Source organism: Mytilus edulis, chromosome 3, assembly GCF_963676685.1.
Source record: "Mytilus edulis chromosome 3, xbMytEdul2.2, whole genome shotgun sequence".
Classification (NCBI taxonomy): domain Eukaryota; kingdom Metazoa; phylum Mollusca; class Bivalvia; order Mytilida; family Mytilidae; genus Mytilus; species Mytilus edulis.
The window spans coordinates 14,563,368-14,707,546 of record NC_092346.1 but is presented as its reverse complement, the minus strand read 5'-3'; the positions used below and the strand labels follow the sequence as shown (position 1 = coordinate 14,707,546).

At 32.2% G+C, this 144,179-nt stretch overlaps 3 protein-coding genes across 7 annotated transcripts; 2 read left to right on the top strand and 1 right to left on the bottom strand.

The window, feature by feature from the left end:
• Positions 1–8,604: 8,604 nt before the first annotated feature.
• Positions 8,605–14,778, top strand: LOC139515856 (potassium channel subfamily K member 10-like). The gene is made up of 6 exons (XM_071305589.1): positions 8,605–8,843; positions 10,175–10,323; positions 11,341–11,505; positions 12,109–12,438; positions 13,217–13,365; positions 14,161–14,778. Exons 2-6 carry the CDS (start codon positions 10,182–10,184, stop codon positions 14,212–14,214), a joined length of 840 nt encoding a protein of 279 aa, XP_071161690.1. The 5' UTR covers positions 8,605–8,843; positions 10,175–10,181; the 3' UTR covers positions 14,215–14,778.
• Positions 14,779–27,134: 12,356 nt separating this feature from the next.
• LOC139515878 (integrin alpha-4-like) lies at positions 27,135–72,960 on the top strand. The gene is made up of 21 exons (XM_071305616.1): positions 27,135–27,387; positions 32,486–32,619; positions 44,347–44,435; positions 46,369–46,569; positions 48,459–48,519; positions 51,135–51,251; positions 51,653–51,762; positions 53,340–53,408; positions 54,924–55,064; positions 55,652–55,763; positions 56,573–56,752; positions 57,006–57,212; positions 57,669–57,841; positions 58,363–58,497; positions 59,188–59,687; positions 61,786–61,957; positions 62,696–62,815; positions 65,703–65,831; positions 66,712–66,804; positions 68,824–68,970; positions 71,561–72,960. The coding sequence occupies exons 1-21, from the start codon at positions 27,242–27,244 to the stop codon at positions 71,681–71,683; spliced, it is 3,159 nt and encodes a 1,052-aa protein (XP_071161717.1). The 5' UTR covers positions 27,135–27,241; the 3' UTR covers positions 71,684–72,960.
• A 1,060-nt stretch (positions 72,961–74,020) lies between these two features.
• Positions 74,021–140,980, bottom strand: LOC139515854 (uncharacterized). 5 transcript variants are annotated; one of them, XM_071305585.1, is made up of 15 exons: positions 140,891–140,980; positions 138,422–138,505; positions 130,362–130,440; positions 90,890–91,617; positions 87,355–87,455; positions 86,691–86,807; positions 85,956–86,106; positions 85,233–85,433; positions 84,475–84,591; positions 83,350–83,445; positions 82,385–82,514; positions 81,921–82,075; positions 80,802–80,825; positions 80,328–80,384; positions 74,021–78,974 (listed from the first exon to the last, which is right to left on the bottom strand). In XM_071305585.1, the coding sequence occupies exons 1-15, from the start codon at positions 140,912–140,914 to the stop codon at positions 76,236–76,238; spliced, it is 4,803 nt and encodes a 1,600-aa protein (XP_071161686.1). In that variant the 5' UTR covers positions 140,915–140,980; the 3' UTR covers positions 74,021–76,235. The 5 variants fall into 5 exon arrangements, with proteins under 5 accessions (XP_071161686.1, XP_071161687.1, XP_071161688.1 ...); XM_071305586.1 differs by lacking the exon at positions 140,891–140,980 and adding an exon at positions 139,822–139,932; XM_071305587.1 differs by lacking the exons at positions 138,422–138,505; positions 140,891–140,980 and adding an exon at positions 133,208–133,226.
• Positions 140,981–144,179: the final 3,199 nt, after the last annotated feature.

The window sequence follows — 144,179 nt, the reverse complement described above, 5'->3', positions numbered from 1 at the left end:
ATATACAGTCTATCAACAGTATTTGTCTATACCTACTGTCGGTAGTTAACATACAATATAGTGCTCCTATATACCGTCTATCACCAGTATTTGTCTATACCTACTGTCGGTAGTTAACATACAATATAGTGCTCCTATATACCGTCTATCAACAGTATTTGTCTATACCTACCGTCAATGATTAACATACGATATAGTGCTATTATATATACCGTCTATCAAGAGTTTTAGTCTATACCTACTGTTGGTAGTTAACATACAATATAGTGCTCCTATATACCGTCTATCAACAGTATGTGTCTATACCTACTGTCGGTAGTTAAAATACAATATAGTGCTCCTATATACCGTCTAACAACAGTATTTGTTTATACCTACCGTCGGTGGTTAACATACAATATAGTGCTCCTATATACCGTCTATCAAGAGTTTTAGTCTATACCTACTGTTGGTAGTTAACGTACAATGTAGTGCTCCTATATACCGTCTATCAACAGTATTAGTCTATACCTACTGTCGGTAGTTAACATACAATATAGTGCTCCTATATACCGTCTAACAACAGTATTTGTCTATACCTACTGTCGGTGGTTAACATACAATATAGTGCTCCTATAAACCGTCTATCAACTGTATTTGTCTATACCTACTGTCGGTAGTTAACATACAATATAGTGCTCCTATATACCGTCTATCAACAGTATTTGTCTATACCTACCGTCGGTGGTTAACATACAATATAGTGCTCCTATATACCGTCTATCAAGAGTTTTAGTCTATACCTACTGTCGGTAGTTAACATACAATATAGTGCTCCTATATACAGTCTATCACCAGTATTTGTCTATACATAGTGTCGGTAGTTAACATACAATATAGTGCACCTTTATACTGTCTATCAACAGTATTTGTCTATACCTACCGTCGGTGGTTAACATACAATATAGTGCTCCTATACACTGTATATCAACAGTATTTGTCTGTACCTACCGTCGGTGGTTAACATACAATACAGTGCTCCATTACACAGTCTATTGACAGTTGTCTATACCTACCGTCGGTGATTAACATGCAATATAGTGCTCCTATATACCGTATATCAACAGAATTTATCTATACCTACCGTCGGTGATTAACATGCAATAAAATGCTCCTATATGCCGTCTATTATTATTTTTTTTTCTAAACCCACCGTCGGTAGTTAACATGCGATATAGTGCTCCTATATATCGTCTACCAACAGTATTTATCTATACCTACTGTCGGTGGTTAACATGCAATACAGTACTCCTATTCACCGTATATCAACAGTATTTGTCTATACCTACCGTCGGTGGTTAACATACAATATAGTCCTCCTATATAACGTCTATCAACAGTATTTGTCTATACCTACTGTTGGTAGTTAACATACAATATAGTGCTCCTATATACCGTCTATCAACAGTATGTGTCTATACCTACTGTCTGTAGTTAACATACAATATAGTGCTACTATATACCGTCTATCAATAGTATTTGTCTATACTTACTGTAGGTAGTTAACATACAATATAGTGCTCCTATATACCGTCTATCACCAGTATTTGTCTATACCTACCGTCGGTAGTTAACTACAATATAGTGCTCCTATATACAGTCTATCAACAGTATTTGTCTATACCTACTGTCGGTAGTTAACATACAATATAGTGCTCCTATATACCGTCTATCACCAGTATTTGTCTATACCTACTGTCGGTAGTTAACATACAATATAGTGCTCCTATATACCGTCTATCAACAGTATTTGTCTATACCTACCGTCGATGATTAACATACGATATAGTGCTATTATATATACCGTCTATCAAGAGTTTTAGTCTATACCTACTGTTGGTAGTTAACATACAATATAGTGCTCCTATATACCGTCTATCAACAGTATGTGTCTATACCTACTGTCGGTAGTTAAAATACAATATAGTGCTCCTATATACCGTCTATCAACAGTATTTGTTTATACCTACCGTCGGTGGTTAACATACAATATAGTGCTCCTATATACCGTCTATCAAGAGTTTTAGTCTATACCTACTGTTGGTAGTTAACGTACAATGTAGTGCTCTATATACCGTCTATCAACAGTATTAGTCTATACCTACTGTCGGTAGTTAACATACAATATAGTGCTCCTATATACCGTCTAACAACAGTATTTGTCTATACCTACTGTCGGTGGTTAACATACAATATAGTGCTCCTATAAACCGTCTATCAACTGTATTTGTCTATACCTACTGTCGGTAGTTAACATACAATATAGTGCTCCTATATACAGTCTATCAACAGTATTTGTCTATACCTACCGTCGGTGGTTAACATACAATATAGTGCTCCTATATACCGTCTATAAAGAGTTTTAGTCTATACCTACTGTCGGTAGTTAACATACAATATAGTGCTCCTATATACAGTCTATCACCAGTATTTGTCTATACATAGTGTCGGTAGTTAACATACAATATTTTGTTCCTATATACCGTCTATCAACAGTATTTGTCTATACCTACTGTCGGAAGGTAACATACAATATAGTGCACCTTTATACTGTCTATCAACAGTATTTGTCTATACCTACCGTCGGTGGTTAACATACAATATAGTGCTCCTATATACCGTCTATCAGCAGTATTTGTCTATACCTACCGTCGGTGGTTAACATACAGTATAGTGCTCCTATATACCGTCTATCACCAGTATTTGTCTATACTTACTGTCGGTAGTTAACATACAATATAGTGCTCCTATATACCGTCTATCACCAGTATTTGTCTATACCTACCGTCGGTGATTAACATACGATATAGTGCTATTACATATACCGTCTATCTAGAGTTTTAGTCTTTACCTACTGTTGGTAGTTAACATACAATATAGTGCTCCTATATACCGTCTATCAACAGTATTTGTCTATACCTACTGTCGGTGGTTAACATACAATATAGTGCTCCTATATACCGTCTATCAACAGTATTTGTCTATACCTACCGTCGGTGGTTAACATACAATATAGTGCTGCTATATACCGTCTATCAAGAGTTTTAGTCTATACCTACTGTTGGTAGTTAACATACAATATAGTGCTCCTATATACCGTCTATCAACAGTATTTGTCTATACCTACCGTCGGTGGTTAACATGCCATACAGTACTCCTATATATCGTCTATCAACAGTATTTGTCTGTACCTACCGTCGGTGGTTAACATGCCATACAGTACTCCTATATACCGTATATCAACAGTACCTGTCTATACCTACCATCGGTGGTTAACAAGCATTACAGTACTCCTATATACCGTCTATCAATACTATTTTTCTCTACCTACCGTCGGTGGTTAACATATAATACAGTGCACCTATATACCGTCTATTATCAGTATTTTTCTAAACCTACCATAGGTGATTAATATGCAATATAGTGCTCCTATATACCGTCTATCAACACTATGTTTCTAACCTGTTTCTATACCCACCGTCGGTGGTTAACATGCAATACAGTGCACCTATATACCGTATATCAACAGTATTTGTCTATACCTATCGTCGGTGGTTAACATGCAATATAGTCCTCCTATATACTGTCTATCAACAGTATTTAGTCTATACCTACCGTCGGTGGTTAACATGACATATAGTACTCCTATATACCGTATATCAACAGTACCTGTTTATACCTACCATCGGTGGTTAACAAGCAATACAGTACTCCTATATACCGTATATCAAAAGTATTTGTCTATACCTACCGTCGGTGGTTAACGTAAAATATAGTGCTGTCTATTAAAATTATGTGTCTATACATACTGTCGGTGGTTAACATACAATAAAGTGCTCCTATAAACCGTCTATCAACAGTTTTCATTTATACCTACCGTCGATGGTCAATATAACGTATTATATGGTCCGTATATAGTGCTCATATACACCGTCTGTCAAAAGTATCTGAATTTACCTACCGCCGGTGGTTAACATACAATATAGTGCTCCTATATACCGTCTATTAACAGTATTTCTTTATACCTACCGTCGGTGGTTAACGTAAAATATAGTGCTCCTTTATATACCGTCTTTCAATAGTATTTCTTTATACCTACTGTCGGTGGTTAACATAGAATTTAGTGCTCCTATATACCGTCTATCAACCGTATTTGTCTATACCTACCGGCGGTTGTTATCAAAACAAACTATTTTCAATCGACAGTCCAAAGTTTCGTATCTATACTTCACTCTGAATGACTGATGACATTTATTTGACCAGTAACATTCCCTATTGTATTCATTATTTAGTTTTCTCCCTGAACTTGTCTGAAATATTTGCGGCTGTACTGATGGCAAACAACAATCAATCAATTTCTTAAAGTACTTCTTAATCTAAATAATATATTATTTTTTAATCTAACCAGTAATATGTGATCGGTGAATGTACGTATGACAATTACGCCAATTTTGAAAAAGCATATTCATTTGCGCACATTGACATTTTTTAATTTGCGCCAAATTGATTCGAAAGGTTAGGTCTGATAAATTTAGATGATAAAATTAAACTTGTTTAACCAAACGCAGCAATTCAATGAACACAAGCTACAATATAGATAAATGTGTGTATAGACACATGTTGAGCTCATGGGTATCATCATTTAATCACACTTCTGGTACCCGAACATTTACTTTCATATATGGAACCGATGCCATAAAGAAAAAAACAGGCTTTAACTTATAAAAATTTTGATAAAAAAAGGGATGCTTTATTGTAGGGAAGATATCACAAGGTTGCAGTTCAACAGAAGTGTTGCATGACAATACTCAGTTAAAAAAGATTTGTGCATATGCAAATGTGCTTTTTATGTCAAACTGTTACAATCTTATTTTATAAAGTGCTACTTCAAGTGTGATGTACACTTGCAATAAACTTATCCTGCTTTCAATCCCCCTCCTCCTCCTCGTCACGTGTGAGCAAGTGGCAGGTGGCAAAAGGCCAGAAGGAATATTTTTGTTATTATATAAATAAATTCTATACATCTTATATGCCTCATGAAAATAAATTTGGCGCAAAGAAATAAAAAAAATAGGCGCTAATTAAGTGCAGATTGGCGCAAATGGAAAAAGCCGAAGCAAATATAATCTTTTCTCGTATCAAGATTTCAAGATTTTATTCATAACCTCAGACACATACTTGTGTACAAGAGGACAATAATATATACAACCATATTAAGATAATACATAGCGAGACAGGCGGGACAAACGAAACACAAATACATAGTATATTTTAAAAGACAATTGGTATAATTAGATTAAGTATTTTATGATTTTCTTCACGAAAATTGATAATTTCCTTTGAACTTGTACGTTACATATAGACAACAAGCCAGTGAATTTCTTCTTGCTTGGATTCATTACATAGTAATTTGGTACAAACTTTGATCTAAGAGCAGAAACATCAGCATTTTTACAGGTAAACAATTTATGAAACTCATCCCCTATTCCTTCATTACATAATGTACATATTCTATTTTCCCTCGCGATCCCCGCCCATCTACCCGTCTCAATAGGTAACTTCAAATTCGAGCATCGAAGTTTAGATATGTAATATCTGTCCTTGGGTAATAATCGCAATAGATACGGTTCCAAACCAAACTCGAGTTTGAATTAATAAAGAATAGAATTCACCCCTATCAGATCAAATTGGTGTTTTCTTTCTTTTTTTCGTTCAGTTTCATCTAGTCTATTTGTTCATTTGACTCTGTCTCCATCACGACTAGGATGCATTTTAATTTATAATGTAAAGTCGTTCAGGTTTTTGTTTTATTATATAAAAAAAGAAGATATAGCATGATTGCCAAATGAGACAACTCTCTAAAAGAGACAAAGTGACACCGGAATTAACTATTAAAAAAAACCTTTAACAGATCACGGTACGCTGACGGTACAGATGTCTGTAAATTCAGAAATTAATGCGAGGTTTTTATTATTGCGACAATAATTAAGACTCGCATTTTGAAGTATTGCGTTTGAATTAATCAGGATTTTTTCTTAATCGTTGTAATCAAAATCTCATTTCAGGCTATAATGTCACTCATCGCATTAAATATTTAACAATTGCACGCAACAAATTTACATTCAAAGACTATGAATTTGTTGTATACTTGACAAGATTAGTTCGTTTAAGTTGCTAAAAATTCTATAATTAGTGTATTATTCTCCAAAGTTTATTTGAAAAGGTATAATTCCTCTATACAAATGGCAAAATCTTTCATAAAATATCCAGTAAGTTGGATAAACGTTTACCAAATCATCCCAATACAGTTTGATTTATATATTCACTTTGCTATTCCGTTCTTGCACAGTGATATAGTTCATTTTGCGTCATCCCATATTCTAGCAAAGGGAGATTATCTCAGCATCACCGTTACATTAGTAATAGCTCTCGTACATAAAATAGTTAGCTCGAACTGTATGATCCTGTGAATCTGATCTTTATATTAAAAGTGCATAAATGGTTCACATATGGGTCTTATTTAAACATTAAACAGTATCAAAACAATTAGTGCATTATAATATAACCAAATAGGCATGCAAAAAAGAATCAATAGGCAAAATATGCTTGTCTACCGTCTAATTCTAATTGCTAATATTTACTGTATTGTACATAGCTCAATTCCATTCCATTCCATTCAATTTTATTTATTTTTTAATTTTCAGCAGAAAACAGTATTTCTAACAATTAAATTGAATTAATTTGATATGACGTTGACACACGGTAATCACTCTCATGTTTTTATTTTCATCGCTGTCAATCATCCGGTAAAGATGAATATTCATTACTACCCTCGGTAGTTAACGTCCCTCGATGGTTAACTTTAAGTGCCTACCGCAGCCTGCTAGGTTTGGCCTTTATGACTCCATTTGTCGATCGTCATACATAAATTCGTTGCCATTTCAGACTAATTCGTAGCTTTTGGTTGGTTTGGAACCCGTCACTTTCCCTGTTGGGTGAAACATTTCAACCATACATTTGGATAAAAATTGTTGTTTGTCTTTCTTAACTCGTGTCGGTCGTATTGTAAATTTCATATAATAGCCCGGCGTATATCTTATTTACAACAAGAAATCTGTGAGGTTACGCTAACTAAAAAAATACGACAGACGAGAATTTTCCATGTCCATTTTTTACTTACAAGTCCCACATCAAATATATTGCTTTGGATGGAAAATATATTGGTTTGGATCCATCCAATCATTTAATGATCGACATTTAATGGGGAGAATACGGTATCAAAATGTCAAACACTTACAATTTAACTATAAAATATATATGCCCCACGTCAGGAACCATAAACAAAAGTGCATCGTTTACACTTATTTTATGTTTTTCAACCAAAAAAAAAAAGGTCCAAAAAAATTTCGCCTCGCTACGCTCTGCAAAGTTTCCATACTTCGCCCCCCATTTCCAAAATCCTGGATCCGCCCCTGCGAACAATTTTAAACAATACAAGCGAGAAACTAACGTCCTAAGTGATAACAAAACAATTTACGAAAAAAAAATATGATAGACATGAACCAACGACAAGAAATGAACTACATGGTCCTAGAATGTGATAGAATAAAACGTGTTAGAAGGAGCCAACCCTCCCTTAACCTAACCTGGGACAGTAGTTTTGTAGTTTAATATCAATATTAGTATGACATGTTGCATTTCAAAAGTTTTATTTCAAATTGTATTTCAATGTGGTGTGTTTAGATATATACTTAGAAGATGTTGTATGAGTGTCAATGAGACAACTCTACACCCAAGTCACAATTTGTAAAAGTAAACCATTATAGGCCTAAGTACGGTCTTGGAGTCAATGCTCCGTGTTGAAATCTTCAACACGGAGCCTTGACTCACACTGGACAGCAAACTACATTGTATAAAGGGTCCCAAAAATCACTAGTGTAAAACGTATCAAACAGGAAAACCAACTCTCTAACCTATATGTAAAAAAATACTAATACTTTTGAAATTCATAAACAAAAACCACTGAGCATTGTCTTATTTGGAAAATAAATTAATTGTTATTCGAATAAACTCTTCATTTTTACGCTTTTTGGATGAAAGGAATTCATATTGACTTTTATAGCTAAGTTGTTTGGCTGCTTGTAATAAGTTGGAACGGCATTTCTTATGTTGTTTGGCTGATTGTAATAAGTCCGAACGGCATTTCTTATGTTGTTTGGCTGTTTGGGATAGGAAGGAATATAGTTTTATCGACTCTGCATGGCTAATATGTTTGGCAGCTAGGGAAGCTGCTGGGGATAGGAAGGAATATAGTTTTATCGACTCTGCATGGCTAATATGTTTGGCAGCTAAGGAAGCTGTTGGGGATAGGAAGGAATAGTGTTTTATCGACTCTGCATGGCTGATATGTTTGGCAGCTAGGGAAGAGTAGTGTAAAAAAGTAAAACTTACAAGATTTGCTTGGGTTTGAAGAGTACTCCTGGTTTAAGGAAACGAAGAAAGAGTGGGCATTTATTTTAAATATTTTAAATATTTGACTCTGCATTGAAGTCACTAATCTTAGTTGCCCATGGTTCAGTATGTAGAACTACAACGTATTCTCATTATACGGCTATTCTTTATAACGAGAAAAAAAAGATATTTAAAAGGAAATATGTATATGCTCGGTTAAACTTGAAGGAGTTGAATATAGAATTGTAAATATTTGCATAGGTATATTATAAACGGAAACGGGTGTGACCTGACACAAGACCATTTAAAAGATCCGCGGACAAACTAAGATCATTAAAGACGTTATTATAAAGGTAAGATACACTAATTTGTATTTCTTTCGTAGTAATGTCCTTTAGGTATTGGGTATGCCCATTGTTGAAGTCGAACGTTGACCTGTATTTGATTACAATTTCATCCTACAGTCATATGTGGATAGTTTTCTCTTTGACAATCTTACACCATATATCTCATTATTTTTCATATGTTATAGCGAATGCTGTTTCTATACATATGTTTAAAATGTGTGTGTTTTTTTTTAAAAAAATATCTATATATTATTAACAATTATTTTGGTTAACGGGAGAACGCGCATAGTTTATGAAGACCATCATATACATGCATATACATTTTTTATTAAAGTTATAGTCCCAAACACAAGCAAGTAGCTTTCAGTTGGTTTTTATACAGAAGGCATTTGTAGATTTAAAATACTAAAGGCAACGACCCTTGGCAGTGTTTAGTACAGTAAGTTATATCACATAGTATTGAGATACAATAAGCAGTTATAATGATAACGATTACTTTGAAAATAACACTGATATTTTATTCATATTCAATTTGTCATGAAATACTTACCTAAATAATTGATTTAATTGTCAATATATATCTATCCGTATGTTTGGTACAAATCGGAGTTTGAACGAATCATCCAGATTCCAATTGTTGTCTTGTTTTTTTTTCTGCTTCTCTCTGTAAATATTCAAATATAAAATTCACTTTTCTAGTTTATTTATGAAGCTTTTTTATCCTTTATCTCAATCTGATGTTTACTATGATTGTACTGCTCTATGCATAGGGTAATATGCAGTGATTGGAAATGATAATGCAAATATATCTATGTTAATTTCACCTGTTGCATTTCTCTACCACAAAATAGATATATGTCTAAGTCTCCAATCTTATAGTAAATGTTTAAACCATTGTATTAAATCTTAAAAAATAAGAAACACATCCAGCTGTTTGTATATCGGGACAAAGTAATGCTACATGACCAACTACAAAATTTGCAGTTAACAAATGTTCAAAGGGAGATAACCGAAGTTAAAATCACAACTTTTGTTGAGGAAATAATGAAATGACAAAAATTAAAGAAAAACAATCTGTCTCAAAATATTTACTGCTCACTAATTGATACACTTCTATGTTCACTAATTAGTGAACTGAGTATGCTTGTAATCTTGCCCTTAATTTGCCTTCTATTGGTTTAATAAAAACATTGTATTTTACCTATCAATATATTGCATCTGATTCTCCTTATTAGTTATTTATCGATAAAACGTGGATGTAGATTATTGATTGACATATAATAGATACTTATTACTGAGTTGTATGTTTTTTTTCAATAAATATGTATATAACGTAGGTAAGAAATGGAAAAAAGTACAGTTTGTTTGTTGTTTGTCGTCAATCTGATGTATGTGTGTATTGGAGCTGCTATCTTTATGACATTAGAATCAGAAAACGAAAAGACGACATCATCAGACATACTTTCCACAGTCAATACATTTCTTGGTAAGTGTTGCTTAGTCTTTAGTTTTCTATGTTGTGTCTTGTGTACTATCATTTTTCTGTTTGTCTTTTTCTTTTTTAAGACATGGCGTTGTCAGTTTATTTCAAGCCTGGTACCTTTGATAACTATATATACGTAATGAGAATCATTAATAATAATTGTTTGGCTCGTTATATTTACATGTCAAGCCTAATAGCTTGTTTTTCTAGACATCGAAAATAATTATCTTTCCGTCATGATTAAGGATATGTTATTTATTGATTTATAAAAGTGAAATGAAAAATGATTAGTCGTTAAAGGATGTCGGATTAAGTCATGCTTATCATTAATAGGTATAGGAAGATGTGGTATATATGAGTACCAATGAGACAACTCTCCATCTAAGTCACAATTCACAAAAGTAAACCATAACAGGTTAAGATATGGCCTTCAACACGGAGCCTTGGGTCACACCGAACAGCAAGCTATAAAGAGCCTTATAAAAAAAGTAAATAAATATTATACTACTGTTAAATCATTCAAACGGGAAAACAAACGGTCATGCCTACATTTACTGTGATTTAGTGTATCATTAATTAGAGACGAGAGATGAGACTTAAATTTAATTAAAAATTGACACAAAAGAGCCAACAATTTATTATATTAAAGCCACGTATGATGCACGTCGATACGTCGGTTTCAGATAGCTAGTCATCTTGTGGTTCATAAGTGTTTCTCGTTTCTTGTTTTTTTTTATATAGACCAGACAGTTAGTTTTCCTGTTGGAATAATTTAACACTATACATTTTCAGGGCCCTTTACAGCTTGCTCTTCTGTGTGAGCCAAGGCTCCGCGTTGAAGGCCGTGCTTTGAACAGTAATGGTTTACTTTTACAAATTGCGACTTAAATGGAGAGTTATCTCATTGGCACTCCTATACCACATCTTCCTATCTCTTTCATTGTAGAGTTGACATGAATAACCAAACAATTCATTTCATCTAGTTGTAAGTCACATAATATGTTTGTTTGTTTTTTTCAGCTAATCATAACACCTGTTTGAGTAACAAGGAGTTACAGACATTTCTCCATAAAGTGCTATCAGCGTATCAGAATGGAGTTTTCACGACAAACGAGACAAAAAGTGCAACGCAGTGGGATTATCCCAGTTCTTGGTTTTTCGCCATGACCGTTACAACAACTATAGGTATTTATTGCAAAGGAAATTAAACCTTTCCTCAGAATCAGTTATTGTTTACCGGGACATTTTTTGCATTATTCTAAATGCACAATTAGAAAAATAACGAACACAGTCAAAAGCAACACGAAATTGAAGTGAAGCAATATTTTAAAGAGAACAATTTAGAAATAAAGTATAAATGTAAATCCAGGTATGGGCCCTTATCCGGCAAGCTACATAAACAGTTTAGTACAAGTAGTTGTAATTGAATAATACTATAAAACATGTCAAAAAGTTTTCAATAAAAACACCCAGTAGAATTGAATAAGAGAATGGGCAATATAGGACAGTATTATCAAAACAATGGAATTCTATGCAACTGTCATACAAGTGAGAGGTTTATCTAGCTACAAAACCGGGTTTAATTCACCATTATCTACACAAGAAAATGTCTGTACCAAGTCAGGAATATTTCAATTATTATCCATTCGTTTGATGTGTTTGAGCTTTTGATTTTGCCATTTGATCATTAGGGACTTTCCATTTTGAATTTTCCTCGGAGTTAGTATTTTTTGTGATTTTGCTTTTTACAATATCAGATGTATTTATATAATTTCTTGTATTTTACAGGATATGGGAACCAGTCGCCCGTCACAGGAAGAGGAAGAACTTTCTGTATATTTTACGCATTGTTGGGGATCCCTCTTACAGGAATAATGTTACTCGGTCTTGGAGAAAAACTGAAATTCATAGTTTATTCTGTACAGAATAGGAAATGTACAAAATATGCGAAAACAGAAAGTTTGATAAAACATATAGTGCTCAATGTATTTGTAGTTGGACTGTTAACCTTTTTACCGGCACTGGTCTTCCATCAGATAGAAGACTGGACATATTGGGAATCTTTATACTATTGTTTTATTACTTTGTTTACCATTGGCTTTGGTGATTTTGTAGCAGGTATGTGTTTGAGTTAGAATTGGGGTTTCACTGCGTAAGAGCTAGGATTTGCAATGCTCTTATTAGTATAGGATCATACTTATTATTTAAAGGTATAATGCTGTTGTTGTACATGGAAAGAAGGAGGAAAGATAGCAGAGGGACAGTCAAACTTATAAATAGAAAATAAACTGCCCATGTCATGGCTAAAAAAAAGAAAAAAAAAAGACAGACAAACAAGAGTACACAAAAGACCACATAAAAAATAAATACTTCATTTTTTTTATATATAAATAAGGCCGTTAGTTTTCTCGTTTGAATTGTTTTACTTTTTCATCTCGGGGCCTTTTCTAGCTGACTATACGGTATGGGCTTTGCTCATTGTTGAAGGCCGTACGGCGACCTATAGTTGTTAATTTCTGTGTCATTTTGGTCTCTTGTGGACAGTTGTCTCATTAGCAATCATACCACATCTTCTTTTTTATAAGCAACACGACCCCAACCAAAAACTGGGATTGATCTCATGGGCTCCGGAAGGGTATAGTAGTTTATTGCTTTTCTCTCTCATTTCGTTCCTCCGAAAATAATTGTTTTACAAGATATCACAGAATAAACACAGTATAGGTTTGTGCATTCGCTACTGGAGTAATAGTACCAGTTTCATATTCTTTATGTTTGATACAGTTAGTTGAAAGTTGTTTTTCAAGTTGTGTTACGTTTTGTTCCACCAGAGACAGTTCAATTTGAATTATGTCTCTATTCCAACTGAATAATTATTTGTTTATTATGTTATTTGCAGCTTCAAACGCAGAACAAAATTACAAAGCTTTATACAAGGTTTTAGTAAACATTTGGATTTACATCGGTTTGGCGTGGTTCACCACCATAATTAGTTACATTAGTGACAGATATACGGAATCTATAGAGAAAAGAGAAGAAAAATATAAGGTAGGTGCAGATAGGGGATAGTGGGCGGAAATATCATACTGTGGATTCAAAATTATTCGTTGGGTACCAATTTTCATGAATTTCGTTGGTTCAGGTTAACTTCGAATTTAAATGTTCAACGATTAACACATTTTCTGTAAGGTTGTATGCAGACTTTAGTAAATCCACGAAATCAAATATTGTCGAAAATGCAAGTTTCTCTCAATCCACGAAAAATGGTACTACTGTCTCACGAAAAGAGACGAATCTACAGTATACGAAACTTAATCATTTTAATCACTTTTCTTTATACAATCTTTATTTTTTGTCTATTTGTTTCTATTCTTTAAAAGGTTATATGTTAGTCCTTTATTCTGCTCTTTCTAAAGTGTTTATATGAAATAAAGAGATTTTACCTAACTGGCAAAGCAATTACATATGCCGGATTTGAGACAGACACGTAAAATATGTTGAAGCAATAAGCTTTTTGTGTCCCCTCTTTCTATTGAAAGTTAACATGTGCAATGATAATCAATCCTCTGACATGACTTAAAAGTTATCCAACCCATAATAAAGATTTCCGGAAAATTTTCTCAATGCTACGATAACAAAACTTGTACTTGGTATAAAAAATATTCAGTTACTAGAACTGAAAGCAAGCTCAGTTTTATGTCTGTGTGTTCTTTGTGTGTATATGTCACGGTGTCATTTACATATATCCAATATTTTCTTTTGTTCGTGTTTTTTTAAATGCTTTTATCAATAATAAATTAGAATGATTGATTGTAAAATATATATTTGTTCAACATGTTGCAGATTTCCAATGATCTTCCAATAGCTGAAAAGTCATTGAACGCTGGTATCAAATAGGCCGGAGTGTGACAATCAACTGTGATGTCATTGTAGACTATCAATTAGTAGATACGGCTTAGCTCAAAACAAATGAAGACCTGATTTTGATATAGAAGACAAGAATACGGATATATTATAAAGAACCACATATGTTAAAATTTAAGGAAGCTACCATTTATCTTCAAGGGGGAGGGAGTATTTTTTTTGTCTGAGTCAGATTTCTTTTACCACTATAAGGTATGGGAAACATCTGGATTCAGAATATTTTGTTTGTCAACTGCTAGACCAAAATTATTTTAAATCCTCCATCAAATTGCGGATTAGAATAATTTTTTAGGGAAAAAACATACCCAGCCTTTGAGGTTAAATGATCGTTCCCTATAAATGCAACAGTTCAAGCAGTCTTTCCGCCTCAATTCTAAATTTTCCTTGTTAAGGAAGATTGAATATCTTTAGGTGTTGGTTGGTGCAGTCCTATAGTTACCGCGTGTATTAGAAGTATCAACTTTATGTGAAAACGTTAGATTGACTAATGAGTTATTGTTGGACACTGGAAATTCAAATAAAAATAGATAACATCAATGATTTTAATTTATTAGACAGTATGTAATAAAGAGCTGTGGTATGACTGCTCATCAGAAAACATTCCACTTGTTACCCCAACAAAATGATCGAAAACTATTTTATTGAGACATTTATTTTTCTCAAAACTAGTTTGTAGATCATATCTTATTTCCAAGTAACCTGGATATAAAATCACCGGCATTCAAACTGTTATAAAATTATCCAAAGCGTTATTATTAAGAAACTTTTTTTTTTTAAAGTGAGTCAGTCATTTTTACATTACAGCCGATTTCATTGAGTTTCAAAGATATTTCCTTCACCCACACACTCAATGAAAGCAGCTGTAAACTCGTGGTATCTTTGATCACTTTTATAGACTTACAAATTAAGTAATTTGACTCAAACAAATGTACGAACAGAAACATATCTAAGATATTAAAGTAAAAGTACTTTCGTTGGAAATTATTTCCTGTTTTTAAGTCATATAAAACCTGGCTCAAATTAAAAATGATGCATATGTTTTTGGTTTTTTTTGTTTTTTTTTCAAAATGGATAGTTTTCATTATTAGACTTAGGTACATAAACTTTTTTCATTAATTTGTCCACATTTAGAAGAAGTTTTAAATGCTGGTTTCCAGGGAGCAATTCGCCTACACATTTTCCGTATGGAAAGTGACCTTAGCGTGAACCCTCTCGTAAAAATCCGGTGATCGCAATACGCATGGATCTGTCACTGAAATAAACTATTATCAGATTGCACATGTTAAACACGTATTCAATATCCATGCTTTTTTGTTGATTGTTTACTATAAAGTGACAATCGGTAAACTTCGGAGTCAAAACACGGCTTTTAATGAGCTGCCATATTTGTTAAATCATAACAGACAGAGGGAGAAACATAATTGATGATTATACGATATATTTGCGTAAAACATGAAAAAATCCTGCACAGAAGACTAAGTTTATGATATATACATGCATTGGTTCAAGAATTGGATAAATATGATTTGTCACCAGTCACTCGTTTTATATGACTTTAATTACCCTTCTGAAAACATATTTTCTTGACAACTATCGTTGAAACAGATCTTTAGCTTCAGTAATCTTGAAATTATCTGGTTGATTGATTTTTGCTTGCATAACGCCTAGCAAACCTTTTACAATAAATACACAATACATACAATAGGTAGTTTCTGCAAGTTACAACAATAGGGATGAAAGGGGGATACTTTGCGTTGCAACAGGCCACATATAAGCTCCTCAAAATTCTTGCAAGGCTAAACTGTTAACATAAGGCAGACTATCATACTATGGCCTTAGTCATCCTGTTGAGAAATATGATTTAAACAACCGTAGCAGAATCATTTGCAACATATATTTAGTGTCATTGAAATCAAATAAAACTTGCTAATTCATACGACATACCCTTTTATCTCAGATGACATTAGTTAAACAATAACATATCACTTGTTTTTATTCAACTTGGACTGTCTTCAGAAACTTACAATTACCACTTTAATTCTTCAAGCTTTTTCTTTGTCATATTACATCAAATAATGAATACTCTTGAGGATTCTTTTCCAACTAAAAGTTCATGCAAAAACAAATCCACAAATTTATCTCATATTTATGTTTTTAATAACTTTTGACACAATACTAGTAATTTGTTTTTAGTGCCTCCAATCCCAGAAGGTTGTTAACATTTTTGAATATTGTGGAAATACAACAATTTCTGTGAAATCTGATAGCCATACCAGATGATATGGAAAGGGGGGTCCTCAATTTCTGTATTCTTTAATTTTTATGCAATCACTTTCTCTATATTGTTTTTATTTACCAATGTCTTTTCGTTTTATTTCATGACCCCATTATTCTGTATTCCTTATTTGTTTTGACTATTTTCTTTATTCTTTTTATTTTTTGCCTTTTTGGTGTTGTAATGTAATGTGATATAATGTAATGTAATATTATGTTTTTATTTGTGTATTTAACTGTGATGAGTGTTCTAGCGTCTGTTTGTTCTGTATTCCTGTCTTGTTATGTTGTCATTTTAACGGTATTTTTAACATTGCCATACAAGCAGGAGGTTTGGCTAGCCATAAACCAGGTTTGACCCAACAGTTTTTCTTAAGTTGTCCTGTACCAATTCCGGACTATGGCAGTTGTTATTAAATTTTGATGTATGTTGGCATTTGTTTTTGCTGCAGTTCAGAGTTTCTGCTGTTCCGTTGTTTTCCTCGGTTTTGTTACCTGGATTTGTTTTCTCGTATTCAATTTATGACTATTGAACAGCGGTATTCTTCTGTTGCCTTTATTCTTGCATTCATTTAAGAACTGAATGCTTCTTTTTGGAACTTTATTGGGTTGTAAAAGCGTTGACCTAAGTACGTTTTGTATGCGCTTCATTCTAAAAATATACGCACGTTTAACGCTTTTACAACCCTATGAAGTTACAAAAGGAAGCATTCAATACTTATAATTACATTTTTTAGCTATGATCATGAAAACACGAATTTTATAATTTTTTTATTTAATTCACCTGTGCACTTTTTTGTGGAACCACGTGTTATCATGAATGATAAGTTTTATTGAGTGATGTAATTGTTTAAGGAATAACACGTGGTGTGCAGTTAGCCAATCAGAATAAAGTGTTATAATATAACATACATCTAATGTAATTATTCCAAAATAATACCATTCTTAGTTTCATTTTGGAGTAGCTCTATGATTTGTGCCCATTTAAAAATTGTTTGATGCTTTTTAGTAATTAGATGCAGCTTAATCCTCGCTATGTTCTTTGTTTCTTCTTGCCCTTTTGTTGCAGGGAATTTAAGTGGAAAATGAAATTTTTGACAAAAAAGATTTTTTTAAGAAAAAATGACTATCGTCTTCTTTGGTGTTAAACGCCATAAATCAATCCATCTCTGAGTTTGATTGCCCCTCTGGTATCTTTTGCCCATCTATTACGTTTTAACTCATTTCAGTCTGGAGTTGTTTCAAATGATATATAAAATAAGGCTATGGAAATGGACAAAACTTCATTACAAAGAGTTTGATTATGTTTGATTTTATTTGCTGTTAACTGATATCTAAAAATATTTTAAAAGATATAATATTTATTGAGTTTAAAGGTATAAATTTATAATGAAATTCAAAATTCAGTGAAAGGAGTAGGTCCAGTAAGACCCCTTTTTGGCCCCAAAATATAGCAGTTTTACAAAATTGTTAAAATGTTAACTTTTAGTTATTCATTGGACAGTAGAATGCTTCTGCTACATAAATATGGGCTGTTTTTGACAATACAATGCACATATATCGGGTACTATCACCATAAAGTCATGCTAAATTACTGAAATCTTCACAATTCTAGCATTTTAGTTAAATTTTGGACGGTTTTCGTGTAAAACGAAAGTGGCCGCATTCGTGTTCATCCTTAATATTGAACTGTAAGTTATATTTTATGATAATACATAACATATATAAAGGTGGAGGATGAACACGGATGCGGCCACTTTCGTTTTTGACAAAAACCATCTGAAAATTGACATTTTTCGGCATATTTGGTAGATTTTTCACATTTGAGCTTGAATCGGATCGTTTTTAAAGACTAAATCAGTTAAAATCTTTCACATAAACTAATTGATTCAAATGAAATAGACACTTAAGTGTTTAAAAAGTGGTCAAAATCTTTCGTCAGATGAACCTGAAATTTGAGGCCAAAATTGGTCCTTACTCCTTTGTTTTGTTTGTGCTTAGATTACTATAATACATTCGTTCAAGTAATCTCAGGTTTAAGGTATCACAAGAATATATAATCTGATTTCTATTTTTTTCCTGACAAGTGATAAAATTAAAAGCGAATCTTTTGTTAACTTTTGATATAGATTGCAGTACACCATCTATAATGTGTATACGAAATAAACTCATCGTAGATACCAAGATATATTTACACCAGACGCGCGTTTCGTCTACAGAAGACTCATCAGTGACGCTCGAATGTAACAATGTTAAAAAGGCCCAATAAAGTACGAAGTTGAAGAGCATTGAGGACCACCAATTCCTAAAAGTTTTTCCAAATACAGCTAAGGAAATCTATTCTTGAGATAGAAAAGTCTAAGTATTTCAAAAATTTTAATTTTGTAAATAGTTAATTTATAATTTTTTAACATATCAATGATAATTCAAGCCAACACAGAAGTGTTGCCTTCTGGGGACCCTCAGAGAATCTTAACTCCACCTACATCGGCATCGACCCTGTGTTTGTAAATAAACTCATCAGTGCAGTTATAGTTGCATTCATGTTTTAGTGAGTACATTATTCGTATAATGGATTGGAAGGCGGAGATATCATTACTACGATTATGGACAAAAGGAGGATAACTCAAGTTTTAAATACTAATTCACACATTGCCAGGATTGATATTTCTAGAACGGATATTAAATTCATGCACAATGTACAAGTTAAGTAATGGTTAACGGCTAAATACTTACTTTGTCTTTGTAAATTATAACTGTTACTGTTAAGTCTATTGTTTGGTAATATCCAAAAGGCATTTGACGTTGCTCAATACTTTTGCATCCCATCATTGTGGTATTAATTGTGCTATGGTAAATTTATGTGTTGTTGTTTATCGTATTTGCTAATATGATTTGCCTTTTTGTTTTTCTTTGTTAACATATTTGTTTTTATAGTGATTAAGATTATAATACAATGTTGATTGCTGTACCCCTATTTTTGACACTTTTACCTATTATGTCTGATTGTTCTATTCACGCATTATTGTCAACACAACGGAATTGGAGATTTAGCTAGCTATAAAACTAGGTTTGATTCATCATTTTCTTCATAAGAAAATGTCTGTACCAAGTCAGGAATATTACAGTTGTTATCCATACGTTTGATGTGTTTGCGCTTTTGATTTTGCCATTTGCTTAAGGAATTTTTCGTTTGGAATTTTCCCAGGAGTTTGATATTTTACTTTTACACATCAAGTTATTCACATAAGGGTTTTGAATTTATCTGTATCCCGATAAAAACAAAAAGGTCAGTCAGCATTTTGTATTGTATTTTGTGTGGTGTAATTAAAGAAAACCCAAAAGCTGATTGTTAATTTGATAAAATCATCGATTCATTTGTACACAATGTTGTATATGTACAACAATAGATGAGGGGGGGCAAGGGGGGTCCCCATAACAGCAAAACAGTGAATTGATTTGGTGAAAAACAGATAACAAGGAATTGAAAAGGGACAATAACAGATAACAGTAAATGAAATATGAACATAAATCTGTCCAGGACCAATCCAGTATAGATGACTCATAGATCTTAGTATATAACTTGTGGTATGGACCTAGAAAATTGTTTATTGTGTAAACAAGACGTTTCGGCAGTTGAGGCAGTTCTGCCTTGGTTGATTTTTTCCCGTAACTTGTACAATAAGTTATAGTATGGATGTTGAATTTTTCTGAACGAAATTACTAGTTTCTGTTTTTGATATACGGATATTTTTAATCTAGGGCATTTGAGGGATCAATTTTTAATGATTTAGGTTTTTTTATTTAATTTTTGAAAGTAGTGCAGCCAGTGACCCTTTATTATCAATTTGATTTTTAGATTTTTTATTTCTGAAAAGCAATATATATACTTTACAAGTAATAAAAAAAAAACATTGATGCGCAATATATTTTTTTTATTTAATGACCTCCATGATAAAACTTACTTATTATATACAAAAATACCCAGATCAGTGGAGACAGGACATGTAACTGACACACGCATGCCAGTTATGGTTATTCTGATAATAGAAATTGACTCAAGTGACAATTCTGATACTAGTAGTATAATAGAAATTGGACCTAGTGAAAATTTGGATGACACCAAGTGAAACACCAATTATGCATCTTAAGTGAAATTATAGAATATGGAAAGTTTGGGTACAGCATTGGAGAAGCTGTAGGATTTTTAAAAGGGTATTTGTCGAAAAATTAAACTGAAGACGCATCAATGGTTTCTGAGCTTCAATTTTCGCCATGTGAAGCAGTTAAAAGCTTTTAAAAATATGTTGGTCAGGGTTCTCTTTCATGTAAATGAAAAGAGAGGGAGTACACTTATAATATAAATGCTAAAAGAAAAAGATGTTGTATAATTCCCAAAGCCATAATTCAAACCCATACCACTTAGCCATGTAAAACAATTCAAAGGAGAAAACTAACTGCCTAATTTATCCACAAAATAGTGAACGAGAAACTTAGTAACACTAACACAGTAACAAACTACAACCACTGAATCCAGGCTCCTGACTTGGAAATAGGCACATACAGAATGTGACTGCGTCAACATAAGCATGCTAGTTGGTGTCCAATCCTCCCCTAATCAGGGACAGTGGTGTAATAGTACAGCATAAAGATAATTATGTGGTCATTGAATAAAAAAAATCTATTATAGGGTGTACCAATGCTTTTTTTATAACAAAATACATACTATAAGTTATTGTACAAGTAATAAGTGAATTATAATTTGTACAAAATGCTACATGTTCACAGACAACGGAATTTATTACAAAGGATAATAATAATAATATATACTGGAATGGTCCTGGGTCCAATTGATTTTAATATGTTTATGTGCTGTATGTTACTGAAATTCTTCTGCAAATACAGGGCCACCCGATATTACCAGTAGAAAGACCCCAACAGATATACAGTGTAAGAAGATGTGGTAAGCGTGCCAATGAGACTATTATCCATTCAAATCACAATTTTCAATTATATTCAATTTCTACGGAAGATTGGCTGTCAAAATGCTAACATTCCAATTTTCAATAACAGTTAACAGCAAATAGATTCTCACAATAACAGATAACAAAATAGATAATAGTCCTATAACAGCTAACAAAGAATAAGACAATAACAGCTAACAGTAAATATATTTTCAGAATAACAGATAACAAAGAATTAAAATGCCCCATAACAGCATAACAGTTAAACCCCTTGCCCCCCCTCAATAGATTGCATCATTAGCACTTCCATAATAAATAACGCATTACAATGTCTCACATTCTAATCCTTAAATGTTTAATACAAATGTCTTTGAACTGCCCTCTATTGGAACTTATATGCGGAAAGTTGTTTTTCATCATTAACATGTTTACATAGGAAGAACTTACTAATTTTTAACATTCAAATGTTAAACACGTGTACAAGTATCATTAAAGGTTAAAGATTTAATGCATATAATTTGTGAAATGATTTTAAAATGTCTTTGACCATTACACAACATACAAAAGACTGTTTAAAACTTTTAGCATTAAAACAAAAGTACTAAATATGGCTTTCAAATAACATTATTATCTCTGTATGCCGCCATATTTGGTTACACTTTACAGGCGGAAAAGCATTTGACTTTCAAGTAGATTATTAAAATAAATTGCTATATTCAAAATCATTAAGAAGACTTCAAGTTCTTAAATGTCTCTCGATGGTCAAATTAGATTTGTCCCTTATTTTTTGTCATTCCTTGGGGGATAAAAAGGGTGTATCATATAAGACAAAATACGTTAAGCATTCGTGATCCCGAGTAACATCATTGACACCTGACGCGACGCTACATAATAAAATTGTGTTGATTTCATGACTTGTGTATGTGTGTATATATTTGGGAGGGGCCTGATGTGGGGGGGGGGGGGGGGGGTCTCATCACGATTCACGAGTTGATTTTTTTGTCAATCACGAGTCACAGAAAATAAATTTCCATGATCACGGATCACGAAAATATAAAAAGAGTATCACCAATCAATCTCGATAATAGAGATTCAGAAGCTGGTTGTTTGGTGCAATTAAGCTACAATCAAATACATTACTGGCTCATTACTTGTTTACATGTTGAATTCTCCCAGGTTCTAAATTAAATCGTTAAAAACAGTCACATTCTGACTTCTTTTATTGTATAATAATAATATTTCATAGAAATGTTTTACTGGCGTAAATACCACGGAACCACATCTGTGTTTTATCTTGAGGCTAAACTAAGAGATTATAAAGTATATATATTTATTTTGTCAATAAAATTTACTGCTGAGCCTGATTGTTCTCCCACTCCTGCTGGTTGTCCCTTGAAGAAAACTAAGACATTCTGGGGTGTCAATAACATTGTCCGTTTCTTCAGTGTAGTCCACATCTGATTCTGAATCATATTCAGAAACTTGATCATAGTCCGTGTTACCTTCTTCTGACAATCATTTTGGGTATAACTGTGCCGAAAGCACTTGCAAAATTATACCCTGTTCTAACAGAAAAAAGTTGAAAAACATACCCTGTTCTAGACATGCTCAGAAAATGTATACCCTGTTCTAGACCCCCTCAGTAAAAATGTATAACCTGTTCTACACAGGCTCAGATAATGAATTTTTCCACAGGAATCTTGAAATTTTATTGAAAAATTCTCACACCCATTTTTCACGTTTAAGGGATAAAATTTCAGATTCCTGTGCCTTTTCTAACTAGCTAAAATACGTGTCAGGAATATGTGAACCTGTTCTGGACTGTTATGTTAAAAAACAGACCTGGTTCTAACCAGCAGGTCATGAAAAACAGACCCCGTTCTAACCAGCAGGGCATGAAAAAGGGACCCCGTTTTGCGGCACACTCATTGCGGCACACTCATACCACTAAAATTATAGGAAGTAGCCCCCCCCCCCGGGATATATATATGGCATATAACATATATTTATATATTTATATTCATAGATGTGGCAGGGTCAGATAAACAGTGGGGTCGGATCAACTGGGGCCGGCGGATGGACTAAGGGCTGAATCGACCTTATAAATAAATACATACATTATTATAGCAGTGACAATTTTTAATACCTTGTAAACTACACCCTTTTTCTATTTCGGGAAGCTCCAACTCCCATGTCGCCTGCGTGGAAATGCCGTATGTTTTGACACCTTCTTTGGTCTTCTCCAATCTACTTATTTTCACTTCCACTTCTTTGCCCAAACCTCTTTGGAGAGCTTCCTCCACAAGTCCGGTCTGTTCTTTTAAAATTGAACAAAAAGTTCTGAAAACGTTCACATCCGTTTTTTTAACACTGACCCTCTTTCTCTCTTTTCCTCCAATAAATTTATTTTCCTGTCCAAAACAGGTTGGATCTACATAAAATATCACAACCTCGACAATGTTATTGCTGTGGCTCTCAGCCATGGGGGCTGCCATAGCTTGCACTTATAAATGACCTAATTGCACTTTTAAAACTATCGCGCCACTTCAACTTTTTAAGCCAAGAAAGACAACTCAATGGAACTCTTTATTTCCGTAATGAAAAAAAATCACGAGAACGAAAAATATGTCTCAATCACGAAGAACGAACATAAAATTCCAATGAAAACGATTCACGAACAATGGTTTCATCACGAATCACGAAAAATAAATCTGTAGAAAAATGTTCTGTTAAAACTTTTGACATCTAGCATTATCCATTTATTATCACTTTTATCAACTAGGCATTTCATTAAAAAAAATCAAATATTAACATAAATAATTATCACAAGGATTGAAAATGTCGGTAATAATAAATAATCTGAAGGTCAGTGATGGTCGAATTGTGCCCAAACACACTGTATTTGGAATAAGCAAAAAAACAAGGGATATCTCAAGATTTTTGAAAGGAGGCAAAATGTCAGAAAACTACGCGGAGAGCGAGACAAAATTATCACCCTTATTTTAGAAAAATTTATATAGAAACCAATATCGTTTAAATCAGTATGAATACCAGTATTTACTTTTATCAAACCGCAGTTGTGTTATTAAAAACTTACCTGTGTCTGATCAGAAAGTTGATGAACCAGGGATGTGTCAAAGGAAAATTCATCGGAGGATACCAAGACCTTGTTGATAAAAATTTCGTATCAACTATACAAATAATACACGATAATCTTGAAGTAAAGATTCTAGGTACTGACGTAGATTATTTACGGTCGCCATCATGAGCTGATTGGCCATTATGACAAAAGTGTGTCAGAAATCATATCTGATATTCTTCCTCAGTCATAATAACCTTCTATCATTACCGAACTGAACAGAGAAATAACACGACGGGTGCAATATACGGTGCAGGAGATGCTTACCCTTCCGGAGCACCTGGTTTCACTCCCGGTTTTTAGTGGAGTTCGTGTTGTTTCTTATTTATTATTTATAACTTTTGATGTAAAATGTAAATGTCCTTTGGTTTTGAGAGTCTTTGTTTACTCCTTGGTTTTGATTGTTATTGTCTTATCATCTTAATACCGTGTACAATGTATATACTTTTTTTGTCTTCGAAAATTATTACTTTTATTGTTTATTCTATTTTTTGAAGTGTCCATTTGACGTGACTCAAATCTTATACATCCCGTCATTATGTTATTGTGCTATGGTAAATTTTTGTATTCTTGTCTTTCGTATTGCCAATGCGCTTTGTCTGAATGCCCCCTTTTGTCTTTGTTGACATATTTGTTTGTTTTATAGCTATTAAGAATATGACACAATGTTTATTACTGTACCCCTATTTTTGACATTTTCACCTATTATGTCAGCTTGTTATGTTCACACATCGTTATCAATATAATTGAATTGTATGCGACTGTCATGCAAATAAGAGGTTTAGCTAGGTATAAAACCAGGGTTTAACCACAATTTTCTACATGAATAATACCTGTAGTAAGTTAAGAATATGACAGGTGTTATCAATTCGTTAGATGCGATTCTACTTTTGATTTTTCTGATTTGAATTTTCTTCGGAGGTCGGTGTTTTAGTTATTTAATTTTTTTAAGTGTTTGAACTTTTAATTTTTAACACAGGGACTTTCCGTTTTGAATTTTCCTTGGAGTTTGGTACTTTTGATGATTATTTACTTGGTTTGTTATTACACTACAATCAAACGTGACACAGAAATTTGGCGAGAAAAACAAAAATTTAAGTCTCTTTTGTCATAAATGAAGCAGATTTGCTGTAATCATTGTCCAAACAAAATAATGATCTAAACCATAAAACCTTTGAGGAATTTTTTTTGTGAACCAGAGCAGCCCTTGCCTAGAATGTTAATAATATTTTCTTTTTTTTTTCTTTTTCTGAGTTAACGATTTAAAGCATCATTCCGGTCAACTAAGAGGTATTGTTGGAAAATTCTGGGTTGCCATTTTATTTGTGTATGTAATATACTGTACGTGGTTGTGTGTAGAGGTGTCAATTTATTTGAAAACAATATACAGTTTTAATCTTAACGCCCCTCTTCTGATTTGATCAAGTATGAAAGTAATGTGTAATGCCTAGATATGACCTCTTTCATTTGTAGTTTCCTTTGAAGAATAGTTTACAAATATTTCTACTGCTATAAGAAGAAATAACAAAATTGTTTTCTTACACAAAATCGATTTCTGAATTTTTCAAAACATTGAATTTGTGATGAAAAAAACCCGGCCTTTGCAAATGAGAACAACAACTTAAATCAACTGGGGAACCAAACAATCAAGAAAAAGGAAAGCAGGTACTTAATCAATGTTATCAAGTAGAGACTAGTAGAAAAATTAACTTAAACCCTTTAAATTGTGAATATATAATATTATTGGTCACACAATTTGTAGAAATGTCTGTTCATATAAAATTTCCGAGTGGTGAAACATTGTAATAGAAGTGGGACATTTAAAGACGTATCGTATCAGTATCTGATACGTTGACGCATCTGAATGTTTCTATGGGTAATTGTTTAATTAATCATTTACGTGTTTAAATAGTACATGTATATGATGGGTTTTTTTTTCTATGTGAGATATATGTTGGTCATTAATACACTTTTTTAATGACATGATAGTTTTTAATTTCTGATAATCATATACATCTAAACAATAGGTAGTTGCGCCATCTTTATTGTGCAGGCCTGAATTTTAATAATAATGCAGATGTTGTTTATGACACGAAAATCACTTAATTGTCAAATGTGTCTTTATGTTAGCTTTTGGTGTCGCCCATGTAATGTTTTTATAATTGTATTATAGGTACTGTAAATATATATAGTAGTTGCATCACCTGAAGGGCAATACATGTGATTAAGACAGAATTTTTACATACAAGAAGCAAGTATGTAAATATAATACATGCAGATACGTCAACGTATCGGATACGGATACGATACGCCTTTAAATGTCCCACTTCTAATAAAATGTATATATATATATACATTAATAAGTTCGATTTAAAGTATTAGCTTAACAAAAGTGTACCCTTTCCAAACCTCAAATGTATATAGTGCTGATGAATTTACGTAACACCAAATCAGATATGACATAACGATTCAAGTTTTTAAACAAGAGTTTAAAAGTGATATAAATATATCGAAGGGTATTTTTAAAAACAATTGAAGGAACAACGTAAACACGTGCATAACACAAAATTAAATCTGTGTTAAGTATTACGCAGGATAATTATAAAAACTGTACAGGATAACAATGTACGTGGTGGCATTTATGATGCTGTTAGTTGGAATAGATTGCTTCAATATTGATACAAACAATGTAGTTAATATTCTGGGACCAGAAGGAACTCATTTTGGATATTCCGCTTTAATGTTTAGCAATGAGGACAGTCAGAAATGGTCAGTATGTATAATAGTATAATATGAAGTTATACATACACATGATATCATATAATTTAAAGGGAAAACAAACAGCAAATCTTACATTCATTCATAAATATTCATATGGTTCATAGTTCACGCACATGTTGTGTTGATAGAAATGTCAGATAAGGATGCGTCGTGTTGTTGGATTTGAATTTTTGTGTCAAAATTGGATCTCGTACCTCACCCTTTATCTCTTATATTAAATTTTGAGCGTTCTAGATCGAGGAATCAGAAAAGCGCGTCGGATGTTATTATGAGTTTGATAAAGAAAGTATGTCAGCATTAGAAGACTTAATTATCTCCTGTTACCTTGTAAATGTAAATTAAATACTAATTTTTAACATTGCTCTGAGAACTACAACAAATCAATTACAGATAAGGTGTGTTGCATTTCTTAATAACATATACCAGTCCGTTAATCAGATATGAAAATCCAGAATCTTAAAATAATTACTTGTTGCATTTAACATTTTAATTGATTTATCTTGACACTTTATACCACTTCCCCTACAACTGCAGATTATTGGTTTCAGTTGTAAAATATGTCATTAAGCAAGTTACGTGAATTAGGTGCATCTGGCGTGATTATATTTTAATATATCTCAGATTTATATACAGTATCAACATCAATTGAGGTGAAAACAAGTTATTTTGATTATTTAGAGTTATTCTCTTAAAAGGGTACTAGCTGTCAAACCCATATTCACAGATTTTAATCAAATTCTCATATTTGATTTATAATAATGTAAAACATTTATCCAAACTATTAAAAGTCTAAAATAAACAATTAACAGGGCACGGGCATTAAAAAACGTAGCTTCGCTTCGTTTGTATCTTAGTCTATACGCCATCTAATTATCGAGTTGACCTCTAAAATCATCCGATGACCATATAAGCGATGTAACCATAAATATAGATATAAATAGATTAAGCAAACTCGTGCTTGTGGATTATTTAAGGTATATTTAATTTCATATTATAGATGAAAAATAAATGTTTTTTTTATCTTTTTTTTGTGGATCGAATATTAAGTCAATCAAATGATTTACCTTTGTTTCACTTTCAAAGTTGACCCTTTTTTCCTTTAACTAACTTTACACATACAATTCACGTGCTATCCATCTCAAACTAAGGGGTTAAATTTAAGTTCACATGAATACGGATTCAACGAGGTCGAATTATTCACTTGCAAGTGAATATCTCATGATCAATGGGTTTTTTTTTTAGCTTATTTTGACAAAAATGAACCATACTGGCTGCTAAAAGCAAATAATTAGTTCACTATTTGCATTTCATTAATGATTGAGGAAAAAATAATATATCAGATTCTTTATATGTTTCGTAGCTAGTGCCCCTTCAAAGCATCAAGATCAAGTGAAACTTACATATATGTCATATAATTGATTAAAAATCTGTAAAAAGTGATTAATCTATTGAAAGAATACATCAAGGTCGATATAAAAAAATGGAAAAAAGTAAAACTTCTAGATGTTTGTGCATAACCTTAATAAAATTTAAAAGAAAATTTGGTTTGTAGTTATGGCTAAGTTATGGTAATTATAGATTTAAAATTTGCATTTAGAAAATACATTTTTAGCAGTTAAGTCAAAAACTTATCCCTAAAAACTTTCCTTGCGAGTTGGGAAACCAGGTAACTAGTTTTATTCTGTTAGTGTTTAGATAGTTTAAACAAATTAATAAGTAAAACAATTGCTGAATTTGTAAATCTCAATAAAAAAAACCTTATGGTAGCTTCAGACAAGAAGACACAAATGTTTTATTTTGTTTATGTCAACATAATTTTTTTCCTCACATATAATGATTTGTTTTTATGACACAATGTATTCTAAAGTAATATAAACACAATGGAAAAAAATAAAATAAAAAAAGTAATGAACCCCGAGTAAAATTCAGAACGTAAAGTCCCAAATCAAATGGCAAAATCTAAAGCTCAAAATCATCAAACAACTATCATATTCCTGTATAGATATAGGAAGATATGGTATGAGTGCCAATTAGACAACTCTCCACCCAAGCAACAATGTATAAATGTAAACCATTATAGGTCAAGGTACGGCCTTCAACATGGAGCTTTTGCTCATACCGAATAGTAAGATATAAAGGACCCCAAACATTACTAATGTAAAACCACTCAAACAGAAATACCAACGGTCTAATCTATATAAAAACGAACAACAAGAAACACTTATAAACCACATAAACAGACGACAACCACTGAACATCAGATTCCTGACTTAGGACAGGTGCACACAATTGCAGCGGGATTAAACGTTTTAATGGTACCAAACTTCTCCCTTTTCTGAGACAATAGTATAACATTAACAGTTAAAGTTAAGCTAATTAATCAGTATTTCATTTCTATGATTTTTAGTTTAGAGCAACACGAAGCACATCTTTTTATACAAGTTTTGTTTAGACGAAAAATATACATGGTAAGAAAGTACAAACTAAAACATTACACACATAATTACATTTTTATATTCTTGTCGTGTTTAGAAAACATAAAAAAAAGAAATAAGAAGATTACGAATTCAATCCCATTTTTTTATTCTTGTACAGTCAGGACTCTACTTCGTCAGAATTATCTCCCCATTACGCCAGTTCATTTTCACAATCGTAGAAATGGATGCCATTGTAGGGATGACGCGCTACCAATTTTGCTCATTGAAACCGATAAATTTATCCACATTGCACCATTACGATCCTTATATGTCAGTTGTATTTTAAAAGACAAATGTATCAACTAGCTAATGAGCACCAGTTAATGATCTTGTCTGCATTGATTCAACTTAAAACTATTGTCTGATCGGTTGTCAGGTGTTTTTTTTCGAAAATTGATAAACATTTAAAAAAATTCTAATTAAAAATTTCGTTGAAGGGCAGACTAGATTTTTTTAGTGTATAAAGACTATAAACCCTAGTTTTCACACACAAAAAAAAAATATTTTTTCAAAGATATGCATTTTCATCATCCAACTTAATAGACTGTCGTCAAGTACTTTCAGTAAAAAAATAGCTATTCGAACACACCCTCTCTGTTTTTGTGACTCATTAGATAGGTATTTCACTTGACCCATATATTTGATCTTTTACTACTGTTATTTTTTGTGTTATAAAGTCAATCTGTAGCTTTGATATATAAAAATAATAGAATCTGAAGCGAGACGATATATGAAATAATCTTACTTTGTACGATATCAAGACAAAATATTCAACTCAAACACGCCCTAACATAAAAAGGTGCACTCGATTTTCTCTTTTCGATATAATTGTTATCCATTTTTTGGAATTTTTTCTTGAGTCACATAATGGAAGGGCAGACATGAAAATTTTTGAACTAATAGATTGATATGTTTTCCGTCCGTGGTAATTTTGTCAAAAAAATCGGAGGTTATGCATTTTCTTCATCCAACTTGAAAGATACCCATGTCGTCGACTTGAAATCTAATGGTTCTGCTTAACTATGTACTAGATAAATTGAAAACTTATGCAAATGGTGTTTTAAAATAAAACACCTCGTAATTGAGAAGAAAATTGTAATTTTGTTTGTTTCTATTAACTTTTAAAATTTTTGTCACTATAGTAAACAGTACAGTACACATTTATCGCCTTCTCTAACAAAGAGCTTCGATTATTTTGTTCTATTTCAACCGGGTTTCCGACTGTACACATGAAAACAATCTGTTCTATTTTTAGAAATGTATCTGTGATAATATTATACTTGTTACTTTGTGTGGCGTTAATACACTCTTGAGACGCACTGTTTATAATTCGGTTGTAGTGTCCTGGAGTACTGTCCTAAATTCATGGGAGGGTATCCGTTGTTATTCCGTGGTTAACATGTTGTATTGTACTATTGTATTTCATTTATGTATTGCTCTGTCCTGAGTGTTTAAGTGTACTGTATATGTTACGTATTTTATTAGCGGTATTTTAAATATTACCATATAAGCAGGGGATTTGGCTAGTCATAAAACCAGGTTCGATCCACCATTTTATACATTCTTGAGACGCACTGTTTATAATTCGGTTGTAGTGTCCTGGTGTACTGTCATTAATTCATGAGAGGTATCCGTGGTTATTCCGTCGCTAACATGTTGCATTGTACTATTGTATTTCATTTATGTATTTCTCTGTCCTGAGTGTTTATGTTTACTGTATATGTCACGTATTTTTTTAGCGGTATTTTAAATATTACCATATAAGCGGGAGGTTGGACTAGACATAAAACCAGGTTCGATCCACCATTTTCTGAATTTGTCAGGAATATGGCAGTTATAATAAAAAGGTCCGTTGCTATGTACATTTGTTTATGTTGCAGTGCAGTGTTTCTGTTTATTCGTTGTTTTCTTTCTATAGTTGATGAACTTGATGTGTTTCCCTTGTTTTTTGGTTTGTTACACGGATTTGATTTCGCTTGATCGACTTATCACTATTGAACAGCAGTATACTATTGTTGACCTTATTTCGAACTAGGTCATTAAAAAATATCTCATGAAGTTATGATGTGGATGGGAATGGGTGAGGGGACGATTCTATTTTTTATATTAGCCCTTAGTGTATGAACAGTGTCGAAAAAAAGAGGTACGATAGATGCCAGAGGGACAGTCAAAACTTGAGATCTTGTATATCATGTATTGGACAGTTTCAGCATAAGAAGTTACAGATCAAGTTCAAAACAGCCCCTTTAGGAAATGTGTACTATAAATCTATACATGGTAATTAAACATGAGTTGGAATTTTTGTGTACATCGTCTCCAGATATTCAACAATAAGGAAAATGAACAATATTTCAAAATTAGATCACCCGCTTTTCAATGAAAGCCCTTTTGATAAGGCTGGCGCAGATTTATACAGAGTTTGATAAGATTTAGGATAGGATAAAAGGTAAAAGTATGCCTCAGCGTTTATATTTCTAGTAAAAAAAGATTTATTTATGCTAAAATATTTCAAAACTTGCATACCTTTCTGCATTGTAGATGTACTTGTGTCAATATAGATTAAGTCTGCTAAATGCTTTTTTTTTTAATTCTTGTTTCAATCATTACAGGGTTTTGGTAGGAGCTATAAGGGCAAACTTTACAAATGACGAAAATATAAAGACACCGGGCAATATATTTAAGTGTAAACTGAACTTTACTCAATCTATACAAGATTGTGAACCAATGAACATCAGAACTAATGGTAAGTAAGCAAAGCTCACACATGGAATGAATACAAATGAACGAATGAACATTACAAACAAAGGTAAGTAAGCACATATCACATATGACGTGAATGTGAGTGAACGAATGAATACAACAAATAATGGTAAGTAAGCTATGACACAGAACGCAAGTGTGAGTGAACTAATGAACACAACATATAATGATAAGTAAGCCATAACAGAACGCGAGTGTGAGTAAACCAATGAACACACCAAATAATGGTAAGTAAGCTATAACACAGACCCTGAGTGTGAGTGAACCAATGAACACCAGAACTAATGGTAAGTTAGCCATGACACAGAGCGTGTGTGAGAGTGAACCAATGAACACCAGAACTAATGGTAAGTTAGCAATGACACAGAACGTGTGTGAGAGTGAACCAATGAACACCAGAACTAATAGTAAGTAAGCCATGACACAGAGCGTGTGTAAGAGTGAACCAATGAACACCAGAACTAATGGTAAGTAAGCCATGACACATAGCGTGTGTAAGAGTGAACCAATGAACATTAGAACTAATAGTAAGTTAGCCATGACACAGAGCGTGTGTAAGAGTGAACCAATGAACATCAGAACTAGTGGTAAGTTAGCCATGACACAGAGCGTGTGTGAGAGTGAACCAATGAACATCAGAACTGATGGTAAGTTAGCCATGACACAGAGCGTGTGTGAGAGTGAACCAATGAACACAAGAACTAATAGTAAGTTAGTCATGACACAGAGCGTGTGTGAGAGTGAACCAATGAACACCAGAACTAATGGTAGGTTAGCAATGACACAGAACGTGTGTGAGAGTGAACCAATGAACACCAGAACTTATAGTAAGTTAGCCATGACACAGAGCGTGTGTAAGAGTGAACCAATGAACACCAGAACTAATGGTAAGTAAGCCATGACACAGAGCGTGTGTAAGAGTGAACAAATGAACACTAGAACCATTAGTAAGTTAGTCATGACACAGAGCATGTGTAAGAGTGAACCAATGAACACCAGAACTAATGGTAAGTTAGCCATGACACAGAACAACTGTGAGAGTGAACCAATGAACCCCAGAACTAATGGAAAGTTAGCCATGACACAGTACGTGTGTGAGAGTGAACCAATGAACACCAGAACTAATGGTAAGTTAGCCATGACACAGAGCGTGTGTTATAGTGAACCAATTAACACCAGAACTAATGGTAAGTTAGCCATGACACAGAGCGTGTGTGAGAGTGAACCAATGAATACCAGAACTAATGGTAAGTTATCAATGTCACAGAGCGTGAGTGAGAGTGAACCAATTAACACCAGAACTAATGGTAAGTAAGCTATGACACAGAACGTGTGTGAGAGTGAACCAATGAACACCAGAACTAATAGTAAGTTAGCCATGACACAGAACGTGTTTGAGAGTGAACCAATGAACACCAGAACTAATAGTAAGTTAGCCATGACACAGAGCGTGTGTAAGAGTGAACCAATGAACACAAGAACTAATGGTAAGTAAGCTATGACACAGAGCGTGTGTAAGAGTGAACCAATGAACACCAGAACTAATAGTAAGTTAGCCATGACACAGAGCGTGTGTGAGAGTGAACCAATGAACATCAGAACTAATGGTAAGTTAGCCATGACACAGAGCGTGTGTGAGTGAACCAATGTTCACAAGAACTAATGGTAAGTACACCATGACAAAGAGCGTGTGTGAGAGTGAACCAATGGAACACCAGAACTAATAGTAAGTTAGCCATGACACAGAGCGTGTGTTAGAGTGAACCAATTAACACCAGAACTAATGGTTAGTTAGCCATGCCACAGAACGTTTGTGAGAGTAAGCCAATTAACACCAGAACTAATGGTTAGTAAGCTATGACACAGAACGTTTGTGAGAGTGAACCAATGAACACCAGAACTAACGGTAAGTAAGCCATGAGACAGAACGTGCGTTAGAGTGAACCAATTAACACCAGAACTAATGGTAAGTTAACCATGACACATAGCGTGTGTAAGAGTGAACCAATGAACACCAGAACTAATAGTAAGTTAGCCATGACACAGAGCGTGTGTGAGAGTGAACCAATGAACATCAGAACTAATGGTAAATTAGCCATGACACAGAACGTGTTTGAGAGTGAACCAATGAACAACAGAACTAATGGTAAGTTAGCCATGACACAGAGCGTGTGTTATAGTGAACCAATTAACACCAGAACTAATGGTAAGTTAGCCATGACACAGAGCGTGTGTTAGAGTGAACCAATTAACACCAGAACTAATGGTTAGTTAGTCATGCCACAGAACGTTTGTGAGAGTAAACCAATTAACACCAGAACTAATGGTTAGTAAGCTATGACACAGAACGTTTGTGAGAGTGAACCAATGAACACCAGAACTAACGGTAAGTAAGCCATGAGACAGAACGTGCGTTAGAGTGAACCAATTAACACCAGAACTAATGGTAAGTTAACCATGACACATAGCGTGTGTGAGAGTGAACCAATGTACACCAGAACTAATAGTAAGTTAGCCATGACACAGAACGTGTTTGAGAGTGAACCAATGAACACCAGAACTAATAGTAAGTTAGCCATGACACAGAGCGTGTGTAAGAGTGAACCAATGAACACAAGAACTAATGGTAAGTAAGCTATGACACAGAGCGTGTGTAAGAGTGAACCAATGAACACCAGAACTAATAGTAAGTTAGCCATGACACAGAGCGTGTGTGAGAGTGAACCAATGAACATCAGAACTAATGGTAAGTTAGCCATGACACAGAACGTGTTTGAGAGTGAACCAATGAACAACAGAACTAATGGTAAGTTAGCCATGACACAGAGCGTGTGTTATAGTGAACCAATTAACACCAGAACTAATGGTAAGTTAGCCATGACACAGAGCGTGTGTGAGTGAACCAATGTTCACAAGAACTAATGGTAAGTACACCATGACAAAGAGCGTGTGTGAGAGTGAACCAATGGAACACCAGAACTAATAGTAAGTTAGCCATGACACAGAGCGTGTGTTAGAGTGAACCAATTAACACCAGAACTAATGGTTAGTTAGCCATGCCACAGAACGTTTGTGAGAGTAAACCAATTAACACCAGAACTAATGGTTAGTAAGCTTTGACACAGAACGTTTGTGAGAGTGAACCAATGAACACCAGAACTAACGGTAAGTAAGCCATGAGACAGAACGTGCGTTAGAGTGAACCAATTAACACCAGAACTAATGGTAAGTTAACCATGACACATAGCGTGTGTGAGAGTGAACCAATGTACACCAGAACTAAAGGTAAGTAAGCCGTGACACAGAACGTGTGTGAGAGTGAACCAATGAACACCAGAACTAATGGTAAGTTAGCCATGACACAGAGCGTGTGTGAGAGTGAACCAATGAACACCAGAACTAATAGTAAGTTAGACATGACACAGAGCGTGTGTGAGAGTGAACCAATTAACACCAGAACTAATGGCAAGTTAGCCATGACACAGAGCGTGTGTAAGAGGGAACCAAATAACACCAGGACTAATGGTAAGTTATCCATGACACAGAGCGTGTGTTATAGTGAACCAATGAACACCAGAATTAGTGGTATGTTAGCCATGGCACAGAGCGTGAGTGAGAGTGAACCATTTAACACCAGAACTAATGGTAAGTAAGCTATGACACAGAACGTGTGTGAGAGTGAACCAATGAACACCAGAACTAATAGTAAGTTAGCCATGACACAGAGCGTGTGTGAGATTGAGCCAATGAACACCAGAACTAATGGAAAGTTAGCCATGACACAGTGCGTGTGTGAGAGTGAACCAATGAACACCAGAACTAATGGGAAGTTAGCCATGACACAGAGCGTGTGTTATAGTAAACCAATTAACACCAGAACTAATGGCAAGTTAGCCATGACACATAGCGTGTGTGAGAGTGAACCAATGAACACCAGAACTAGTGGTAAGTTAGCCATGACACAGAGCGTGTGTGAGAGTGAACCAATTAACACCAGAACTGATGGAAAGTTAGCCATGACACAGAGCGTGTGTGAGAGTGAACCAATTAACATCAGAACTAATGGTAAGTTAGCCATGACACAGAGCGTATGTGAGAGTGAACCAATGAACTAATGGTAAGTTAGTCATGACACAGAGCGTGTGTGAGAGTGAACCAATTAACACCAGAACTAATCGTAAGTTAGCCATGACACAGAACGTGTGAAAGAGTGAACCAATTTAAATTTGAAACAATGAATAAGTAAACAAATTTAACATAGGATATAAGCGTGAGGGATTCAATGAACATTATCACTCATCGTTTGTCAATTAAAATCATTTCCTTTGAATTTGGCTTTCCTACCTCAGGAATAGATATTTTAGCAGTATTAAGCAGAACTTATAGGATTTTTTGGTTCTCAGTGCTCTTCAACTTGGTACTTTATTTGGTCTTACTAAATGTTTTTGATTCGAGCATCATTATGAGTCTTTTATAGACAAAACGCACGTCTGGCGCAAATACAAATTGTCAATCGTGGTATCTATCATGAGTTTATTTCTTGACGAACTAAAACTAATGAAAAGGTTGGTAAATAAATTTCTATTTGAGTGTCGTCCAATGAAATCGGAATAAATAGTGGACACACAAAATTTAGGTAGGTCCATACTGCACCAGTGTAACCAGAAAAGTGCGAATCAATTAACAGCTGAACAAAGGGATTATAAATCAAATCCACGCAGGACGAACGTGAACGAAACTAACTAATAGTTCATCAAAGGTACCAGGATTATAATTCAGTACACCAGACGCGCGTTTCGTCTACAGAAGACTCACCAGTGACGCTCATATCAAAATAGTTTTAAAGCCAAACAAGTACAACGTTTAATAGCTACATTTGTAAAAATCATCAATACAGAACGAGTGTGCGCAAATGAACATCATAATAAATAGATGTTACATAGAAACCACACAGGATGAGTCTGAACCAACTAACATGAGCACAAATGTAAGTAAATAGGATTTCAATGATTGGTTTGTAGGTTGCCAAACCTCGCTCTTTTATGGCAATGTTAAATATAACATTAAAATGACAATATTTTTGATACTGGTATTACTGATGAGTCTTTTATAGACGAAACGCAAGTCTGGCCCAAATACAAATTTTCAATCCCGGTATCTACAATGAGTTTTTTTTTCCTGACGAACTAAGACTAACGAAAAGGTAGGTAAACAAATTTCAATTCGAGTGTCTACCAATGAAATCGGAATATTGAGTGGACAAACAAAATTTATGTAGGTCAATATTGCATTTTATGTTGTACTCTTCTACCTTGGAATATATCAGCAAAACTTCATAGTTCACCCAGATATTATCATCCATACATTTTGGCTAAATATAAACGTATAAAATAAACAGAAATAGTGAATCTAAATATCCCAAATTCTGTACAAAATCATGAAAGATGGGACCATACATATAATTCTGTCAATTATTTTTGTTTTGATCAGGACCTGAAAACTGTGAATAAAACTTTTAATTATCAGTTTCATAGATTTATCTTGATTTAATGCACACTAAAAATGTTATTTTAGGATTGAATTGCACAAATCTGGATTTTCTATAGACAGAATCATTTTGCAAGTGTGTCACCTATCATGTTTATGATCAACTACATCTATTTTCCGATTCGTATTTCCAATTAATCGTCCACTTCCTATTGGCATTAACGAATTTTAAGAGCAATGACAGTAAATAACACATACGTTTTGGTCCTCAATGATCATCAACTGGTATCTATGATGAGTTTATTTACAAGTACCGGCTATTTTTAGAATCCATGCATCATTATAATTAAAGACCAAATATAAAAAAAAAATATTCAGTAAAATGTAATTATTTTTTTACTTGCAAATGCGTCATTATAAATTCCATTTGATAAACATCCTACGGAAAGGTGACAAAGTACTACTGAGTATCAGAAAGATGCACCAGTGATCTGAATTTTACCTTTGGAAAAAGTATCTTGAAATAAAATATATAGAAGTATGCAAAAACAAACAAGAAGAAAAAGAAAGTCGTGTACACCTTATACTTGTCGACGTGCTTGAAACTCTTGAATAATCCTAAAACTTTCAAAAATTAGAATACGATCTTGCTTCAGATTCCATTTTTTTCCTTTTTTTCAAACTTAATTTTGATTAAGTAGATTTAAGATTTTATCGTTTGGGAGATTAATATATGGGTCAAGTGAAATGACGAAGTAATGATCGGTGCATTTGACAACCGGTAACTGAAATAAAAATTCTCTTAAGGAAACCATCCCAAATTTAATAACTAAATATGTAAAGAATTGAAATAGTAGTTTGTGCTTATTTTTAAATGGCATCTATTTCAACAAAGTATGTGTATTCAACGAGTCAAAAAATCATGCAATCTATGCTCCACTCTGTCGTCCTTCCCTACAAAAGGCCTAGATACGGGCATGACATTTTGGTTATGTTTATAGTAATGCTCATTTATAGGAAATCTCTAATACAACATAACATAGCTGGATTAGTTATGAAAATTTAATAATTTTAAGTATATAACAGGAGTTCAGTTTTCCATGGAAGAGTGTTCAATTTTCCATGACTCAGACCACCTACAAACGAAACTGAACGCCTTCTAAAGACCACATATTTTCAAATTGTCATAGCTATTCCAGCCTTCATATACACAACCAATGCATTAATCATTACTTTAATTGGTGAGATTTTGAAATATTCTTACTCAGCCATGTAAAATTAAATCCCATCCTAAAGGCCTCATATTTTCAAAATTGCATGACTATTTCAGTTGTATTATATAATAATAATGCACTCATAGTGTTAGGTAAGTATATACATCTTAGAAATATATCTACTTAGCCATGAAAATAAAACGGTCCTTCCCGTCCCCCCCCCTCCCCCCAAATTTAAAAAAAAAATCAGAGACTAGAATTCTAACTTATAACATCACTTTATAACAACTTCTACCAGTATGTTATGTCCCAGTAAGTGTTATGAATGAATAAAAAGGAGTTCAATTTTCTTAACTGAGGGGATTCAATGTCCCGCTATGAAAAGTTGAGTCCCCGGAGTTAATATTCCATGCGGTTTACTTTTCCACATGCAAACCGGTTTTTGTAAAACAAATATTATTTAAAGAATTTCTTGAGTCCGGTGAGCTTTTCTGTAAGGAACATCATCAGGAATGATATTTACTAAACCTGGATATAAATTTGTACTTATTTACTCTCTAACTAGTTTGATCTGAGCGTCACTGATGAGTCGTATGTGGACGAAATGCGTCTGGCGTATTTAATTATTAGCCTGTTACCATTGATAATTATTTACACCACAAGGTCGATGCCACTGCTAGTTGACGTTTCGTCTCTTCTGTGTTGACATGAATATGTATTATATCGTCATTTTTATAGATTCACTGTTTGCAAAAGTATATAAGAATAAGAATATATATATAAGAATATTTTATTATTCCAATCAAGGGCCCTTGATGGGCAGCATAACATGTACACATAGAACAATACATCATGATTTGTAACAGAAAAACATTTTTATATAATAAAATGAAACATTAAAAAAAAGTTATTATCTTCATTCTATAAAAATCAAATACATTTAGTTCCAGGCAGGATCAGAACCATAAAATCATTACAATTATCATTGTTATTACATACATTAATTAACATTTCGTCTAACATCTAGACATGTAATAATATAGCTCCCTAAATATTCAAGAACAGACAAATTTTCATTAGTAAATAACCAAACAAATTTTGCCTCATTTGAAAGATGTGTAAAATTAGGACAAATACAGTTTATCTCCTTGAAAAATATATCCCTATCATTTTTGTATGCTGTACAACTAGTTATAAAATGTTGTTCATCTTCAACCAGATTTAGAGTAAATTTCTTACAAAGCCTTTGATTTCTTTCTATATATAATGTGTTATACCTGTCTCTTTCTATTTTGAGATCATGTGCACTGATTCTGATTTTACATATGGCACTTCTCAATTGAAAATTGTTTAACGATGGATACATTTCTTTCGAAAAACAAGTTTTAAGTTTGAAATAGGTATCTAATTTACTACTCTGTGTATCTGTTCTTTTTGTGTTCCAAATTTTATAAAACTATTACAAAGTTTTTGCTTAACTGACTTGATAAAAAAGTTGTGTTTCACCTCCAAATTATGAATATTCAGCTTTTTAAAAATGAAATGTATGGATGAATACCAGCATTCAATATTATTATTAAACATGTTTTTGTTACACATATAGGTATCATAAAGTAAATCATTTTTCTTATTTTTATTCTAAACCAATATTTTAGCATTGATAATACAACTGAAAAATATAAAGGGAATCTACCAAGCTCTCCTAGCACAGCTAGGTTAGAAGACTTTTTGTTTACACCTAATATATACTTCATATATCTTAAATTGGATTTATCTAAAAAATCATTCATATTAATGTGCTGTAATAAATATTCACTTTCTTTCTGGCATGCTGCAGAGCTAGTTTTAAACATACCTGTAATTTCACTGCCATACATTAAAATGGGTTTTATTGTATGATCATATATATGTAATAGAGTGGAAATACTTGGATTGGAAGATGATAAAGATCTTTGCAATTTGAATACAGCTTTTAGTGATTTTTTGTATAATTCTTCCTTTCCTGCTTAAAAAGTCCACTAGATATATAAATTTTAAACCTAAATACTTATAATTATTAACACAGGTAACCAGGTTTGTTAAATATAATAACTTTGGTTTTAGATAGATTGACCTCTAAACACCATTTAGTACAAAATTTTGATAAATCATCAAGTCGTTTTTGAAGACCTGCCTTGGAACTAGAAAAAATAACAATATCATCTACATACATGAGGCAGTCAATTCTGCGACCGTTTATATCAACAGCATCTGGGCTTTCCTTATATACATCCGGTAAATCATTTATAAAAATCTTGAAAAGGTTTGGACTTTAAACATCCCCTTGCTTTACTCCAATTTGAGAATAAAAATTAGGAGTAAGCACATCACCTATTTTAACACATCATTCACTTTTATTGTACATGTCTCTCAGGATTGCATAAAAGTTACCACCTATATTATATTTTAATAGCTTATATTTTAAACCAAAATGAATGACTTTGTCAAACGCTTTTTTGAAATCAACAAAGCAAGCATAAAGTTTTCCACCTTTCATACTGGTGTACTTATCCATTATAGTTTTTAATACACACATGTGATCCGATGTCCTATTTTTACTTGAAAAACCAATCTGACATGGATTTATGATATCATTTGTTTCTAAATATTTATCAAGCCTTTTATTTAGTATTGAATTGAATAGTTTTCCTATACACATATTAATTGCAATACCCCTGTAGTTTTCAGGTTTAGATGGATCCTCAGCTTTAAAAATTGGACAAATATATGCTGATGACCATTTTTTTGGATATATTCCTGAAGAAAATACAAGATTAAAAAGTTTTTGAAATAATGGAGCCAAAATACTAGCACTACTCTTCAGTATTTCATTTGGGAGGCCATCTAAACCGACTGCCTTTCCACATTTTAACTTACAAATAGTGTCTAACACCTCCTTAGAGGTTATCCTAAAATCCAGTTCATTGAAAGAGTGGCTTAATTCCATGTTTTTAAGTAACTTGTCAATTTGATTAATTCTAGATTTATATTTATCTGGTATTTTATTAAGTGATTTAAAGTAGGTATACCAAACATTTGTATTTACTGTTTTTTCTGGACCCTCCTTTTTTTCATCTTTAAGTGACTTGATTAAATTCCAGTATTCTTTTGGGTTATCTTCCCTTAACCCATCAAGACTGTCCAATATCTTTTGTTTAAATTCTCTCTTTTTTCGTTTGCGAGATTTATTGTATTCTCTATAGCATTTGAAGTACGACCCTCTACAATTGGATCAAAGGGAAATTTAGATAGGAGCTTCCCTTTAGAAATGAGTATCCCCCGTTTTGTTTTTAAGTCAGTATCAAAGAAGTTTTTATTTTTATGCTTTTTTTCGATTAACAGACTTTTTAAAGACTGTTGCTTTATTAGCAGCATTAACTATTATTTCATGACATGTATTCACAGCATTCTCAATGCCCTCAGATGTATTCTCAAAACTTTTGTCGAGGAAATTTTTAATATTGTATTTTGCATCTGCCTGTGTTAGTGCATCACATAATTTTTGACCCGCCTTGGTTGACCAAAATTATTTACCTGGGAATATTGTTTCATTCTGATTCAGATCTTGTCTCTCAACAGAATAACTTGCTAATATTCCAATTGAAAGTTTACAATGACAGTCTGACAAAGTAGAAATAAAATCAGAAACTTGAAAGTATAATGTGGTGTTTAACAAGTCTTCTGACATGACAACATAGTCAACTACACTTGAACCTGTTGGTTTGATACAAGATAATTTACCAGAGGAATCACCCCATAATCTACCATTCACAATACGTAGTTTGGAAGAGATACATAATTCTAGAAGTTGCTTACCTCTATTATCAACTTTACAATTAGAATTATAAGAATTATTCGAAAAACTAAGGATTTTCGTATGTCAGGCATGGAGTCTTATGTAGCCGTTACACCCGTCTGGCATAATAAACTGTAAGCCTGGTAACTTTGATAACTAAATACACATATACGCAGTAGGAGCTAGACGACCAAAAGGGATCGAAAAGAATAGTCATGGTTGTCAATTTTGCATGAGAGAGGGGGCACTTATTATTTGATTACTGTTGGATTAATCAATGGGGCATTGCACAAGTTTCAAACCAACATTATGAGCCAACACTGTTTTAGTAGCTTTCCTCCGAAATCGACCTACTAAACTAATCATTTAACAACTGAATGTGACTCAAACATATGTTTTCTGGCTTAATAAACCATTCAACTAAGACAATAACACAATAATAAGCTACTGTTAACAATTTCCAATGAAACTTTGGCTTTCATTTTGAGAAGTACAGCCCCAAGCTTAATAATAGTTATCAAAGGTACCAGGATTATAATTTAGTACGCCAGACGCGCGTTTCGTCTACATAAGACTCATCAGTGACGCTCATATCAAAATATTTATAAAGCCAAACAAGTACAAAGTTGAAGAGCATTGAGGATCCAAAATTCCAAAAAGTTGTGCCAAATACGGCTAAGGTAATCTATGCCTGGGATAAGAAAATCCTTAGTTTTTCGAAAAATTCAAAGTTTTTTAAACAGGAAATTTATAAAAATGACCACATTGTTGATATTCATGTCAGCACCGAAGTGTTGACTACTGGGCTGGTGATACCCTCGGGGACGAAACGTCCACCAGCAGTGGCATCGACCCAGTGGTGTAAATAGTTATCAAAGGTACCAGGATTATAATTTAGTACGCCAGACGCGCGTTTCGTCTACATAAGACTCATTAGTGACGCTCATATCAAAATATTTATAAAGCCAAACAAGTACAAAGTTGAAGAGCATTGAGGATCCAAAATTAATACAATATGTGAGAATAATGCTTCTATAAAAAGGTATAACAAAAATACCAAACTTCTAGGAAGATAAAAAAAAACCAAAACATGTCAATAAAAAGTTAAAAACTGACACGCGATCATTCGTTATCAACCAATTAGGTTCATTCTTGCAAAATATATACTTTACAGACAATAGGAGATGGCCAGATCTCCCTGGGTTCGAGGAAGATAACGAATTACTTGGAGCATCAATGTCTATTTTCGATGACACTATAATTGTAAGTACAACACAGTTACCAAATATTGTCTTATGAAAGTTTTATTTTTCTTACCCTCGGTTAATTTTTTTTATTTTACTCTGTTGTAACAGTTGTAAATATGCCACAATTAGGTAACATTGTAAATAACATAAACATTCAACTAAACATATGTTATACGTTATGCTTCACCATTATATACACACAATTTCCAATTTCAAGAGGCATAACATAATCCTCCTGAACAGAATTTAACATAAAAAGGAGGATATTATCTCTAATCGCAAATGAGTTGAGACCCCTTATCAGCCCAAGGTCATGATATCAGCCCGGGAGCCGACAGGCTGGAGGGATGATTTTGACCATTGGCTGATAAGGGGTCTAATATGAAAAATGACATGTTATGTTCTTTTAATCATATACTTCATCAGAACCCATACAGACTAAAACTATTTTTTTATTTTTAAGACAAAAAAAAAGGACATGTTTTTCAACAGACTGTCCAGGCATTCCAATGGGAACAAATTGTTTCCTTCTTCTTGCCGACTTGTTTCTTTGTAATTATGAGGCGGCTGACTTCATACAGGAACTTCTTAGGAAGAAATATAAAAAGTTAGCAATATCCTTTAACTCTACTTTCAGCTCTATATGATGTTCTTTCACTAAATAATTTAAAATTTGGTGACTATGTTGAACGCATCTATCCCATCGAACTAGAGATAAAGGATACTACAGATACAGTAAAGCCGGCCTCATCTTTTGACTTACATCTAGAAATTGACAATGAGGGTCGGTTGAAAACAAAACTTCACAACAAAAGAGATGATTTCAGCTTTCCAATTGTGAACTTTGTATTTCTAAGTAGCAACATTCCAGCAGCACCTGCATATGGGGGTATATATATCCCAATTGATACGATATTCCCGTGCTTTCATTTGCTATCATGATTTTCTTGATAGAGGGTTGCTGCTTACAAGGAAGCTATTAAAACAAGAGTTCCAAATGGTGAAGTTGAAATCATCCCTTTGTAAATTTTACGGGCGCCATCACGAGTTGGTTGACCGTTATGGAATAACCGTTTCACAAATGATATCGGATATGTTCCTTACGTCGTAACTACAATCCCCTTTCCTTTCATAAATGTAACCTACCGAATTAGACTATTTACCGGATTTGTCATCACATAAGCAACACGACGGGTGCCACATGTGGAGCAGGATCTGCTTACCCTTCCGGAGCACCTGAGATCAACCCTAGTTTTTGGTGGGGTTCGTGTTGCTTATTCTTTAGTTTTCTATGTTGGGTCATGTATACGATTGTATGTCTGTTTGTCTTTTTCATTTTTAGCCATGGCATTGTCAGTTTATTTGCGACATGCATGATCAGGCCGATAACAAATAAACCCATACTAGTATAAGGAATAATGAGGTTCTGTAATAGATATAATCTGTAATGAATGTCGGGAAAAGTTTGACTGCCATTGGACATTGAAGTGGAAATTGGATAGGGACAGAAATTCGGACTTGCAACAAGTCACCTACGAAACCCTCAAAAAATTGTTGCAAGGGTTCTTCACGGACACAGCGTGGCACCCTCTCTCCTGACGAGTTATTAGCTTTAACCTTTTCTACTCCGACCCTTAGTGACTGCGTGGTTGTGCATTCTAACACCGTTTTGAAAGAGTATTACTATCAGTCGGAAGAGTTACCATACTTTTTTTATTTTTTTTTTATTACACAACTATAGATGGAAACCTTTAATTTAATTGAAACTTAAAAGTTATTAATAACTTGATCCCAGAACATACATTCCATATTTGATTTTTTTCGAATTCAAACAATATAATAACACAAATTTGACTTCCAATGCTCCTTTAAGAATAGGGGTTTGTTTGTGCGATTAACTATAATTGTACTACTTAAACTGGTGTACTGTATTTGTTTATTTTTTGTAGACGTGTGCTCCTCTCTGGAAGAATATGATTCCTCTGAAATACGAAAAGTATGTCTTTCCTTTTGGAAGGTGTTTTAACATAGATCGATATTTGCAATCGTATACATCGCAATACTTTACCTACAGAGTCTTAAGAAACAAATTTGTCAATCGTACAGATGCCGAAACTGCTCAGATAGGACTTTCAATATCAAACAAACAGGTAATGATATAGACGACAATAAAGCTCTTTCAAACTATTGTGACCTTATAAACTTCCCTTGAGATTAATGTACTAATTTATCACCAGATTTGTAAATGTTGTACTTGTCACTACTACAGTTAATATTTAGTGTAGTATCAGAACTACTAGGCCCTTTGAAGCATATGAAATATCCTTAATGAAGAAATTTTGAGACTTTGAGCTGTTTTTCTCTGTTTCTGTGAGCTTGTTTTGTCAGTCTTTTGATGCAAACAAAATATGCAACATCGACAACAAAGTCTTTTCTATTGGCACAACTTCTATTCATGATCTAGTTTTATTTCAAGGGAAAAGTATAGATTCGACCAATTAAGTCAATAATAGTAACTCTCACATTTAATACATTAATTTAATAAAAAAAAAACATTAATAATTTAAGGCCCCATTTCCCTCCGAATTTTGTTGTTCTCTTTTGTCTTGGTAGTCGTGTAGCTTATATCTATTTTTCTTTAGAGGTATACTTTCATAGCTTTTAAGTGTTTACGTTTTGTCCTGTCTGAATAAATCCGGAAAACGCTAGTTTTAGTGTTAGAGTTAGGATTAATGTTATAAGGTTAGAAAATACTATTTTGATAATTTTAAACACCACTCACTATAAGTATATGTCAAGTATACAACTAAAAGGAATGCGTTTTTCAAGGTTATTTTCAGATCGTTTTTCTTCAAAACCGAAAGTGTCTAGTAATATAAGTATTTAAGCCATAGCAAAAAGATGCAAGCGATTTAATTTAGCACGTAAAACAGATATACTTAAAGGAATGATGTGCTGCATATATAAAAAATCATAATACAAAACCATTTCATACATGTTATGCCCCCGCCGTAGCGTCCGTCCGTCCGTACTTCAAAAGTTGATATCCGTTCTGAAACTTTAGTTTTCTTCAATCAAATGTGATGATACTTATACATAATACTAATTATCACTAAACACAGAACAAGTTTGAGTTTTTGTGACGTCACTTTAAGTTTTTTAGAGTTGTGTCACTTTTTAATTAGAAAAATGCTAATATTTTCGTTTCCGTTCTCTACCTTTAGTTTCCTTTACCTGAATGTTCTGAAACTTTTATACAATGCTTACTATCACTAAATACAGATTAGTTATGCACTTTGGTGGTGTACCTTTTATCGTTCTAGAGTTATGTCCCTTTACTAATGGAAAAAAAGCAGACTTTTTTGTTTCCTTTATCATGGCCTATTTAGGTTTGCATCAACACAACGTTATGAATGCTTATTACCACAAGATACAGACTAAGTTCGGATTTTGATGGTGTGACTTTTACCGTAACGTGCTAGAGTTATGTCCTTATACAAATGAAAACAGATGCTGATTTTTTCGTTTCCGTTCTCAAGCTTAAGTTGCCTCAACCATATCATTATGTAATGAAACTAATGCACAATGCTTCATGTGCTTATTACCACAAAATTCAGATCAAGTACAAATTAATCATTTTGAATAGCATCACTTTTGCCATTTTTCAGTGATGTCCCTTAATATCTTGATATGCAAATGGGGCATAATCTGTGTCCCATTAACACATTCCGGATATATTTCAATGAAATAAGCATTTCGTTCTAAAGGAGAGAGAATAATGACGTATTCATTATTACTGACAAAAGAAACCTTTTGAAAATGATAAAGACAGAAATTCAGGACAGACACGCGATTTCCATATTACACATGAGCCCTGTGATACAGTTAGATGTTCAGTGTCAGGTTTGTCTATTTGTAGAAAAGTTACCGTCCTTCTCACAAAGTGTTTATCTTCTAATCGTGTATTTTATATCTTATTTCATTATCCCCTCAGATTAGCTTTACTTACTAAGTTTTATGTTATTTTTATATTGAATAGTATGAAGATAATTCATTGTTAAACATACTTATAGGAGCTCCAGGATTCGTGGAAAACGAAGGTTTGTTTCTTACAATATCCAACTAATAGGACACTCACATAAATATTCCTGCCATACGTCAGTTATATTTTTTATAATATTTAATGTTATGTAGTTATCAAAAGTACCAGGATTATAATTTTATACGCCAGACGCGCGTTTCGTCTACATATAAGACTCATCAGTGACGCTCAGATCAAAATAGTTCAAAAAGCCAAATAATTACAAAGTTGAAGAGCATTCAGGGCCGTAACTACATTGAGGCAAATGAGGCATTTGCCTCATGTAAAAAATAAAAAAAAAAAAAAAAAAATGAAACAAAAGGTTGTTTTCATATCAAATTGTTTTCACGGAAAGTGTCTTGCAAGAAGCAAGTTCTCTTCACTCTCTGGTGTATCCCCTGGATGTTTTTCATTATCCATGTTTCCATTTTCCTTTTAGTTTTCAGAGTTGATGGTCTATTGTTTGTACTTCTGTGTTCCGGGTTTGTCTTTTGTTCATTTATTGTATTACTTTATGACTATAGTCTGAGGGTTGATTTTCATTTGTAAACTTGGTTTTGCAATGTTGCATGTCCACTGATGTCCAGAATTGTGCGAGAAATATATTTTAAAAACATGCGATGCTACTCAGTGGACACAAACAAATTTGTCCTTTCTGCATGGATAATTGAAATTGATATCGAAGAATACAAAACAGTTTGTTTTATTGTAAATAAAACTAGATAGCTGACATTGTTTGAATTAAAGTAAGGTCACATATTTCCCGGTATCAAATAGTTTGAAGAAAAAAAAACATTCGGCCATGTATGACCTTTTACATTGAAAGGTTAAACTTCGTTAAGGTAGATGGGGTGTCTAAATTATAATCCATAGAATCTTTTAATAATTTGCCAAAATGTAGTTCATATCCTGCTTGTTTAAAAACATTAATATGAAAAATGGGTCACCGGACTTATTTTCACGCTAAAGGTTGTTCAAAATTGTCAAGATTTTGTATAGATTATGCATGGAAAACCCATTTTTCCGCCATAAAACGCAAACCACACCATAGAATTTTGAGATAAAATATGAGACGATAGCTTCAGTATTATGCTTTCAGATAAGAAAAAGAAAAAATGGGGTCACCGGACTCGTTTTCTTGCTACATGTAAAAATGGGTAAATTCCTAACACATTCTATTGTAAAAGTAACACTATCTGGATTATCTGCCCTTTCATTTGAGTTGCCTCCCCTTATTTGACAAAGTTGGAAAAAAATGAATCAAACAAAAGGATTCTTATTTTTGTAAAATACAATCATAAATATGACCAAACATGGCATTTTCTATATTATAATGAAAATTCTTACACATGAATTACCTACTACTATAAAAATTTGCACATTTCATCAAAGATCTAGACCTTGTTTTCTAGTATTTCAAAATCCAAGATGGAGGAAGACACCCTATCTATAAGTAGTGTTGAGACCCTTTAACAGATAATAAAGGAGTATGGGGACATAATCACTCAGAAAGTCAATGCGTAGAAAAAATACAAATGATCAATGGTCAAAGTTTGTGTTCCTGTTCTTCATCTTGATAGTTGCCGAATGGTCTTCAACAATACTTTTAAAGAATCAGTAATACCGTAAAAGATCGTAAAACAAGGCGAAGATGTACCCTAGTGTGGACTAAAGCAGTACTAGTACTTAAAGTATAATACTGTAATGTCACTATATTTAAATCTAGTCATAAAAAATCACCAAAGTCTAATCACAATACAAGACAAGAACAGAAAGATAGATACGGTATTAATAATTATGAGAATTACGATTTTTGCTTTATCCTACAAATCGGTCTTTTAATGTTGTCTTTAATACCTAAAAGTCTTAAATAACAATGAATCTTTGTTTTTGCTTTGAGACCTGATTGTCGAAAAAATATCTAAAAACTAATTATGCCGTTTCAATGCAAGAAAGAGTCTGGGAAACGCTCAGAATGCATGATTTTGCGTTATTTTTCTCAGAGCTTCTGGGGGCCTTAAGCGACCTTAAGCGGCCCCCAGACCCCTCGCCCAAAATTTTTCGCCTCGCTCCGCTCGGCGAATATATTTTGCCTCACTATTAAAAGAGGCTAGTTACGGCCCTGGCATTGAGGACCCAAAATTCCAAAACGTTGTGCCAAATACGGCTAAGGTAATCTACTCCTGGGGTGAGAAAATCCTTAGTTTTTCGAAAAATTCAAAGTTTTGAAAACAGAAAATTTATAAAAAAAAATTATGTGTGAGTCTTTAACCTTTCAAAGTCATCATTGACCTAAAAAATAGCCAATGCAAATGTGGTAATATCAACTGGATAATCCAATCAAACTAACGCAGATTTTTGTATACCTTTGATAACTATTTGTATAACTATAAATAATATTTCTTCAAGCAAGAATTAGATAACAGGCTCCAACTATAAGAGAAGTTATATTGTTCCTTTCGTAAGTGGGTAATGTGTGTTTAATAATGCTCCATTTAATGTTATATTCACATATATGTTTCATCAGTCGTTATACGCGACCAGTAGTTGTTAAAATCGATTGTTTTCTTAACAATAAACTGGTTTTATATATATTTGAACTTATACTTATCAGAAAACGTTTGATATCAACAGGTGGCTTTTTACAGTATTCTGGTAATTCAACGATTCGTGAGTTTTTTTCGATCTTCACCCGACATGACTTTGCTGAAGATGCCGCGAAGCAAGGTCTACATCATGGAAGCTTAATGGGTAACATCATTACATCATAACATTAGTCACTTAATTATATATTCATATCAACAATCCCTAAATAAAGTATATATTGAGCGCAATCTATATATCCATGATAACCATGTCATAACCCCAGCATTATTTGAAATAGTTCTAATGTTGCAATTTTAATCTTAACGTCAATCACGTGCAGTCTATGTTTTATTGGAATACGAACATGCATGGCTTTGTTCCCCAAACAAAAGAATATTGTTATTTCAGAACTATGTTTTTATACATTGTACCAGGTTATATGATTGTCATAGTGTGATAGCATTACAAATATTTATCGTTAAACCAGGTTATACACTTTACTCTACATTTTAAAATGTAAATGAGCTTTTGTTAAAACATTTTAAAAAGTTATCTTTTTATACAAGGTTACTGTGTCAGCACAGGCAAGCTTTCAGATTCTGATGAAGAATGTCCAGGAGTTATTTTATTAGGAGCCCCGCACTACTCTACATGGAAAAATGGAATAGTAGGGGGAGTGAGTTGCTTTTATTTATTTCTTTATCTTTACAACCTGATTATCAAGAAATGTACATACTTTTTTTGTTATCTAATGTTAGTTAAAAGTGATAATTCTTATTAAAGCTTTTGAAGTCTAATTTGAAATGAAAAATTGGTGATATCTGTCAAAATAGTTTACAAAGTACGATAAGAAAAACCACAAGGGAATCCGAACATTTGATCAAAAGTTATAAACCTGTCATGTTTACATCCTTAAGTCTGACCAATCGTTTCTATTAGAATCGACATAGTTTGATATTCCAGGGATGAAATGTATATGCCATTTTAAATGCAGGGAAGTTTAATGCTTTAGATATCACGGTTGCAACGCAATGCACCACTTATTAGAAGACAAATAATCAGATTACAAAACAATTGAATAGTTCACGGGACCCATAATTCATTTGTTAATTGAACATGATGAAATGTTGAAATCACACATAGTGAAGATGAAATTAAGACGTATAACAAGTTGCTGGAATCTTTGACATTTAATATTTTATTCGTTTATCAGTTCAACAATGCAACAAACTTATTAGTCAATTTTGTTTACGGAATCTTATTTCAAAAAGAATGTAAGGGTCAAAACTAATTTACCAATGGTTAAATCTCATGAATTCATTAAAAATATATTCAACAAGCTATAAATAAATTCTTAATGAAAAAGGAAGAAGATCGGTTGCGTACGCAGATTTAGTTTCACTAGTTAATTGTATGCATGTAGCAACTCAAATGTGAATCCTCTCTCAGAAAAATGTCAGAATCGGTAAATGAGTTGATAAGCGTTTTATTAATTTTGACCCTAAGAGTCTAAATATTTTAAACTGCCAAATTTCCATATTGTAAAAACTGGATGAAATTGTATGTTTAAATGTTCAATTGTTTCAATAAGCGAAGATTTACCAGATACGTATAAAGTGACGCATTTGTGACATCAGAAATGTATGTGGCTTTCATTACAAACTGATTTTTGTTTAGCAAAACGAAACGCAATTAAATTGAGACACGAAAACATCGTATCAGGCAATCAGTTTGTTTTCACGTTTGTCATAGATTTTGGTCTTAAATCGTACAATAATGTTATCAATAATAATTAACAAAACTCATTATAGATACCAGGATTAAATTTCGAAAATACGCCAGACGCGCGTTTGTCTACAAAAGACTCATCAGTGACACTCGAATCCCAAAAAGGTTAAAAAGGCCAAAAAAATACGAAGTTGAAGAGCATTGAGGACCAAAATTCCCAAAAGTTTTGCCAAATACAGCTAAGGTAATCTATTCATGAGGTAGAAAAGCCTTAGTATTTAAATATTTCTAAATTTTATACACAGCTTATTTATAATTATGACCACATCAATGATATATATGCTATAAAAGGCAACGTCGTGCCAACGTTGGTTCTTTTGTTTGAAAAACGTTGATTTCTCGTAAAAAAAACCCAATAATCACTGAAATGAATAAATATAAGTTAATTAATCTTACACGTTTTATTATTTGTATTGATATGTGTTTTCATTAAATATTGACAGCAGAAGAATGTTTCTTTTATAGGTTTTTGTTTTTTGTTTAAAACAAACTGACAAGAAGTTATATTTGAAGAAACAGTTTGTAGGTGAAAAGGTACTTTTTGGTTTATACAATATTTACAATAGGTTTACAGAACGAATGCAGTGGACCTTAACATGTTTTCTTAACTTACCACCAGTCTGTGACAGTGGTTCAACAATACAACATTAGAACATACTGCAAAAACTGATGTACATTTAATCACAGTCACAAAACAATACTTGAACATCTCATAAACTTTAAAAGGACCGAAATAGAGTTCATCACCTGCTATGCATGTGACACTCCGAATGCAAATCTGCTCTCATATGTCAGGAACGTTTCAGTTGTTTGTTCATTTATTTAATGTGTTTGAAGTTTTGATACGGGAATTTCCGATTTGAACTTTCATGTTTTTTTTTTAATTTCTTGTTTTTTGACTTTTTAAAATGTTTCCATCGGGAAAAGTACGACACACTCGGTAGAATTATAAATTAGACACATATTTCTGTATATTTTAAGATTAAGTACGAATAGGACTGCACATGAGCCCATTTTCTACATAAGAACATTGTCAGGAATATCACAGTTGTTGTCCATTCGTTTGATGTGTTTGTGCTATTGATTTTGCCATTTGATTAGGGACTTCCCGTTTTGAATTTTCCTTGGAGGTCAGTATTTTTGTGACATTACTTTTTTCCATGTGAAAAACAAAGATGTGCAAAATTACAGTGTCGCCGTTACAGCGTCGATGAATAAAACCTACAACGCATAATATACTATTTAGTCTCCAGGATCATAAATAAGTAAGCAATTCAAAGAGAAAATCCACGCTCTGATTTCTACAACAATAAAAAAAAATTACTGTGTTTGTACTTAAACGATATGGGTGTCACATGTGGAACAGAATATGTGTACCCTTCCGTAGCACCTCAGATTAACTCCGGTTTTGTGTGGAGTTAGTTTTGCAGTTTTTAGTTTTCAATATTGTATTTTGTGTACAGTTGATCGACTTTACGTTCCCATTTTTTGACATGGCATTTTTGAATTTGTTTTCGAAATTTGAGTTTTGACTATCTCATTTGTATCTTTTACCTATTTGTGTAAAACAAGTTATCCCAAATAGCAGACAACCACTGTTTTATATGCTACCGGCATAAAACAAAAAGTAATGCTCGAAATAAATGCTGTTCTTCAACGTGTTTTCTGAACTTACCACCAGTCTGGGACACTGGTTTAACATCAAAGCATTAGAACGTACGGTAAAAATCAAAACTAAATACAATTCCATATTTTTGGAGCTTATGGTACAGTGGATTCATTATTAGCCATTCTATACCAATTTTCTTGATTCTGTTGATTTTTTTGAACTTCAAATGCATTTGTTCAGCGAAGTACATTGTTTAAACAGGCTTGAACGCACACTCGTGTAAAAGTACTAAAACCACAAAATCAACCAAAATATTTATTTTTTTCAAAAACCTCAAAATCAAACGAAAATATAGTTTTTTTTTTCAAAAACCACAAAAATAAAAGATCTACAGTAGCTTACCCCACATACCCTGATATATCATGTATTTTTTGTTCCAGTCTGGAAGTGGATTTGGTAGTTCTATTGTCTTTGAAGACATTAACGGTGATGGATTAGATGATTTACTTGTCGGAGCACCTCTTCAATATAATGATGTACTAGATTCAGGCGTTGTCTACATATACTATGGAGACACAGATGTAATTAGATCATTGTTAAAACATTGAATTTACACACACACACACACACATACACACACACATACATACACACATACACATACATGCATACACTGTATTAGTGATGTTTTGTATCAGTATAACAGCGTTGACTTTTGGGTTCTCAAAACATGGATATTAAACGTCTATGATATCCGTGGTGAGTATACAAAGTTAACATCTTCCTGATTACTGTAAAAAAAAACCATTAAAACAATTGTGATACCAGATCAGTTTCGTTTTTTGAAAGCTTTGGAATAACAAATATTCCGAAAACGTGTTCAACACCAACGCATACATTGATATATATATATTTGTTTACTGTTTTTCGACTGAAGTTATATTTAGTGTCTAAAGAAAACATAAATGTGATATCTTGTGTGTTTTTAAATTCATTATGAAATCAGCAACAGATTATGAGCATGTTGTATTTCAACATCATACTAATTTTATCTTCTCGTATTATTTAATTAATTGCATTTGCTAGGGAGTAACCCCTAAGTGACGCTGTTTTGGGCACCGTCGATTTGTGTATTAAACAAATATATTTTCTATTTACATATAAATAGCCAAATATACTTCTCAGAGTCAGTGGACAAAAGTTACAAGGAATATCGAAATGGGGACGATTTGGTACAGCTATGCAGTGTATAGGAGATATAAATAAAGATGGACACAAGGGTATGTACTAGAGTTGTTACGGGTTGATTTAGCACTGCAGTGTATCTCAGATACAAAACAAGGAGGGATTTAAGGGTACAATTATTAGAATGTGAATGCGTCGGTTTAGCACTGCACTGTAGTGCAGATACAGGTAAATTGAAAGCTCAAACACATCAAAAGAATGGACAACAACTATCATATTCCTGACTTTGTACATGAATTTTTCCTTTGTAGAAAATGGCGAATAACACTTTATTGTAAAGCTAGCTTAACCTCCCACTTGTATGACAGTTGCATTAAATTCCGTTCCAACCGAGATCTAAAGAAAATCAAAACCTCAGATAGCATAGATGTGTGGCATAGGTTGGAAGCTCTATGACCATCGATGACCTTTAAGTAAATTGATCTCTGATCAACTTTGCCTAAAGAAGTTAAGACCTAAGATAATTTTTTTAAAGCTTCTTAATAAATTGTTAACGTAATTGACTCTTGTTATAAATGCATCACACGACATGATAAGCAACACTGAAATATCAGATGACGATTCTATCTTTAGAACTGAATGGATGAGTACCATTTGTACTGGTTGCGTGAACATAAACAAGTCAATTTTAGTCCTTTTCCCGCATAACGCTTTTTGAGTAGTTTTTATATCCGGAATACACCTGCCAGTTATTAAATATGTTTTAATCAATACAAGCATTGTGGTTTATGTTGCGGATCAGATGTGTTTCTCTGTCGAAAGGATGCTTTCTACGAAGTGTGTCGAAAATATTATTATTTAAGATATTTATTTTTTAACGATGTAAAATATTATCTTTACACAGATCTAGCCATTGGTGCACCGTATGAGGAGAGCAACAAAGGGGCTATATATATCTACCACGGGGGTTATGACAAACTTACATACACACAGAAAATTAAGGCTCAAGATATTAGTAGTAACCTACAGTCGTTTGGTTGGTACATTTCAACTGCTTATGACATCGACAATAATGATTACCAAGGTAATGTGGAAAAATGTTTTTATCATTAATTTTATCATTAATTTTATCAATATTATTTATTCATTATAACTTATATGTTTTTTTCTTAAATCTGCCGAGGATTTATTCTATATTATAATTATGTACCAATTACTGCATGAATGTAAGAAGTGATTTGGTGTGCGAGACCCGGTTTTGTTTTCGCTTGATCGATTTATGACTATTGAACGTCGGTTAAAGACAGTAGTTTATTATCGTATTGTATTTTCTTTAGATTTCCTTGTTGGATCCTACATGTCTAATACTGTAACCGTATTACGAGGCAGACCTATTATTAAGCTCAATAACACCATTGAAGTATTTCCATCTGATATCCCTTTGAACTCGTCTGAACTGAAATGTCGAGATGAATTATACAGACCATGTGTGACAGTTAGGCTGTGCTTTTCCTACACTGGAGTTTCAGTTCCAGATTCAATTTGTGAGTATAAAGATTCAATTTGTTAGTATAAAGATTCAATTTGTGAGTATAAAGATTCAGTTTGTGAGTTTAAAGATTTAATTTGCGAGTATCAAAAGGTTAGCTTTAGACGATCAATTTATACTTAAGATGAAGATAGTAGCTAATGAATTCAAAAGTATTTTCGAAAGCGACTTAACCTCTGGTTATTAAGGTGATTCGTGTTGTCCAAATTTTAGATTTTTCTGTGGAGGGCTTATATGCTATTGTTTTTCCTTTTTTTTTTTTATTTATTCACTAGACAAGGGTATTTTCAGTTTTATAAATAAGACAAATATGCATCCATAGCTCTTCATTGGCAGAATTGTATAAGAATGAATGCAAGACCGCACATGTGATAACAATTTGACATGTTTTCCCCATTGATGCAACATACACCAATATTTTCAATGTCTTCTTTTTATTTCTTATTCCTAGTGGTTGATTATAATCTGAGCTCGGATATTCGGAGAACTTTTTCCACTCCAAGTAAGCCAACTCGAGTTCATCTTTCTTCAGAAACAGAAGAGTTTGAAAGTAGTAACTTAGAAGGAAGATTTCTAGTTAGAAAATTGTCAAAATCATGTATGGAGTACTTTGCTATTGTGACGGTTTGTGAAACTTCCAATTTTTAAAGGAAAAATTAAGTCTCATGTTGTAATATCAAATACAAGAAAATAAAGAAGAGAAAATTATAACACGGGACATATCGGATATTAACTATAAAACAATATCCATGAATTTATTAAAATAAAGATAAGAATCACACCGCGACCATCTTGAACTTAATTTTTATTTTTAATAAATTCTATCTTTATCATTTGTGTACTCATAAAAAAAATCCTGTTATATTATCATTTCTTGGTATGCATCTGTACTTGTCGCAATGCAAGTATTGTCTTTTTCTGTTTTATGCTGAGATATACCCTTTTCAAAAAATTCAAATGAACGGCAACAAAAATGTCATATTCATAAGACGACTCTGTAGTGGGTGCTTAATGAAGACAATATGCTACTTTGTTAATATGAGGCAATATAAGAATACTAGTCTACCCTGCATTGTGAATGTTTATTTTCCAAACATATACATTTAGATACTAGTATACAAAATTGATAAATTAATTTCTATTAGGCGTTAGACAGACAGTTTTTTGCAACACTTGAGGAAGAATTGGTTATGGAAACAACGTACAGACTTAGTGATTCACCAATACTGGGAGAGGTTCAACCTGTACTTGATAATGATATTACAACCAACAGAGACTCTGTATGTAATTTATGTTGATAGATGTAGGTGTAGGGGATTAACTTGATTAGAATACTAGTGGTGCATATGATCGTCTATATTTCAAACGAGAGACTAACTGGTTCAAGCTGCCAAAACAAAATATGCACATCTTTAAACTTGAGTTGTCGCTGTTCCATATAAAGGAGAACGATATTCAATTTTCGAAACCAATTCAGACGAGACATAAAGTCCGTCTCTCCCCGAATATGACCTAACGAATTAGACCTAATCCCGTGTTTGTAATAACATGATCAACAAGACTAGTGCCACATGTGGAGCAGGATCTGCTTTACCATTTCGGAGCAACTGATATCATTACCAATTTTTTTAGGGGTTCATGTTGCTTAGTCTTCAGTTTTATATGGTGTGGTGTGTACTGTTGTTTGTCTTGTTTTTAGACATTTATCATTTACTAATGAGTTTAAATGTACTTTTGGTATCTTTCATCTCTCTCTGATAATCAGATAAAAAATATCAAAGGAATAACTTGACGCTAAAAATTGTAAGAAACAGGTTTATCAACAAAACAAGCGTCTCCTGCTGTGCATGCTGACTTACAGTTTCCATCCTGTTTGTTTTTTTTTTTTTGTTGTTTTTTTTTATAGTAAACAATTAATGAAGAACAGTTATAAAAAAGCAAGAAACTTTAATGAAATATTTTTGTTTCAGGCTAACTTTTCAACGGGTTGTAATGGAACATGTCATCCTGACCTGCGGATAGAATCCACAATTTATCCACAAGAAATTATATTAGGGGCAACTTCTGAAGTAGAAGTTACCGTAAAAGTAACGAACAAAGGGGATCTGTCACATGGGACTCGGATAAAAATTAACATGTCTGACAATACCAGATATTTTGGATTCAGCCAGCCGACAAATAAAGTTAATAAGCCTGTAGACTGCAGAAACATTGTTTACGAAAACAAAGAGTCGCATGTTCAGTGTGATCTCAGAAATACACTTTTGCAGCGACAAATAGTCATCATGAATGCTCGCTTTATAGTGTCACGTGATCTATTGATTAAAGATGGAGAAAGTCTTGGCAACTTTGAACAGCAGCTTGTCTTCAATACATCAGTTAAAGCCACCAGTACCGATATGGATATTTCGGATAATTCTTGGAAACTCATTGCCAGTGTGAAATTACATGTCAGTGTACTATTGAATGGGTAGGTGATTATTTTATGATGTGAACATGGACCAAGCAATTTAAAGTTATGTTCGTTGTTGCTCTGTGGATTGCATGTTGTGTCGACTATTATATTATCTGTGCGCTTCTCTGTTATGCATGTTCGTTCGTGTGTTAGTGCTGTCGCGTAGTGTTTTAGCGAGTGAAAAAAATCACATTGTCATAAATCGGGAGGTTTGGCATGCCATTATACCAGGTTCAACCCACCATTTTTTTCTGAAAATGTCCTGTACCAAATCAAGAATATGGCAGCTATTATAAAATAGTCGTTTCTATGTGTGTTGGTTTTTATACCCCCGCTTTAAAAAAGGGGGGGTATACTGTTTTACCTCTGTCTGTCAGTCCGTCCGTCAGTCCGTCCGTCCATCAGTCCGTCCGTCCGTCCGTCAGTCAGTCCGTCCCACAAAACTTTCGTCACATTTTTCTCAGGAACTACACATCCACCCTTTCTGTAATTTGGTATCAACATTTATATATGTCAGCCATACCGTGTGATGCGTTTTCAGATTCATCACTTGACAACTTCCTGTTTACCGAACACTTGTATGATTTTACACATGATAGCCAAATTGAAAATTTTCGTCACATTTTTCTCAGGAACTACAATACAAGGATTTCTAAAATTTTGTTTCAGGATTTATATAAGTCAGCTTTACCGTGTGGTGCGTTTTCAGATTCATCACTCGACAACTTCCTGTTTACCGAACACTTGTATGATTTTACACATGATAGCCAAGTTGAAAATTTTCGCCACATTTTTCTCAGGAACTACAATACAAGGATTTCTGAAATTTGGTTTCAGGATTTATATAAGTCAGCTTTACTGTGTGATGCGTTTTCAGATTCATCACTCGACAACTTCCTGTTTACCGAACACTTGCATATTTTTACACTATTAATATTATCCACTTGCGGCGGGGGTATCATCAGTGAGCAGTAGCTCGCAGTTTCACTTGTTTTTTATGCACGTCGGTGTTCATGTTGTTCCATTGTTTTCCTCTTACAGTTGATGTGTTTCCCTCTGATTTTTTTTGTAATCCGGATTTGTTTTTGTTTTTCTTGATTGATTTATGACTTTTGAACACCGGTATAGTACTGTTGCCTTTATTTATATCGATGTGTATCGTAATGGGCCCACAATTATATAAGTCAGCAACTAAATCATAACCGTGCGTGAAAAACTTAAGTGTAAGTGATTTTGGATCTCCGAGATTCAAACAGCAGAACGGCAGAAATAACGACACCTGAAACCAAATACTTTGACAGAAAGATAACGATTGGAAACAAGCGTATTAGCAAAACAAATACAGTGAAATCTGTGTTATGCAACACAATGGGGGCCCGAAAAAATGAAAATGTCGGATTAAGCAGGGTGTCGGAATGCTCAGGTTTTTTCTGCAAGGGTAGAAATATTTTGGGACCAGAAAAAAAATGTTGGTTAAAGCAGGATGTTGGAATACTCAGGTGTCGGATTAGGCAGATTACACTAGTAATGTATACAAACTAAACAGCTTTGTATTGACAAAATGTGAAACAATTCAAAATAGAAAATTATGTTTTTGTATTCATTCGCCTGTGTATACAGTATATTGTTTTGTCTGATTAAACATATCCAAATATAAAACTGCATATTGTATTGTTTGTTGTATATTGTTATTGCGCATAATACGCAAGACGCGCGTTTGGTCCACATAAGACTCCTCAGTGACGCTCAGATTAAAATAGTTAGAAAGAAAAACAAGTATAAAGTTGAAAAGCATTGAGGACCCAAAATTCCAAAAAATTGTGCCATATACGGGTAAGGCCAACATTTTCATATGTTAAGTTTATTAATTTTATACACAGATTAACATTTCTTTTGAAATCAACAAGAAATTTTGTTGGAACGATACCAATTCGTAACATAATTTTCATTTTCGTTCATTTGTCAACTGTGAAAAAATAAATCATTAGCAATAATATGATTATGACACCAAGGTTGTATAAAAATTAAGTCATTCTTTCTAGTGTTTGTTTATACCAATATTAAAGAGGTAAGTAGTAATCATTCCAAAATATAATCTATTTTATTCGTACAGAATATCAAGACCAGATCAATTAACAATCACAGAGAAAGAAATAGTTAGATTTGTTCATACCTATGGTATAAAGAATGAGGGTCCTAGTCCCCTGTATAATGGGTCAATATCGATATGTGTACCAGTCATATCAGATGACGGAATTACCATGATGACAAAGGAAATGATACAGGTAATTGAAAAGGTTAAATTTTGTTGCGCAATGGATCTATAGAAATCTTTCTTTCTGTCATATTAGATAAATAAAAGCGTATGATAACATGAAGGTTGACCCATGCTATTCTAGAGGTCTAAATTCTCCGTATAATGGATCTAAAAACTGTGTTTCACCAGGCGTATTAGAATAAGGAAAACGCATGATGCGAGAAGGTTGACACATGTAATTCTAGAGGTCTAAATCTCATTTATAATGACTCTATAAACAGCTATTCACCAGTCATATCACATTTAAAGCTATAAAATGCCCGAAATGGTCAATGTAAAACAATTAAAACAAGAAAAATAACGGTCTGACTTATAAACAAAACAAAATACAATAAAAAGCACAACATGAAAAGAAGTAATATAATTCAGTTGAAAATGGTTAAATTCATCATATCGGTAAACATCACAAAAACAACTAGCAAAAAAAAACCCAACACAAAACACAAAGAATAGATAATTAAAGTGCTTGCAGTTCCTGAGAGAGAGTTGTAAATACAAATTAAAACTATATAAAAAATCATATATCTAAGCCTTAAACTATTGCTTAAGCTACTCTTGATAATCTGATTCACGATATGATAAAACAATAAAATCTAATAGTGAAACTTTACTAAACGAAATTTAAGCATATATATATAAAAAAATAAAAAAATAAATAAATGACAAATTTTATGAACGGAGAAAGTAAGCTTAAGTTATATTACAGATATCAGGACATAGTTCTAAGATTACATGGCGTGTGGTTAGATTTGCAGGCGAAATAGTTAATGAAAAGTCAACACAAAGTCGAAGACGTAGAAAAACTGAACAGATGCTTAAGGAAATTGTAAGTAATATATATAGATTCCATCACTGCAACAAGTGTATTAAGATATTTCTCTACTCGAGACAGTTAAATTTTACTAATTGAAGCGCGAGGCTTGTCGAACTTTTAAAATGATTAAATTTAACTGTTGAGAGCAAGAAATATCGTGAAATACGAGTTACAGTGGTGAAAATTGTTTCTCTTTTATGATTTTTGTCCTTCATTTTCAAAGATTTGCAGAAAGGTTGTGTTCCATGTATGTGACTTCATCAGATATGGTTGCTTTTTTACAGGATGTCACAAAAGGAAATTCAGAAGAAATCAAGAAAATTTAACATCATCATTAAATTTCAACCAATAGTTTGCTGAGAACAGATATTTTATTAGTGATGAGAAATATTTTTCTCACTCTGCTCAAGTAATGTAAAAAAGTAAAAACATAAAATAGAGAAAAAAAATAAACAGCGTTCACTCGTTTACTGTTTTATTGCACATGTTTGTTTAATTTGAAGTTTTTAGTATCATGACATATTTCCAGATGTTTCGGCATCCTGTTACAGTTTGGTGTTATTTCTACTGTTCAAAGGATGTCTACCTTTGAAACCTTTACTGTAAAAATTTATTCTTTTAAGTGCGAACTGATTATTTCTTTTTCATAATGATAAGTTGCATCAAATTAATGCAAAATATTTTATAGCTTAATTGGTATCGTCGAACGTTTAACGTTATAAGCTACTTATCGGACGATGCGGTTTGAATGCCTATAAGATGACTCTCCGCCAGTGACCAAATGTTGTTAATGATTCTTACTGCTATCAAACTTGAATATTGCATAGCTGACAGAGTATATCACATTATCTTACCTCCTATACATTTCTAGGAATATGATTGGTTAAAAACAACCGCGTGGCGACCATTTATATTCAATATTAGGTTAGTAGGCGGGGCTTATTCCAATTTACCGTTAGTAGTGGTGTTACGTCCTATTATTAAAAAAAAAACGTTAAGGAAAAATCTTAAAGGTTTCAAAAGACGATACAATTGATGATGAACGATTGAAATAAATTCATAAAAAACATTTAAAGGTATCAAGTTGTTATTGTTGTTATTTGTTTTTGTATATACCAATGGAAGCAGGTCTTAAGCCTAACGGTATTGAAGAGTGGATCACTTTTATAGTTATAAAATGTACCAATAGACTCATCAGTGACGTTCAGATCAAAAATAGTTAAAAAGCCAAACAAGTATAAAGTTAAAGAGCATTGAGGACCAAAAATTCTAAAAAGTTGTGCCAAATACGACTACGGTAATCTATGTCTGGGATAAGAAAATCCTTAGTCTTTCGAATAATTCATTCTCTGTTAAACAGTTGATTTATAAAAAGGGCCATATAATTGATATTCATGTCAACACCAAAGTGCTGACTACTGGGCTAGTGATACTCTCGGGGACGAAACGTCCACCAGCAGTGACATCGACCCAGTGACTGGGATATGAAAACCCTTAGTATTTTGAATAATTCATACTTTTGTGAATAGTTGATTAATAAAAAAAAAAGACCATATAATTAATATGCATGTCAACACCGAAGTGCTATGCCACTAGTGACTAACCACTTTTTTAAGATAGTCGGTAAGATAAATTCGTTACATAGTGTGCTAGTGACCCAGTACGATATATATGGGGTCAGTAAATTCCATATGGGGATTCAAGCTTCGCTATCAACTAATGTGGAATTTACTGACCCCATATATATCGTATAATATTAGGTCACTAGCACACACTATCTAACTGATAATATGTTCCTTCCTAGATTTTGTTGAATTAGCCCAATACTTATAAAGTTAAGATTAACGGTATATCTATTTTAGTCATAGCCACCACCGAAACTGAATTTTTAAAAAGGGGTGGAAAAGAAAGTAAAATTACAACAACAACAAAAACGGCAAATTCAAAGAAAAGAAAACCAAATATTATTTCTTTAAGAAAATACAAATATATTTAGTGACTATTTCATGTCACGTTTTTAAGGGGATGGCAGGAGGTGAAAGCTTTATGACACATCATATATTATTTTTGATCTAAGTTATAAATATTTATATTGGATGATGGTTTTGTTAACGATATTTCTGTTTTAGTATTTATTAGTTTATTTCGAAAGCTGTTTTGTAATGTTTTATAACGTTTGTATTTATCAATCTTTCCTCAGTGATGGAGAACATTTTCCATGCTAGACACATGAAAACAATGTTTAGGTGATAAACAACATTTGCCATGCTAATCCAATGAAACCTATGTACAAGTGTTGGACAACATTTTTCTTGCCAGACAAATGAAACCTCTTTTTAAGTGGTAGACAACATTTGTTTTAAGGGGTAGTAACATTTGCTGTGCTAATCAAATGAAATCTATGTTTAAGTGATGAACATCATTTGCCATGCTAGTCAAGTGAACGCTATGTTTAATTGGTAGACAACATTTTACCACGTTTATCAAATGAAACCATTGTCTAACCGATGGACAATATTTACCATGTTAATCAAATGAAACAATTATTTAAGTGATAAACAACATTGCCATGCTTACATGTATCAAATAAAACATTTGTCTAAAAGAGGGGCAAAAGATACCAGAGGGACAGTCAAACTCATATATAGAAAATAAACTGACAACACCATGGCTAAAAAAAAGACAAACAGACAAAAGTACAGAAGACACAACATAGAAAACTAAAGACTAAGTAACACGAACACCATCAAAAACTGGGGGTGATATTAGGTGCTCCGGAAAGGTTAGATCCTGCTCCACATTTGGCGCAATGGACAATATACCATGCTACTCAAATGAAACCATTATTTAAGTGATGAACAATATTTACCATGCAAATCAAATGTAACCTATGTTGTAGACCTGTCACACAGTTGATTCGAGTAAACGTGCGATCATTGAAATAAAGATCGATTTATTAGAGAAAGACGAGATCGATACATTTGATGTTATAGTAAATATATTGAAAGAGTCACTTAATTTCACAAAGGTGAGTACAATGAACATTTACCAAATTATTGTGTATGCAGGTCTTTCGATGTATTGAACTTTATAGCTTTAAATGTGATTTTGATGTGTTTTGTCATTTGATTTTGCCATGTGATTATGGACTTCCAAATTGGATTTTCCTCTGAGTTCAATATTTTTGTGATTTTAATTTATTTTTTGGAAGCATTGCCTCATTTTTGCAAATTTAAAGCAGTGAGTGTTTAGGACAATAGAAGCATGTTAGTTGCTAAACAAAACGATTTCTAAGGATTTAAGGAATAAAACAATCGCACCAAAAAATCCAAAATATATATCCTGTTCCAAGAACAATTTTAAATTCCTTTTCCTAGAAAGTTATTTCAAAATAAATTATCCTGTTTGGATTGGTTGTGATTTATTTGCCATGAGTTTGAAGAGTAGAGGGGTAACACAGCTGATTGAAAATCGATACCAGGGTCAATAAAGAAATAGCCGGGTCATAATCATTTAGAATAAATGAAACTTTCAGGTGAAAATATCTATTAGAAAAAGTGAAATCTGTTAATAGTTTAAGTATTATACGGTTATAATTATCAAATTGCGTAATTGTGAATGATGATTTCAAATGGAACCTCTAAGTAGAAATATGTGATTAAAAAAGTTTAAAAAAAAAAAGAAAGGGGTAAGTCCATGAAGACTGACAAGGTCAACATTTTTGTAGTTGATTGTAAATATATATACAAGGGTAAACTTAAGAAATTAACAACAGTGTAAACATCACTTGCGTCCGAATCGCACATCAGGACCCATCTTTTCTATCATATCCTTATCTGCGCTAATCATGTAAAAATAAATATCATAACAATGTATCTTGCTATTTCCAATTAAAGTTTTTGTTTCAGGTGGCTGGTGTAGTTTATAAAAGTTTTGCTACACTAAAGAGTGAGAACAATAACAGACAATTTATCACCGTTACCAATTCTTCGATCACAGAAGTAAGTCCGGGTGCATATGCATGTAATTTGTCGTCGTTACCAATTCTTCGATCACAGAAGTAAGTCCGGGTGCATATGCATGTAATTTGTCGTCGTTACCAATTCTTCGATCATAGAAGTAAGTCCGGGTGCATATGCATGTAATTTGTCGTCGTTACCAATTCTTCGATCAGAGAAGTAAGTCCGGGTGCATATGCATGTAATTTGTCGTCGTTACCAATTCTTCGATCACAGAAGTAAGTCCGGGTAAATATGCATGTAATTTGTCGTCGTTACCAATTCTTCGATCATAAAAGTAAGTCCGGGTGCATATGTATGTAATTTATCATCGTTACCAATTCTTCGATCACAGAAGTAAGTCCGGGTACATATGCATGTAATTTATCATCGTTACCAATTCTTCGATCATAGAAGTAAGTCCGGGTGCATATGCATGTAATTTATCATCGTTACTAATTCTTCGATCACAGAAGTAAGTCCGGGTGCATATGCATGTAATTTGTCGTCGTTACCAATTCTTCGATCACAGAAGTAAGTCCGGGTGCATATGCATGTAATTTATCATCGTTACTAATTCTTCGATCACAGAAGTAAGTCCGGGTACATATGCATGTAATTTATCATCGTTACCAATTCTTCGATCACAGAAGTAAGTCCGGGTACATTTGCATGTAATTTATCATCGTTACTAATTCTTCGATCATAAAAGTAAGTCCGGGTACATATGCATGTAATTTATCATCGTTACTAATTCTTCGATCATAAAAGTAAGTCCGGGTACATATGCATGTAATTTATCATCGTTACTAATTCTTCGATCACAGAAGTAAGTCCGGGTACATATGCATGTAATTTATCATCGTTACTAATTCTTCGATCACAGAAGTAAGTCCGGGTACATATGCATGTAATTTATCATCGTTACCAATTCTTCGATCACAGAAGTAAGTCCGAGTACATATGCATGTAATTTATCATCGTTACTAATTCTTCGATCAGTAAAGTAAGTCCGGGTACATATGCATGTAATTTATCATCGTTACTAATTCTTCGATCATAAAAGTAAGTCCGGGTACATATGCATGTAATTTATCATCGTTACTAATTCTTCGATCATAAAAGTAAGTCCGGGTACATATGCATGTAATTTATCATCGTTACTAATTCTTCGATCATAAAAGTAAGTCCGGGTGCATATGCATGTAATTCATCATTGCTACCAATAATTCGATCATAGAAGTAAGCCGGGTATATGTGCATGCAATTCATCTTTGCTATCAATTATTCGAGCATAGAATAAAGTCCATGTATATTTGCGTGTAATTTATCGTCGCTTTCAATTCTTCGAGCATAGAAGAAATATTAAGCAAACGACTGGCTTGTTATGTCAAACTAGTGTGGCCAACTTCTTTCTTGTTTAGTCACAATTTTATATGTAAACGAGTTGCTTGTTTGATTACAATATCATTTACAAACGAATCGCTTGTTAAGTCATTCTATTTTAGGCAAACAGCTATTGCTCGAAGTTATTTGAATACGCATCAATATATTATCATTTATTACCATATTCATCTCTTCCTACAATTTAAGTCCTGAAAATATTTTACATATATATTCGATTAGTTTTATCAATGATATCTAACATATAAGTCATAAAAAAACTTCCCTTTATAATTACTCCTAACATGGTTATAAATAAAGGGTGTTCCATAACAAACTATGCAACAATTCAAATGAGAATACCCACCGCCTGGTTTACGATAAAACGACAAACAAACAAAAAACAGATAAAGGAACAGATACCAACCAACCCTATGATTAACAGGCTCCTTGCTTTGGGCAAACAATTGAACAAGCCAAATAACGTTTATCATGTTTATCACATCAGGAACATTACAGTAGTTATCGTTCGATGTGTTTGGGCTTTTGATTTTGCCATTTGATAAGGGATTTCCCGTTTTGAATTTTCCTCGGTGTTCAGTATTTTTGTGATTATACCTTTTACGTGATAACTTACAGGTTTCAAGTGAAATATTCCCTACAGAAGTAACAGTAGATACAGTAGAATCAAAACAAATTAGTATATGGATTAGTATTGGTAGCGGTGTTGTTGGATTAGTTGCGGGATTGTTACTTCTTGTTATACTGGCTCTAATACTAAGAAAGGTTAGTATTTTAGTAACAGTAAGTTTTTTTGTGACTAAATTAATTACCGGACTGAAATGACTTCGTTTTAAAAAATAAGGAGATGTGATATGATTGCCAATAAAACAACTATCCACAAACTAATGTTGTCTCAACTTGTTTTGTAATTAGGGATCATAAAAAGACTAAACAAATATGTGTCTGGTATTAAAACAAAAGCTAGACATTTGCTGCAGACCTGCGGCAAATATTTATATGCAAATACATCGTTCTTCTTGGTAATGCTGCAAAGTTGCAGATTACATGAACTACAATTTCCGAATTGCATTGTCTACACATTATTTTATTCAATTACCCAACAAATCATGAAAAATTTAAGTTGCATACATACATATGCATACATTTTACTTCGTCAAATGCCAAATTATCATAGCATAAGTAAATCCCCTTTAAGAAATAAGGAATAAGAATGTATTCGGAATAAATTTTATGTATACAGCTAGTTAAATCAATCTCATAACAAAAGTAAACTGAAACCTAATATTTAATAAGTAACAATCTAAACCTATGACGAATTTTTACTTATAAATGATGTAGTTGAAAACTAACAATTAATATTCAACAAAAAACGGCACCATGAATAATAATATATGAAATGGCTCGAATACCATCAATATAATTAAGCACGGAATTTGAAATCTTTAACTTGAAGGAATTTGAAGCTACCAATATACATGTCACAGGTCGTTTTTTGTAGTCGTTGCTCTTGTAAACTATAGAATGTTCAAAGATTTCTGCAATATAGCCGCGACCATTTCTTACACTCTGATTTTTCCTTCAATTTTACTGCAAACTTGACGCAAGCTTACAGCCAAAACATACCTTCATGCAAACATTATTTAAAGCTGCAGCAGGTCAATTACAGATTTTCATAAAATATTTCTGTAAATAGTTATCAAAGGTACCAGGATTATAATTTAGTACGCCAGACGCGCGTTTCGTCTACATAAGACTCATCAGTGACGCTCATATCAAAATATTTATAAAGCCAAACAAGTTCAAAGTTGAAGAGCATTGAGGGTCCAAAATTTCCAAAAAGTTGTTGCCAAATACGGCTAAGGTAATATATGCCTGGGATAAGAAAATCCTTAGTTTTTCGAAAAATTCAAAGTTTTGTAAACAGGAAATTTGTAAAATGACCACATTATTGATATTCATGTCAACACCGAAATGTTGACTACTGGGCTGGTGATACCCTCGGGGACGAAACGTCCACCAGCAGTGGCATCGACCCAGTGGTGTAAATAGTTATCAAAGGTACCAGGATTATAATTTAGTACGCCAGACGCGCGTTTCGTCTACATAAGACTCATCAGTGACGCTCATATCAAAATATTTATAAAGCCAAACAAGTTCAAAGTTGAAGAGCATTGAGGGTCCAAAATTTCCAAAAAGTTGTTGCCAAATACGGCTAAGGTAATATATGCCTGGAATAAGAAAACATAAGGCTGCTAAGTTTTTCGAAAAATTCAAAGTTTTGTAAACAGGAAATTTGTAAAATGACCACATTATTGATATTCATGTCAACACCGAAATGTTGACTACTGGGCTGGTGATACCCTCGGGGACGAAACGTCCACCAGCAGTGGCATCGACCCAGTGGTGTAAATAGTTATCAAAGGTACCAGGATTATAATTTAGTACGCCAGACGCGCGTTTCGTCTACATAAGACTCATCAGTGACGCTCATATCAAAATATTTATAAAGCCAAACAAGTTCAAAGTTGAAGAGCATTGAGGGTCCAAAATTTCCAAAAAGTTGTTGCCAAATACGGCTAAGGTAATATATGCCTGGGATAAGAAAATCCTTAGTTTTTCGAAAAATTCAAAGTTTTGTAAACAGGAAATTTGTAAAATGACCACATTATTGATATTCATGTCAACACCGAAATGTTGACTACTGGGCTGGTGATACCCTCGGGGACGAAACGTCCACCAGCAGTGGCATCGACCCAGTGGTGTGAATAGTTATCAAAGGTATACCAGGCTTACAATTTAATATGAAAGACTCGTGTTTCATCTACATTAAACTCATCAGTGAGGCTCAGATAAGAATAGTTAGTTATCAAAGGTACCAGGATTATAATTTAGTACGCCAGACGCGCGTTTCGTCTACATAAGACTCATCAGTGACGCTCATATCAATATATTTATAAAGCCAAAGTTCAAAGTTGAAGAAGCGTTTTCTTGTGTTCTTCCTTTTTTTTAATACTTTCTTGTAACATGATTAAACTGAAATACGGATGGCCGAAATTAGACAAGAACTACAACTATTATAAGACAGTTATGAATGTTTTGATTGAATATACACAATATCTGAATAATCAATTGAGCTATATGTATAATTAATAAAAATGTCATGTGAATCCTCATACAGTGTCCTAAATCTTTATTTCTCTTTTTACTATATAAAATATATTCATACCACGTAAGTGTTCACTTCTTTTTACTTAATAAAACAAAATGTCCCATAATTCCCTTAGTAGCATTACATTATAGATATTCACACGTACTTGCATGTACATAATTATTTTGTGCTAATTTCTTACAGTTTGGCTTTTTCAAACGACAAAAGAAAGAAGTAGTAGAAGAATGGAAACGTAAAAGTAATTATTATGAAAAAAGTAAATCTGAGAGAATTTCAAAGCTGGCGCCTGAATCAACAGCATTATAAAATAAGAAAACGAAAAATGTGCTTGAATAATATAACTGACTATTTGCTGATATAGACTTAAAATAGATAAAAACTGTTATTGTTGTATTATACATCAAATACCATAATAACAAACCTGATTTTGAACAATATCATTTTTTTTAAATTACCTGTGACAATGCAGGTTTTTTTGTGCTGTCCTAGGGTACTTTTACGTGTTTGTTTTTATTCTGTGGTTAGTCCCCACTTCGGTGTTTATATGAATACAATAATATTGTCATTTTTTTTATAAAATTACTGTTTGCAAGGCTACAAATTATGCTAAATACTACGGATTTTCTTGTTCCAGGTATAGATAAAAGTAGCCGTGTTTGGCACAACTTTTCGGAATTTTGGGTCTTCGGTGCTCTTCTACTCTGTACCTTTTTTGGCTTTCTTTACTATTTTGATCTGGGCGTCGCTGAAAGGTCTTATGTAGACGAATCGCGCGTATGGTACTTTTGATTAAATTTAGCATGTCGAAATGTCCTATTGTATTGTTTATTTGTTTATTTCTCTGTCCGTAATGTTCTTGCATTTAATTGTACTGTAGTCCTGTCATATGCTTTCATTTTAGTGTTTTTTTTAACAATGCCATAAAAGCGGGAGGTTGTCTAGTCGCAAAACTAGGTTCAAATAAACTCATCTTAGATACCAGGAATATAGTTAAAGAAAGTTATTCAAATTTTAAAAACTTTAACCACAAGGTGAATGTAATGTTTCCCTGCAGAAATCAACCCACCATTTTTTTTTATTGAAATGTCCTGTACAAAGTAAGGAAAATGGCAGTTGTTATCTCATAGTTCGTTGCATTGTCGTTTTTTTTTTTTTGGTTGCACTTCAGTACTTCTGTTGTTTCGTTGTTTTCCTCTTAAAGTTGATGTGTTTTTACCTCAGCTTTAGTTTGTAACCCGGATGTTGTTTTCTCTCAATCGATTAATGACTTTCAAACAACGGTATTCTACTGTTGCCTTTACAGATAATCCTATGTTGTTATCACTTTTTTGTCGCTTACTATACAGTGATGTTAATTAATATTTCATATTAATGTTATATTCAACATTGCCATGAAAGCATGAGGTAGGCATGCTACAAAACCAGGTTCAACCCACCATTTATTTCTTAAAATGTTCTGTACCAAGTCAGGAAAATGGCCATTGTTACATTATAGTTCGTTTCTGTGTGTGTTACATTTCAATGTTATGTTTCTGTTGTGTCGTTGTTCTCCTCTTATATTTGATGCGTTTCCCAACGTTTTAGTTTGTAACCCAGATTTGTTTTTTCTCAATCGATTTATGAGTTTCGAACAGCGGTATACTACTGTTGCCTTTATTCATATTATGTTGTTATTACAATAAAATCATGGACTATACCCTTGTATAAAATATACTATTAAAAACCTGGTTATAAATTGTTCCAAGAATACTACTATTAAAGTAAATAGATAGTTCATATAGTAGTGGAACAATAGCTTGAAGATGAAATAAATTTACACTTCAAGTTGTAAGGAGTTTTGTGCAGCTTCGGAAGCCACAGTACATAGTTTGAACTTTCATCGTGTTTGGTTCTGATTGTAAAGAGGTAACTAAAAGTTTGTGTGTGTTACAGATGTCATTTTCCGAGTCAGTTGAAATGTTGGTGAATTCGTAATTTCCCTTTTCAGAACCTTAATAGTAAATATACGTCAAACAATAATGCTATTGTTAGCAGCCTTATGAGCCGAAACAAAAACAAATTCCTTGGCGAATTATTCTAGCTTATACTAGTATTTGATACGAGAAATATGGCTATTGTGATTGTTATTAGGAGTAAAATGTTCTTTAAAATGTTGAATACGTATATCAACTATAAGAAGAGATACAAAAAACAATAAATTATTAAAAAAGGGAAACGAAAGACACCAAAAGATAATTCAAACTCAAAAGTAAAACAAAAACTAACTACACCATGGTATAAAGAGAAAAAAGGCCAAACAGACGAATAACAGTATACAAAATACAACATTAAATAAAGACTGAACAACAAGAACCCCAACAAAAAGTAGGGCTGACCTCAGGTGCTCTTGAAGGGTAAGTAGATGCTGCTCCACAAGTGGACCCCATCATGTTTAAATGTTCATTGATGTGTAATATGTTGTATTCTATACGAGTATAATGTTTTGTTACTCAAGAGTAATGATTAAGTTTGAAAAAATAATAACTTATAATCACGCCATCCACACAAAAGTTTTGAAATTCACACCAATTAAAACAAAAGACACTGTATAATAATATCTGCGTTTTGTATTGAATTCTGTGTGGTATAATTTAAAAACAAAAAAGCTGATTGTTAATTTAATAAAATCATAGATTCATTTGTACACAGTAGTATATATATGTACAACAATAAATTGCATAGCACTTTCATAATAAATAACACATTTAAATGTTGCATATTAATAATATTCTGATCCTTTAAGGTTAAACACATATTTGAAAAATTTCTTCAAACTGTCCACGTTTGGAAATTATATGCAGAAGATTGTTTTCATCATTAACATGTTTACATAGGGGGAAATTACTTATTTTTCACCTTCAAATGTTAAACACGTGTAATAGTATCATTAAAGGTTAAAGATTTAATACATATAATGTGTGAAATGGTTTTTAAATGTCTTTGACCATTACTTAAAATGCTAGAGACTGTTTTTTTTATTTATGTTTACGAAATAGAAGAGAATTTATGACTTTTAAATATCATTTTCATCTTGATATATCCTGCCATATTTGGTTAAACTGAACATGCCATAAAAACATGTGATTTAATTTTAAAATTCCCCAAAAAAGACCAATAATCAATTCATCAAACTCTAACTTCTTAACAACTCTCCCCCCACCAAAAAAAACCCCATTAAAAACAGTTGAGAAGCAAAAGCAAACAAAAAATAAGTTAAAACATTCTACTAATTTTATGCCTATCAAAAGGAGGTTAACGAAGTTATCTTCAAATTTTGTTTCTGTAAACATACAAAAAAGTTTGAAAATCATCTGTATAAAACAAGGTTTGCTTATGGTCACTTAAGAACAATTTTCTTTCGGCAAATTTTAAGTTGTCTCTCATTCTGAAGAGTTGTCATCCTTTGTTTGATATCATATGGGTAGTGTTTTACAAAATTTTGGTAATAAAGTAACCAGCAAAAGGAAAAACTAACTTATATGATTCAAGTTACAACATACAACTTCTTTCACGTCTGACAAGAAGCTACATATATGGAAGTGATAAATCTATCTTTTCAATATTAGCAGAAAACAGTTGCTTTATAACAACATCACAAGTAGAATTTAACACTTGAAAAACAAAAATAATCAAGTGTAAACAAATGGTGACTTGATATAAGTACTTTGGTAGCAATGTCCTGTTGAAACTTATGACATCGCACATTCTCCATTTATTATCACTATTATCAAGTTGGCATTTTATTAAAAAAAAAAATATCAGCAGAGAAATGATTATCACACATAACAAGGGTCAGCAGCAATAATAATCTGAAGGTCACTGGCAGTTATGTCAAACTGTGCCCAAACAGACTGTGTTTAGAAAAACAAAAATAATCAAGTGTAAACAAATGGTGACGTGATATTAGTACTTTGGTAGCAATGTCCTGTTGAAACTTATGACATCAAACATTCTCCATTTATTATCACTATTATCAAGTTGGCATTTTATTAAAAAAAAAAAATATATATCCGCAGAGAAATGATTATCACACATAACAAGGGTCAGCAATAATAATCTGAAGGTCACTGGCAGTTAAGTCAAACTGTGCCCAAACAGACTGTGTTTAGAATAAGTCTGATTACAGGGGATGACTCGATATTTTGGAAAATTGGCTATTCTTTAATTTCAGAAAATTACATTAGCGAGACAAAATAGATTTTGGACAATTTTATACAAAAAAAACATGAAATTTAATTTTTTAGCGGTATCAAATTGCTTTTGATCAGTAAACATTGAATCTGTCAATGAATACAAATCAGAAGACATAAATATCAACATTTGGTAACTCATAGTCTCTCAACAGAAATTATCAATGAGAACACCATAAATATTGCACTAAAATAAAGACAGCTTGGTTCTGTAAAACATTTACAATTTTAAACAAAAAAGATACAGAAGAAAAAATAAAACTAAAAAAATTTGACAATCAACGCATACCAATCTCTTGTATCCATAGCATCTATAGTGTAAATAAATTGTACGTTGTACATGTTTTAAATTTCATTTTTATTGGAAACATATTTTTTCGAAAACATTTCTTTTGAAACTGATCATCTAGATCAGAAAGTATACACTTTCATATTAAAGTATTATAAAAACTAGATTTGATTTTGCTTCAATAACAATGTAATGTAAAAAAGTTAACAACAATTCTATATATTTATAAAATCAACAGAGCACTATTACTAATCACAAGCATGCTGAAAGAACCTTTACATAGTCATTAGTGATATAATAAGTATAAACTATTTCATAAAAATGTTACCATGACCATAAATCAGTTCTTAGATTGTTGAAATTTATCAATCAACTGTCTTACCCAACCTCTCATGACAATCAGATTGTTCAAATCAATATTCAATTGGTCAAGTCTACTAGTGGACACGGTCGTAGACATCTCATCACTGTAACGATTTAGTGATGGAAGACGATAAGTGGCATCCGACATCTCCCTACGTAGAGAAGGTCGGTCAAACTCGGACAATCGTGGAGGTAACTCTTTATCAACACTTACACTTCTAGCTTGTCTTTCTTCACTTGCAGGACGACTAGATATTCGTAATTCTCTTTCAACACTTGAAGGTCTGCTATAGAATCTGAGTTCTCGTTCAACACTAGATGGGCGACTGCTGGCCTTAAAACAATTTGTATGCAAACTTTCCAGTCTTTTTTTAATAATAGCACCAGGTTCTCTCTGTTTTACCTTAGTTACAGGAATCGCAATAGGTTGAGTTTTCTCCTCAATTTTTTGTACATATGATTTGATAGGAACACGATTGGGTAATTTTAAGTCTGATTTCGTAGCATTTTGATCTGGGTCCATTTCACAATACACAGCAGAGTCACGAAAAGGTTCCCCATCATCAAAAGCAATGGAAAATTGTTTCTCGTAAATACTGTCTGTTGATGACAATGATCTTTTGATTTCAGATTTATCATCACTACTCTGGCTCCGAGGTGATTCATCAATATTATTACCGAAAGCCATATCGCCTTGTATAGAGAAAGCCGAGTCACAATTTTGAAGATGCAAGTTTTCAGATGCCTCCAAGTCTCCAACTTGAATATTTTCGGCAGGTTTTGTTTGCCCATTAACATCAACTTTATACTGATCACTTTTATCCTTTGGTCGAGTAAGAGACAGTGTTATGTCGATATAGGTAGGCTCCTGTTCAGCCATTCTTTGGCCGATGGAAGGACTACCCCAGTCACCAGCATGTAAAACTGTTTGTAAATTTGTACTGGTACCCTCCTTGGCTTTGTTATGAAACAAAGACAACAAACTTGATCTGGTTTCCTTAGGTTTTAATTTGTCATTATCTAATTCATTATCAGAGCTATCCCGATTGTCATATGAACCAGAACGTCTATGAGACAGTTTTTGTTTTAAATCATGTATTTTATGCTTCAGTGATCCCATAAAATTATCTACACCTGGCGAACCTGGGGCTGTATCTGTACTCTCGTATGAAGAGTTCGAAAAATTAGAAACACAAGAATCTCGTTTATTTTCTTCAATTTCTACAGGGTTATTTGTGACATTGGAGGGAAATTTTACCGAACTGACTGTTGATGTAGATTCTGAACGTTTCAAATAATCTTCCATTTCCGCTATAATCTGTTCATGGTCCTTGACCATTTGGTGATCATCACATAATGAAGGACTACTGAAATGTCGCAACGGATGTTTATGTAATGTCGATGTTGGGTTAGAATTCGATCTGTTTAATTTCGGTTGTGACTTAGCAACTTTTACAACGGGTAAAGCACCAAAATTAGGAAAATCGTTGAGTTCTTCTGAATTTAAATGATTGTCATCCAAGCAATTGTCTGATTTTGATTTGTCTGATGGAAAGTGTAAACCTTTAGACATATGTTTTATGAAATCTAAATGATTATCTCCCTTTTGTATCCTAACTGAGTTATCTCCCTGTAAATGTTCATGTTTTATTTGAGCCTGAGCTAAATCCATTGTTGATCTTGGTGGAGTACAATATTTATACAATTTTGGTCCAATGTCAAATCCATTTACAGGAAGCGAATTTCTATTGGCATAAACAAGCCAGTCCATTTTATCAATATCCCCTTCACACCCAATAGAATGTGTCCTTGTATGATTCTGTGGGACCACGAGTGTTGAGGTCTTCCGTTCCCACGGATCTTCGTTGATTATCTCCCCTGATTCAGCACCACATGATATAGACTTTTTAATCTTTTGTTTTTTAGGCTTATCAAATGGTGATGATACAAATGGTCGAGGTTTTGTTAATGTTATTGGTCCCACTTTTTGTGATAAACTTTCTGTTGATTTCCTGGATAAGTTTTCTGTTGATTTTTTTATGAAAGAATCGTGAAAAGCCGAAACAGAGTTATTTCTTCTCCTAAGATCTGGACTGTTATTTCCAGCCCTCTTAAAGTACATCTTTGTATCAAATATCCTCTTTTTCACCATTGAAGAGTTTTCCTGACTAGTGATTTCTTCACTACACTTTCTCTGTTTACGAAGTAACGGAGATGACGATTCTATAGTGTTTAATACCGGCATGCTAGAATAACGACTGTGTCGTGACAAAGACCCTGAATTTCCATTGCACAGTTTTTCCGTTTCACTCCTCATGAATTTATTGAATGTTTTAGGTGAACTTGAATTTTCAGATGGAGTTGATGGCGAAGAGAAGGAAAACTCCAGTCCTGCCGACTTTTTTGACGGTGTGTAAAATGCATCTTGTTCGTGACTGTTTGGAGTAATGGATTCCAATGTATCATTAGATACTGAGAGTAATGGTTTCAATTTGGTTGCACGTTTGAAACTTTTAGACCTCCTAGATGATGTTGGTGTTTCTTGTTTAACTTGTGAGGTATTCTCTTTGTCATCTAAGGGTCCAAAGTCCACAGATCTCAAAGGCTCACGTTTTAAAGCCTGCCTAAAACTAATACTCCTTCCAACTTTTGTCGGTGAGACAGATTTAGACACATGTAAAGTTGGCGTGTCTACATTGGAAATATTTAATATCTCCTGAAAAATACAAATATAACTGTCATTAATTCACTTTAAAATGATCAAACTCAATATTTTTGGTAACATTTAAAGATGAGGTGAGAGAAATGTTCAGAACATTTTCTGATTGATAGAATCATAATTATAATTTAAATTCATAGAAATAAGAATGAAGAAAACTGACCTGCTTTAACAATGGAACCTTTTACTTTTTTTTTTTACCTTTTTTATTGTGTGTTTTGCAATAATATAGGAAAGATATAATTTACCATTACAAAGCACACTTATGAAAGGCACTGTCATCAAACAATGTTTTAATAAAACAAAAATATTGATTCATGGAACATATTATATTCTAGTTTTGTTGGTTCCATTCTTTCACTGAATAATTTCAATCAAACTTCTTTTTCCTTAAAACTCACTTTTTATCAATTTTTGTCTATATTACTTAAAATTTAAAAATACAAATGTAGGAAGTCTGAAATTGATAATAAGACATGATGAAAGAGATAGGAAAACTTAAAGTATCTTTTCTTTAAAGGCTTCAAAAATTGGAAAATAAAATTACCTTATATAGATTTACAAAAAGAAATGCTTAATTACAATAAATAGTAAAATAAACTGGTGTATCAACTTTTTACCATTTCATTTAAGACTTACTGCTTAATTGTTAAATTATTTCAATGTTATTTTTAATATAAAATATTCATGCCATAACCATGATTTGTGAAAATATATACCAATTTGTAAAGATGCTTGAACAATTCAAAATGGCCGATGAAAATATAACAGCATGCATTTATGGAACAATCATAAAAATTCAAAAAGTTAAAATATAATTTAACTGGTTATTTCTTTTCAATACCAAAATTAGCCATGATCATCATGCTGATGAACTGATAAATTTTTTGAGGTAAACATAAGCCACAAGCCTGTTGAAAATTATGAGAGTAATGGTCAGAATTAAGTAATAGACAGGCCAACAGTGGATAAATTGTTTTAACAATCATAACATGGTAGAAACGTTCATGTTAATTAATGCTGGACTTGTTCTCACCATCAATCAAATAACTGTAACAAGTCCGAGAACAAATCGATATCTGAAACCTGCAAAATTTTCATATCAGTGTAGGGGAGATAACTCAGATAATTTTCTGACAAAAATTTAGAAATATTTCAAATACATGTATACAAATTGATTTCTAAACCTTGCAGACAATTGTTTTTTTATTTAAGAAAGCGACAGTAAATAAATTTTATCACATGTATTAATATTTTTTTTTATAACTTAAACTGAATGTGAATACTAAAATTTGATAAAAACCACTAAAACTAATTTAAAATAATGTAAGAATAAGAAGAAATACTAACTCTTGTACTAGGCGTGGATGGAGAGTGGGTCAAGGTTTTTCTTTCTGGAGGTGGACTCTGTAATAATAAAAAAATGTATCTGTAAAATGTGTCCAAAAGTTTGGAAGAAAAGAGGGGGATCATAACAAAGGCATATTCAAAACTCATAAGTCAGAGAAAAACTATCGTCAGGGCAAAAAAAGAAAATTTTGAACTTTCATTCTACATTGATACACATTTTATACCAAAAGTTGTCATTTGTAACTTTGAATATAGCTTTCTAGGAAAATAATATCAACACAGGCCACAGCATGAAAGTTGTAAGTATTGGTTACAAAAAGCTGGAAATTCAAATTAAAATACAATGTGTACACATTTGTCCTTTTATAAAATTAAAAAAAATAAAATATTTCACTTGAAAGCCTTCAGAATAACTAAAAAAGTCAAGAAATAAGTGTAAGGTGTATTTTTATAATTTATATATATAATACTTACAGATCTAGGACTCACTGATTCTGCCTAAAAAGACAATTAAAATGCAATTTTAGCTAAAAAAATGGCTTTACTATTGGTTAAATGAGATTCAGAATACCTTAACAGTGATGCTAAATGTTTAAGTAAAATTATCTTTTTAATGTCATTATTAATCTCTTTTAATATATATATTATATATATAATCTTACTTTCAATAATGTTTATTGTTATAAATAATAAATAGATATTCAAATGTATTGCTTAAATATTACTGTATGAATGTGTTGTATTTGTTGTAATTCTTGAAAATTATAAAAATAAAAAATTGGACATTTTCTTCATATTTGTATTGTTTCTTGTTTTATGATGCCATTTGGTCTTAGTAAGATAGCAGTCACATTGGCTATCCTACATCAAGACTTTGTTGCCCGTTAAGGATGTACTTGGGTGAGGTTAGGTGAAAATTAATAAATCAAGAATTTAAAATTGATACTATAAGCTGGTAGAGCATTCTTTAAGTATAAAAATAAGCTAAAAATATTGATAGGTCATGGACCTCCTTTTCGAGATATTTGAGATTTAAAATACGGCGGGAAAAGGTTGAATCGGACTTTTACCTTATATTTGCATTGGTATTATTTGGGTCCCAAAACAAAAGATCGAAAATCAAGAATCTTCCAAAATTTTGGTAAATAACCTTTCATGAGCCATTAAGTCTTATATGAAAAAATAAATGGGTGTTATGGGGCAAAATATTTTACCTAGTATTGTATTGTATTGAAAAACACCAAGGAGTCTGAACATTTGACATGAATTCCAAAACCTCACCTAAGTACATCCTTAAGGTGGTACCCAACACCTTAACTAAAATTAATTTGGCTTAAAATTTTGACAAAGTATTTACTTTGACACTTTAACAAAAATATAAAAAATTTAACAATTTTGAACCAGCCGTTTTGTCAGAAAAATTACACTGGTTATTTAGCAATTTGACAAACACCAATTTTGATCATTGAGAAGCTTAATATTCCTTTTACAACACAACGTCATTAAAACGTTAAGCTGATTTTACAGAGTTATCTCCCTGTAGTGTTAGGTACCACCTTAAGCAGCAATCAATCCATCATTAAATGACCTTACCCTTCTCTGGCCTTTCTTGCCTCTCTGTGGTTTAAGTAGATCGGTCAGTATAGCAGTCCCTGACTTCCTCCTCAATCTCTGCCTCCTCTCCAGGTACTCAGGGGCAGTCTGGTGAGAAATTCTACGGGAATCTACCGTAGAATACTTAGCTGCCTCTGAAATTCATTAAAATATATTTTTAATAGTGAGGAATCCTACAGGAATCTTGCGAAGCAAACATATACAATATATGTTTTATGCAGTATGATAAAAGGCATGTTTCAATCACAGCTTTTTTGGCATAGAATTATAAAAATTAATACCAATTTTTTTCTATTCAAAGCAATTTGCATATCATCCAAATATTCAATTGTGTCTAGATCTTTACGTATATCTTTTTTTTTAAATCAAACTTTTTATAAGTTCTAATCTCTGATGTTCTCTGTATTGAAATTTATGTTAAACATTAATAAAATAAAGTTTACCTTCTTCACGACTTTTACCAAGTTGCATTACAAGACCTTTGACCTTCTCGGGAATTTTCCCTTTAAAACTTTCAATAATTAATCTTTTTATTTCTTGGCACCATTTTCTCTTCGTGTCTAAATTTCTTGCCTAAAATATAAGAATATGTATGCATGTCTATCATGAATAATTTGTTTTATGTTCAGGCTAATCCGTATCAGATTCAAATTTTATCTTAAAATACAAAATTCACATAATATCATGACTGATTTTTAGGTAAAATTTTTAAAAGGAGATTTCTGTATTTCAATGGTAGAACACAATAAAAATTTGCTATTTCTTATAAAAAAAGTATACATTTGTCCTGGTTACCAATAACTACTTTGAAACTACTGACCTGTAAATAGTATTCATTTCTCCGGGTTACCAATAACTACTTTTAAACTACTGACCTGTAAACAGTATACATTTCTCCTGGTTTCCAATAACTACTTTGAAACTACTGACCTGTAAATAGTATACATTTCTCCTGGTTACCAATAACTACTTTGAAACTACTGACCTGTAAATAGTATACATGTGTCCTGGTTACCAATAACTACTTTGAAACTACTGACCTGTAAATAGTATAAATTTGTCCTGGTTACCAATAACTACTTTGAAACTACTGACCTGTAAATAGTATACATGTGTCCTGGTTACCAATAACTACTTTGAAACTACTGACCTGTAAATAGTATAAATTTGTCCTGGTTACCAATAACTACTTTTAAACTACTGACCTAATAGTATACATTTGTCCTGGTTACCAATAACTTCTTTGAAACTACTGACCTAATAGTATACATTTGTCCTGGTTACCAATAACTACTTTTAAACTACTGACCTAATAGTATACATTTGTCCTGGTTACCAATAACTACTTTGAAACTACTGACCTAATAGTATACATTTGTCCTGGTTACCAATAGCTACTTTGACTGACCTGTAATGTAATATAACCTTTGGGGTTATCGAAGGGTATGACTTGGAAACTCAATGGTTCCTTTGGTATACTCTCCACCAACATCAAGTTAGAGCACTGTAATAGAGAGAACAACATATAGAGAAAAGAATTTCAAGAGTAAAAGCAATACTGATGTCAATTCTTAACAAATGTTTAATAATCTCTGTGTACATGTGATCTCAAAGAAATATTTTGAAGTAATTACATTTGTTATTTCCCCTTACATATATTGGACCAGGATTATATCCCTTTAAACACATCCTCAGTCAGTGTTCTACAACTGTGAAATTAATCCATCAATATCTGTCAAGCTAGTTATAAGCAGTAGTTGCATTTACAAGATATATATATATATATGTGACATTTTAGAAATAAATAAAATAGATTATCTCCCCTTTAACATGCTGGCCTGCATTAAAAAAGACAAAAAAACAAGAATGTGTCCTCAGTACACGAATGCCCCACTCGCACTATCATTTTTTATGTTCAGTGGACCGTGTAATTCGGATAAAATCTCTAATTTTGCATTAAAATTAGAAAGATCATATCATAGGGAACATGTGTACCAAGTTTGAAGTCAATTGGACTTCAACTTCATAAAAAACTACCTTGACCAAAAACTTTAACCTGAAGCGGGACAGACGGACGAACGGACGGACAAACGGACGCACAGACCAGAAAACATAATGCCCCTCTACTATTAGGTGGGGCATAAAAAAAAACCAAAAAACATGTTGGTTTGTATGTTATATTCTCAGATAGTGTTCTACAACTGTGTAAAGTTTCATGATTATCTATCAAGTTGTGTCCTTGCATTGTATGTAAACAGTCGGATATGTCGATTCCTTTGTTTGTAAAAGTATAATCAAATTGATCTGTTGCATGTCAATGTGTTAAAATAGTTAGGATAATAAATGTTGGTACATAACTAAATATGTGATCACAGATAATTCCTTTCCGAACTTACTTTACTATCAAATTTCATAATTTTTGTGCCGGTTGTAAACATTTTTCCAATTGAATTGTTTGCATAAAATTATCCATCAACAGCAACGTTTGAATTAGTACAATTTTTAAAAGTCCTCTGTAAAAACAGTAAATTACCTGAATCATGACCCGACAAAGCAGCATTCCATCTTCTTTGCGCTTGCCAATAAGAACTCCTCTCTCAAATAAGAACACTTGTCTTGAGGTTTTAGCACCATAAATACGAAAAGACCCCTAAAAATGATACATGTATTATAATAACTAAATGCAACCTCTTGTCAAATAGACTCATTTTGTTTTCAGAAGCATACAATTCATAGGATTAAAATCAAGAATGTCCATAACATATTTCAAATTATGAATTTGTTTATTCAAAGCAAATTTTGGCTAGGTTTAGTGTAAGAGCCTAAAAGTGTCATATCCTCATAGAGTTAATTCTTCAAAATAAAATAAGAAAACAATTTCATTCTTGCTCAGTTCTTCCAAGAAATCTAAGCTTTTACAATAAAAGAACTACTGTACAAATGTATCATAGGAAAACACATTTTTTTAAATCTTGATTCAAAGCAGTCATAATAATGATAACTATATTAGTAAAACATTGACAATATATTTTATAGGGTCAATAGTATTGAAAACCATAATTTTTTTCAAAGGTCATGGATTTTCTATTGATAACAACTAAAATAAAAACTAGGCAAATATAAAGTGTGTGAGAGCACTTACAACAAAGACAGATGTATGACGGAATGGACAGATAGAAAGAGGTCCAGTATTTTAATATTCCCTTCACCACATTGCCATAGGGAACAATAAAGACTAAGAAACCTTTCATGGTCCATGGAGCATGAAAATGTAATAAAAATAAGCCTAACCTCTAAAACAAGTTCTCCAAGCCTGGTTAGATCCTCCCCGTCATAGTCCTCTAACTGACTCTGTATCTCCTGGACTCGTACAGCATGTTCATGTTTACGTTTCATCTCGTTGATATGATGTGCCATACTGGTCATGTGATCCATAGCTTTTGTTAGGGTGTCGTGACCAGGCTCAGATTTACTGTAATTCTTTAGAATATTCTGCAAAATAAGAAAAGAAAAATAAAACCTAGATTAAAATTTAATTGCTACGTTTTTTGTGACTACTTTTTTATGTAGGTAATTTATAATCAGACATTTTTATCCAATGTTTCTTAAAACTTCTCATTGATTTATCAAAGCATACAAATTGATAGTTGAAAGTGTTTAAATGCCTGTAAAATTTGATGTTGAACATCAATCGATCAAGCAATCAGATGTTTTGCTCTGAGAGATACTTACTTGTAGAAGAAGATGGTATTTGAGAACTCTTTGGACAGGTTTAAGTAAATATGCTATGAATGGTAGATTGTGATTTAGAGACTACGGTAGGTAAGCAGAAGAAGACGATATTTTAGTACTCTTTTGACAGGTTTAAGTAAATATGCTACGAATGGTAGATTGTGGTTTAGAGACTACGGTAGGTAAGCAGAAGGAGACGATATTTGAGTACTCTTTTGACAGGTTTAAGTAAATATGCTCCCAATGGTACATTGTGGTTTAAAGACTACAAGAGGTACTTACTTGTAGAAGAAGATGGTATTTGAGAACTCTTTGGACAGGTTTAAGTAAGTATGCTCCCAAGGGTAGATTGTGGTTTAGAGACAACTGCTGGTGTTTGAATATTTCACATAAATCAGGATCCTTCATTATCATGGTTAATACTTCAACAGCACTGAAATAAAAACGAACAGAATCCTTCATTATCATAGTTTGGTCCTGACAAAGAAAAAACTTTCTAATCAATCATCAATAATTTTTGGCCACTGCCCTATTCTCAACTTTTTTTTTTTTTTATCTCAACATGTTAACCAACATTTGCTTCACTTGTAGTTACATGTTCATTGGTTAAAGTTCAATTCAGACATCACATTTTAGCTGTTCTTAATGTTGTTCTATAATTTGCACAATGTTTTATCACCAAAAAAAACCCCCAAAAAACACACAAAAAAGAAGCAGGATTTTGGAGATTAACAAAAAAGAAATCAATGTTTTATGGTATATTAACTTAATTTTCTGGTAAAGAGAATCAAAAGAAAACCAAACATGGTTCAAACTATGGTGGATTCATCAACCATGGTGGTTTCAAAATATGCTCTCAAATCCTGTCCTTCATACAAGCAATTCTCCTTTGAAGTATCCAACTAACTGATTAATAGTAAAAATTGTTCCCATCATGAATATTCCTGAAATATCAGCCACTGGACAAAAAATATTTGTATCACAAGCATGTACACATTAAATGTCATGTTTACATACCTGGGATAGTTAGTACAATACTGGGCATAAATTTTAAAGCCATCATTATTCTTCACAAAACATTCAGCTACTTTAACTGGATCATCACCACACATTTCCAAGTCATGTAAAAAATCTCTGTAAAATATATCAAAAAATATATACATCAAAATATCCTAATACTTTCAACTAGTGCTAGTCAGAAGCGTTTTTTTACATAGTGCTTAACTCACATTTAAATTTGTCTTTATATGTCTAAGTTTTGGTAACTTGAAGTTGATAGATTGCTGAAAATATATCATGAAAACCTGTCTATTATTAGATAATCTAATGGAAATATCCATTTGTTATCTTTTGTTTGATTTGAAGTTGCTCTTTTCGTCAATATTTACCCCACACTTTTCATACAAATAATTCAAATTCAATTCAAATATTTATTGTCATATAAACTCTGAACAATAAGTTTGTGACAAATAATATAAACATACACAAAATACATTTAACAAACAAAACCATTAAAACAAAAAAAAAACAAAAAAGCAAAACAATCTATCTATATGATATATAAATATATTTTAAATAAATCAAGAGTCCCCAAAAATAATACAATTTAAAAGATTGACTGTTACTAAAGATAAATCATAGGTTATCTCCCTTTTGCTGATATTTGACATGTTAGACTTACTTTCCAAAATCATAGATTTCTTCAATGTTACCAAACAGTGCAGAGATATGGTCCTCAGAAATCTTCAATTCTGGAGAATTCCTGATAAATCCCATATAACCCTGAAAATACAAAATGTCACATATATTTGGAGAACTTTTGATGAATCCCATGCAAATTAATGCATGGAAATACAAATGTCAGTATTTAAGGTTACTAACTGCCCTATTGGTCTTAAATTGTAAAAAAAAAAAATGAAAAATATAAAATTATGTATACATGTCTATCAAATACCATGATGGCTGGCAATATCACATTCCCATGTTCAATTTTTGGCATCTGTGCTAAATTTTACAGTAATGTGACCGCAAATCTTTATCCACATAGGGGAGGGATAAACGGACTGAAGCAGAGATCAGCAAACATAACAGAAAATTGCAAATGCCTTGCTTCTCTCAGCAAACATGCCGGTACTTTGGCTTGTTAATATAAGGAAGAGTACTATGTTTAGATTGGTCGTATTCTTTAAACAATAATATCATTATAAACATGGGTAAGTAGCAGTTTGAAACTCATGTTTCCACATCCTAGGTTCATACTCATTGTTAATTCAGAATGTAATACATGTTTTTCATAATGTAAATGTTAGCAATGGATAAAATGTAACAATTCTCTTTTTAAAGTTTTTTTTTAACAGAAAAATCTTCATCAATTCTCTAGTAGAAGTCCACACCAAAATCTATGGAATAACCTCAGAAACACATACACCAGAAGAGATTTAAACGAGATGAGGTGGTTTCTGTTATAAAGCTTCTTTTCTGGATAAATGCATCAACTTTTTTCACTTCAAACGTTGGCTAATGCCAAGGAAACCCCCTTTTTCAAAACCCTGGATTCACACCTGTTTACATCAATGTCTATGAAAAGGAGATATAAATAATTTTTAATCATTGATAAAGAATTTCTGAGGAAGTGCATTGATGATCCTATAAAACATCAAAAATATGAATTTTAAAGACCTAATAAGATAAACACTATAGTTTCCAAATGTAGCGTAAACTATGATGGCCTTTGTCAAATAAACACACCCATTTTTACCAATATCTGATCAATGCTTTTCCTAACCAAAACCGTAGTGTGTCATTCTGCAGAATATTGAGATTAAATGTGACCCATGTCACACCCCTAGTCTATGTCAACACTTGAGGTGTTGCAATAGAAATATTTTGTCTGAATTTAGTGTGATTTTACAATACCGCAATAAAAACACTTGAATGATAAAGAGATTGTAAATTAGTAAGGGTAATATTATGTGTTAGGTCTAGACAAAGGTGACACAAAGAAAGGGGATAGAGATCCATGTCCATATCTTAAAGGTCCCTATTTAAAAGTACCGTATCAATATCAGGAAAATACCCTTTTACAGGTTCCCTACAGAAACTAGCATTACTGCGCTAATTATTTAATTCCTGCATTTCTGTTTAATAATAACATTACATGTATGTTTCCTTAGAATTTGTACTTTTGATTGGAAAAATATAAGCAATTGTGAGGCATTCCAAAATCAAACTGTACTTCTAAATAAAATTCAATATTCATAAATGAACATGCTTATCATGACAAGGTCACTATAATGTGAAGGAAAATAAATGAAAGAAAACAAATGAAAAACTTGTGTAATTTTAATGTTGTGGCATATAAAAGTAATTATAAGAATTAAATGCTTCCTTATGTAATTTTATATGACTGTTAAAGCTTTGATCTAGTTGCACTCATTTTTAGTATGAAGCTTCTAGAAAATATGCTTTGATCAATGCTTTTAAATCCAAATAAAATTACAAAAAGAAGCCTTCAATTCTTAATTAAACATCAACTAAAACTTAAATCTTGAATAACAATATCTTCCCCAAGGTTTAATTTAAAACTGCATGTGTGTAAGTATTACTTCTGATGACAGCCATCTTTGATTATAGATTGATATCTCTAGTATATATTTTAAAAGGAGAAACCATTTGATAATTCTTGTAATATATTTTAAGTATTTATAGTATAGGGCCCTTTATAGAATGATGTTCAGTGTGAGCCAAGGCTCTGTGTTGAAGACCACACTTTGACCTATAATGGTTTACTTTTGCAAATTGTGACTTGGATAGAGAGTTGTCTCATTTGCACTCATACCACATCTTCTTATATCTATATATCATGTGGTATGATTTCAATGCAGATTATTATATATTCAGCATATTAGAAATGGTTTTAAAATAATGATTTTTTTTACAGATCAACTGTGAGATTAACTTAAATCTCATTAATGACAAGACTCATATCAATTATTTATATTATTTGCTCAGTGTTGGCCATCTTTTATTACAGATTGATACCTAAATCAGCCTTGCTATTTTGTTACCATCTATGGTGAGATTGCTAGCATTTTACAAACAATTTTACAATAATGTACTGTTTTTGACTGACTAACTAGGAGATGTATTTATGATGCAGTCTGATATCAATTCTACACAAAGGTTTACTAGATATAATTTAAAATTACAAAAAATCTCAACCTTTCTCTTAAAAAGTAAAAATATCCTGCAAATTTTCTCCTAAGAAAGTAAAAAATTCCTTCAACATTTCTTCTAAAAAAGTAAAGATGTTCCTTCAAACTTTCTCATTAAAAGTAAAAATTTCCTTATCAAGTTAAAGTCACTAATCTTAGTGGGTACATCATGTTCTTATATAACTGTAAAGTTTTTTTAAAATCATTTGCCACCTATAACAACAAAGACATTTTGGGTAAAATCAATTACATTTGATTACATAATAGGTCAATATTTACATAAAATAAATGGGTTCATGTCATGGAGAGGTTTATACTGGCAAAATATCAAAATAATGTCTGAAATTCTATACTGGGAAACTGATATTTACATATATTATATATTAACCTACTATATATACATTGTATATAAATGTTAGGTGGCTCAGGGTGACACAGTTACAGAAACCATCTATAATATATACACTTTCGTTACTGATATTGTTTTCTATCTAAATGTAACAACTTCATAAACATCTCTTTTCACAAAAATCTTAGACAAAAGTTGGTCATCAATTATAATGACATGTTCATGACTTACAAGTATTGTAACTAGTTATATTTTGTGAAATGAGTTTCAGACCTTTAGCTTTTGGGTCTCAGTTGTAGCCTCATGCATAGTTAAAACATATGTTAGTAAATTGAGAATGGAAACAAAAAACAACCCCCAACTAAAGCAGAAAACAGCCTAAGGACAGCAAGCACCTTGCACCAGAAGGCAGGCTTCAGTTGTTCCTGAACAAAACTGAGTACTAGTTCAGTGATAAATAAACTCTTAAAGCTCCAAAACATATAACTAAACAAAAATCAAAAATGTATAAAACATACAAAATTAACAAAGGCCAGAGGCTCCTGACTTGGAATAAGCACAAAATGCTGTGGGGTTAAACATGTTTTGTGATATCTCAACCCTCCTATATACCTCTAGTTGCTCTAAAATACAAACACAAAGCATTAACATACCTCTAATATATCCTTAAGATTGTTGATGTATATTCTCTCAGTTTCAATGATTTCCGTCACTACTCTTTGAACATAGGAGACATATTTTTGAGGACTGGTACTGTCCCGTCTCTGTATACTGGGTTCTGGGCTGTCCTGAATCTGAACACTTGTTTCTGATGCCTCCTCAGTTTGTGCTGAACGGGATGGAGTTATGAGACTATCTTTCGACTGACTAGGGGTAAGTACTTGTTCACAGTTCGTTTCTGCACTAGATTTACTCCCAGCATCCGTATCAACGGACATTTCCTCATCTGTCGTTCCACTTGGTACATCGTCATCAATATACAGTAGATGGTCCAACCTATCACTAAAATTATTATTGGTTGATTCTATTTTATCGTCAAAATCACCTGAAGATCTTTGATCAAATGGAGTTAAGTTTGGTCGTTTACGTGTATGGCGTGTTAACGATGATGAAGATGAGGATGACATTGAGCTAATACTTAATGGTCGTTTCTTACAATCCTGATCCACACTGACAATTGATGAGGTGGATGCCATTTTGCAGAGATTATCCACACTTTCATCATTATCATCCACATTTACAGCAGAACTCTGATTGTCTGTGGCGATTTTCTTGTTTTGATTATTTCCATTAGTAATACTACATGTAATTCCACCATTTGTTCTGGCAGCAATACTGTCATATATTGATAAAAGAGCTGGCGCAAGTTCTAGTGATGAACCTGAAAATATAAAGAGAATGTATAAATAAATAACATGTAATTCCACTGTAAATCTTGACAGCAATTCTGTCCTATATCGACATAAGAGAAGGTGCAAGTTCTGCTGATAAACCTAAAAATATAAGGAGATTTTTAATAGTACATGTGACCTTGACATTTGTCACAAAGAATTCTTACCTCCTTGAAGAAATATTTATAGTTTTAAAAAAAGCTTGAACAATAATTACCAAAACAATTGTTATATTTTTCAGAATATTTAAAGGAATATTGTGACCTCAACACCAATACTTCCAAATTCATGAATTGTAACATTTATACATTGACCTGTTTAGTAGCAAGACAGTGACACTATCATAGACCAAAAAGCAGAACAGATAAAAGAACGGTTGACCGCATCATTGAAATATAGGGCGTCAGTGGCGAATCCAGAACTTTTCCTAAGAGGGGCCCGCTGACTGACCTAAGGGGGGCCTCTCCAGTCATGCTTCAATGATTCCCTATATAATCAACCAAAGTTTTCCTATGAAAGGGGGCCTGGGCCCCCCTGGATCCGCCTATGGGCGTTTTAAATGCAGATAAGTCTACTACAGCAGATTGACAAGAATGCACATTTACACTCGTGATTAATGTTATCTGAACACAGGAAGTTGGCTGCTGTCAGATTTGAAAAGGGCTCACACATTACAACTCACCACTGTGTCTGACTAAATATGGAGTGATTATATTCAGTAGAAATGTGTGACAGAAAGAGCTGTAGGATGAACAGACAGAAGAACAAGGTGAATGCAATATAATATGGACTCCTAGAGTGAATGCATAAAAGATGGGTATGATGTCATAGACTGAAAACAGCAAACCAAAAGACATACATGGGTCAAAGAAAGTAAAGCTATATCTGTGCAAACATTCATTGCATCTAATACTAGTAACCACTTTAAAGCAGCAAAACAAATACTGTCAACATTTGATTGACATACTGGTCATATGGCATTTCCGGAACAGTCATCAATTAAATCCTATATGGAAATATTCACATTTTAGACTTGTAAAAATGTCAGTTTATATATATATAATGCAAACTCTGCCAGCATTTTGTATCTTATTAACATTTACTAGAGAAAATATGTGTCTGTTTAACACTTTATAAAGCCAGTGCAGATTCTCTTATATTCTAATATATATATATGTGAATCTTAATTACCTACTGAGTAGTAACGGCTGACGAGTATACACCAAAAGAGACCACACAAAACACATTATAGGTCAACATATTTGTTTCATCAAAGCAAAAGTCAATATCAAATGTCAAGTATTTTTGACAATTATTTGAGAACAAAAAATTATAAAGACTACCAAAAGTTCTTTAATAGAACAAAACACATTATGACACAAGGAGGTTGCTGATTTAGGACAGGACTTTTTAAGTGTGTCTATGTTGGGGTCTATGTTTTACAAGATTTTTATAGGCTTTTCAATTAACCCACCTATTGATTATTTGATTAAAAACTATCAACTTTAACAATTTTTATTGGACAAGATTATGAACTTTAAGAATAAAATAGATAAATAGATTTTTAAATAAGTAAACACTACAATACAATTTAAATGATTTAAACTAGTTTTCCCTAGAGACTTAACTGCATTCTATACATGATATCTATGATTTTTTAGGTCCTTTTTGGTTTATAGCTCTTCAATGTTTTCGGTCCTTATATAAATCCTTGGCTTTCAAATATTCATCTTTAAGCGTTCCTGATGAAGGTAAATACAAAAAAGCGATGCAGACGTATGAAATTTAAAATGGGTGTTGTTTTCATTTTTTTTTATACCAATTATTACTATAGGGACTGAAGTCAAAGACTGTTTAGAGACTGCTCAATTTAGGATCTTGTAGAAGTTCTTATTGAAGTATAACAATCAAAGGCCTTGAAAGGGACAGTCAATTTTCTTTGAAACATTTCATCTTTTTATTCAATTCAAATAATATGACAAGCCAGCCAGTACTAGACTAGAATTCAGGCTAAATTCCAAAAAAACATATTTAATTGCCAGGATCAAATAATAATTTACTGCTGTTTTGTTATTGCAGTCAGTCCTCAAGTTCTTAGATATCAATACTCCTTGGCTGTCAAAATTTTTAGGTCTGAGCAATCCTGATGAATGTATTAAATCAAGAAAAGCATGTTGAATCCATGAAATTTATGAAGTGTTATGTTCATTAACATTATGTCACAAACATAAATATTTGACAGCTTTAATGGCCTTCATTGTTTAATTCATCACAAGTTTGGAATTCATAAACCAAAATAAAATGAGGACATGAATTTAAAATCATGTGACTTAATAAGGAAATGTTTTTATAAAATCTATGTCTATTATCTATATTAGAGTTGAGGAACAACACAGGGTTGCAGCCTACATGGATCCAATTGCAGTAAAAAGACCTCAGATATTGAAGTCTATATATATATATTTGTCTGTTTGTGTTGTTGCATTGCTGTCTCATTGATAAGTTCCCTTTTATTCAAACATTCAATCCAGCAGTTAAATTATATAGAATAAATGGGCCACTGGTATCTACTGTATTGACAAGGTTAAAAAAGCAAAGTTTATAATTCATTCCTAATTAGGTCTTTCCACTTTTCTGTGGAAAGACCTATTGTTTTTCCTCTGATTATTTTTTTTTTCTTCCGCCTAATTTTGTTCTTGCTATAAATATTTGTTTCGCAATATGTCGCTTAGATATTTGGTATATGATATCGAACAGTTTATGCGCTTTTGAAATTCACCCTGCGTAACCAAATACTTTTCTTTGTAGGAGTTATCTCCTCAAACACTGTTTTCTTTGTGTCCACGACTCCTTCGCAACCGTAAAAGATTACGACAAATTTATTTTATAAAATTGATTTGTCCAATTTCGACCGAAGCAATATGAACGCTCCATATGAGGGTTATTTCCCCTTTTGTATTTGAAATTTTGAAATGTATTTTAAACTGGAACACCATAAGTGATAGAGACCTAGGATCTTTTGATATGAGGTCCTTGGTCCAAAAAAATGAAAATTAGGTCAAGGTCAAAGGTCAAAGTCATATTCTAATTTTTGAATTTAATAGGCTTATTTCGTCTCATTTCCAGAAACCGTATAAGATATTGACAAATTATTTTGACTAAATTGTTAGTTGCGACATGTCGTAACTTAACAATTTTAGTTGAAAGGGTGCGTAGACAATGAATGGGAGTTTTTGCCCCTATCATATCTAAAATAATGTGTAAAGTGATATAACTTATTAACCATACATATTAGAGACCAAGGGTCTTTTGATTTGAGATCCTCAGTTTGTGACCTTGAAATTGAGGTCAGGTCATAGGTTAATTTGACGTTCTAGATTTTGACCTTTGCTTTAAATTCATATCTATACATCATAAAGCCATATGAACTGACATTTTAGACTGATTTTTAACCGGATTTTTGTGACAAAAATGTCGGTTATTGATTTGGGGATGTACGGCGGGCGGGCGGCAATCAAATGTTGTCCGTGCATTAACTCATGAACCGTTCAACCAAAGCTTTTAAAATTTTAATATGTTGTTACTGACAACTAAATGAAGGTCAAGTTCAATAATGGCGATTTTGACTTTTACCGTTCAGGAGTTATGGTTCTTGAAAGATTGAAAAATGGAGTTTCCAGTCGTGTCCGTGCATTTACGCATGAACTGTTCTACCAAAGCTTCCCAAATTTTAATATGTTGTTACTGATGACAAAATGGAGGTCAAGTTCAATAATGACGATTTTGACTTTTACGGTTCAGGAGTTATGGTTCTTGAAAGATTGAAAAATGGAGTTTCCAGTCGTGTCCGTGCATTTACGCATGAACTGTTCTACCAAAGCTTCCCAAATTTTAATATATTGTTACTGATGACAAAATGGAGGTCAAGTTCAATAATGACGATTTTGACTTTTACGGTTCAGGAGTTATGGTTCTTGAAAAATTGAAAAATGGTGTTTCCAGTCGTGTCCGTGCATTTTCTCATAAACCATTCAACCAAAGCTTTTGAAATTTTTATATGTTGTTACTGATGACAAAATAGAGGTCAAGTTCAATAATGACGATTTTGACTTTTACCGTTCAGGAGTTATGGTTCTTGAAAGATCGTAAAATGGTGTTTCCATTCACGTTGTTGCATTTACTAATGAACCATTCAATCTAAGCTTTTCAAATTTTAATATGTTGATACTGACTACAAAATGGAGGTCAAATTTGATATTGACGATTTTCACTTTCAGCATTCATCAGTTATGGTTCTTGTGATATTGCCAGGACACAAATAAATGTTAATAAATCCGGTTTGCTGTCGTTGTGACAGCCTCTTGTTAATATTTTAATATCAAAATAGATATTAACTGGTGGAAAGACCTTCAATTGTTCTCTGAACAATTGGTTTTTAATTATATTTTAATTTTCTACTGATTTAACCAGAAGTAAAACTATAATAATGAATACGTCAATTCAATTTTCTTCAGGTTCCCAAAATCATAATCCACTTAGTTCAAATCAATATACTTTAACTTTAACAAAGTCAAGAAATTTACACCTTCACATAACTCATATATAATTTATTGCTGCATTTATTCTCCATTAACCCTAAAATTTCCCAGAACAGATGTTCTTCTCTAGTATCCCCTTGATCCATCATTTTAACTTCACTGTAAAGATCATACTGTTTTAATTTATAAACCATTCTCATTTATGTTTCTGCTAACCTCCTCTCCAGATTTTTAGTCTCATCACTTAAAAAGCTAAGATAATAAATTTGAGATACCCAACATGCCCAAGGTTTATGATTTTTGAACATAAGAAAAATATGATGAAGAGAATACCATTTTAACCATGATCTTTCAACTTTTAATAGAACGGCAGTGTTTATGTCAATGTCAAACAAGTTTGTTTTCTTAAATGAAAAGCATACATTCACATTTGTCTTATTTTTTTTAAAGATTATTTATCTTTTGTGCCTTTTCAAACTAATTGCTGTATCTATTTTTAAAACAGTCGAAAATTAATTAACTTTCATTTCAGCTGCTGTAATTTAAATAGATTAATTTGAATAGCATGGTCATAAATGTTGTATGATACATTGCGCCTAAAATAAATTTGCTAACAGAATTTGTTTACAATACTACAGTAACTCAATTTCAAAAAATATTACACAATACTATAACCTGATAACCATCAAATTTACCAATATAACTAATAAGTCAACCAAAAAGTTTCAAAGGACAACTCTTAAACTTGTTTGCTTTGTTAACAATCTTACTTTTACTTAGATAGATAATTTTGCTGATTTCTTCAAAAACTTGGTAAAACAAACATCTGCACTATGATAATTCCCATCCAAGTCCATCCAAGTTACAAGAACAACAGGATTAGATTCTATTTTTTTGTTTTCTTTGACAATTTCACTGTAAAAAATCCATCAAACAGTTGGATACAGTAATCTTGTACAAGAAAACTTTGTGACAATGGGCCTAGATAAGTTCCCAAAAAAAACTAATTGGACATAATTGTTAGTATAAAAGAAACAGTTAAAACTCACTTTATTTAGTTAACTATTAAAACACTCATCCATTTTACCTCAATCAGTGGAAAAGAGAATGTCACTAACCACATTGTACCATAAGCTATATGTCAGAGCAGAATAGCATTTCAGAGTATGTATCTATGATACAGCCAAAAAACTGTCATTATGTGATTACAGCATACTTCTCATAGAGTGCCTCTTTGTTTCAGGACACATACCTCCCATGTCAAGAGCTCGGTCAAGAGTGAGGTCAAGAGCCTCTTTTCTACAATAATTTTCAAAAATATCCTCAATTCAAAGTATAGCCCTCTCCCCTACCCCTCCCCCTCAATTCCTGTCTCCTTTGTAAATGAGGAGCCTATTTTATATAATCATTTTCAAATAAATTCCTCAATTCAATATATATCTCCCAATTCCTGTCTGCCAAGTAAAATGAGGAGCCTCAAGATCTTTTCTACAATTTTTTTTCCAAATCCTAATTCAAAGTATACCCCCTGGCATTTCCTGTCTCCCCCTATGTAAATTGTGAACAGATGTTCAAAACCTAAGTATATATCAATGAGTCAATCGTTTCTGCAGCATCTTTACTGTCTATGCATAGCATGCTATTTTTCATTCCCTGTCAGATGAAACAAATTACACTCATTTTCTCCATGGATTATATAACTTCTGCATAGATAATTTTAACATGTGAATTATTATAAATCACGCTGCATGAAATTACCTGATATTAACTTAATAATTTAAGATACTATTTAATGATATTTCACATTGTTCCCTTGTTGTTAGAAATAAGTGCATCAACTAAAATCTATTACCAATTTCATCGCACAATTAAAAGCTTATTCAGCACATTTTAAACACTTTGCAGGTGCCTGACCTAAGGACTGTTCTCTGCTTTGTCAGGTTACATAATACTGAAAGCCTGGCCTTGAATCAGGAAGGACTTAATTTGGTAAATGCTTTGAATCCTGCACAATAGTTAGTCCCCTGTCTATACATGTTGAAATGGAAACCCCAAAATTGGAGGCCAAAACAAATTATCAATAAAAGTAACATTCATCAAAACTGACGATCCATTTGTTTCCCAAGTTAAAATCCCAACCCTTGCTCATTTTTATCTAGATCCATATACATTGCTGAATAATTTCATATCTAAAACATACGCTTTTAAAATGAGGACACATAATGTTTTGGGATGGGGTTAGTGTTGCTCATTTTTTAGGTTTCTGTGTAGTCTTTGCTTTTTACTTCTTTTTTCTCTCATTTTCTTTTCGGTAATGGTGTTGTCTATAGTAATTAGTTTTTGATCGCCCCCATGGTGTCATCTCTATTCCTTTATGTCTCTACAATTTTCATTTGTGGTTAGAATGTTGTCTCAGTCAGTGAGGTGTACCAATAATCTAATTTTACCTGAACTTGTCAAAACATCCAGAGAGAAAAAAACAGTAATAGATAGGCTTAAAAAGTCGGTGAAATCATTAAAATTACACTTTTAGGTTATTTTACTCATTTTAAGAACATTTGTAATGAATTATATACTTTTTTATTTATAATTTCTACCATGTGCATCAAAAATAGGTGAAAAGTGATATAAAACTAATACTTTATAATTATTTGCATATTAAAAACATGACACGGAAAAACCGCTGTTGTCAAATTATATGGAAATATGTTCAATATTCCAATCCATGTCCCTGATATTAGCGTTAATTGTATAAACATGTACATCACACTGACAGATGCCTGTTACTGGCTCCAACAAACTTTAATTAATTCATTCGTTATAGATGTCAATTTTGAAACCAATCTGTAAACAATCATATGAATTATATATGTAATGCACATCCAATGTTAGCAGACGGCATGTCATTAACATGTTTACTGCATGTCAAAATAAACAGTTGCAAAAAACAAGTTGCACCATCTCTCCAATTTGCATGACCAGTTCACATCAATGTTTGTTTACTCCCATGCAGAATTAGAAAAAAAAGAGTAACTGGTTTGTTTGAAAATATAAATAAAATGCATTCCATAGCTGTTTACCACATGTCAAATTAAATTGGGATGAAGGGTTGAAAACAAAATCTAAATATTTTTGTTATATTTGAGCCTAAAATTACCTAAATGAACTTATCATAGATACCCGGATAACAATTTTGTACACCTGAGACAAAAAAACTCTATCATGGATAAATAAAGAGAAAAAAGATATACATAAAGTATAAAGTTAAAGAGCATTGAGGACTCAAAATGTAAAAAGTTTTTTCCAAATACAGCGAAGGTAATCTATTCCAAGGGAAAAAAATTCTCAGTGTTTGCTTACTTGGGCTTGACTGTCTTGGCAGGCCTACCCTGATACCTGAGCCTTTATTTACCAGTTTCATGGGCCTACATCCCTTTGTTGGCCTTTTTACATCAGAAAGCACATGTACCTCTCCAACTATCCCTCACTTTTAGTACTGATGTTTACTTGTTAGTCAATTGTAAGACACTGTCAATACACATTAAGTTCAAATCTTTTCTGGTCAATTAAAATACAGATGTTTACTGGATGTCAAATTAAATCTAATCAGTGGAACAAAGTACTTAAAACTTTAAGAATTCACATGATTTGAATCCAATAATGATCAATGAGTACCTTGCTAAAACATCCTTAAATTCATTTTTTTTTATTTTCTTCAAAACAACAAATACATGTATAAAATGATTTCATTAAAAAAACTCCTAGTCAACAGGAAACAATATTCATCAGAAAATAACATACTGTGGATTCGTGGATTCATAATTGTTTGTTGGATTCAAATTTCATTGATTTTTAGGTTACAGGTGAACCACAGATTCAAATGTTTAATAAAGTAAAAATTTTCTATTGCCTTGTATCATCAGTAGAAGTTTGTAAAACCATGAAAATAAAATATACATGAAAATGCATTCCCCCCCCCCCCCATCCAAAGGGAGGACAGGGGGGTGCAAACTTAAATTTAGCAGAAAGAAGCTGCATGAATATTTTTATGTTGAATTATTGAAATATACATTATTCAGAGGAGGACATTAACCCATGCATGCTTTACAAATTTTGGGGGGTCACACGCCACAGGATCCTGTCTGAATCAGCCCCTGCTCCAAAAAATTTGGAACCCACGAAAAATAAATGAAAACACAGCTACTCCTTTTTAAGTACAACTAATAAAACAGTAAGCAATGTCCTTATTTCAACAAAACAACAGCATTATAAGATTAAAAAGACAGTTTGACAGTAAAAGTGACAATACATAATGTCTTATGTCAAAGTCTGTGTCAAAGTGACAACCAAAAATATGTAATGTAGCGAGGACCACTGACCATATTAAAATATTAACAACAATTTACGTCATGTGGTATTTTACTTCAAAATCTTAACAAAGATGATGTAAATATGCATCAAATATCTGCCACTGGACATTAATCAAATAACAATCATTCGTTGAATCAAGAGTATAAACAAATTGTGGATCCAATTCTTAGCTGTATAATATTACAAAGACCACTGACGATTTTAAAATATTAGCAGTTCATCTTATGTGGCTCATTATACTTTTCATAATCTTACTTACAGAAAGAAGACAATTATAACCAAACGATATGAAAAGCCTCAGTGGTCTAAAATAGTGAGTTTGCTTCAAGTGTGGCACTTTCTTAACATACATGAAATATTTGCCACTGGACACATTACAAATAACAGTAAACAATTCAAGTGTAGCAGGTACCAGTAGTTGGTCTAATATGTGGCTGGGTTCTAAACTAAAAAGACATCAAAATAGGTATTTTCTATTTCTTAAAGTGAGGTTTCTACCTTGATGACATTAAGTGTGTGTTATCTTGTGAACTAGCAGCAAAAGACCAGTACAAAGCAGGGCTATCATTAATATATCACATTAATGTGTTCGTTGTCTAAATAACAAAATTTGTGTGTAATATTTGTCACTGGACATTAAACATCCATTACTAAAACTAATGCGTAAAATAGAAAATCTAAAACAGAGATAACTTTAGCTAGAAATAAAGATAACTATTTAAACTCATTATTAACATCTCTTTGCCAAATTCATTAAACTTTCCGCTAATGGTTACTGGTTGGAATAACCAAGAAACAATTCTTCTTTTGACTTTAAGAATATTGATCTCTGCATTGTAAGTAAATGTACCTGTTCTATACTGGACATCATCACAAAACACCGATTTATTTATAATTACATATAAACAGAAGGAGAATTGTGTTTATAAAGATGTTTCCTGTTATCATTGTCCAATGATCATGTGATGAAATAATCAACAAGAGGCTGAAGAGAAAGGGGCATGAAAGGGGTTAATTGATTATGTGCTGAAATCATCAACTAGAGGCTGCAGAGAAAGGGGTCTGTTAGGGGTTTATTGATCATGGGCTGAAATCATCAACAAGAGGCTGCAGAGAAAGGGGCATGAAAGCTAGGGGTCCACTGATCATGTACTGAAATCATCAACAAGAGGCTGCTGAGAAAGGGGTCTGTTAGGGGTTTATTGAGCAAGGGCTGTAATCATCAACAAGAGGCTGCACAGAAAGGGGCTTGAAAGGGGTCCACTGATCATGTGCTGAAATCATCAAGAGGCTGCTGAGAAAGGGGCCTGCTAGGGGTTTATTGAGCAAGGGCTGTAATCATCAAACAGAAACTGCTGAGAAATTGATTTTGGGCTAAAATTACCAAGAAAAGCTAAAAATGAGGGACCAAATCCTCTCATGGAGTTCTGAAATCCTCAATAAAAGAAAATTCAAAGGGCTGGATAGGTTCTCAATTCTTTGTTTGGTGGGAGTGTAGTAATTATAATTAGCTAGAGGTTGTAAAGAAAATGGTCTGGTTGAGTGCTGGAATCCTAAAGATAAGGCTGAATTAGAAAGAAATGAGGTATATTAAAGCTCTGAGGGGGTTTACTTGTATCTAGTAATCATAGCCTACAAGAGTTCCTATTAAGCCTTTATCTGTATCCTAAGAAAATGACTTTTTATCAGGAGAACTTGGGATTAGAGCAAATGTTTTTGTGGGTTTAATAGTATGCAATTTTGTCCACTCATTTGTAAAACATGCTATAAACTGAAAATTTTCTGAAAAAACAGAAAAAAAGACATGATCTTCTTTACCAATTTGAACTTGATAGAAATAAACATGAAGAGTTAGTGTTTTATGCTTGATCTAATGAAATAGTATGGAAATTCTCAATCCATTATGAACTCAGGGGAGAATATATAATTTAAACCTTGTTTTCCAACTCTCTAAATGTTATTTTCTCCATTTTTAATTACCTTGGAAATTTTGAACAGGCAATAAATCACAAACAAAGGAAATTTAAAAAGGAAATTTTTCTTTAATTCTGAACGTGATGCTCAGAGACGTGATGTAAAGTTTGTCAATGAAGGCCTAAATAAGGAGACAGCGGAGTGCTCTTAAAAGTTCACCAAACCTTAGTCCTCAAAGGTGAATCATATATTTGGTAACTTTGATGTTTTAATTAGAGAATTTAAAAGTATAACATCAATTGTTACAAATACAAAAGTAATATGATCCATTCCTTAGTACTAATGTTAACATAACCTATCCCTCCCCCCTTAAATTAATTCACCACAAAATCATAAATTTTCTACCTGATTTGTATTAAACTAGATGAAAGGTAATTTACCTGTAGAAATGACACTGATGAAATACAGGTATAATAATTATCATACATTAAAACCCTGACATAATTCATCAATCCCTAGTCATAACCATATATCATTTCATAATCATTTCAAAACTAATAGAGGATTCATCGTCTGTCCATCTTAAGACCTAAAGTGTGCAAACACTGTCCTAAATCAATTACGTAATCATAAATTTAATATCTTTTTTCAAGACCTGTGTAGGGGGCCATCTCTACTTCAATAATCAGTAATATCAGGCCCACTTTGTACGATGGACCTCAGAGGGGGTCAGGAGCCTGAATACAAGTTATCTGAGGAATGCAGACTAATAGATAGGAGGACTACTTCAGCTACTGATTTCAATGACAAATTCACCTTAAATTGTTCAATCATTTATCTGTTCTTCTCATATGATAAAGAATTCATTTGATCCATTATACAGTTTATACTGTGGATTCATTTAATTTTCTTTAATATACATTTTTGTTTGGATTTATTTATTGATTGCAATTACGAGGGTTGTAAAAGATGGCAATTGAAATTGGGGAGGGACGAGAATATATAAATATTTTACATTTATTGTTGCTTTGCTGTCTGGAAAAAAGTTATTTATATTCACATCATATTTTATTCTTTTGGGGATCTGCAGGTAAAATTATCTATATAGACAGTTAAGTACAAGAATGTGAACTGGACACTTGGTGACCCCTTGACCTTGTTAAGTATTTCCAATATTTATATAGAATTTCTACCTCACTACATCACTCCAATTTCAATACTTGTTGGTGGTATGTACTTTTGACAAAAAGAAGAAATAAAAGTGTCAAAGTTACTCTATCTGGAAATAATCCACTAAGAGATAGAAAGAACCATATCTAAAGATATGGAAAAATTTTCGCTTCAACACCTTTTTTCCTTTTTAAGAAATTTACTTATAGGTTTTAAAAGATTGTATTTATAAAGAATTAAGAAGTTTGATTGAATATTTCCTACAAGGGAAAATGAATTTAGCCAACTATGACATTGTATGACCTTTCAACACTTAAAAAGTCTGATGCTAACCTTTTCATTAAAGATGTTCCAGACTTTAAATGATGAAAATTTCAAAATTATAGTGATGGTTTATATCAATGTGAATTATGATAATGATAATCTGATACTTATATATGAAGCTTTTACCAAATCCCCAACATTTTTGTCCATTCTTCAAAAAATGCAATGATAAATGCACACAATTGAGTTTCTGAATTTTCAATATGACAAATATACATACTGGAAATTTAGTTTTTACAAAAACATTTGCTTTTTCACCCTAAAATGTCTTCATCAGTTTATTATCACATTTTAAAAACGTATGATTGCAAATTTTTTTTTTAAATAAATGAAAATGCTTTCAATACATATGACAGTTTTTTGTTCTAGTGGGGAAAGCACTGATCACATACTGTAGTATGAAGAGTCTGGTTTAAATAGAGTCAAATGATTGTTGCTTTCTTATCTTCAAGTTGCAATTATTTCAAGCATATTAAGGACAATCATCGAGTCAAAAAACTCAAAAAATATTCCAGTAAGCGAAATAGTGAGGAAAATTGCATTTATACATTGATAAGTCTTTAAGTAAAAAAAAACAGAAGTTTCTTTTGATATTCAACAACCAAATTATTGCTAAAGTAGGAAAAAATCACACAATACTTGGATGAACGAGAATTGTTCTTTTGATTCTACTAACAAATTATTGCTGAAGTAGGAGAAATCACAAAATACTTCAAAACCAAAGCATGCCATAACTAATTGATCACCTTGCTTTGTATTACTAAGTTAATGAAGAGAAAAAAACAAATAATTCGCCTCTCATCGGCACTGACACGGTATACACACTTAACTATAGCTGACTGTGTTAAAACAATACAGAGATGTAATGCATGAACAGAGAGTTGTCTCTCCATCAACAAGAAGAAACGGAGGTTGGCAAACAAACAGACATGTAAACAAACAAAACTTCAGAATATTACTGGTTATATATGTAATATTATCTAGGTTCATATGACATGAGTCTCATGTTGTGGACAAGAAAAAACTATACACTTAGGCCACAGTGGCGAATCCAGGGGGGAGGGGGGGGGGGGTGTTCCGGGGGTTGGAACCCCCCCTTTTTTTTGGCCGAACAATGCATTTGAATGGGAGCATATAGTTGGAACCCCCCTTTACTCTGGGTTGGGAACCCCCCTTTTTAAAATGGCTGGATCCGCCACTGGGCCAAGTGCTTACAAACAATTTCGTAAAAAAAAAGTCCAAGAAGAATCTTACTATAATTGCTTCTCCCATATCCACTGTGTACAAATTTTTCCCATTGGCTACACCACTAAAGTACTTAAGGGTTAGGAACAACCAGCACACATAAACTATACTTTATTTATTTTTTATCTATTTAAGAAGAATAAACATGCATTCCTTTGCAACCAATTAGTAATCCTAAACACTGAAAAAATGTATTTCATCTTCTTTGAAATGAAAATATGGGAGATAACTCAAAATATTTGCTTAATTTGCAAATATTCTACACAGTAATTGTTTATTACTACAAATTAACATGTTTCTGCTTCTTTAAAATTAAGTGAATTGAATGTTCATCTGTTTTGCATTAAATCATTAAAACCAAGCTGAGTTAAAACAATTCCTTTTATTTGTTTTATAATGCATGTTCTGTTTTAATTGGGAATTCAAGTTGTTTTTTAAACATTTTTTTTTTCTTTTTTATCCTTATTTTCCAGCGCAACCTATGAATTATACTATTATGGTTTCAGTTCATTATTCTCGTTAGTTTAAATCATCATCTGAATCAATTAATTCATAAAATCTCTTTAGTAAATGTAATATTCCAATCCATTTATAAAACTGCTCGAACCCTTGTCTTTGTTTTAAGTTGAAAGAATTTTCACACATCCCTCCCTGTAAACCCCCATATCTTTGTATCTATACTCTCACTCTGTCCCTTTGAACAATTTCCGCACTAAACCAATTATACTTTTTGTACTCTGAGTACACCCCAAAGCTTCACTTCACTCTTTTTAATAAACACCACAATGTCATTTATACTTCTCTTACAAATGACCCACACTCCTAATTCACTTCTCTTTATAGTTACCCAATTTATTTGTTATTTCCATTGTATTTCCAATACCCCATCTACAACCCTTTGAGAAAACCTCACTATAATATCCTTTGTACATTAATTTTTATTACTTGCACCCTTTTGAATGAATCCCCAATCCCTTTTTTAATTCTTCCTTTAAACCACATCTCGTATTCACTTTTTTAATACCCCTCACCCCACAAAACTCTACACTCTAATATGACTACACCCCCTAAAACAATTCCCAGAATTCCCTGCAAGTTGATGTAAATAGGCCTTGCCACTATCATTATCTGGTTGCTTTCATCGCCTTATCTTTATTAGACATATTACATGAAAAGTTCATATCAGATGTGAAAATTATTACATAAAAGTTTTTTGTACACACAGATGCAATCAAGTAAATTCATCTTCTATTGCCCCAAAGATATGCACCATGGAGACCTTGATCTCTGTAAAACTCATCTTCTTTATTCTTTATGATATTCCAATAAGATAAGTCATATACCTATACCAATTGATATTATGTAAATTTCTTCATGTTCATTTCAGTTTTATATGCATCAAACACATTATAATGCTTGAATTTTTATCCCCCCCCCTTCCCTATTTCTTAGCTCATAAAAAAGAGTTAAGAACAAAATAACAAAATCAAACAACAACAAAACAGAACAGAACTTTCAATATATAAAAACAAATTGTTAAAAAAATGACATGTTTTTATCAAGTTCTGTTTTAATAAATGCAGATTTTTTTAAAGCTCCATTAGGGATATTTAAAATATTTAAATTAGACATTCAAATTTGATTATGATTTAGTCTGAACAAACCTTATTTTCATCCCACAAATCTTATATCAAAATCATTTCCTCTTAACTATTCCATATCATTCCCCATTACTTATAAAATATAGTACTACATGTAATTCAAACTGTCCCTTTCGAACCTCTATGTTTTTAATAAAAATTTATTGTTTCTAAATTCAAGTCTAAAATGTGTCACTGAACATCATGTAGAACTCAATCAAATGTCAAAATCACGAAAACCCAATATAAAAATGTAAAATTGAATTACCAAAAAATTCATCCCAATGCATAGAACTTCTGATTATTTCTTTTTGTTCCCTTTCTGTCTGACACTGGTCAGTATCCAATAGTTTCTGTGGGCACTGCCCATTGTCCATTATCTCCTCTGGACACTGGTCACTATCCTCATTTGATTCTTCAGAACAAATGTCAATTAAATCCTTTTTATACTGGAGTAATTTGTAATCCATTGTTCCCTTCATTTCAATTTAAATTCATAAACAGATAATTTTTTAAATCTGTAAAATCTCAAAATTGACATCTGCTTTCTTTTTTCATTTCTTCCAAGACAAATCCACACACAAAATCCAAAAGTTATAAAATATTTAAGTTCAGAAAAAAGATCATATCATATTTCAGTGCATGATTAAAAGAAAAAAAGATCATCACTTTTTTTTCTAATTCTTATATTGCATCTTTCCCTCTTGCCGTTTGTCCGATCCCATGAATGGAAAGCATAAACTTACACAATCAAAACAAATTTAAGTGCTACAATATATGGTCTTTGTCATCTTAAAGTCCATGAAGAGAAAATAAAAACATTTTTACAATCCTCGATGAATAAAAGTCCAATGAAGAGAAAAACGTTTTACAATCCCTGATGAATAAAACTGTCATGTAATAAAACTCTCAGACAAGCTCAACTGGTAACTCCACTTTAACTATTATTTAAAACACTTTAAAAACAATATCCATAAGCACTTTTAAATTTCGATGTTTATTTATTCCTAAATAGTCTATAAATTATTTTACAAATATTTTGACGACTAGATCCGTTTATCATGCTTCTACTACTAATGTTTTATACAACTCATCTCATCCATTCTGTTCAGCACAGTGAATCATTGCACAGGTAAACAGTCTAACTGGTTACCTGTTCCAATGATGGATAGGTAGGTTTGATTATTTACATGGGCAGAAATACCCCTTCAAATTTTAAAGGGAATCTAAATTCAGGTAGACTATTTCTACCTCAAATTGAATTGACCCCCAACCCCTTCCAATCAAAAGGAGGCAGTCAAAAAATTTAAGAAATTTATTCAGATACTTCAAAGTTATTTGATCCATATATCCTTTCATTTCCATTAGTTGATATTTTAGTATTATTTTCAAAGTGTTTGGTATACTTATATTGAGAGATAATTAGTTACACTGCTACACTAACCAAACACAGATCTTAGATGTAAATCAAATTTTGTATCCATTTCACAGTTTCAAGCTCAAGTTTCTGGGCAAGTCAAAATATATAATTATAAAAATATTCTTATATAATGTATTATCAAGGTCATAAATGATCACTATAAGTTACAACTTTAATCAAAAACCCATTAAAATACAATTAGTTATAAAAAATGCAACAATGAGTTCTTATTATTTATAAATGTCCCCATGGGCTATTTATAACCAAAGGAGGGACAAAGAAGAATATCTGTCAAATTTTGATAGAAAAGTATCATCATTTTAATTGTCAATTCTGGAGTAAAAATATACCCCTCTCCTCTAACCAATAATTTTCTTTGTAACAAAATAAACAAACATGCCAACATTTGGATTGAGGCAAGGAATGTAAGAACAATTTTTATTAAACAACAGCTCACCAGAGAAGCTGAAAAAATCTTCTTTTTACCTTTCTACTTCACAATAATATAGAGTCAAAGAATATACAAGGTGTGAAGGAATAGACAAGACTGTAAATAGTATACATCTCAATGCCTGTACTTTTTGTTATTGTGTTTGTGTCTTTCTTTCTCTTCTCTCATTTTAACTTTCAATCTCTTTGTCTACATATATATACACGCTTACTTTTCTTGTCTATTCCTTTCTTTCTCTTCTACATTCCTTTCAGTTTCTTTCTCTTTGTCCATGCTTTCCCATTTCTTTACCCATACTTTTTTATCCCTCCAAGTTCACTCATACTTTTTTCCTTTTTACCCCTTAATGTTTTCTTTCACTCTTGTCCATATTTTTCTTTTGCTTCACCTATACTTTCAAACTATATTCAATATTTTGTTTCCTTTCAGAAATACCTGATAACTTAATTAGACATATATTGTTTGAGAATGCCAAATCTGAATTCTGATTTCATTTTTGGTAAATATACAAAAACAAAGAGGGAACTATTCAATCTTGTGTCTTTATTTTAAGAAAGAGGATGTTGTGATCATTTTGACAGCCATGACATTGTTATAAAAACTTTCATTAAACTGCATTAAACTTTATAAACTGTTTTCATAAGAATCAATATAAACTATGATTATAATGCACTTTTTACCTGGAGATATAGGTATTGCAGCAGATCTCAGGTGTGTATTTACCTTGGCATCAGACAGGTGTCTATCTATATATATATCATTAGAAACAAATATTTGTGGGCCCTATTTCAGGTGTTGTCTTCTTATATCATTCCAAGCATGAGATTAGCTATATATATCATCAGAAACAAATATTTCTGGGCTGCTATTTCAGGTGATGTCTTTTTATAGAATAGATCAAATTAAATTAGCTTTGTCAAGAATTATGACACAATATGTGCACACATCTGGGCAAGACACAGGATCGTAAAAACAGACAGGTTGAAATTTTTCAAATTTTTGGTGCCATATTTTTTTTTCAAATGGCAGGAGGACTGGCTATGCACTTATTTCTAAGACAAAATATTTCAGGGCGCTAGAACCCTCTTTTTTTTCTTATTTTTTTTTTTTATATCAATGCAATTTAATGGGGTTGGAAACCCCCTCCCCTTTTTATATTTGGTTGGGGATTAAACCTTATAGAAATGACTGATCCCTGTGAGGCCCATTATTTAGCTCCTGAAATTTAAAAAAAGGGAAATTTTCAAGCCTTTTATTATGAAGATATTCTTATTGATAAATGACAAGGTTAATATAATATGGACACTTCAGTGCAGAAAGGTAACATGTTAAGTCACTTTGATGGGCGTATGACATTTGCGCCGATTTTGAAAATTTTCATTCTTTCATTTGCGCCGATTTCATTTTTTCATTTGCGCCGATTTTATATTTGCTCCTAATAGACCACTTTCGAGTTCATCCGTCACCGGCAAAAACTCGTCAATTATGCGCGCCTTTATGACGTCATTTACCAGATAGAGGGGATCGCCTGTATCCCTGCACTATTTACGTTCATCAAGCGTCTTAGTGATCGTCGTTGTGCAGGATAAACTAGAAATAATGGTTGTTCTGTAGGTACTTAATAACAATTCCCTAATGACAACAGTGCTGATTGTCAATTTTTAGAATTTAATTTGCTGAATAATTCGTAGCATATAGAATTATAGTTTTAAAACCACTCGCTCAACATTGAAACGGAAGTGACGACGCCCCTAAACGCACAAATGACGTTCACTAAAACCAGAGTTTTTGACGGAAATGCATCGAACTCGAAAGTTGTCTATTAGATTTACAGGTAAGTTAATACTTGTACATGTACTGTACTATACCATTGATAAAATCTGTTTATAATTGTTGTTCATTTATGTTTAAGTTTATTTTGATTCATATTGTTCTGGAACTTCGTTGTAACATGATAGACATATAACACACTGAAACGAGCCGAAGAGTCAATTCTTTAATCATCGAGGGCCATACATATCGGAAGGTTAGTGTCCTGAAACATAAGAACATATCTTACGAATGTACCACAAATCGTGTAAACCCAGAGTCACCACGGATTATATTGTCACAAGAGTGCACACACTGAAATGTCTCGCCTTCTTTACTAATCATTGAAATTATGTTGATAGTCCTAAGTATAAAGCTTTATTACAACTGTCACATAAACTTAACATTAACCAAGATCGCTAAACAAAGACCAATGAACCATGAAAATAAGGTCAAGGTCAGATGAACCATGCCAGGCAGACATGTACAGCTAACAAAGCTTCCATACAACAAATATAGTTGACCTATTACTTATAGTTTTAGTAAGAAAAATAGACCAAAACACAAAAACTTAACACTGTGCAATGAACCGTGCAATTGAGGTCATGGTCAAATAAACCTGCGGGACTGACATATAGATCATAATATATTTCCATACACCAAATATAGTTGACCTTTGGCATATAATATTAGATAAAAAGACCAAAACTTAAAAACTTAACTTTGACCACTGAACCATGAAAATGAGGTCAAGTTCAGATGACATCTGCCCGCTAGACATGTACACCTTACAATCATTCCATACAACAAATATAGTAGACCTATTGCATAAAGTATGAGAAAAACCGACCAAAACACAAAAACTTAACTATAACCACTGAACCATGAAAATGAGGTCAAGGTCAGATGACACCTGCCAGTTGGACATGTACACCTTCCAGTCCTTCCATACACCAAATATACTAGCCTTATTGCTTATAGTATCTGAGATATGGACTTGACCACCAAAACTTAACCTTGTTCACTGATCCATGAAATGAGGTCTAGGTCAAGTGAAAACTGTCTGACGGGCATGAGGACCTTGCAAGGTACGCACATACCAAATATAGTTACCCTATTACTTATAATAAGAGAGAATTCAACATTACAAAAATTCTGAACTTTTTTTTCAAGTGGTCACTGAACCATGAAAATGAGGTCAAGGACATTGGACATGTGACTGACGGAAACTTCGTAACATGAGGCATCTATATACAAAGTATGAAGCATCCAGGTCTTTCACCTTCTAAAATATAAACCTTTTAAGAAGTTAGCTAACGCCGCCGCCGTAGCCGCCGCCGTAGCCGCCGCCGGATCACTATCCCTATGTCGAGCTTTCTGCAACAAAAGTTGCAGGCTCGACAAAAACACTGATCGAGCATAAACATGTGGCAGATGTCCGAAAGACAGAGGTTAAAGAACTACGGGTACTGTCAAGAAAACGTCTGGAGGTGTATCTTGTTTCTTCCATCTCCCAGTAGTGAGCAGGGGACAACAGTTATATACATGTTATGATTGACATTTCATTACATTTGTACAAATGGCTAATGGAAGAGGTCTTAAATGATAAATGAAAAATAACATGACTTGGATGGAGAGTTCTCTCATTTGCACTCATACCGCATCTTCTTATATCTATTCACCTGTAATTTACCTGTAAAAAAAATCGGCGCAAATGAAAAAAAAAATCGGCGCAAATGAAAGAAAAAATTGACGCAAATGAAATGCAGATCGGCGCAAATGCAAAACGCTGACTTTGATACCATAAACATGTTGAAATTGACATATTTCACTCAAAATGGCCATTTAGGACACTTAATTTTGGACAAAATAGCTATGAACAACAACTTTATAATACTCCAAAAACTATTTTTTACATACATTACCATCATCACAAAATACATTTTGTAGCATATAATCTTTTTAGGTAAAGATGTTGTTCTAAATAATAGTGACAAGATCTCAAAATGAGGCTTTATCAGCAGTTTTGTGCTATTTTTAAGAAATTTATAGCAAATGAGATAGACAAATTCAAAACTAGGAATAATGTACAAGGGCAAAAAAAGTGACCATATTAACCTTATCCCTTCATTTTTATGAAAGGTAAGGGACAAATAAAAAAATAGATGGCCCCGTCCCAAAAAGTTGAAAAATCTGCAATTTGAATAACACATGTAGACATGAACATACTGGTAGTCTCACATATCAAAAATCAACCCAATATCTGAAGGCGTTTAGAAAAAAAGTCTGTATAACTGTGATTTCAACAATTTATCAAAGTCCAAAGCCCTTTATTTCGGCAAAAATTAGAAGAGCAATAGAAAACTTAAACTTGATCTGTAACTCATCATGGTTAACTCACATACCAAAAATCAGCCTAATATCTGAAGGCGTTTAGAAAAAAACTCTGTATAATGGTTTGTTGTGGAATGACGGAATTTTGGAATTACGGAATTACGGAATTACGGAATTTCGGACAAGGGTAAAACTATATGGCACCGACAATGTCGTTGCGTGGCCATAAAAACAGCACTAGAAATCATGAAAAATTAAGTTGCTCTAAAATATTGTATTTTACAGTACAATTGGGTATTAACTTATTGATGGTTATAAATTAGACACTGATTGATTGTTGTTTATAAAATATCCAGCAGCAAATATTAGATGCTAGAAAAACAACTATTTGTACCTTTCAATATAAAATACATTAAGATGAGTTATTTCCCCTGATCTGATACAATGCTTTTCAAATTTAAATACTTTGTTAGATTGCATCAATCTTTTCAAAGGTTGAGATTTTCATTTGGTAGAAATTTGTTTTATTGATAAAAATAACGCCAAAACAAATCATATTATTCATTGAATTTTTCAAGGGAACAATAGGTGTGAGCGAGTGCAATTCTTATTTTTGATTTTTTCAATGATCAAATATAAAAAAGAGACATTTATATAGGATATGATGCAGGTTAATCACAGCAATATAATGTTTATATAATTGCTGTTTTTGTGGTAAAGAAATCCAAAATTATACAAATAGGACCCTTAATTCAACCACTTAATAGCTTGTGGTCTTTTTGAAATTATTTTTGTTTTTGGTTAAAACCTTACTCTCCCATAAATTCAAACTGTATTGAACTAAAACTTGTTATATCCCTGAAGGAAAACACAATTATTTTCATAAATAAATGAAGAATGTGTCCATGGGACTCAGATGATGCATCACTTGCATTTAAATTTATAAAGGGCATACTTCAAGAATGGTAAATCTGACACAATACAAATTCAAACTTAAGGATGTTTGCTACTCTGTTTATAACAAGCTTTTTAAAAGACTGTCATGAGATGATAGTATATGAATAAAGAAACAAAAAAAGCAGAACAAAATGGAGGGTCCGTGTGCTTGTTTTCGAGATATAAGCAGTTGAAAATTTGGCGGAAAATAATTCTCTCTAGATTTTTCTTACATTTAACATTGGCACATATTTTGTTTAAAATAGTACGAAAAAATAACATGGATTTTATAAGATTTTGAAATATTGCTTATTGAACTTTATGTAATAAAATTATGAAAAGAAAAGTAGGGGTTTAAGTGGGCAATTTTTTTTAATTGCAATACATGGATAAAACCAGAGGATTCCGAAAATCTGGCAAAAATTCAAAAAATAGAGGAGCAAACGTCCTTAATCAGTGTTTTATGTGATAAGCACTTTGTTTCCTAACATTTGGTTGAGGCAAACTAAAGAGAAAGGGAACTTATTTTGTCATAAACAGACATTCAAGGTTGACACACTTAATGCACTCTTCACTACTACAGAAAAATCCCTTTTTTTACAAACATTTCAGTACATATATAACTAACCATCATTATATTTCCTTCAACGTTAGACTGCATAGTGACCATACAGCACAAGAAGAAGATGTTTTATTTTCCTTTAAATGGGCTCACAAGGAATATAGTACATATATCAGACAATGTGTTGGTCAAAAACAATAAGGTGCAAAGTTCAATCAGATTGAAAATATGTAATCTCTATACAATTTAAAAATCTCTAAATCATTGAAAACTAAAAAAGACATAAATTAAACATATATATATATATATATATATATATATATATATATATATATATATATACAACTCGTCTAAACACTCGAGGGAATAACCAAAAATTTGCGAAAGCAAATTTACAAATCTAAACATTGTTGGGTTGATGTTTAGACGAGTTGTATATACATTATGTACACAGCCATGTATCACCATCATTGATGGCGATCCGATGGATACATCTGTTGTAGAGTTGTCACTGACTCAGACGTACTTATATATATATATATATATATATATATATAGCCCACATTAGTAAAAACTAAACACTCTAGAAATATCTAAATATGACATAGGAAAAAGTTCAGAACTTTCTGACCGAGTCCTATCGTACACTGACCCTTTTAAAGGTTTAAACATCAAGCCAACGTGTTCCTTTGAAATCTTGACATTGTAAATAAACACCTTTTACATACATATTATACAAAATCAACACTTTAAACAGAGAACACTTGAAATTTTCATTCATCTGACAATGAATTCAAACATATGATGTATGACAAAAAATGCTTGAAACTTATACCCTTCAATCTATATAACATATATTTATATTTTTCTGAAATTCATGATGATAAAGGTATTTCATTTCTTATCAATATAATATTTGATTGTTTATGACAAACCTGCTCCAGTTATTTGAGAGTATATTTTGATTTAATTGACATTTGAATGAACATGTGAAATTTATTCAGTAATTATATAAAATATATCATATACAATATAATATGGATTCATCAATTTATCAAAAGTATAGTAATTTTTCATATTTATCTCATGCTTCTTCAAATATTATGTGATTTTCTGACATGTTTTTCAGAAAGACTAAGTTTTTCTAGGAGGAAATATGTATTGAAAATAAATCAAGTATTAAATTTGCATATTCTCGAATTCAAAACATAAACTACATTTGCATTTATGTTCAAAAAAGTTCTCTATAGGGGAGATAACTCAAGATTTTTATTTCTATCAGAATGTACATGCTGATGTCAGAAACAGCCTCAAATGTCATGCATAAAGTTTTACTGATACATAAAGTGTTTACTCTCCTTGGCAAACTAGGTGAGACTGAACTTTATAATAGTTTTGGCTGTACCATTGCCATCAACAAGGATTACTGCTAAAAATGTTTGCCTTTTTCCCGAATGAAGATTTATGTACAAATAAACTTTGAATACAATCATTCAGTTTCAGTGGTTTTTAATCACCACAATTATTTTTTTATAAGACCAATGCATCATTATCATATATGGGTAAGCTATCCAAAAGTTAACATTAACAAAGGTATAAGGTGTTTCATTGATCAGTGTTTTCAAAGGCATTCTTTTTATTTTTTATTTGGGGACTTCTGTATTGATTACAGATCTTTGAAATTTTCAGAACATTTTCTCACCCAATTATTGGAGCTACATGATAAATGCAAAGACTGTTTACAAGTTACACTTCAAACATTGGTTTTCTAGGTTCCCCCCTCCCCCCCCCCTTTTTTTTAATCCTGGATGCACACCTGCAAAAAACACTATGTCAATCCATGGGCCAGATTCATTTTTTTCTAAGGGAAACTCAGACCTCATTTATTTTTACAATGCAGATAATCTTTAGTACATTTTACCTACTTCTTTGTTGTCTAAGAGTTCAAGCAAACTATAAGTTTATTGATCTTTAAAGCTTCATGGCCAAATAAATTAGACAAAATACTAATTTCAAAGAAAAGAGTTTGATTGTTCAAAAGATTTACACTTCACTAATAAGTCAGACATTAAAAGATTTCAATCAAGTGATATGTAATTACTTTAGGTTTATGTGGTATTGCATCACAGGACTAGCCTGGACTTTATCCGGTGAGGAATTTCAATCATTTACCTGTGAGGGAAAAGCAATCTCTCAAAAGTGACATAGATGATTCGTAAAAAAAAATATCTACTGATAAACTGATGGATATTCTAAACCATTGCATTTGACAGTAATCTGAATAACTTCACAATATTATAATTATATATTTGCAACCCCTATTTTTTCATAAACAATCTAAAGATGGCAAACTTAAGTATAACTACCAGTGCGATAATTGTAATATTAAATTTCAAAATATAATATGGGTGTGATTAATAACACGATATCAAATTATATAACTTGTTAAAAGTTCATAACACAGTAACTAAACCCTGGACGTCTGTCAAAGTGGTCTACCAAGACTCAGGCAGTACATGTACTGCAAATTTTTTCCTCAAATCTCAAAAACACAATGATCAGCCAGAAAAAAATCATAGAAAGAGGAAGATGTGGTATGAGTGCCAATAAGACAAATCTCCATCCAAGTCACAATGTGTAAAAAAGGAAACTATTAAAGGTCATAGTATACGTCCTTCAACACAGAGCCTTAATTAAATTATCTCACACCAAATAGTTAGCTATAAAGGGATTTTTTTGTTTAAACAAATAACTAATTTTTGAGACTTCAACAATGTTTTTGTCAGCAAAAATTTATTAACAGAAAAGGGAACTCAAACGAATAAATTAAATAATATATCTATCGATCTGTGAATTCCTCTTTATTTTTGTTAACAAAATTTATAAAGAATTTTACTGAGATACCATACAAAATATCCAATAGCCAAAACAGCAGATGTGGTTTGCCTAGACTGCCGTATGTTAGTCTGTGCTAATTAGATTCTATAATTTCACAACATCCACTTCCTTTTGTGTTATGTTAACCCCCATTAAACTTTAATTCATCATTCAAAGATAACTTTGGTATAGATATGTAATGTTGATGACCGTGCATATAATTTAAAACCCCTTTGAAAAGTTAATTTTTATAAGTCCCTTTTAATTTTCTGCATTTTAGAGATGATACCGGTATGCATTTATAGCTAAAGCTGAAATAAACTGTCATCCCCACATTTTTTTCATTATATTTCAATAATTAAGACGATAACTAATGAAAAATATTAATGAGAAAAATATATTTCATTATTTATGGCCTAAATTATTCAAATATCATATTATTCTCTGTTAAAACAGAATTCTGACAATGTTATATAGTTTTACAAAAACAAACTTTTTTTTATAAATAATTGCCAGTTAAAACTTTATGGCAGAGCAGATTAATTAAACATCTATAGATGCAAAAAGTACAAACCTCTTAAGACCAGGAGAATACAAGACAGGAATTGTTTAGGGGGATAATGGGGGGTTGTATTACAATAAAAAATTCTTGTGAGGTTATATAACAATGACAATATTTTTGTGGGGTAATGAAGAGGTTTATAATAGTAAAGATATTATTAAAGAAAATAAGGAGGTACTGGCTGTACCTACAATCTTGTTCCGAAAGAAACACAGGGATGCTGATAGTTATGTTAATAAGAGAAAACAAAAAAATTGATGCTGATAGTTATGTAAATAAGAGAAAAAAGAGAAAAAGCTTATTTGCTAAAAAAGGCAATAAACAAGATTTTACTCTTCCGAACTGGGGTGGGAGTTATTCTCTGCTTTTGTCATTACTCCCCCCTGCCACTGTAATGTTTTTCTGCCTGTTAGTTTCATTATCAACTGACCACATTCTTGAACCTCCTTCTCAGAATATAAGTGTTTATAATATGAACAGGAAAAGATTGTATTATCAGTAATATTCAGATGTATACCCATTCATCCTAAGCCTCTGTGCAGATGTCTGCAATGTACCCATCCTTTGCAAGCCTCAGTACAGATGTATGTCTTGGTACTCAGGTTTTTTTTAATATCAATGTCATATCATACCTCCATCCCCAGCCTCAATGCAGATGTTTGCCTGATTGTTTATTTTATTATCTGACACAAAGAAGATGTTTATAACATTGTCATATCGTATCATACAGCTGTTTTACTATGTTAATTATAGAATCTTGTATGATCTCATCTTATTCCCCTTCTCTCAATCTCAGCGTTGTATTAGATCAACCCAAGCTTTGCTATTATCTTACCTAATTCCAGATTTACTCAACCTTTTCTCAGATTTATATCTTTTAATTACATGAAAATGTAAAAATCTCAGCTTGATTTTCTCTTATCAATGTTATTTTTTCTTCAATCCTTTCTCACTGAAAGACTTTTAGAGTTATTTTAGGTAAAAGGAACATCAATTAACAGCATGTAATAATTTAAAATCATAAACTTAGTTATAATTAAACATCTAATTATTTTTGTACTATATATGTAAATTTGTTGAAATATTGGTGTACAATGATTTTCACAAGCTATTTAAAAACAGCTATTTTAAAACGAAGGAAATGTTGGGAATTTATCAACTATAACTCTACTTTTTTCTATAAGATCCAACTCTGTATTTCATCTAAAGCTTTGTATTATTATAAGCATAGATAGATGTATTCAAACAGTCCACAAGATTCCAATCCTATACCAACTATATAAAAGTCCTTGATTTTAACAAATTAGACCTTTAGAAACTCTTTACAAATCATTTCATTGACACAAGTTTTCCCCCCATTATTTACTTATTGTCCATACACATCACAGGTTATAAATCTGATTAACAGGATCAGTTTTATGGGGCCTACTATAAACTTATGTAAGGTGACAATTAGACATCTTTATTGAAACATTTATCACTTAGAAACAGGGTGTAAACAGTTATCTAAATATTTACTGAAAATTGAAATCGCTGATTACTTTTTGTAATAAAAATGATTAGATTTGCTGAATAAGGTATTTTTTCATATAAACATCAGCTGATCAACATTTTAGATATTTTTTTGACACATTTTTTTGACAAATTTGTCATGGTTGTGTCTAGACTAAAAATAAGTATATATGTTGTTTTTTTCTCTACTTTTTTCTTTCTTTAATTATTGTTTCAGAGGTCAACTTCTTTTTTAGCACTTTTCTGTACAAATGTAAAAAAACATATTGCATTACAATAATCAAGATACAAATCATTGCATGGATAAAAAGTCTTTGAATATTTATTATAAATTCCTGAACAAAGGGAACTAACTCTAAAATTATTTCTGTCTTTATATCTGATTTAATTCATTCTCTTCAAATGTAAATAAATAACAAAGATAATGTTACAAACACCTGTAGAAGATATCTCCGACTTTATTATCTATGGTCAACAAGTTCATGTAAATAAAATATGCATCGCACCTGTAGGACATGTGGTCATCGACAGGTAAAAAAGGTATTAACATTACACCTGAATGAGTAATTTATCTTTGGTCATTGACAGATCGTCCAGGTAATATCATTACAGCTGTCATTAACTTGTTATTTATATATATGATTTGGGTTAATGAATATTCAAATATGTGTTAATGAATAAAATATTCAAAGAAACTAATGGGCCTTGTTTATATATGGTGACCAAGTTTTCAGCAAAAGATGAACAAACATATACTGTATATTTAGAAACTATTGCAAGGTTTTTATTATTGCAAATAATGTGACTGAGCTAGTATCCCAAAAATAAGAACTTGCATTCAGAAATCTGATACATATATCTGTATGCAGCTTTTCCTGAAATTGCAATAATTATTCTCACATTTTGGTCTATCATATCAAAATTGCAATAATTAATTTCTGAATTTACAGTAAGAGAACCAACTTATGGTCCAGTCACAGCACTACATCTATCCTGGGACCAATAGTTAAATCTAATACAAATAATTACCCCATAAAAGTATAAAGAGATGTAGGGTATTTTTGTTATTTTAATTTTTATGTCAATTAAAGTGCCTTTTCTTTGAAAAGGTCAATGAGACAGTATTTCAAGGACACATAGTTATAAGACTGGGTCTTCAACAATAGAATACTGGGTACTATATCAAGGTCTAAATCATTTAGAGTGGAAAAAAGCAAATTGATACTATCAATGATCAACCATCAATATTAAAATCTCAAAATAACAAAAAAAAAAACACAAAAAAACAAAATAACATTAGGAATTGACAAACGAGAACAAGTCAAGGTTTGCAACTTGGGACAAGCACTTGTACATTTGGCTGGTTAAAACTAGTATCTTTTCTTGGGGAAAAATATTTGACGAAAGATAGCCTAAATAAATACAATTACAGGAAGTAGACAATCTGTATAGGGATGACAAAATACTAACCTCGATGACAAAACAGCCATTAGACAAACATAACTAACAAAACATTCTCTTATCTGGGTACAAAAACATTCATTCTCTTATCCTAGGGTACAAAACATTCATGAATACGAAGCTAACTATCCACAAAGAAAACACAAACTATCTTCTTATCTGACACAATCATTAAAAGGACAAACATTTATCAAAAGAAGGACAAAATTTTATCAAAAGAACTAATAATCTTTAAGAAAAACAGTCACTGTCATTGGTCTTGTGATCAATTTAAACATTGAACCACGAATTTAACCACTTCTAGACCAACAGCCTCTTGATTTGTCAATTAAAGTGCCTATTTACAAACAAATATTTCTATCTTTCAACAACACAATGAGTAAATTTGGTAAAAATATGTGAAAAAGGAGATGTGTAATGTATATACATGTAAATGAGACAGCAACCTGAGACCTAAATAAACACCACAAGACCACTAGAGGTCAATACACAGTCTGCTCAGCTCTGTATGGTAGATTTGGTTTAAGAAAGAATGAATGAATGAATGAATGAATACTTTAATATTAAAGTGCACCCTGAATTATAACAAACAGTATGAATAAGCATATAAGCTCAAGGTTTTATATTTTACTACATATATTCAATTTTAACATCTCACTATGACTAAAAAGACAAAAGGGAGTTACTAGTGGTGAAACACTGTCATTAGATCTTCATCATTACAGATGGTGTCATTTTATATCATTTTCCCTTCAGTGAGCTTAAAGTAAATAGAATTGATTGATTGGTGTTTGCTTTACACCACCTCAGAACAAAAGGGGGCGCATTGCATTTGCGCCAATTCTTGAAAATTACAATCTTTCATTTGCGCCACAAGGTTATATTTCATTTGCACCAAAAAATAAAAACTTCATTTGCGCCATTTTACATGTAATTCAGGTAAGCAATAACGGAAGCGTTAAATATTCATTGGTCTAAAAGATTTGTCTCTACAGTACTTCTCTGGATAATGGGGTGAGTTGAATGCCACACTCATTACTGAAGCTGAGACAGAGAGTCACTAAGATTTATAATTATATATGTTTCATTGCGGTTTTAACATTACTTGTGTGGTTTAATGTCGACTGATTTCTGAGGAATATATTTAATTTTGCAAACAAAAACTTGTATTATCAAAAGTTTTTGTTTTTTACTATTTACCTGTATTTACCTGTAATATTGGCGCAATTGAAAGGTTTTATTTTGGCGCAAATGAAATATTGTTTGTGGCGCAAATGAAAGATTTTTTTGGCGCAAAAGTAAAGCACCGACAAAAGGGTATATCACTACACAATGTAAAAATAGCTACCTATAATTGACCTCAAGACACAAGACACTATTAAATTATTTTTAGTGTTGAGTGGCTGTCTAATTGACATTATATTATATGTTTCCTTATTTATATCAAGACTATATACATTTACAAATAAATTCATTGAACTTTTTTCCCCATTTTTTATATATTCTACTAGCACAGCTAGCAAGAAATAATAAGTAACTGGTACTTTCTGGTATGTCAAATTTTGGCGCTGAGCTTCAATATGTCATTTTGATATAAGCATGAAGAAACTCTTTGTTCAATTCATTGTTGTTGACTATTAAAGACAAAAAATTGTTTTTGATAATGTCAAGAAAGAAAATATATTAAAATATTAATTAATATTTATCTATCTAGATGTTGTTACAATAATCTGTTAATTTCGTCATTACGTCATTACGTACACCAGGTAATAAATTAAACTGTTAAACTGTTACAAGATCTTATCTTTCTAATTATATAATTAGCACACTTGTTTTGTTTTTTTAAAGGTCATAAAATTTTATGTTTTATTAAGATTTATGTATAAATATCTCAAAATTATGCATTGTTCTTTTTCAAAAAATGTTTAATTTGGTTTATTTAAATTTGGCACATTCATCTTAGGCACCAAATAACCCAAAATACAAAGACAGCAAAAATATTCAAATTTACATTCTCTGCAGTTATTTATACACCCTTGGCTTCTAATTTATTGCTTTGAGTGTTTCTATAATGTAAATCAAGAAAAGGGCTAGGAATGAGCTGTACATAGTGAGTAGAAAGAGGGGCTAAATTTGATTGGCTATGAATGGGCTGCCAACAGTGAGCAGGTAGAAAGGTTGAAATTGAGTGGCTAGTAATTTACTGTCCACTGTCAGCAGGAAGAGAGGTTAGTTTTGAGTGACTTCATATGGGCTGCCCTCTGAGGGGCTCAACCAGGTGAGCAGGTAAGTGTGGTTATGAACATACTACCCCTGGTGAGCAAGTAGAGAGGATAGGAATTAGCTGCCTTCAGTAAAATTGAGAACAGAAATGGGAATGTGTCAAAGAGACAACCTGACCAAAGAGCAGAAAACAGCTAAGGCAACCAATGGGTCTTAAACACAGCGAGAAAATCCTGCACCCAGAGTGACAACATAGACAAGACAGACCCAACCTGAGCCCCAGTGATGTGAAACTATAAGTTAAGTCCAGTTAAAAATTGCATCAAAGGTGTGTTTGATTATAATGATTTAAAGAGGTGTATATTTCATGTAGACCTTCTGGTATGTCAATACATTTTATGCATCAACAAGGAAATTAATCCAAACAAAACAATAAATCCTGGTATAATCTGCATTAAAAAGATAAGACGTAAAACAGGTGATAATCATCTGCTTTTTATACAGGGATAAAACAGCTGACAAAAACCTGTGGCTATTCTATCACTATATTCATTGTTCTTTATTAAATGCACAGGTCTCTGTTTCACTTTACTCCAATGTATTATGTAGCTTATTGCATGTTAAATTATGTGCAAACTCATCAAATTACGAAGTTTATAATTTTTTACGCCAGACACGCTTTTTGTCTACATGAGACTCGTCAGTGACGCTAGAATTAAAATAGAGAGGACTGAAGCCTACTGCTTAGCACCAAATAACACAAATCAAATTTTAAATTTATATAGATATAGCCTGATATAATATGAATAAGAATATTTATCATTCCAATCAAGGTTCTTGATGGGCAGCATGACATGTACACATAAAACAATGCTTGCTTGAAATAGGACTGTTCAGATTTTTCTATTAATTTAGTACATTTGTTGTGCCAATAACGGAATTTTTCCCAATCCCTCTTGCTTTAATAATGATTTCTTTTCTTTTGAGCGTCTTTTATCTCATCTGTAAGCCAATCTGGTTGGCGTATATGTTTAATTCTTTTTACTTTGACAGGAGCGTGCCTGTTAATAATGAATATATGCTGATATATGCTGAACAATTCTAAGAGGGTGGTAAAGAGGGGTACTGAACACGGAAACACGTGAAATAAAAATCGCTAAAACGTAGCACGAAAAATAAAAATCGGGAAAAACGAAGCACGAGAAATGAAATCGTAAATATTAAGAAAAAAAGTACCAGCAGTTATTACTCAGCCGTTCTTTAAGATCATGTAGACATTGTTAATGAACATAAAGACCATGTGGTCACCTTTAAGCGTCTGCTACTTGCATCTGATTTGAAAAAAAAATATTATTATGATGGACTTTATTACATGTATAGTATACATATATACAATAGAAAGTAGAATGGTAACAATATACATCGATTTCTATTATATTACACACTATAACTCACTGACTTTGAGTTAGTTCCAATTTACTTTTTAATCAAATGCGGCGGGAAAAGACAAGAACGAGAAATTAGGAGCACTGACACGAAACACGGAAAATAAATAAGGGGAAATACGAAGCACGCACATCGAGCCAAACACGAGAAAACGAGAAATAAAACACGAAAACACGAAAACACGTGAAATAAAAAGGCCTAAAACGTTGCACGAAAATAACCCTTTACCACCCTCTTCTAAATACTGCTGGAAAAGAGAGGCAAAAGATACAAATGGGATAACCAAACTAATAAGTTGAAAATGAACTGATAATGCAATGTCAAATAACGAAAAATGAGGGGTATACAAAAATATACTGTAAACAAACTTATTTTCGCGGATACTTTATTTCGTGTTTAGCCCTTTCGAATCCATTTCGCGGCGATTTGATTTCGCGATTTTCTAATTTACTTGATGTTGTTCAATAAGGAAAGATCCAAGTTTTACATATTCTCGATGATTTAACTTTGCGATATTTTTGTACTCACGAAAGTCGTGAAAATAAATCGCTCGCGAAATTAGTTGGTTTTCAGTATATTGCAGGGTGGATAATATTTATATCTATTGAAATGAAACAAATTACCATTGATATCTATTGATAAATATTCAGTATTGTAAAAATTTATGATGTCATGATAATCCAAATGTTTTCTCTCAAAATCTGCATCTTAGCTTCTTAATTCTTATAAAAAAAAAATAAAGATTTTTTAAACAAAAATGAAAATTTTCTAAAATTGAATGTAATTAAGTTTCATTTTATTTCGCAGAAAAAAATTCACTCTCCTGAAACTAAAAATAATCAAATTTACGTTTTAAGAAACGATTGACTCCCTTTCATCAGATAACTATTTATATGTAATATCTAAATCCAGATTTATATAAGTTTTATAGCACTTTATTTATATTTTTACTCAACTTTTATTTTTGTTCTACAGTAGTATAGATCAATATCCTGGCAGATAGACCCGAAAAAAATTGACATCTGTCTAGAGAGGTTTCAATTTCTATATAAATACTCTCATAAACTTTCATGCCTGTACACAATACCCCCATAAACTTTCAAACTTTATAACAACCAATATTTTTTCAATTTAAAATCTTGAACATCATTTCAAACAATTACGTATAAATCATTAACAACCCTACCTTGTCTACAGTAGTTCCGTGTTCCCAAAATATCTATAAATAAAACACCGTCAACAAATCGTCAAATAAATTTTCCAGTGAATTGAATACTTAACTCAAGCCTGAGTAAATAAGAAATTGTGCAAGTCCATATCTTAACAACTTTTTCGAATTTTTTTTTATGTATTTAATAAATTCATTAAAGTTTATATCTACAAGGTAAATAATGTAATCCAGGTAAAAATCAGTTGTTTATGATCAGGTACAAATACAGGTAGACAATAGAATAACCCTCTGGCAGGTTTTATTGAACCATAACAATAAATACACCAATATTTCTGTACTCAAGATACAATCTTAGGTCAACACTGATCTCTTTTTCTTTTCTATACTTATCATGTAACTATACCATCTTATACTTCTAATACAATATGAAGTCAATACTCCACTTTATGTCTAACATGCTTCAAATTGTGAAAAAGGAAAAAATCTGAATGAAATACAATGGATATGATATTGTTAGAAGTAAACTGACTCTTTTTTATGAGTCTGTTGTAAAGAGAACACGAACATTGAAAGAACAATTCGACAATATAAGTGTCCAAAATCTAGAGTAGATACCTTTTCAGTGAAGTTTGTTTAAACACTTTTTCTATTTCCTTTGTTAAATTTTATCTTTATTGTCTTTTGAGCCCCTCCCCTATGGCTTGCTCCCATTTTTTACCCTCACAATTTGTATGAATACCCTAATTAACTGGTGCCCTATCAAATATCTGGCCCCTATCTTTTATTATACATGTTCACCTTAACATTTCTGATGAATACCCTTAACTGGTGCCCTATCCTATATCTGGCCCCTATCTCTTATTATACATGTTCACCTAAATATTTCAGATGCATACCCTTTACTGGTGCACTGCCTACCCTAAACCTGGTCCCCATCTTATAGTATACCAGTTCACCTCAACATTTCAAATGCGTACCCTTTACTGGTGCCCTCCCTTCAATCTGGCGCCTATCTTTTATTATAAGGTGGAAGTTTTTAATGACCTTGACTGGCTATACAGCCCTCGCACAATCGGCCCTTGCTTGCACCTTTATGGGCATTAAATATTTTATGATACCAGTTCACCTCAACTTTATAGATACATGCCCACCCCTATAACTGGTCCCCCTGTTTTTGTAATGTACCCCAGGTAATTTCAAAATTTCAGGTGTGTACTGAGTGCATATTTACATTCACACAATTAATTATTCCAGCTGTCAAACCATCTCAATACCTGAGATCTTCAGATAATCACAATTTACCTGACACTTTATTCTTTTTTTTCTTGTCACTAGAGATGTATACTAGAGATGTATATTTGTCTTCTAAACAGACGTCTAAAACATTTATTTTCTCACCAATAAAGACTTACCAAATTTGTCACACATCTTTACTCTACATAATTACTACTGTAGATGTATAGAAATTGTACAATAAAAGATTTGTTATTAAATATGTCAAACTACTGTGTGAAGAAAAGATACTGGTATAGAAAAACTGAAAAAGAGGTACATGTTGGGGGAAATTGTTATTTGATTAAGGCTGAAATGACCCAACTTGTACTGAAGATTTATATGTTTCCATGGTAACCATAATTTGTTTTTTTTGTAACCAGGAATAGTTTGTAAGAATAATGGGTTAAATGGTCTCCTTTCATGTTACAAAAATTCTCCTATTCTTCCCTTTTAGAATTTTTTTTCCTCAGTTGGACCCTTAGAAAAAGTTGAGTTAAAAAAATACATGTATAATTGCTTGCAACCACTTCATTTGAACTCTGGTGGATCTTGTCTCAGTGGCAATAATACCACATCTCCTTATTATTTTTTTAGTTCTGTAATGTTGGTAGAAATTTCTATTCTTTCCTTGGTTAAACTTACTTTTTTTCAGGATTGCCAAATAATGTAGGAATTGAGGCTAATTAAACCACAAACATCATTTTGAAAATTTTTCAGTTATTCTTTAAAAATCGCCACACAAAAATTTCTGAATTGAATATGTACCCAATAGCAATAATCAATGTCATGAATGAGATGTACTGGATCTAACAAATTTAGTTGAAGACACTGAATTTGAGAAATTTGAGGTCAAATTAAATACCAAAAAGTAAATTTGAGGCATAACATGAGCGTTTAGAAAAGAGTCAGTAAAACTAATATTTGGGAAAAACTGTGACATCTTGTGAGGTACAAATCACAAATTCTAAAACAAGTTTAGTAAAATACTCCGTAAGAATTAAAACTTTTTGCAGGCAGAGTGACTTAGCTTTGTAACGTTAATAATATACTTAAAGTTCTTTAAGTTCTTAGGTCTTTATTCATAAGTTCTAATCCTTGAATAAAAATATACCAAAGTTTGATCTTTAACACGGTAAACAATACGGAAACTTTACAAATCTAAAATCAATACAGACTTCATTCATAAAACTCTAAATCAATCTTATCTTTGGTAAAAAATATAACAAGTATTTTATATAAGTATACAATTTTCCTTTGACTATTTACTTACATTTTGAAAAACAAAACTTTTTAAATTTGAAAAAAAACGAGAGAAAATAATTTTGACAAGCCTGACGAACAGCTGTCCCCGTGTTACTATAAATAGCTTTATATTTTGACTAATATTTAAACCCTCGATTGATCCTATTACTTATTAGATTACATGAATTAGACTCTTATTTTGTTTCTGACAGACAATTAAGTACATTACTCTAAACTATTAACCTTGTGATTTTTATCTGCCTTGTTTGAGAAGAAGCTTGTCAATAAGATACGATAGTAATATCATACACAACAAAGAATACATGCACAGAAACATGTATGACACATTCTTAAGTACACAAAGTTAAGATGAGTTTTTGTTGATGGGGCAGATCTAAAGGTGATCGAGTTTTTGTTAATTTTTTAAGTCTGTCTTATTTAGGTCAGAATTCCTCTGCCCAAATTCCCTTTTTTCAAAAGCTGCTGTTCTACCAATTGCTCAATACTAGGACACACAAGGAAAATATTAATATTAAGTTTTTTCAACAAAAACTTATAGTTGCTTTATAAATTTTACACTTTAAAGTGAAAGAAAATTTGAAATCAGTTATGTTTCATTAGACCACATAATGAAACAACATGTGACATATCCTAATTGTTAGTTTCGTGTTACAATAGAGAAAGAACACTTAGTGTTTGGTGACATTAAAGGAATGACCATAGTTTTCTATATTTCAATATTAAAGTTTTGAAAAAGAAGGCAGCCTAGTTTTCTTAATTGTGAGCCTCCTATGCAGTACTCAGTAAGCATGTTGTCATTTTAGCATTTAGAATTTCTAGTACATGTGCACTAGTGCATTTCCCTACAGGTACTTTACATTGGTTTATTCTGTTGGAAATGAGATCATAGAGAAGAGGCATGTCATGGAAATTTTGACACAAGTATTTTTTTTCTGCCAGAAGCAAACAGCTACAACTCACACAAAAGACGCATGGTTACATCATCGATACATCTAGTCCAAATAATTATGAAGTCTTTAAAAGCTATTTATTTTTTTGCCTTGACGTAATAATTATTTTAACCCAAAACATCTCACTACAAAAGTCCTCATAAATTATCAACTCTGTTATACACCCTAGTTAAATCATTAACGATCATATCCCAATATAAATCTAAAATAAACATTAGCCCCGTAAATTTTCTTAAAATAAAAACCACAATGTATTTATTTTTACAACTGTTATGTATTGTTACAGAAAAAAACTGGTAAGAAAAAAATAATCCAAGATTAAAATTATACAAACATCTTTTATAAAATTTCAACTTGAAGAGAATGTAATATAAACAAAGTAAAAGATAACAACCCAAAATAAAACACTTCTCTATAAAATCTTTGAAACCTTACAGATTTTTAGTACAGTGTAGACAAACTATTTCATGGCAACATAAAAACGTAAAACAATTTAAATAGCTTCAAAATACTTTTTTGTTTGAAATAGATATTATAAACTTGGCAATGTTCCCACAATGAAAGTTTTAATTTGAACTGCTGTTAAAATCCTAATTCTGGTTACATAACTCTTCAGGATTAATTTATCATTTTTGAAAAACCTTAATCATTCGAACTAAACCTTTCTCACTGATGAATGTAGAAGTGGACCACAGAAATCAGCTGATTTATTACTGTAGGTTATAAAAACTTGTCTAATGATTAAATCCTGTCACAGCTTCAGGCATGATATTGATGGATTATGTTAAATCATTGATGTATCATTTATTATACAAAGGGAGATAATTCAAACATTTTTTTTTTGTAATTTATATGTACTTTTAAATTTGAGTGACACTGTTAATTTGTTAAGTACATCAACCGCATATCTTTCCATTTCAAGTTCTATAAATAAAAAACAAAAAAATTACAATAAGTAATTGCTTAACCTGAATCTCTTATTTTGTTTGTTATTTATAGAACTTGCAATTTAGCTCTCAATTGAATACTCAGTTTCATGTTGGTATATAAAAGCAACTTTGAGAAAGATTCAACTTTTGTTTCATGAAAAAAACATGTTTAGAAAGATCTTTGCCATTAGTGTCAATTAAATTCCTTCAAGTCAGGATAAATGACTATTAATTGTGGGACCTACAAATATGCAATGGATAAAATGCTTTCACCGAATGCAAAATGGATACATGTCTATGAGTACCAGTAGCCCTTTTCACTGTTTTAGGCATATGACCATAATTACTTACGACTCTTTGGTCTCCAGGAGGACAAATTATCAGCACTCAATGACAGGTTCCCTCCACCCTCTGACAGTCGTGACAAGGACTGGAAAAGACAAAATGTTTACTTTTATTCATAACGTACTGAAAACACAACGTTACAAATTATGTATTATATACAGTACTGATAGGAACCACTTATTTTCACACTCACCACTTTTCCCTTGATTATTCTTCAGGGAAATTTCCTTGTAATACAACAGTGGCCAACCACTTACAAGCAATTATTTGATTGTAATCTTAACTTTTGTTTAAGTCTATTCCTATTTGTGAAGCCACATATTTTTGAGTTCTGTAGGATTCTCTTTAGAGGAGGTAAGCATGCTCAACACAAATTTTAATTTACTAGGATTTCTTGTTTGCCTGCCAAACCTGAAGGATTCTGGCTCAATACTCCAGCCTTCTCAACCAATAAAATCCTGCTGCTGTGATATAAGCAAGTTAGATGAATGTGGTGTTAAACATCAACAATAAATCAACAAATTGGAACTACACGTACTACTAAATTCCTCATTTCCACTTTCTGCTCAATTTCTTTCTAACATATGTTTTATCAAGGATCTTCAAGTCAGACTGGTCAAAGTCAAAGTTTAGTATAATCACTGGACACTTACATTTCTACAAATTAATAATAATGGACTGTCTCCCTAATATCTTTTGAATATATGGTATAATGGACTCAAATATATCCACATTTTTTGTTACAAGCTAATAGTTCTCAATTAATATTCAATTAATTCCTCAACCAATAACTGCAAATTGGTAAATCATTAATAGATTTTTTATTAATGTGAATACTTAAGTAATACAACTGGATGAATATCACAATAATAAGAGTTTGCATTCTGATACACATATACATGTTTCAATCTGTTTCTGAAGACAATAACAATCAAAACCAAGGAGTTAACAAAGACTCATCAAACCAAAGGACATTTACATCAACAGTTTTAAATAATAAATAAGAAACAACACGAACTCCACTAAAAACCGGAAGTGAAATCAGGTGTTCCGGAAGGGTAAGCATTTCCTGCATCGTATGTATACGGCACCTGTCGTGTTATTTCTTTGTTCAGTTCGGCAATGATGGAAGGTTATTAAGACTTATGAAGAATATCAGATATGATTTCTGACACACTTTTGTCATAATGGCCAATCAGCTCATGATGGCAAACGTAAAATTTCTTGAGTGATGACCTTAATTTGATTGATTCATAGCCCTGTCTGAAGTCGCAATAATCAATCTCACATTTTTGTCCATTCTACAACAATCACTACGTAATAATTTCTTAGTTTGCAGCCAGCAGACTGACTGCCATGAAGTTACATAAATATATCGAAAGTGGTATAAAATACACACAAACTTCAAGATGTCTTTTGTTTTTGCTGTGTCTATTTAGGTTGCTGTCTCATTAGTACATCATTAATGTCATCATAATTATATCACTAAATAATAAAAACTCTCCTATTTCAAGATATATTTTATCTTTTTCAATGCTATCTTATTTTCCTCAATTCACAAGAAAAGTAAAAATATTTCAGCGTTGTTGATCATTTCAAAAACTGAATTAAATGATAAAGAAATAATTGCAAAACTATTTTTATTAGAAAATGTGAAGAAATTGGAATGTTAGTAAATGATCCTGTTGTTTTGGGATGCAAAAATAAATGGTGTTAAATTTGTAGGCTTTTATATCTGTGGGGCAACAATTTTTGTAGGTTAGGAAAAAGCATAGAACTTTTTTTTTGTGAATCTTACTAATTCTGTGTAAAAGCCTATAGAAATTGTCATTTTGTTGAACACCCATTTTGGATCTCTTTAAGGGGGTAGACCTTGGTTCAGGGAGATAACTCTTTAAATCAGTTAAGCGTTTGTAAAAGTCAAGTTTATCAATGTATTTTAAGCATTTACATGAAACAGATTGAAAATAATCTATGTAACCTAGAAGCTTAAAATATATTTTTGAAAATGGTTGACACAAACGTACTGATGATTTTAAGAGTTATTTCCCTTAACCTAGGTCTACCTCCTTAAAGTCTAAGAAAAGTTCAAAGGCCCAAATAATTTTGAAATTGTAGTTTTTTTTAATGAGCAGAAACTTTTCTGTCTTTTTGTCATATATGAGGGGGGATAGGAGGGGTCCTGATCCCGAAATCCCGAGCTTAAAAATACGAAATCCCGAGGTCCCAAATTTAAATAAAGTAAATCCTGACATCCCGAAATCCGAAAAAAAGAATTCCCGGATCCCGAAAGGGTCAATCCCAATATCCTGAGCTTAAAAACACCCGATCCCGGAGTCCCGATAAAGGTCCTATCCCCCCTCATATATAAAGTCTCTATAAACCATCTTATATTATTTTAATTTCAAAAATATTTTTTTTTGTCATAATAAAAGTCTATTACCATCTGATATCATTTTATTTTCAAAATGAAATTATCATGTTGCTAATATATGATGTTAATCTAGTAACCATTGTTACAATCCATTAATTAAATAAAAAATATTCAAGATTAAAATGAAACAATGCAATCTACGAGTTCCATGAATGTAATTTTAGTAAATATACCATAAATTAGACAAAACTTTCAGGGAAAAAGTTTATGCCTTTGTTTTGAACAATTTTAACTATTCTATAAAAAAAATAATTGTAGAATAAATTGCAACAAGAATAATGCAAAATTGAGGTTTGCTGTAAAATTTTAAGTCTTGAAATTTCATTTTGAGACAAATACAACGCTTTTTTATTAGCAAATCCAATTGGAATTTTATAAACAAAGATATGCATAACTTATACTATATTATCAGACTTACCCTGTTTCAATGTATAAATTATCCAATTAATTTACATATTATTTTAATTAGAATGAATAACAGGCTCTCATCAAGGTATGCAGTTCGTGTTACGTGAAAATAGGTCAAACAAAACTCTCTTTGATAAGATAGTGGTAGGTAAAACACAAAGTGATTAGAACTTTTATTTCTGTAAACTAGTGCAGATTGACATGAAGAAACGGATTCAATTACCGTTAAGTGCCGAAGAATTTTAGGCGATTGTTATGCAATCTTTCTCTGATATAATTAATAGAAAATTGAGAAAAAATTCAAGCGATTCGTTTAATCAAAGAACAAAATTTTAGCTCCATCTTGTGGCAATGAAACAGTTTATTAAAAATTGAAAAAATTCAAGTGAATCATTTAATCAACGAATTTTTTTTTAACTCCTTCTTTCTCTGATGTAACTCATAAAAAAAATTCAAAAGTCAAGAGCTTCATTAATAAAAGAATTTTTTTATAGCTACAATGTTTATAACTTTGTAAAGAACGTTAACATTGTATTTTTGTGCAATCAGAAAACTATTTGCATGGCATGATTTAATACATTTAAAAAGAAAATATGCATTTAAATTTCTAGATTTCTAAATTACTCATTGACATGCCCTTCTTATTAAAACATGCATTTGAAATTGAAAATAATTAAACCTGATGTAAGCGTCAAAATATTTACCTGTATTTAAACTATTTCCTGTTTTAATATCACCTTACAGGTGCAAACTAATCAGCCAAATTTATAGATCAATACCTATAGATATACGAAAAGTCACTGGAGGTGAACCTAACAGCCAATTAATTAAGATTAAGAGGAGATAATCAGATCAAGGTGTCTGTTCTATAAAATCAGGTGAAATTGACCATATTATCTTTTCACCTGGTCAGGGTATTTAAGAGTTCTGCTCCAGTAATGTAATAAGGACCCACAAAGAATTTAGTTATTATCACAAATATGTGTCAATGTAAAATTTATAGACTAAAGTTTGTTTATAAGAGGTTTCTAATTTAAGATCTTTGAAGCTTGATACAGAATTTAAAGAGATTTAGAAGGATCAGTTAAATTTCATTTCACACACCCCCCTTTTTTCTTGATGATTTCATTTTGAGTTGTGATCAGCATAACATACAACTGACCATTGAAGTAGTTTCTAATTTTAAAATCTTCAGCCATTTAATCAAAAATTAAAGATGAAGAAGGATCTGTTTAAATTCATTTGACCCCCCCCCCCCCCTTTTCTTGATGTTATCATTTTGAGTTCTGATGAGCATACCAGTGACCCTTATATCTATTATGATAGATTATTACTGCAGAATGCTGTTAATCGAAGGAGTTTCTAAATTTAAAATCTTCAGTCATTTATACTTAAATAAGATTTAGAAGAATCGATTAAATTTCCTTTGACCCCTCCCCCTTTTTTCTTGATAGTTTCAATTTGAGTTGAGATGAGCATACCACTGACCATTATATCTATTATGATAGATTATTACTGCAGGATGCTGTTAATTATAAAAACATGCAGCGGATACCATGTATACCTGGTGCAAGTCAGTTGCACCATCAATCACAAATATTTTCTTTGTAGTTATATACTTCATTATAATTACATTAAAACTTTTTTTTTCATCCATACAGATGCATCATTTGCTCAACTTTTTTTCTAATGAGATTAGAAAATGTTTATTCTTTAACTGTCTTTTTAGTAATTCTTTATAATTGTTTAATTGTTCTGTGCACTTTCAAAAGGCTGTATTGCCACTATCAGAGTTTTCTTTAACTATTAGAGAGGTGTACTATTCTCAATTTTATTTTAGATCACTTTCACTAGAAGATTCTAATTTTGAATATCAATCTCCCAAATTTTATACAAGCTTAAACAAACCATTTCAAAGGATGTGTAGTACCATGAATTTAAGTCATAAGACTTTTGTGAAATGCAGGCATGTAAAAGGGGGGGGGGATTATTTTAAGCCCGAAATCCAAAGGTTTTAATAAATGTAAATCCTGACTTCCTGACTTTCGAAAAAAAGAATTCCTGGATCCCAAAAGAGTCAATCCCGAAAATCCTGAGCTAAAAAATACTCAATTCCGGCGTCCCAACAAAGGTCCTATCCCTCCTCTGTAAAGGGATCCAACAAAAAACCCTACCAAAATTTGCAACATATTTCCATACAAGTAAAAATTAGCAAAACCCAGTGCGAAATAAATCAAACAAGTAATGGTGATACCCCCACCAAAATATTTCTGTAAACAGGAAGTTGTTGAGTGATGAATCGGAAAACCCATCACACTGTCAGGCTGACTTATATAAACACTGCCACCAAATATCAAGAAATCCTTGTATTGTTGTTCTTGAGAAAAACGTGACAAAAATTTCAACTTGGCTATTATTTGTATAATGATACAAAATAAACGGACAGACTGACCCCTACATTTTTTAATGCGGGGTATAACTATAAAACAGACATTTTTTTCTCCAGAAACTATTTCAACATACAAGAAAGAATAAAAAATCTTATACTGAGGTTAAATGTTCAAATTTTAATATCTACTCACCATAAATACACAGGAAGAAATTATTAGTACATTTCAAGAAAATATGTATAATAAAGTTATCCAATACACTTAAATATCTATATATTGTAGGAAGCCATACGCTACAACTAGAAGTTTTTAGACCTATATATCCCATACACTAAAATATGTAAATATTCTAGCAAGACCAACCAGAAGTTATGTAAACCTATTGTCTTTATATGATATTAAATAACAACACACCTGGTCTATCAGCTGGTATTAATTAACTGTAATTAACACAACACTAATCAAAAACAATATATCTTGTCAAATGATCTGCAATAATGGGAGATAACTCTAGTTTAACTTGTCAATGGTTAATAGACAGTGAACCTAGATGAAATGTCATGATATTCGTGGTTCATTTTTTTAGTTTTTTTTTCATTTACAATTGAATTACTTTTTCCTGATTTTTTGGTTTTTAATTTTTGGTTGCATAATACCTTATGAATGATTTCAGGAATAAAAATGTAATAGTAAAATACATTTATATGCAAATACAAAAACTTCAAAGGCAAAAGCAAAACTTTTATTTTCCCTGAATTACACCTTATATAAGTATCCTGTTTTCTTTAAGGTTTATGGCTATTGAATTTGTTTGAATTAAACAGATATATTATGTTTTAAAGGAGGTATTTGCAAAAAACCTGTCCAGAGAAGTATTTTTCTTCTCCTAGAAACTCAAGTAGTTCATATTTGTAAAGAGAGGTTCAGAATTATTTACCTCCTCTCAACCGGTACTTTTCACAAATACCTCTCCTAAACATAATATACTACATGTGATGACAATTTACATAACAAAGGCTGAAAATGTCTTTTGATCATAAATGATCATGAATACTTGAAGGTCGAGAAAATTCTAAAATAAAACATTTAAAAGATTTTCAATAGTCAAAAAATAAGTTGAAACTGGAAAGATTGATTATATACTTGCAAAAATTTAGAGAGAGATCCCCCTATAATGAACCTTAATATTTATGGATGAACAATGCAAATGAGGTCATGGTCATCATGTATCCTATGTCACAGCTTATCAAAACTCAGACAAATTACAGTAATTTATTAACCAACTAAGTACATTATTGCCAAAAGTGACTGTGTATTAAAAATTACATATTTTCTGTAATGGCCCTGTTTTTCTGTAATGGCCCTGTTTTTTCTGTAATGGCCCTGTTTTTCTGTAATGGCCCTGTTTTTTCTGTAATGGCCCTGTTTTTTTCTGTAATGGCCCTGTTTTTCTGTAATGGCCTCGAAAGGAATCACTGTTCATCCTGTTTCAACACATAACTTCATTCAACTTAATATTTTGTATATTTGGTATATTTAAAGCTTTATCATGGTGAAGTACAAATTATTCTTTTCAAACTAAACTGTCATTTAAAGAGTAAGAGAGTACATCAAGTTGGCAGTAACACATATACTTTTGGTCATTGGTTAATAAATGTATTAAGAAATGGGTGTTTATATAATGTCCCTGTTATATGTCCTCGGTTAGTAATAATGGCCTCGGATGTCTGTAATGGCCCTCGGCGTTCCCTCGGGTCATTACAGACTTCCTCGACCATTATTACAGATCTTGGACATATAACAGGGCCATTATAAAAACACCCATTCATTAATACTATAGTAACTTATAAGGAAATTGAAAAGATAACCTAATCAAGAAAACTTATTTTTGATTATAGTAAATGATAAACACAAGCAAAGACAGGCCCTTAGCCAAGATGTCTCTAAGATGTGTTATTGGGGGTCATGACAATCTATAAGTCATTAACTTTTCAGTAAAAAAAAAAGACAATTTTTATAAAAAGAGCGTAATAGTAAACCAGATCCATTATGGGGTCATCTTATCATTTGCATTGAAATTGAGTTTTTCTTTCCTAACTATTTCGGTTAATATTAAAATGTTTACCTATACCTAGACAGATACACCAGGGTCAATAATAAGAGATCTCTAAATTGCTATTGCAAGCTGATTTCCTACAGCATAAGCTTAAACTCTAGACTAACTTTCCTGTGTGCCAAACATTTTGTAATCACTCCATTCAGAGGGGAAGTCAATTTAAGAAGTAAATTTCACTTGGGGTTCATCACTTTGAGGTAACCTTGCCCCTTTGGCCAGTTGACACATCATATCATTTCAGCCTTTGTAGTTATTATGTTTCAACCAGAGAAGTTTCATGAAAAAAAAACTTTCACATTTATTTCTTTATTTACTGATTACAGAATTTAACTTTACAACACTTCTTTTGAGAATATTTGATCTTTTATTCAGTTTTCACAAAAATCCAGTTTATAAATGGAAAGTTCATGCATATACTATGTTTAGTTAATCCCTGATTTATACCTGTAACAGAAGGAACAGTCCTGTTGTTACATGTATCTAAAAGACGCTAATCCTCATAGAATCACATCCTTAATAGTTACACACTGACCTTGGACTTATGCCATACAAAACCTTTCCTCCGTAATGCTGGACGTCGCTGAAGCACCATGCTTATATTAAGTTATCGGGTACATGTCCTTCATTATAGGTATTAGGAAAGCCCTGTTTAAAAGTAAAAGTGTACAGATTTGACGTTAATCTCATGCCTACGCAAATCTTTAGAAGTACGGCTTACCTTAGCTTTGTGCCACACAAATCCTTTTCTCCGTAGCGCCTGTCTTCTCTGCAAATAAATTCCTCTCCCCGTCTCCATTACACCCTGTTAGTATAGATACACATACTAATAAACAACAACTAATTCACTACTTAACACACTGTGTGAAATTAAAAACAGATTTTTCACATATTACACGTTAAAATTCCAAACTTAAGTGTGTGTCTTCCCACATAAGGATTTTGTTGGTATAAATACTTGTATTTTAAACCACACTGCATTAATAAGATGTTTTCACAAGTAGTTCTCAACCATGTCGTAAATGATAAAGTATATTTTTTAATAAACTCCCTAAAATGACATAACGCTCTTACCTGTATTTAAATGATAGGAATTAAATTTCATAAAGAAAATTTAAATAGCTCAAAAACATCTCATTTTTAAGGTATAGAGAAGTACTTAGTAAATAATTCGTTTGGTAATAAATATTTAAATGAAATGTATAAATTAGTTTTGATTCAAATAAATAACATAACATTTTTGTGTCGACCAAATAATCACATCTTTGCTAATCTGGAAGGAAATGGAGAAAAAGACAAATTGTACAATAATCTTTTTGACTGTTTACATTCGTGACTAAAATGTTGAACTGACTATTTATGGTGGAAAGAAATTCATTCAATCACTTCATCACAAACTAAGCCTGTGTATTGGATTCAAATATCATTTTTTTTAATTTTAAAAACACAATGCAAATTTGTATGTCTTAAAAATAAGGTGATGAACAGTCTGTCAAGAAATAACAAGCATCATTTACTCCATTAACCAGTTGATTAATTTATGATATTATGTTAAGAAAACTCTATTTATTACCTGATAAGGTTATCAGAAAACTAATTACATGACTTTACTAATTAAATTAGCTTATCACAATTTCCACTCTTATACAGTTTATCTGCAACATGGGAGATAACTCTAGGCTATAAAAATATTTTTATGGATGAAGAAAAGAACAAAGTAATAAAAAATAATAATTGTGAAGGCAGTTTACTTCAAAAAGGAATTTTGTATCCTGGCTAGTACATTTCTGAAAAGTCAAAAAGCATTTATGAAAAAATAATAGGTGTCTGGTGACAAAAGTCACTTAACCAAAAAAAAACTTAAATTGACTACTAAACATTTTGATATAATTCCACAATAAATTCTTCAAATTTGTATTTTAACTCATTTCATTGTGTTAATAGTTTATAATTCAAAGAAACATAAATACAAAACCATTGACAAACTTAATAAATGTACACTAAGTTTAATTTTGTTTATTCACAATAAGTCAGTCTACCACCAGTATTTTCCAAACAAGTTCACTGTATGAAGAATTTTGCATCAAAGTTGAAATTATAACAAAAATAAAGAAATATTACCTGACAATAAATCACATTTTAAGTAAAATTTCCAATTCAATAAAGTTTATCCTTAAACACATCAAGGTTTATATTATGAATCAAATGAAAATCTTTTGGTCAAGTCCTAAGGCTAATATGTCGTGTATTGAGAATCTATAATTACAGGCAATACACATCCAGGTGACATAATACATATGCAAACTTTATCATTTATAGGTAAGTGCTTTAGTTATCCTAGTAAATTACTAATTTGACCTTGTTTTACCTCAGTTTATTGTTTCATCGTTATGTAATATTATACTGCATGACTGAAATTCTTTCTCACTTTTAACTTTTAATTTGACATGATTACTCATTTTGAATTAGGGCCCAAATGCAAAAATGTAGCCTTTATATATGGACACTTATAATAAGAATATAACTTGAAGTTTTGAGCATAACTGCTGTCTGATTTCTATGAAAAGAAAACTAAGTAATTGCAATTTTGGATTGATTCATAATATCAGCTTGTATGCTTTAGTTTAAAGGACTGCAAACTTTATGGTACCTATATATTACTTTTTTAAAGATCTAATCACAATATAAAATAATAACGTAGCGGATCCAGGGGAAGGGTTCCTGGGGTTGCAACCCCCCTTTTTTTGGAAGATCAATGCATTTGAATGGGAAACATATAGTTGAAACCCACATTTCTCCTGGGTTGGGACCCGCCCCACTTTTAAATAATGTCTGGATCCACCCCTGAGATTGCAGTATGGAAACACCAACTTTTCCCGCCTATGCCAGTAATTATTTCTTGCTAATAATTTATTCTAAAATATTAAAATTTGATAGAAAAAGGCTTTAAAAATTAAAAACTTTTCCTGCAAGTTGCCTGACATAATGGCCCCTCTCAAAAGTATAACCGTTTCTATAAGTATCAAAAATAAGCTTTATAGTATAAGGTGTAGAATAATAATATTTGACTCAAAATTGTAAACTTTTTAACCTTTCAAACAAAGTTTACAGCATTAGAAAATAGGAGCCCTCAAGATGGCCATTTGTAGTACAAAGTTTTATCTATAAAATCTGAATATGTTTCACCTACCACACAATCCTTACAGCACCACATTACAGCATTCTATTACATCATATATGTCCTATTGGCTAACAAGTTAAAAACATAAAAACAGCACCTACAAAATTACAATAACAATGATATATGTTTGTAAACAGTTTTCAAATACAAATGTTTAATGACATATATACAAGTTTACATGTACATGTTAAACTTGAGTTACAGGATTGCTGTCTCATCAAATATTCTTTTACAGGACAGGGACATTTATTTACATCCTGTTTGACTGAAAATGAGATTGTCTGTATAAGGGACTAAATTTACAGTAATGTGCGCTTGTCCATCACATTTAACAAAAGTTTAAATGAATTGTACAGGATTGTTTTGCATTTTGTCATACTTACTCACTCCTGAGGCTTCATGTAGCTTAATAAATGCAAAACACCTATTTGCTCATTGACGGTGGCTGTTTACAGTAACTTGTTATTGTTCATTTTGTCCTTTGACAATCACAGCAGATTCCTCATTTTTGAAACAATTGATTCGTATTAAATGTTACTTCCAGCACTAATGTCTATTTAGAGGCAGTCATTTTTGAAATTGCAGAGTGAGCTGGAAAGAGAATCATGACCTTCGTTAGGATAACCGACAATCCTTGTTGATTAAAATTTAAGAGTCACACACACCTCCATTGAACTGACAAACTTGGAGCATTAGTTGGTTTTTGTCTTTGGAGTGTGACTAGGTACCTGTTGTGGTAATGTGGTTCATAAGTGTTTATCATTTCTAGTTTTTTTCATAGATAAGGCAGTTGTTTTTCCTGTTTGAATTGTTTTACACAAGTCATTTAGCTTGCTGTTTGTTGTGAACCAAGGCTCTGTGTTGCAAGTAGTACATTGACTTATAATGGTTTACTTTTTACACATTGCGACTTGGATGGAGAGTTATCTCATTGCAGTGGCTGATCCAATATTTAAATAAGGGACTGACTAAAAGGGGTCTGTGCCAATCATGCTTTGACCAGGGACTCACTTTATTATGTTTCCACAAAAGGGAGGGGCCTCTTGCCTCTCCCTAAATCCACCTCTACATTAGCACTTATATCACATCTCCTTATTTCTAGCTAGCTGTTTTGTATTAATACTAGATTCCCACAGGCACCTGTTTCTGTCAATGTGGGGTTTACTATCCATACCAGTGTTTTTTTTGTACTGGTATGGATAGTAAACCCCACATTGACAGAAACAAGTGCCTGTGTAGATTCCCCATATTTTTGGTAACTCTAGTCTATATCTCATTTTCACGTTTCAAAATTTTTCAACTGCTACTAGCTAGGGCTGTAACTTCTGATATCTTACATAAAGTATGAAAGTCTATTTAAATCTATACTCAATGCTCATAATTTTAATGATTTAAATGTGAATGCTATTTCAAAAATTGTTTTGGGTGTTTTCATTCTAGTGATTTTTCTAAAAGTCCTATTCTTGTCTACAATCTTGTTGTTTTTAAGAAATGAAGTAATAAAAACCTGTCAAACCAACACAGTTACACCATTGCTTGAAGTATAACAGACAGTACACAAATCACAGTTGAAAAACATAGCAGTATTTTTCTAACAATGGTAAAGTGTTGATTTCAAGTATAAAACTAGGGGTGTGTTTGATTTGTTGTTTTAATTTTTATTATTTTCTATGTTTGTCACTTTTATGGTGCACGTGTTATTAAGCTTATAGTATTAAGTTGTTATGTTGCTATTTAACATAATAAATAATTTAATTTTGAGCTATTATTGAAAGCTTACAGAAATTTTACTATAAAGTGGTGATCTCATTTTTTCCACTGATATGTATTAAAAAGTTCTTTACCTCAGTGATATATATACTAGTATTACCTAGTGTTTTTTTAACTTCAATCTTGTTCCACATTTCAAAACATGATTTCTACGTAAAAACGTTCTTTTAATTTACAATTTGAACAATATTGGAAAAGCATTAAAAATTCTAAAACTGTTAACAAATAGCATAATTCACAATAGTAGCTATGTTCCAGACCATATGAGTATTTGGACCGTACGCGTACGGTCCAGACCGTATACGTATACTCGTACGGTCCGACCATACGCGTACGGTCGGACCGTATGAGTATACGCGTACGGTCCAGCTGATGTTTTGGGATCATATGGGTTAAATTTAAACAAATAATCATCAAAATCATTATTTTTAGTTATACAAATTGTTATTATTACATGTATATGGATAAAATGATTAAGCGAACAATTGAAATTAAATGTGTGTTTATTTGTATATCCGTGAATCCTATTTTGGTACTCAAGGTGACACTGACTTCTACAAAGAACGTCATATTTTTTTTTACAGTAACATAATTTGTTCATGCACGTTCCTTTGCATTTTTTTTTTGTAAAGTTCCTAAATATTCTAAAACGATTGTCCTCCCACTCTAAGTTTACTTCCGATAACTTCAATTTCAATTAGCATACTTGGCTTCAGTTTATGACATGCTAAATACAGGAGATTAACAGATTAATTAAACGTGATTTTTTTTAAAAGTTATAATATTGATGTTTTTTATTTCAATTACAATTGAACTTTTTACATTAATTTGAGATATAAGTTATGTTGATCTGTTATATACATTTGTATCTGATAAACGTGACCAACTTCTTAATATTAGTCAGACCGTACGCGTACGGTCCGACCGTATGCGTATTTTGAAAATGTACGTATACGGTCCAGACCGTACGCGTATGGTCCAAATACTCATACGGTCTGGAACAGCTATAAATTACCAAAAATTAAATTGGCAAGTGGCATCCAATGGCATATAGTACCAGTAATTTATTTAGTTTGAACTTCAGTATGTTTCATCACCTTTTTTTCGGACAATCAATGCATTTGAACAGGGACATAATTGTCTTTTTTTCCTGTGTTGGGACCCCCCCCCGCACTCTTTTGAAAATGGATGGATTTGCCCCTGGATTTATGGTTACTCTTAGTAGGCTAACGTATGATTTAACAATTTACCTTGACAAAAGTTTAGACATTTGTCTACTGACAAAGACAACTTTCAGTTAAACTTACAGTACATTTTTTGTTGGGTTACTTTCATTGATATACAACAGAGATTCTATGGCATTCATGTATATCAACAAACACATTTTTTTACCAGTAAACACCTTATGTTAATCAGTGTTTACATATGTAAGTTGTGTTCTATGTAGAAGCACTAGAAGGTAAACAAGAGGGGTCATGTTTATATGGTGATGATCTTCAATCATAATGACATACAAGACCAGTTCAAA

What these genes read in the sequence shown, in the direction of transcription:
- LOC139515856 (XM_071305589.1), top strand. Translation starts at nt 10,182, where the DNA reads ATGGAAAAAAGTACAGTTTGTTTGTTGTTTGTCGTCAATCTGATGTAT. An exon ending in CACAGTCAATACATTTCTTG is followed by an intron (nt 10,324 to 11,340) that starts GTAAGTGTTGCT and finishes TGTTTTTTTCAG; the next exon opens with CTAATCATAACACCTGTTTG. An exon ending in CTTTGGTGATTTTGTAGCAG is followed by an intron (nt 12,439 to 13,216) that starts GTATGTGTTTGA and finishes TGTTATTTGCAG; the next exon opens with CTTCAAACGCAGAACAAAAT.
- LOC139515854 (XM_071305584.1), bottom strand. Translation starts at nt 107,311, where the DNA reads ATGAAGGGAACAATGGATTACAAATTACTCCAGTATAAAAAGGATTTA. An exon ending in TTTGTCGGGTCATGATTCAG is followed by an intron (nt 83,446 to 84,474) that starts GTAATTTACTGT and finishes TCTCTATTACAG; the next exon opens with TGCTCTAACTTGATGTTGGT. An exon ending in CATCCACGCCTAGTACAAGA is followed by an intron (nt 78,975 to 80,327) that starts GTTAGTATTTCT and finishes TGTATTTTTCAG; the next exon opens with GAGATATTAAATATTTCCAA.
- LOC139515878 (XM_071305616.1), top strand. Translation starts at nt 27,242, where the DNA reads ATGTACGTGGTGGCATTTATGATGCTGTTAGTTGGAATAGATTGCTTC. An exon ending in AAAATGGAATAGTAGGGGGA is followed by an intron (nt 51,763 to 53,339) that starts GTGAGTTGCTTT and finishes TTTCTTTTATAG; the next exon opens with GTTTTTGTTTTTTGTTTAAA. An exon ending in TATACTATGGAGACACAGAT is followed by an intron (nt 55,065 to 55,651) that starts GTAATTAGATCA and finishes ACATATAAATAG; the next exon opens with CCAAATATACTTCTCAGAGT.